The 120,188-nt window shown below is 37.8% G+C and overlaps 1 protein-coding gene across 5 annotated transcripts; it reads left to right on the top strand.

The window, feature by feature from the left end:
• On the top strand, positions 37,390-119,540 carry UGT8 (UDP glycosyltransferase 8). Of its 5 annotated transcripts, none has more exons than XM_021100330.1 (6): positions 37,390-37,981; positions 69,049-69,872; positions 108,865-109,007; positions 110,454-110,530; positions 112,020-112,239; positions 116,911-119,540. In XM_021100330.1, exons 2-6 carry the CDS (start codon positions 69,051-69,053, stop codon positions 117,272-117,274), a joined length of 1,626 nt encoding a protein of 541 aa, XP_020955989.1. In that variant the 5' UTR covers positions 37,390-37,981; positions 69,049-69,050; the 3' UTR covers positions 117,275-119,540.

Genomic DNA, 120,188 nt, shown 5'->3' with positions numbered 1-120,188 from the left:
CCAACTGGACAGCCTCAGACTAGATAGTCCTTTAATTGCCTTCTCCACGTCTAAGAAGCTATATTTGTCACCTGTGATTATAGATTAGTGTGGTATCCATTCTGACCTTTGTTGCTCCTCCTATCTCATCTCCTACCTCCCTCTCACTCAACCTGCTCCTTTCATGCTGGTTTACTATTTTTCCCTCAAACACACCGAGAGTCATGTCTTTGTCTTAGACAATTTGCAATGATCACATGCTCTGCTTAGAACACTCTTGTGTCCATATGCTCACTCTCTTATCCTCCTCATGTCATCACTAATTTCAACCTTTCATTGGTGTACACAGGAAGAGTTGGCAAACTACAACCCATGGGCTGATTTGGCCCCCTGCCTGTGTTTACATAGCCCCAAAAGTAAGAATGGCATTTACATTTTTAGATGAACAATACATAAATCAGAAGAATTCTGTTCTGTAACAGATGAAAATTACATGAAATTCAAATTCAAGTGTTCGAAAATAAAGTTTTGTTGAAGCACAGGCTGCTTTTATGCTAAAATGGTCCCGTTGAATGATTATGGCAGAGACCACATGGTCTTAAAGTCTAAAATATTTACTATCTGGTCACTTAATAGAACAGGTTTGCCCACTCTTGGTTAGACTTAACATTTTTCTAACTCTGGAAGCACTTAGCTGGCAATCTTGATTCCCTCTTTTTCTCTCAATTTTTAAAAATACTATTTATCACATTGTACCATATACTGTCTTTGCATGTTATGTATTTTTATTGTTTCTCCATAAGAGCAAAAATTCCATAAAGTCAGAGAATTTTGTCCATTTCATTTCCTGATAAATTCCCAGCGCTCTTAACAGTGTCTGGGTAAATAGTAAATATATAATAAATACATTTTTGGAATGAATGAATTATATGGATGATAACTGTTAAGTAGAAATAAATGGCGTAGTCACAGAAGACTTAGGGGAAGATGACAGTTTGGTGTTAATAGATATTAAAGACTTAGAGAAGGTTTTTCCTAGAGAGGGTACTCAATGAAAGAAAATGTGTCTAGAGTAGTCTGAGTATAATGCAGAACCCATGAGGTAGAGAGGAGGTGGAAAGTAGCTGGAGCTCAGGCAGTGGAAGACTTGGACCATCTGATTGAGATGCATGAGTGTAATCTTACCAAAAAAAGTGGATATTTCAGAAAGATCTGTCTGATAATGATAGGATACATACAGTATGGGTTGAAGTGGGTTAAATATATATGGGAATTATGATAGCCCAGGTTTTCTAAGATTGGACTATGGTGGATAAAATCAAAGAGAAAGGATGCAGTTTTTTTGTTTTTTGGGATTTTTTTTTTTGGACCAGAAAAATGTTTAATTGAAAAAATTACTATATACTGAAAATATACATTAGAAATTATTACATGCTTCCATAACATTCCCTACCCCCATCTGCAGTATTTCGACCTTAGTGAAAAAAATCTCTTTGTCAAAAGGTAGCAGAAAACAGAAAGCCTTAAAAAAAAAAAACAAAAAAACCCAAACTCTGCTTCAGTTTTTTGTAGTTTCTTAAAAAAATATATACATATAGTTCCCAGTGTAAGAGTTCTGTGGATTTCATGCCATGAGAACCAGGCAAAATAAACTAAACCAATTAGATTTTAGTGGTTAGATTAGTTGAATTACTTCAGAATGAAGTCAGAATAGGTTTTACTCTGCTCTATTTTAAAAATCATCTGTGCCATATGTGTTGAACAGAGATAATAAATACAAATGTACATGATAGTGCCTAATATTTTTATAACAGTAGTAGCATGACATAATTATAAAAGAAAAGAAATATATATACCAATTGATTCAATTTATGTAAAATTGTATATATATTTAAGATGGGATTTTAGTCTATAGTTTCTCCTCCGTATTTTCTGTATTATTTGGCTTGTTTTGCAATGGCTATATTGTTTTACAATTACAAAAGAGCTATTTTTATATTAAACTTTTAAAAAGTGACAAGTTAGATATATAGCAAAAATCTCCATAGATCTATCTGTTTAGATATTAAGAACAGGTTCACACTACAAACTAGTTATCTGCTGTGAAAAGAATTATGAAGTATTTAGCAAAATTTAAGATAATTAGTGTTTAAATAAGCTGTCAAGTACATTTGATTTTTTTTAGCCTAGTAAGAAATGGTAATCGATTAAGATTATGAATTTTGGAATTTAGAACTGGGTCCAGTGCCAAAGAATCACTTGCTGCTTGATTCACCTTTAAAATGGATAATGGCAACCTTTTATCAAAGGGATGTTTAAAAGAATTAATATGATAAAGAATATAAAACATGTATCTAGTGAGTAGCTGTTCCAAAAATGATAGCTATTATTAAGAATTGGATAAGTACGAAGGTAAAATAAAAAACCAGAGTTTGAGGATCAAGCTACATTTATTTAATACTTTACTCAATTTGTTCCACTTAATGCCATAAGCTATACTAAATACTAGGGAATACATGTATTATCAAGGTCCTGCCCTGTCTGCAAAGCATTATTAATGTGCTTAATAAGGTATTACAGAGGCTATAACTCAAGTTTCTATAGGGCAGAGAATTCAAACCAGGCCACCTCCCCAGGGAAAGTTCAGTATATAAAACCATGTGTTTTTATGTTCCCTGATGCTTTTCACTAAAACATACACACACACACACATGCACAAAAGTACTTCTACTTGTAAGATGTTCTCTTCATCCATTCATTCAACAATTATATATTGAGCAGCTTCCCTTTTTAAATATTCTTCTTGGAGCTGGCCCTATAGCAATAAAGACAAACAAGTTTTCTTCTTCCATAGAGGTTTCAATATAATAAAGGCAGAAAAATAAATCAGGAAAAAAGGAAGTAAACAATATAAAATCAGATAATAAACACTACAGAGAAAACCAAGCACAGTGGTATGATTGATTAGGCTAATGGATGTAGATTTTGAGTAATGCTTCTTTGAGCAAGGAGACCTAAATAACCAAGCTCACAAAGTAGAAAGAGAAAATTTAGGCAAAGGAAATTCCAGGCTCAGAGAAAAACTGGTACAAATCACCTAAGGCAAGAACAAACTTAACCAGTTAAATTAAGCAAAATGCTAAAGTTTCATAATGCAAGGATTTCACTGAATATTCTAGAATACTTGAAGTCATATACTCTACCTGATTATGTAATTCATTTATTTAGTTAACAAATCTTTGTAAACATCTACCTAGTACAAAGCTTTCTAGATCATATGGTAGTTCTATATTTAGTTTTCTGAGGAACCACCATACTGTTTTCCATAGTGGTTGTACCAATTTACATTCCCACCAACAGTGGAGGAGGGTCCCTTTTCTCCATACCCTCTCCAGTATTTGTTATTTGTTAAACTTGTTAATGATGGCCTTTCTAATGTGTGTGAAGTGATACCTCATTGTAGTTTTGATTTGCATTTCTCTAATAATTAGTGACTGAGCATTTCTTCATGTGCCTGCTGGTAATCCATATGTCCTCTTTGGAGAAATGTCTTTTTAGGTCTTCTGCCCATTTTTCAATTGGGTTGTCTGGGGTTTTTTGTTGTTGTTGAGTTGTATGATTTGTTTGTATATATATATTTTTTTTTTGTCTTTTTTTTTTTTTTTGCTTTGTTTGTTTGTGTTTCTAGAGCTGCAGCCACTGGTCTATACCACAGCCACAGCAACACAGAATCTGAGCTGCATCTGCCACCTACACCACAACTCACAGCATTGTCAGATCCCCAACCCACTGAGCAAGGCCAGGGATTGAACCCACGTCCTCATGGATGCTAGCTGGGTTTGTTAACCCCTAAGCCACGATGGGAACTCTTGTTTATACATTTTGGAGAGAAAGCCCTTGTTGGTTGCTGCATTTGCAAATATTTCCTACCATTCTGTGGATTATCTTTCTGTTTTTTTTTTTTTTTTTTTTTGATGGTTTCCTTTGCTGTGCAGAAGCTTTTGAGTTTAATTAGGTCCCATTGGTTTATTTTTATTGTCATTATTTTAGCAGGTAGATCAAACAAAATGTTGCTGTGATTTATGTCAGAAAGCATTCTGCCTATGTTTTCCACTAGGAGTTTTACAGTATCTGGCCTTATGTTTAGGTCTTTAATCCATTTTGAGTTTATTTTTTGTGTTTGGTGTTAGAGAATGTTCTATTTTCATTCTTTTACATTTAACTATCCAGTTTTCCCAGCACCACTTATTGAAGAGACCTGTTTCCACTGTATATTCTTGTGTATACTGTGGTATACTCCTTTGTTGTAGATTAGTTGAAAATAGGTGCTTGGGTATATTTTTGGACTTTCTATCCTGATTCATTGATCTATAGTCCTGTTTTTGTTCTAATACCATACTGTTTTGATTACTGTAGCTTTGTAGTATAGTCTAAAGTCAGGTATCCTGATTCCTCCAGTTAGGTTTTTCCTTTTCAATAGTGCTTTGGCTATTCAGAGTCTTTTGTGATCCAGCAATCATACTCCTGGGAAGATATCTGGACAAACTAATTCAAAAGTATACCCGCACCCCTATGTTCACTGCAGCACTATTCACGATATCCAAGACATGGAAACAACCTAAATATCCTTCAACAGATGAATGAATGATGTGCTACATTAAGATGTAGTACATATGTACAATGGAATACTACTCAGCTATAAAAAGAACAAAATAATGTCATTTGCAGCAACATGGATGCAACTAGCAATTCTCATACTAAGTGAAGTAAGTCAGAAAGAGAAATACAAAATACCATATTATAGCACTTATATGTGGAATCTAAAATATGGCACAAATGAATCTATCTGCAGAACAGAAACAGACTCACAGACATAGAAAACAAACTTGTGGTTGCCAAGGGGAAGGAGGGAAGGAGTGGATGGACTGGGATTGGTAGACACAAATTATTATATTTAGAATGGATAAGCAATGAGGTCCTGCTGTACAGTACAAGGAACTATATCCACTTTTGTGGGATAGAACATGTTGAAAGATAGTATAAGAAAAATAACTATATATATGTATGATTATGTCACTATGCTGTACAGCAGAAATTGACACAACACTGTAAATAACTATACTTTAATAAAAATAAAATTTTAAAAAATAAATTTAAATAAAAGCCTTCTAGAAATTTAACCTATGCGAAAGTTCAGGTTTATACACTTCGTGTCAGAAATTGAAGTCTCATGCAGACAGGGAGAGATCACTTCTACCTGGGCAAATCTGAGAGTTCATGGTCAATTTGAGCTAGGGTGGATGAGTAGGATTTAGACCTATAAAATATGAAAATGTCAAGCAGAACAAAAAGGCATTCTAGGAAACAAAAGGAACAAATACATGGAGATAAATTGTTTAGGTGATAATATCATGCTCTTTGAAATTCTTATCAAACACTTTTGAGTTTTAAAATTCAACATATTTGAATTCTTGTTGTGGTGCAGCAGAAACACATCTGACTAGTATCCATGAGGATGTGGGTTCGATACCTGGCCTCACTCAGTAGGTCGGGAATCCAGCATTGCCGTGAGCTGTGGTGTAGGTCACAGATATGGCTTGGCATAGGCCGGTAGCTCCAGCTCTGATTTGACCCCTAGCCTGGGAACCTCCATATGACACAGGTGAGCCCTAAAAAGCAAAAATAAATAAATGAATAAATAATAAAATTCAACATATTTTTGGCAAACCCAAGCTTGACCATGTCACATTTTTGTCACCCACCTTCCTTTGCAAGAAATTTTGTTTGTGCATCAATCAGAATTCTGTGAGCTGCATATTCTACATGAGTTGAACAGGAGGATGAGATGAGATGATGAGCCATTTACTATACATGGTAAAGTGCAAGAGGAAAGGCCAAAAGTGAGAGTCATCAACTACAGAGTTCCATGGGGTCCAGGAGATTACCAAGGCTATGTATGTGTCCCTGGGAAGCCTAGTGCCCACCAGACCTGGTAAACCAAACAGTGATGTCAAGAAAGTGAAAACTGGCTGATTTGTATGAATTTGTTTAATCTGTTCTCAGTAGGTAACATGATTTATATCAGATCTATTTATAAACACCTGGATCCAGAAAAGAATTCATTAGTGTATGTACTTCATTGTTTCCTTTTCAGAAAGATTGGGCTCATCCATGAGCCCATGTATGAAGTCTTCCTAAATTTTACCACCTGTCTCCTTAGTGCCTCCTCAGCTGTTCACAAATAATGATATGCTACCTATGCTTCTTCTCTAATATGTCAGTTTTGCAAGAGTTTTATTGCAACATTTCAGGTTGATTAATATGAGAACAAATAAATGAGTATGACTTAAACTGCAGATCCCTCATGAACAGGTGGGGATGAGGATGGTTGCCAGTAGATAAAAAGTTGAAACAAAACAACATTGTGTTTATAAAAGAGATCTATCCATTTATACAATTTCCAATCTTCTGTCCTCTTGCAATTGTCAGGTACTTGTCATCTATCAAATTAATACAAAAAGAGTTGATGTTTGGGCACATTGGACAAGAGAAGGATTTTAAGACATAATCCTAGAGGGCAGCAGCAAAGGGCAGAGTTTTCATGATCATTAGTTCCCTAGAATTTCCTTGATTCTGTCAGTGGCAACACTACTCTTCCATTCACTGATTCAGGGAATGTTTATTGAGGACTTACTCTGTAACAGCCACTGTGTTAGAAGTTAAAGACCCAGTGTGACAAAAACAGAGCCCCTACATCACTGAATTATAGGACAAGAAACAATAAGGACAATAAAAATGATAAGGAAAACAAAGGACAGAGAAGTGGCAAACCTAGGCTTTGGGTCTCAGGGCTGGCTTCTTGGAAGAAATACCATATAGACTGAGACATAGATGAGAAGATGTCAGTGGTTTAATAGGACCAAGAGGACCCCATAGGGGTGAAGATGTAGCTCTTTCAGGAAAGCTATGGCTGGAATGTCAGGATTGAGGTCCCCGGAGAACCAATATAATGCTCTCTAATACTCTTTACTATTAATGGTAAACTCTCTAATACTCTATAATACTCTTTTGACATTCCTTCTACTCTCTACCATGATACTTAACACCATGTGTAATTCTGTATTTATACGAGTTTAAAAAATATCTATCATTCTGCTGCCCTACTTTTTAGCACAGAGTTGGCACTCAGTATTTGCTGAATCAACAAATGGTTAAGAGGTGAGGGTGGGAATAGCAGAAAAGATGCTAGAGAGGTAGCTAGGAGACAAATTGAGCAGGGCTTTCTTGACCATATTAAGGAGTTCTTAACCTTCATTCTAAGAGTAGTAGGAGATAAAGAGCTTTAGGCTACTGTTTGCATTTTACAAAGATCATTTTGACTGCAGTATAAACAACAGATTGGAAAAGAGTAAGAGTCTGTTAGTTACCTGAGCCAACTGAAATTATATCACTGGGTGTGGACTTGAAAGAGAGTTAGGAAAAGACATCAATAAGACTTGGTGACTGGTTAGATAAGGAGGGGGAGAATAGTGGAGTTTTCCAAAATGATGCATAGGTTTCTGCTTTGGGAAGCTTATGAATCCTGAAGTAAAGCAATGTTTTGTCTTTTTTGGCGATGAAGGGAGAAATGAGATTCAATTTTGAGCATATTAAGTTTAAAATGCCTGTGATGTCTTCTGGGAGATGCTTAGGAGGAGGTTGGACATCTATTTCTAAAGCTCACAAGAGAAATTTTGGTTGGAGATAGAGATTTGTGAGCCATCAGAAGATAAATAACTAAAGTTGTCTTTTGCCAATGTAGATGAAAGGACTTTTGCAAAACCTGTCTCCATAGACACTATCTTAAAGGTCTCTCTTCTAGGCTAATTCCAACCAATCCATACTCTGAGAAATAAATCACAGAAGATTTATAACTTTGGTAGAAATCATATGGTCTTCTTTTAAGATATTGTAAAGGCTAGTATGATGGGAGAGCAAACTAAGTGACAGCTGGACTCTGGAGGTCTCTACACCCAAGTTCAAAGTTCACTCTTTCACCTCCTTACTGGTAGTGATTCTGTGGCACTAGTTTTCTTTAAGCCTCTTTGAGTAAGATACACACACATTAAGAAATCTTTCAGGGCGTTGTTGTCCTAAAATGCCATAGTGAATTAATCATGTCATTCTATTTACACATACAATTCCCTTTCACCTGAAATTTAAATTGCATTTCTTATTTGCTACTTCTCAATACAGACTTTTCATTTCATAACTGCTGTGACCTGGGTAGCAAAAGACTCTCCATGCCATGGATGTGTTATGTTCAGTCTGTTTTGTTATATCAACAATGTTTAAAAGAGAAGATTAACTTGTAGGTGTTGCACTTAGTTACAGTACAAGCACCTTAGCATGAAGTGTCATTCATCCTACATATTTCTGGCATTTATGTTAAATGCACACCTTCTTCATGTACTTGGTTTGTGTCCTTTACCCTAAAGTGTTAGGATCAACAACAAAAGCACATACATGGCACAAAAGTAGGCTAGCAAAGGAAAAGGTGAGCAAACATGTGTTGGGCATGGGAAGGAGGAATATTTTATCTAACCCTCCTTAAAGAGACTTTAGAAAACAAAAATGAATTTTCCATTTTTCCAGGTAGAACTGTCAGAGGAAACTACATAATTAAAGACATAACAAGAATGAATGAAGTGTTTTCAAGGACAAATAAGCAGGGAGCTCCTGTTATGGCTCAGTGGGTTATGAACCCAACTAGTATCCATGAGGATGTGGGTTTGATCCCTGCCCATGCTCCCGTTGGGTTAAGGATCCAGCATTGCCACAAGCTGCGGCAGTAGGTCACAGATGTGGCTTGGATCCTGCATTGCTGTGGTATAGGCTGGTAGCTACAGTTCTAATTCGACCTCTAGCCTGAGAATTTCCATATGCCACAGGTGTGGCCCTAAAAAAGACAACAACAACCAAAAAAGATACATAAGCAATAAGGTGTTAATGGTATAAATTGTTGTAGCCAGTAAAGAAGGACCCCGAATGCCATGGTAAAGGTTTTGGGATTACTTTAGACAGTAGGGAGTAGGAATGTATTTGATGCTGGGGGTGGGGGTGGGGAAGATCCTTCATTTCAAAGACAGCCTCTTAGCCGCATTATAGATCGTGGATTTGAAGGAAGTAAAGCCAGAAGAACTATTGTCATTTTCCATGGCATTCATGTCCACACACATTCAGAATCTACTCTACTACTAAAATCTTGATCTCTGAAATCTTTTACTATAACCACCTGCTCTTTAAGTCTCCCAGTAAACATAACCCTTATTGTTTTTTAGGACCAAGAGCCCTTTAATCTTTCTTCCTTGTCCAAGCCTGTTCTTCCTTCTTGGCTTTGTTCCTATCCTTCTTCAGCCTGTAATGCAGGGATTGACAAATCAACACCTCAGATTCCTTTCACCCTTCCACCTGAGCCTCACCCTTATCTTCCAGTCCTCTTACTCTCTTAGTTTACTCCCTCTCTCTGTAGTTTCTAGTTTCCCACACCTGGGTTATAAAAATCTCTCTGTAGCCTTGTTAAAAATTTTCATACCCCAACCAGACCCAAAGAAACAGAATCTCCAACAAAAACTGGCTTTTAAAATATTCTGGTTGATCCTTTTAATCTGGTAAATTTATAAAGCAATGCATAGGTAAGTCCATAATTCTCCAGTAGCAACTGTGCAGAATTTAATTTCACAGCCTTAACGTTCCAGCTCAGGAGTTCCCTTTGTGGTGCTGTAAAAACAAGTCTGACTAGCATCCATGAGGATGAGGGTTCTATCCCTGGCCTCGCTCAGTGGGTTGGGGATCCAGTATTGCCATGAGCTATGGTGTAGGTTGCAGATGCAGCTCGGATCCCAAGTTGCTGGCTGTGGCATAGGCTGGCAGCTGTAGCTCTGATTCGACCCCTGCCCTGGGAACTTCCATAGGTTCGGTTGAAGCCTTAACACCAATGAGACTTTGTTTGGAGATAGGGATTTATGGAAGTAGTTAAGGTTAAATGCAGTCATAAGGCTGAGGCCCTGATCTGGTAAAATTATTTAATGTTTTTATAAGAAAAGACAACAGAGAGGGATCTCTGAGAGAGCTCTTTCCATACCCCAGTCTCTCTGCCTCTGTCCCTTCCTACAGAAAGATCAAGGGGGCACACAGCAATATGGCAGCTGCCAAGTCTTGAAAAGAGCACTTACCAAAAACTGACCATGCTGGGACCCTAATCTCAGACTCCTAACCTCCAGAACTGTGAAAAAGTAAATATCTGTTGTTTAAGTCCCCCAGCTTGTGGTACTTTGTTATGGCAGCCTGAGCAAACTAATAGACCATTCTTCTCTTATTTTTGACCCAGGCCCCTCTTACAGGAATCTGACACAAGCATTTATTATATTCTTAACTGAATGCATAACAAGATGAATTTGGTTCCTGCCCCCAAGAAGCTGAGCCTGGGTGGAGAGGATCAGATATTAGATTGTTAACTCTTTCTTTTGCTTCTCTTTCTCTCTCTCTTTCCTATATTTAATTTATCTCTCTCCATCTCTGTCACCCATCTCCTCTTTCTCTCTCTCTCTTTCTCCCCCCTTCTCCCCCCACCACCCCATACACCTCCTTTTTTAAAATTAGTTAATACTCATTTCTCTTTGAGCTCTGTGTTTTCTCTCTCTATCCCTTTGAATTCATTCTCAAAAAATAAATATTTCTCTCTTTTTAACCTCTCAAGTTACATGCCATTTCCCTTCCGCCATGATATCTAAGACACTCAAAAGAATAGTCCTCAAAATACATTCACCTTCCTCATTGGCTCTGTTTTAAAGAAACATCTATACTGTTTTTGTTTTGTTTCACAACCTATTGAAATGTTGACCTCTCACCACTTTGGTTCATTTCCCTAAGTTCTGATCACTACTCCACATACCCTACTGGGTAAAGGCTAAAGCTGGACTCCAAATAGCACCTTCCACCATTTCTATCTCAAACCTGGGAATTCAGTGTCTATTTTTTCATGCTATCTGCTTTCCTTGGACCTGACATGCTTACCCTGCCTCTGTTTCCACCTGAAAAAGAAACTCTTTCTGACCTTCAAGATCAAGCTGACAAATCACTGTTTTTAAGAAGTCTCACTTGGTCCTGCCATGGCTTATGTCCTCTGGAGTTCTCAAAACACCGGGGATAATTGTAATGATGTTTATGGGTTTGGTAGACCAGGAGTACCCCTGGTTTTGTTTTTGTTGTTTTGTTGTTTGTTGCTTGTTTGTTTTGTCTTTTGTCCTTTTAGGGCCACACCCAGTGCATATGGAGGTTTCCAGGCTAGGGGTCTAATCAGAACTACACCTGCCAGCCTATGCCAGAGCCACAGCAATACCAGATCCAAGCCAAGTCTGCGAACTACGCCACAGCTCACGGCAACGCTGGATGCTTAGCAAGGCCAGGGATCAAACCTGCAACCTCATGGTTCCTAGTTGGATTTATTTCCACGGCACCACCTAATTCTAGGTACTTATTTAATAGTCACTAAATATCTAATGAACGAATAAATGGAAAAAAGCTACCTTTTCAATTCTGTTTTGTACCATATAATCCTGTGTCCCATTTACCAAATGAGCATTAACATTTGTTTCTTAATACTTTTCATAATGCTCATTACTCAACCTGGAAGATACTGACTGCCCCCACTGCCTGAAAACTGCTTGCCTAACTCCAAATGCAGCACCTTCTTTACCCATTAAATGAAATCTAAAATGAATGTTTTTGCTATAACAGATAATACTATTTCACTGAACCTAAATCACCAGAGCTGGGTTTAAAGGTAGAAATGGTAGAAAGATATAAAAGCAAAATATTTCTATATTTCAACTTCAATACTATTTTTATTACTACCACTTTTCTTGAATAATTGGTAAAGCACCAATACTGTTATAACTGTTTTTCATGTGCCACTAATTTAATCTTCCAAAAACCCCTATGAATAAGAAATTATTATCATTTTACAGTTCAGGAAATTAAGAGACAAATGGTTAATAACTTGTTTAGTAAAATGATCTAGGCTCTAGAAAACTAAGATTTGGATCCAGGCATAATTCTAGAACCTGAGCTTTTGACCGTGAAAATTGATTTCATCACTGTGTGCTAAGTCTGGATAATCAGACTTCATACATAAGCAAACTGCCCTCAAGCAATACAAAGTTTAATAAGATGTCATTTGATAACTGTTCAGGACTGTCTTATTCACTTAAAGGTAAGAACAATTGCAAATATGAAATATATTGGAATATAGTATCTTATCTGGTGATTGCTAGAATAGAGAATATAAAAAAATTTTTTGGCACATTTATTACTTCACTTACAGGTAAAGTATTTCTGTAAGATATTTAAAGAACATGATGGAGAAAAATTGTAGGTAAGTTTTCCTGGAATTGCTAGTGCAAGTCCGTGTGCCCAATTCACAGTGAGACCAAACAAAATGAAATGTCTGAGTTTGGAGCAGAGAAATGTTTATTGCATGTCCATGAAAGGAGACTGGTGCCTCGTGCCCCCAAAATATCCCAAACTCCCCAAACAAAAATTACAAAGCATATTTAAAGGCAAGGTGAGGGAGGGGCTTGGTTGATTGTTGCAGACTTCTTGGTGCAGAAATCCTTTGTTGTAGCTGTCTGCAGAGGTCAGGTCATGATGTTCCTGTAACCTTCCAACAAAATACATGTTATACTTCGGAGAGGAGCTAAGGCAGAGGATGTGGGAGAAGGGGCTGCCTCGAGAAGGCCCCAAAGGGTCCTTCTCCTTCTTGGTTACAGAATGAGTTACTATTTTAAGTTGTTTTGCACAAAGAAGTGGATTCAAACCAACAAATTATCCAATTACAAGGAAAAAACCCATCTGATTGGCATAGAACCTATCCTATCATGTGTTCTACAATGACTCATTTATCATCCCATTTATCTTTACTTACTGCAAATCTTTTCTTCCTTCAGCATCTTGGGCTGTTGTTTGTGTTTCTTTTGAACACGCTTATAAACAAAAATGCAAATGTGGGTACTAGGGTAAAAGGTTGTCTTTCAAAGGCTATAGAAGTCACTCAAATTAATTTTAATTTCTCATAGAGAATTCTAAAATGCCAAAGAATACACACTAGTTGGAAAAATCCTGGGCCTACATGGAAAATTTCCAAATAGGACAATATAGGACATTTCCAGGAGCACATGCCCTGTTCATGAGGTCTTAACATCACAGAGACTATAGAAGTAAGATGAACAGAAGTAAGGAAACAAGGGTCAAAAGAAAGTGAAATCTCTTTATAGTCTGGAACACAGCTTAATAAATTGCATGTGTATTTATTTTCCTGACTCAGACCCTGCTTTTACACCTAAAATACTCTGGGAATGGAAAGACAGAAAACTATTGAAAGGGCACAACACAAAGACTTTTAAATTCTTCTGGATCACAGCCAAACTTCATCTTCCTTTCAGAATATTATTATTTTTTTAACCTTCAGAGGCAAATGAAAAGGAGTGTTAGATCCCCCTAAATTACTAGAGTTTAGAGTGTTTAATAACAGCTAGACTAAAGGTAAGTGAGATGGATAGAAGAGAAGACAGAGTTGGGGTAGTTGAAGAATCCTGGGCCTTCAGTCAGGAGGCATGGAAACCAGGCATTAACTCATGTTGTTGACTTGTGGCAAATCAGTTCATTTTTTTGTTCATCATTTTTATTTTCTTTCAAAAATGGCAGTTGGGCTAGACTAGAGGTCTCTGTTGTCCAGTTCAGACTTGTGCTCTTATGATTCTGTGAGATGACTGCAGAACATGATGGGGGAAATATAGTCAAGATTTCCTGGACTCAAGCCACAGTGCTACCCTGGTGGTGTCTGTTGTAGATATCTTTCACATGTTTTAATAAGTAACCTTCTGCCTTCCTGGGTACAGTTTGAGACATAATCTTTGTTTTTCTGTACTCAGTGGAATATACATTGTTTCCAGTTTGTGTTTTTTGAGGGTGGAATGGAACCTTTTTTTTCTTGGGAACAAGTTGTTCTGCTCTTTTACAAGGCTTGATGGAAATGAATGCTAAGTTTAAATCAAGAAAACCAATTTTAAACCCACACCCTAAAAATCACCTTTCAGGAGAGTAATATTTCATTGCATTAGTCAAGAAGCAGTAATACTTAAAGATAACTTGACATCTGTGTATTTAGTTCTTATTTCACAATATAAGGGTAATGCTATAGTGTGTGTATGTGTGTATATTTAATGTGGTTGTCAGTGACAACTAAATGTAAGCAGTTTGAGCTAAGAAAATGTCAGAATCATCAATCCCAAATAAGAGAAACCTTATATTATGAACATTACAAACTGTATATTATGAAGTTAGTGAAATATGGATGGTTATTTCTTTAAATAACTTTAAATAGATTCTTGCATATCAAAGTTAATAACTTCCCAAATTTGTGTTTATAAGGATCACCTGTAGCTTTTGCTAAAAATACTGATTCTTGGTCACCACCCCTGACTTCTGGACTTCTGGAGTCATTCTCTAGTAACTCATACCTTGGCTGCATATTGAAATCACTGAGGAGCCTCTGAAATAAGTGACACAGAGAAAGACAAATATCATATGATCTCACATATGTAATCTAAAAAACAAAAAATAACTCATAAAGAACAAATTGGAGGACTCTCGATCAAGATGGCAGAGGAGTGAGACATGATGCTCACCTTCACCCACAAACATATAAAAAAACCCCATCTATATATTGAACAATTCACATAGAACATCTACTGAACCCTGGCAGAAGACATCAGACCTCCAAAAAGGGCCAAAAACCTTCCACATAACTGGGAAGAAAGAAGAGAGATAGAGAAATAGAAGAGATGAAAAAGGACTCAGGACAGGACCAGCACTCCTGAGAGAGAACTGTGAAAGAGGAAAGCATTCTGCACCCCGGGAAGCCAGCTATCTGACCAGGAGATCACCTGGAACAGAGGGGGAGCCTTAAAGCCTCAGAGAAGAGCACAGCAGCCAGACTGAAGAGGGCAAAGCAGAGAGAGAGCAGCTGCACAGACCATCAGACCACAGCCTGAGACATTCCGGGTCTGGGCATTAAGACTCAGGCTTCAGAGGTCAGTTGTCGGGAAAAGACTAAGATTGCCTGTATGGAGACAGCCTGAGGGCACTGGGGAGCAAAGGACCACAGCCAAGAGAGTGCAGGAAGAGGCCTGGGCCCACAGGAGAAGCAAGGTGCCATTGTTGGGGAGAACAAGACGAGGAGGGCAGGGCCACCATAAAAACATCTTTCTCTGCACACACATGGGTTCTCAGGTTGCAGGGCACCTCTTGTGTGGGCTCCAGGAGCAGGTGTAAACCACTGCAGCCATCTTGGGCTCCTAAGGTGGGCACAGCTCCTCACCACTAGAAGCCCCTTAAACAGGCACTGTCTGTGCCCCTGGTCACCTCAGGGGTTGCTTCCAAGGAGGGCCCTGCAACCAAAAGCCACCCATTGCCTTCACTCTCCCGGAACACACATGCCCCACCGTTGCTGCTGCCAAAAGCTCTGGGTGCCATCTTCACCTTCCTGAGGGTCACTGCTACTGCCCAGCGTCCTGTATCCAGGAGCAGCCTGCGCCCACATCTCCCCCATGGGTACTTGCCACTGTCAAGGGCCTGACAACCAGGCACAGGTCACAGGCCACAGGCCCTTCTCATTGCAATAACCTCCCTGGAAGCATGCACAGGCCATGCTCTGGCACACCCCCATTAAGGGGGTAGCAGCCTGCACACACTGAGGAAAAAGGCAGCAAGCAATCAAACAAAAAGCAGCCCTCACAACCCCCCAAAAAAGTAAGCCTTTATGTACTATCCAGAGAGCTCCCACATTTAAATAGCCCTCCAACACTATAGTAGATAGTTATTTTCCCTAAACTCACAGAGTAAGAAAAATATAAACAAAATAAAGAAGCACAGGAATCATTCCCAATTAAAAAAACAGGAGAATTCCCCTGAAGAAGGAAACAGTGATACAATCCTCTGCAGTCTAACAGACACTGAGTTCAAAAAGGAGGCAATGAAAATACTGAAGGAATTAAGAGTGGGTATCAGTAGTAATGCAGATTACATTAGAAAGGAACTAGAAAATATAAGGAGGAGCCAAGAAAAAGTAGAAAATTCATTTTCAGACATGAAAGCTGAGTGAAAGGCATTGGAGAGCAGAATGAATAATGCAGAGGAACAAATAAATGACTCAGAAGGTAGAATAATGGGAATCACCCATCAAAAACAGCAGACAGAAAACAAACTGAAGAAAACATGAAAGCAAAGTGAAAGATCTGTGGGATAATATAAAGAAGGCCAAACTACACATAATAGGGATTCTGGAAGGAGAAGAAGAAAAAAAGGGAATTGAAAATATATTTGAAGAAATTATGGCTGAAAACTTTCTGAATCTAAAGAAAACAGATATCAAGATACAGGAAGCACAGAAGGCCCCAAACAAATTGAACCCAAACAGGCCCACACTGGGACATATTACAATAAAGAGGGCAAAAGTTAAAGCTAAGGAGAGGATGCTAAACAAAGCAAGAGAAAAACAAAGAATTAATTATAATGGAACCCCATAAGGCTATCAGCTGATTTCTCTACAGAGACACTACAAGCCAGGAAAGAGTGGCAAGATATACTCAAAGTTCTAAAAGGGAAAAATTTTACAGACTAGAATACTCCAGCAAGATTATCATTTAAAATAGAAGGAGAAATAAAGAATTTCTCAAACAAAAAACTAAAAGAGCACAATACTAAACCTATTCTAAAAAAATACTGAAAGATCTATAAATAAAAAAAGTATGAATATATAGGATGGAGGAAATCACAAGTGGATAGTAATCACTTAAATAAGACATTATAGAGATTAAAAAGAAAAAAAAACCTATTTGTAAAAGCAGAAATAAACACAAGGATCAGCAAAAGAACAAATTTAAAGGTGTGAAAAGGACATCAAAATCATAAAATGTGGGGAAGGAGAATAATACAATCTAGACTCTTTTTGAAATGCATTTGAGCTTATATGACTATCAAGCTAAAGCAAGCAGATGTAGGAAAGTGCTAACACAACTACTGAAAAACAGGAAAACCACAAATCAAGACCAAATGATTCATTCACAAAAACTAAAAGGAGGACACACACATAAAATAAAAGGAAATCTTCTAACTAAAAAAAGAATAGAACAAATGAGAAACAGAATCAACTATAAAACAAAGTTTAAAATGTTGATGAATACATATTTATCAATAAGTTCCTTAATTGTCAATGGACTGAATGCTCCAATCAATAGACATAGAGTAGCAGACTGGATAAAAAAGCAAGAGCCTGCATACAATATGCTGCCTACAAGAGACTCACCTTAGGTCAAAGGACACATAAATTGAAAGTGAGGGGATTGAAAAAGATATTTCAAGCAAATGGAAATGACAGGAAAGTGGGAGTCACAATACTCATATCAGAAAAAATTGACTTTAAAACAGGGCCATATAGAAAGCTAAAGAATGATGCTATTTAATAATAAAAGTATCAATTCAAGAACAGAATATTACACTCATCAATATATATGCCCCTAACATAGGAGCACCCAAATACATACAAAAATACATAGACATAAAAGGGGAAATTAATTGTTGTGAATACAATAATAGTAGAAGACTTTAATACTCCACTCACTCAATGGACAGATCTTCTAGAAAAAAAAATAAGGCAACAGAGATCCTAATGACACAATAGAACATTTAGACTTAATTGATATTTTCAAAACATTACATCCAAAAAAACAAAAACTAAAAAACCTAGAATATGCATTCTTTTCAAGTGTACATGGAACATTGATCACATACTGGAGCACAAAACTAATCTCAAGAAATGTAAGAGTATAGAAATTATTTCAAGCATCTTCTCTGACAACAATGGCATGAAACTAAAATTCAAACATGGGGAAAAGAAATGTGCAAAAATTGACTATATGGAGACTAAATAACATGCCACTATAACACCAATGGGTCAACAGGAAATCCGAAAGGAAATTTAAAAAATATCTGGAGACAAATGGCAATAAAAACACAATTCAAAATCTATGGGATACTGCAAAAGCAGTTCTTAAAAGGAAGTTCACAGCAACACAGGCATTCCTCAAAAAAGAAAAAAAAATCTCAAATCAACAACCTAAAATACCACCTAAAAGAATTAAAGAAAACCAAACAAAACCTAAAGTCAGCAGAAGGAAAGAAATCATAATGATAAGAGAGGAAATCAGTAAAATAGAGATTAAAAAAACAACAGAAAAAAATCAATAAAACCAAGCGCTGGCTCTTTGAAAGGGTAAACAAAATTGACAAACCTCTCACCAGACTCACCAAAAAGAAGAGAGAGAGAACCTAAAAAACAAAATAAGAAATGAAAAGAGGAGAAATTTCAACAGATACTACATAAATGCAAAAAACCATAAGGGAATACTATGAACAGTTACATGCCAACAAATCTGACGACATAGAAAAAATGGACAACTTTCTAGAGACATACAGCCCACCAAAATTGGGTCAAGAAGAAATAGATCATTTGGAAAAAACTGATCACTAGAAATGAAATTGAGTATGTAATAAAAACACTTCTTACAAACAAAAGTGCAGGACCAGATGGCTTCACAGATAAATTCACAAGACATACAAAGAAGAACTTACATCCATCCTTCTTAAACTTGTCCAAAAGCTTGAAGAAGGAATGCTGCCATAGACATTCTGTGAAGCCACCATCACCCTAATACCAAAACCAGAGATACTACCAAAAAAAGAAACTTATAGACCAATATCTTTAATGAATATAGATGCAAAAATTCTCAACAAAATTTTATCCAACCAAATCCAACAACACATGAAAAAGATCATACGCTACAACCCAGTAGGAGTCATTCCCAAGTTCACAACGATGGTTCAACATACGCAAATAATCAACTACATACACATTAACAAAAGAAAAGTAAAAAAACTACATGATTATCTCAATAGATGCAGTAAAAGCATTTGACAAAATACAATATCCATTCATGATAAAAAAAAAAATCTCTTACCAAAGTGGTTATAAAGGACCATATCTTAACATAATACAAGCCATTTATGACAAATCCACAGCCAATTTAATACTCAACCAAGAAAATCTGAAAACTTTCCCACCGAATTTGGAATAAGATAAGGATGTCACTCTCACCACTTTTATTCAACATAGTATTGGAGTTCTTAGCCACAGCAGTCAGACAAACAAAAGAAATAAAAGGTATCTAACTTGGAAGAGAAGAGGTCAAATTGTCACTATATGCAGATGACATGATACTAGATATAGAAAACTAAGGACTCCACACACACACTACTCGAGCTAATCAATGAATTCAGCAAAGTAGCAGGATACAAGGTTAACATTCAGAAATCAGTTGCATTTCTGTATACTAAAAATGAAATATTAGAAAAGGAGTATAAAAACACAATACCTTTTGGGAGTTCCCATCGTGACTCAGCAGAAACAAATCCAACTAGTATCCATGGGATGCAGGTTCAATCCCTGGCCCCACTCAGTGGGTTAAGGATCTGCATTGCTGTGAGCTGTGGTGTAGGTCTCCGATCCCATGTTGCTATGGCTTTGGCCTAGGCCATCAACTGTAGCTTTGATTCTACCCCCAGCCTGGGAACTTCCATATGTCACGAGTGCAGCCTTAAAAAGCAAAAGAAAAAATATACAATACCTTTTAAAATTGCACCCACAAAATTTAAATACCTAGGAATAAACCTGACTAAGCAGGTGAAAGACTTATATGCTGAGAACTATAAAACATTGATCAAAGAAACTAAAGAGGAGTCAAAGAAATGGAAAGATATCTCATACTCCTGGATTGGAAGAATTAATATCATTAAAATGACCATACTATTCAAAGCAATCTATGGATTCAATGAGATCCCTATCAAGTTACCCATGACATTTTTCACAGAACAAGAACAAATAATACAAAAATTTATATGGAACCATTATATCCCCAGAATTGCCAGAGTAATCCTGAGAGAAAAAAAAAAAAAAAGCAAAAAGCAGAAGGTATAAATCTCCTAGACTTCAGACAGTATTACAAAGACACAGTCATCTAGACAAGTGTACCACTGGCACCAAAACAGACATAAAGATCAATGAAACAGAATAGAGAACCCAGAAATAAACCCAGACACCTACGGTCAATTAATCTTTGACAAAGGAGGCGGGAATATCAAATGGGAAAAAAGACAATCTCTTCAGCAAGTGATGCTGGGAAAACTGGACAGCTGCATGTAAATCAATGAAACTAGAACACACCCTCACATCATGCACAGATATAAACTTAAAGTGGCTTAAAGCTTAACATAAAACCAAACACCATAAAACTCCTAGAAGAGAACCATAGGCAAAACATTCTAGGACATCAATTGTTCAAACGTTTTCTTAGGTCAGTCAGAAACGTTTCCAAGTCAGTAAAAATAAACAAATGGAACCTAATCAAACTTCAAAGCTTTTGCACAGCAAAGGAAACCAAAAAAAAAAAAAAAAAAAAAAAAAAAGACAACCTAGGAAATGGGAGAAAAGAGCTGCTAAGGATGCACCTGACAAGGACTTAATCTTGAAAATATACAAGATATTCATACAACTCAACAAAGTTAAATAGCCCAATCAAAAAATGGGCAGAAGACCTAAATAGACATTTCTCCAAAGAGGACATACTGGCCAGCAGGCACATGAAAATATCTCAACATCACTAATTATTAGAGAAATGCAAATCAAAACTACAATGAGGTACCACTTCACACCACTCAGAATGGCCATCATTAAAAGTCTACAAATAACAAATGCCGAAGAGGGTGTGGAGAAAAAGCCACCCTCCTTCTCTGTTGGTGGGAATGTGAATTGGTACAATCACTATGGAAAACAATATGAAACTACCATATGATCCAACAATCCCACTCCTGGGCATATATCTGGATAAAGCTACAGTTCAAAAGATACATGCACCCTTACGTTTATAGCAGCACTATTCACAACAGCCAAGATATGGAAACAACCTAAATGTCCATCAACAGATGAATGGATCAAGAAAATGTGGTACATATACATAATGAAATAATACTCACCATAAGAAAGAACAAAATAATGCCATTTGTAGCAACATGCATGCAACTAGAGATTCTCAGTAAGTCAGAGAGAAAAATACCATATGATATCACTTACATGTGAAATCTAAAATGTGGCACCAATGAACCTATGGACAGAACAGAAACAGACTCACGGACATGGAGAATAGACTTGTGGTTGCCAAGGGGGATGGGGAGGGACTGGGAGTTTAGGGTCAGTAGCTGCAAATTATTATATTTAGAATGGATAAATGATGAGGTCCTACTGTATAGCACAGGAAACTATATCTAATCTCTTGTGATAGAACATTGATGGAAGATAATGTGAGAAAAAAGAATGAATAAATATGTATGTATGACTGGGTCGCTTTACTGTATAGCAGAAATCAACATAAAATTGTAAATCAACTATGATTTAAAAAAAATCAGATTGGTGGCTGCCAGAGGCAAGGGTTAGGAGTGGGGCAAAACAAGTAAAGCTAGTCAAAATGTACAAACTTCCAGTTATGAAATCAAAAAGCATGAGGATGTAACGTGCAACATGGTGACTATAGTTAGTAGTACTGTATTGTATATTTAAGTTACTGAGAAAGTACCTCTTAAAGTTCTCTTCACAATAAAAACATTATTTGTTAACTATGTGTGGATGGCAGTCAACTAGAGTTACTGTGGTGATCATTTCACAGTTTATACAAATATGAAAGCATTATGTTGCATACCTGCAACTATTATGTTATATATCCATTATATTTCAAAAATAAATATTAACAAAACTCATTTCCCAGGCTGAGCTCTAGAGATTTTTGTGGTGTGGCCTAGATACCTAAATTTTTTAATGTTCCCCAGGTGACTAAACAGAGCAGGAAAAGTTGGGAACCACTACCCTAGGAGACAAAGCCAGTAATGATGTGCTTTATAAAGTTCCCTAAATTTCAGGCAAGTGTATGGAACATCAGATGATCATCTTGAATGACAATGATCATCTTCCCCTTTCAGAACCCTTCGGTGTAATTTCATTATGTTCTGGATCCTAACACCATGTCACACCTCTCTTCTGGTTCACTCTCACTCTGGTGCACCTGGCTAATATTCTAAGCAATGATTTTGTTGCATTGGAGCTTCTCAACCAGCAATTGCTCTGGAAAATGCAGTGAGCCCCACCCAAGACCTTTTGAGTAGGAATCTCTGAAAGGGGGTGGGAGTTCAGAAATTTGCATTTCTAACAAGCCTCGGTGATACCTGTGTACAGCAAAAGCTGCACTCAAGAGCATTAAAACTTGCCTGGCATGGAGAGCAAGAGAAGACAATGAATGGTGAATGGTAGGAGCCAATGAGACAGATATTAATATCCTGCTCATTTCCTCCAGTCATAGCACTTTTCAGAGAGTCAAATTCAGCCACTCTGTTTTAATACTAAAGAAAGCTTTTGAAAGTGTTTAGTGTGTGGATTGTGAGAACTGTACATATCAAAGGTAAATATGACTCATGAGTCAATAAAATTGCATAAATATACCTATGTACAGATACTTAAATTTTGGGACATGGCCTAAAATTAGGGAAGGTAGGGTTATCAACACATATTCACTTTGTAGTCCTTTGATCTTGCTGAGGTTTCCATGTAATGGGAACTTGATGGAGATAATAAATTCGTTTTCTAGAAAAATAAACTTTAAAATTTTGATTATTATTATCCAGTTCTACATTGAGGTATTTTCTTATTTTCACCAAAGAAAATATATCTGTATGTCTGTATATATGTATAATGTATATATTTTATATATAGTATACTATTATATACTTTCAGTATTCAGTAATTATATGAATAGCTGTGTAATACTATACACAACAGTAATAGGGTAATAGGGTAATACTTCCAAGGCTGTTGCGTCACATTTTTTTTCCCTCTTGGTCAATGGTTTTGATTGCATATCCATTGTGTTAACAGAGATCAAGGAACTATTGCTATGAACATCTTGATGGAGTTAATGTTTCACTGTGAAATGACAATTCTGACTTCTTTTTATAGTTGAAATGAAAAATTGTGACAAATAAATTTGTGTAGTTAGTTTTCACATATAATAATTTGTTGCACAATATCATTGGCCAGAACACCGAGATCTCAGTTCAATTGCAGACTCACTGTTAATCATCTCTTACTCTTTGAGCTGTCAGACCTTGTGCTAAACTATTTTTCTTTGTAAAATACATGTGATATTTATCATCAGACTATCTTCAAGGATTATAAAAATGATTAGAGACTGTTTTCAAAGCTATCTGGTATTCTCTGGGAGAAAAGTACACTCCATAAAAATTAGCATTAAATAGAAGACCACATTCGTATACAAATTATGATAGTCTTCGACATTTTGTGTACTCGAACTTTATTAAGAAATCAACAGAATATTTTTAAAATATCCCCAATCAGGAGGGAGAGGATGATGAAATGTAAATGTGTCTACATATTTGTGTCTGTATGTTTTGAGCATAAACTAGCTTGGGGGAGAAAAATTGGAAAACACTGAGATTCATGATGCCTTAATTCCAGTAAAGATAGTATACACATGCAAAAGGGGACTAATTATAGAATAACTATAATCATGGAATAACTATAAACTTTTCAGTAATCAAATGAGGAAAAGGACTTAGAAAGTTATTTTTCCAAAGTCAAATAAATAGAGAGACAGCCAAGAGAGTATGTTATCTCCTCTTCCAGATAAAATCAGCAAATAATAAGCATCGTTTTCAGGAAATGTAGGAGTAAGGCATAGTTTCTCAGGAATATAAAATCTAGTATGGTTTCCAGCTCTTCATTCAGTAAGATTATATTAAGGGAAGCAATTTGAAAAAAACATGAACTGGGGGTCCTTGTGGTAAAAAGACATTTTGAGACATCCAGAGTGATTTGTTTATAAATCTATATATATATATCTAAAGTTCTAAATGACTTAGTGGTCTTCTAATTGCTTAACTTAGTAATTAAAACATCTACAGAGGAGGGCAAAGCACTTAAGTTTTTAGGGCTGTGCCAAATACCCTGATTACTTATTTGTAATCTTTCAGTGGTTGCAGCCTCTAGTGAAGGTCAGATTCATGGTTGGATTTGCCATCTTGGATCTATGTAATCTGTATTGCTTTTAAAAACATAGTCAATCATTCTGTATTATGAACCTTCTCTAACAGGAGTGTATCTTTAAATATGCAAGTAGTAGACAGAATGGACAATATAGATTCTATTCTAATACATTTAAGTGGACTACTTCTCTATAAGCTCAGTTTCCAAATACTCTATCAGTGGTAATACTGCATTTACTACCAGATAAGAATCATAAAATCATAATTTAAAAAATTACTATTTCCAAGTAAGTGTTCTTCAACCTATTACTTCTTTGAGATTGAGAGATTCATTCAAGTATCCAGTAGCATTTATCAACCACCTATTATGCCCTAAACACTTAGGACAAATGTCGTTAATAATTGAGAATCCCACTTCAATCATACATTTTCCAAAAAATTACATTGGGAATTCCCATGGTGGGGCACTGGAAATGAATCCGACTAGGAACTATGAGGATGTGGGTTTGATCCCAGGCCTCGCTCAGTGGGTTAAGGATCTGGTATTGCTGTGAGCTGTGGTGTAGGTCACAGATGCAGCTTGGATCCTGAGTTGCTATGGTCTAGGCCAGCAGTTGTAGCTCCAATTTGACCCATAGTCTTGGAACCTCCATATGCCACAGGTGTGGTCCTAAAAAGCAAAAAAAAAAAAAAAAAAAAAAAAAAAATTTGAATTATATGTTCGAGGCTAATATTATTAAAAATTTATTTAATTTGAAAGTGACTATACATGTACAAATTGCTTTAAAAAATACCTTCAAATGTAACTACCTAAAAATTATCCTTCAACTATGTTTTGGGATGCCCTTCAATTCTGTTTCCATTTTTCAAAGTAGGTTTGGAATTTCCCATTTGGAATTGATTTTAGAGGAGGTTAACCAGCCACATTAAACATATAAGTGTCATGTGGTAATCAATATTGAGCCTGCAAAGAACAAAAGGACTTTACTTGAGGCCTTGAGAACTGTAATTTGAGAGACACAGATTTGGGTAAAATTGAAACGTGCTCAGGAGAAGAGAAAAAAATCAAAGTCTTATAAAGGCACAAACCACAAGGTTGTTGAAGTTGTCTTGCAAGAACTGTGATCGACTCTCTTGACACGAGCCAGGAAATATTTGTCCTTAAGGAACCATGAGTGATTTTAGGGAAAGAGTGTGACAAGTATCTCATATTTCTGGCAGATGTTCTGGATACCTTCATTAGGAAAACAGGTGGTCAGAAAGTCAGATTCTGAGATAGTTATAATTTTTTTCCTGAGTAGCCTCCTGGCTCCATTTTAAGAGAGCAAAACCACCTTCATTTAGATTTTCATTTCACATAAGATTTTTCTTAGTAGTCATGTTATTTTTTGACCAAATATAATTGTACCATCTTGACTTGATCCAATTCACCAGGCTTGCCTCAGAATGGCATTTATTTCTAACAAGTTAATCCATTCAAAAAAAAAGAAACATTTATCATTATTGAAAATATTACTAAGAATTGTGCCACAGGCCCTGGTGGCAACTTCTCAAGATTAGTTCTAGCTTTCTTTGACCAGTAGTTACTGTAGACATGTACACATTGTCTCAGGGTAAGTATTTTATAGGAAATGATTCATTTAGATGTCTAAATTCTGGTATTTTTGTTAAAACGCTCTGTTTCATTAATTTATGTTACTTGATTAGGCATTGTGGTTAAAATGTAATTATTCTTCCGCTTTTTATAGTTATTTCAGATCCTTTAAATTAATAACACCTTACTGCTGCTTCAACAAACCTTCTGAAGGGATCATTTGTAACTCAATAATAAAACAATGAAGGATTTTCAGGTATTTTTATTAATTAATGAAAACCAAGGCCAACAAATATCTCCTGTCTGTGTCATAATGATGATAAGAGACTATTTTGTGTGATGTCACAGACACTAGTGGTTTGCTTTTTTTGGAAGAGTTAATTGTCTTCTGCCTTTGAATCCTGCTTTCATTAAGTCAGTGATGTGCTAAGTCTTCTGGGTGAATTTTAGCTGGTCCAAACACATCATAATTATACCTTTTCTCTTTGTTAGTGATTTGTCTTATAACCCAGCTTGGCCAATAAGAAGTGAGTATAAATGTGCTGAGAAATGTCTTTGAAGAAACATATTCCTTATAAATGAAGTATTCAGGGAGAAAGCCTTTATTTCTGTCTAATCTTTGTCTTCTTGCCTGGGATACTAGAAATGAAGCTCTCTCATCTATGTTGCAACCATGAAAGCAGAAAGACTGAAAGAGCCCAAATCTCGATGACACTGCTGAGTCACTGCACCAAATTTGGTGCCACCAAACTCCAGTCGACTTATATGAGATAAGGACCCTATTGATTAGGCCACTGTAGGTAGGTGATGAAATAATTCTAGATAAAAGCATCCTAACTGATATAAAGGATAAGCAGCCACTCCTGGGTGATCACTGAAAAGTCATTTTGATGATGTGTAAACACTATTCTAGAGGTATAGTCTTCCCTATGAAAATATCTAACATAAATTCCCTATTTTTGATAAAATATGTCCACCAGCATCAGTAAGTATTCTTTTTTTTCTTTTTCTTTTTTTTGTCTTTTTAGGGCTGCCCCCATGGCATATGGAAGTTCCTAGGATAGGGGTTAAATCTGAGCTGTGGCTGCCATCCTATACCACATCCACAGCAACGCCAGATCCCAGCAGTGTCTGAGACCTGCACCACAGCTCACAGCAACACTGTATCCTTAACCCATTGGCAAGGCCAGGGATCCAACCCACGTCCTCATGGATACTAGTTGGGTTTGTTACCGCTGAACCACAACGGGAAGTCCTCAGTGAGTATTCTTAACATTATATCATGCTTTTTATGTCACAAAATTTAGATTACCCTTCTGTTTATTATCTTTTTCTTTTTTTTTTTTCCTTTCTGGTTGCACTTGTGGCATGCAGAAGTTACTGGGCCAGGGATGGAACCCACAGCTACAGCTGCAACCAGGGTCTTTAAAGCATTGATAACCCTGGGTCCTTAACCTGCTGAGCCATGATGGAACTCTGGTTTATTTTCCAGAGTTATTTTTTATATCTTGTATTGTCATCCCTGAATTCTATATCAGTACTGCTTTATGGACCTCTTTATTTTAGAAAATCTCAAGTATGTCTTTCCCCTGAAAATATCAGGTTATAATTTTCTGAGTTCACTCAACAAATGTTTATGTATACGTTTCTTTAAGTATATAGGGGAAGTTAGAAGATACGGGGTCAGATACAAGATTGGAAAGACACAGTTTATGTGCACAAGGAACTCACATTCTACTAGGAATCTAAGATGTACAAAAATAAGTACAGACTATATTGTTAAGTGAAAAACCTGACCAAAGAAACACAGATGCAGGAGGGAAGAAATGCTTTCCAGTGGGGTGAACACTTCAATGATGGTTGGGAAAAAAAAAGAAAGAAAATGGGGAATAGTATATTCCATAATCATCTGTATTTTTAATATAATATCTCCCATACAGCACATGTCCGTAGTTTGAAGAATGGTTTTGCTGGAGTGAAGATTTTATGTGGAATGTGGTCCAATGGAATGTAGTCAGTTCAGACTGTATCTCAAAAAGGCCATTGAGCATATGCAGCCTGTTTCTGTTTTTATTTCATTCCATTTCTGTTCATCTGATCCAAGAAGTATGAGTTTTTATCATATAGATTCTGCTGACTTTTGGCCCAGCCCAACAGGTCCTGTAGATGTATGTGTTTGAGGGCAATTTTAGTTGTCTACTCTCCTTTTCCTCAACTTCAGACTATTTTGTAGAAGTTTTCTTTCTTATTATCAGATTTCTTCTGTTTCCTAAAATTCTTCAATACCCCATGGCAATTTGTTATATGTAACTGGAGTCACCTACCTAATCAGCCTGGTTCTAGCTATATTTGAAATGTGAAAAACAGTAGAGTCAGGAGCTGTCACATATATTTAGATATGATTCAGCTTTGTAGGGAGTAAGTATTTTCATTCAAGGGCTTCTGGTGCTAAGCAGACACTCATTTATTCATCCATTTAACACAAGATTTTTAGCATACTATGAACCAGCTAGTTTTCTAGGCACTGAAGATATGCAGTAAATATAAAAACCAAAGTCCCTTTTCTCATGGAGATTAAGTTCTAATGGTAGCTTTGGTTAGCTTGAAAATAAATTAGCTATAAAATTCTGCTCAAATGTCATTTTCTCAAGAAAGCCTTCTCAGATATTTTTTAGGTTCTAGTCCTATATTGCTCTGTGATTAACTACTGGCTTTTCCTCCCTCTATAACAATAATTTGCTCTTTCCTCTGTCTGCTTTTTTTCTTTCTCCCCTTATTCTCTTCTTTCCATTCCTCTTTCTTTCCCTTCCTCCCACTCAATAAACTATGGGCTATTTGAAGGCAAAGACCAATATCTTATCATCTTTATATACATTCAGCAGATGTTTATAAGTGAATGAATGTATGTAGTTGGTATTTGGTATCCGCTATGTTTCTGAAAACTTCAGGTGCCTTCTCTAAGGAGACCCACAGGATCTCTCTCTCTCTCTATGTGTCATGGAAATCCAGCATGTATGGTAGTATGATAGTAGATGTTTAATTAGCAGTCAGCAGTTAAAAAAAAAAAAAGGCTCTAACCCCTGGGCTATAAAACTCATGCAAAAGCATTGGTGGGAAAGGTAGGGAATGGCACCAAATTTTTCAGGCCAGCTCACTAAACTGGGAATTTCCAAAACTTAGTGTCAACACAGTTGAATAACGATGCTTTGTATTAGCTGATTGTGGTTGTGCAGTATCATATTATTCTTTTATTTTACTCTGGCATTAGAGTCTATGGAAAGTACATACAAGGAAGTTGTTTTTCAAGAATTAAATTAAAACAGGTGCAAGGAAAGTGGTAGCTGAACAGACTATACTTCATTTTCACCATGTCTATATTGGGGAAGAATAACATTTAGAACTTTAGTAGCAAGAACCTACAAGACGAATGCTGGCTTCACTTAATCTAGAGTTGGCTTTATCCAGGCGTGGCTTAGTCCCTAGGAGAAACTGATTTGACTACTGAGGATAAATGAGAACTGAATACATTTTTTTTTTCTCATGTATAGGATTCCTTAGAAAGTGGAAAGTATTTCCAGAAAGGCCACTGGGTGATTTATATCCGCAGAATACCAGAGACTTAGAAAATTCTCTTACATATCACCTCATTTAATCTCTACAACAACTCTGTAAAGTATGTATCCTATTGCCAACTGCAAGTTGGAAAGTGAAGCATTGATAAGTTGTGTGAGATAGATACTTAAGTTCTCACACACCGATTAAGTGGAAGTACCAGAATGAAATTCCAAGGCTCATTTCATTGGAGATAGCTGCCCAGTTAGGTGGTTAAATATAGTGGGAGACATTTTAGAAGATACAGCAAAAAGCAAACAAAAAACCATGTGATAACACACTATGCTGCTAAGTGTGCTGGGTGGGACTTTACTTCTTTTGCATGGAAGTGATTCTCTTCTATGAAATGACCAGAATATGAGTGTGAAGAAAGGTTGAATGCTTTAAAGAAATACTTAAGGGAGGGGACTGAAAGAGAAAAGAGGAAGTGAGAAATAATTTTTTATTTTTAAGAATGCATATTTCTTATTAACTTTGTACATACTGCATGAGTGCTGTCATGACACAGAAAAATATTCCAGCAACAAACTTTAATACTATGAATGGGAGCAGACTTTGTAAATCACTCCATTTTTCATTACCATTTTAAGGGTTTTAAAAATAAGCACTTGTAATTAGCTACAATTATTATATTGCTATTCTTCAGCTATAACTACAGAATCTAAATCAGGGTTAATTCTGAGATATTTCAAAGAAAATTGTTATCACATTTTATAATAATTATAGTTTGAAAACTTCAATTTCTCAAAATTATTGGAACTATACAAATGCTTACAATCAAATTGCTTCAGTTTTCTCATCTGAAATATAGAGTAAAATAATTGATTAATTCTGAAATCTGGCCAATGATCAAAATAAACTTGTGAGGTTTTATTTTTAATGATTTTTAAATGTTTTGAGTAATTTTGGATTGATTTACAAAAACTTGCTAAAATATTGCACAGAGGTTCCCTACACCCCATATCCATTTTCTCATGTTACTAACATCTCACATTAATATAGTACATTTGTTACAGTTAATGAACCAATAGTAATACATGGTTATTAACTAAAGTCCCTACTTTATTCAGATTTTATTTTTTATCTAATATGTCCCTTTTTGTTCGTTTCAGGACCCTATCCAGCATACATTACATTTAGTCATTCTGTCTCCTTAAGTTTTCTCTGCTGTGATAGTTTCTTAGACTTTATTTTTCTAAGACCTTTACAATTTTGAGAAATACTAGCCAAGTATTTTGTAGGAGGTCCCTCTACTGGAGGCTATCTGATGCTTTTTTCATAATTATACTGGGGTTATAAGCTTTGAAGAAGATTGGAGATTTTCTAAAATATCCATTTCTGTATTTGTTTATAATTTTGTGGATCTAGGATGTGGGGTGAGAATTGAAGATTTTTCAAAATATCCTCGGGGTTTAATCATTGCTTACATTGTCTCTTCTGGTAGGTGCTATCTGCTCTAATAACACTCATATGTCAGTTAAGGATTAAGCTCTAAGAATCTAATCTTTCTTCAATTCTGAAAAATTCTTAGCTATATTATGTATTTCTTTTAAAATTCCCTCCTTTCTTGTGAAACTCCAGTTATATGGATAGGAGTTAATATATTCTGCATGTCTCTTAATGATGGTGTGCATTTGTGTGTGTGTATGTTTTTCCTCTCCTCCATCCTTAGTGAATTTCTCAGAACGATTTTCAGATTTACTAATTTCTCTTCACAAATGTGTACAATGAATTCTTAAGAGTTCTAGTTCCTTTCTCATATTCAAACTTTTCTTGAGATATTTTTGCCTTAAAAATTCAAAATGAATTTTTATTCTGATTTTTAATAGATTTCTTTATTAAGTATATTTTAAACTCTTTGTCAAGTGGTTGCATAAAATTAATGTCATTTACAAAGAATTCATGCTTGTAGCACTGTGTATTTGTTTGCCTTTTTAACAGAGTTCTTTGTGTGACTTTGGATTTTAGTACGTTTTATCTTGACTGCAGAGGGATAGCTTTTTTTTCCGGGTCTTGCCTTGCTTGTCTAAAATTTCAGGTGCCTCCTGTGATTGCCTTCACCTGGCACTCCTGAGACACCAATCCAGAAGAACCAAGTTTTATAACAGCATTTTAAGGTTCCTGCTCTGGGGAGATGTTGGGGATCATAGAGGTCCATGCCACTAGAGTAGGCTAGCATCTTGATTTGATTCCCAGCTTTGAGTCCTCACACCCCTCGGGCCACTGTTTTTTATGTAGCCAAGTTTCTAGCCTTTTTATTGAGACTCCATTCACATGTGTGGAAGTCCTGGCCCAGCCTCTATCTCCTCTTCCTGTATAGAGTACTCAATTAGTTATCTATTGCTATATAACACATTACCACGCACCCAACAGATTAAAACAACACACATTTATCACCTCACAGTTCTGAGCCAGGAATGTGAGCAGGAGTTACCTGGGTCTTATGACCAAGTATTCTCAAGACTACACACTAGGTGTTGGTCAGGCCACCTTTCCATCAGGGAAGAACGTACTTTAAAGTTCACTCAGTTGTTTATGGAGTTCATTTCCAGGCAGCTGTATGACTGAGAACCCCAACTTCTTGCTGCTGTTGGTGGGAAGCCACTCTTTGGTCCTAGAAGCTGCCCTCAGCTCTTTGCCATTTGGACTTCCCCAGCATGGCTGCTTGTTTCAGCAAGCCTTCAACAAGAGTCTCTCCTCTCAGGGAGGGTTCAGCGCCACTATTTAGGGCTTTCACTTGATATACTTTAAGACATACCCACACAGAATAATCTCTCTTTTGATTAATTTAACATCACCAGATTTGAGGCCTTAACTACCTGTGAAAAATCTCTTCACTTTTGCCATATTGTAGTGGCTAGAAGCAAGTCAGGGTCTCTCCACACACAAAGGGAGGGAATTATAGAGAGCATGATGTCAGGAGATGAGAATCAATTTTAAAAAAGCAATTAAAAGTAATCTGTATCTGCTTTACAGTAAGAACCTCAACTTCTAATATACCTTGGAAAGGCCCACACAATCTTGACATCCTCACATTATAGAAATAATGCTGTCACTGAGTAGGTTTTTTTCTATCTGGCTTGCCCTTTTTAATGAGATACTTCTTCAGACTGTTGATTTATTACACCACAGTTCTTTATTACACAAAAGTTACAGGCAGTGAATGAAAAGGCAAGAAAAGAGATACTCAAAACAGGATTCCAACCATAAAATAAAATGCACATAGGTAATGATAGGTCTGAACACTATGGGCAGAGTCCTTAGTGTTTACTGTTTTTCATTGATACAGAAAACTACTTTCTTTGCAGACCTTAGGAGGGTCATACTTAGGGCTGACACTTGTGAACAAAAATATATTTAATAGTTTTATCTAGGAGTTAAGACGGACCTGAAAAAGTGACTATTTAAGCACCATGACTTTAAGATAACTATATGAAATAAGAGTCATAAAATATTGATTACATAAATGTGCCAGGGCTAGTCCCTTATTTCTTTTCTGAAAATAATACAACTAGTTCTTTATGTTAGAAGGCTGAGGTATAATCCTAAAAAAGAATTGTAGATTCTTAGGCTCTTTAATTTTCCCAATAAAAGCAAGTTGACTAGGCAGATAAATTAATGTTTACTTTGGGAATCACACAGGCCATGGTACCAGGGGGATGTAACCTAGGTCAGAAAGTTTTGATATTTTGGAATTATGTTCAGTGGATCTGAGAGCAACTGTACAAGAGTGATTAGTAAAATGATATGGATGAAGACTGGTATCTATAAAAGTATAAAGAAGATTGCTGTCTATAAAAGTAAACATGATCTTACTCACCTAAGCTAGAATATCAGAGCTAGTTGGTATTGCCTAGAAGTTGTGGGTATTTAGGTTAAATAAGTTAGGGTGCTGCAACTGTAATATATTATGAAGCTCTTTATTCCCAGGAGGCACTACAGGCTAAACCTAGAAAGGCTGTAATGATGAACACTGGCAAAATGGGTAGGAAAAGAAGCTGTCTGGAGCTGGCCTTGGCTTTGATGTCATGTAGCACCACCTTATTCTCTTTTAAAATCTTGGCTGGTATCACTGACAGAGACTCAGCATGGAGCTATGTAAAAATCCAGTATAGCAAACTTTCCAGTTCTGAAAGGCCAAAGGCTTTAAGACAGATTTGTTATCTCCATAAGTTTTCCACAACTAACACTGAAAAGAGTTCTTCAGGAAATTTTGGAAATTATTTTAAAAGATATAACTTATTGGATACTAGGTTAGAGAGCAAAGTTTTATTGATGACATTTTCTAACCAAAAGAAATATTGCTTTAGAAGGACATAGAGAATAAGCTAATTATGTCTACTAGCATGTAACCAACATTATTAAAAGTAGGTTTTTTTTTTTTTGACTCACCCTTTATATAAGACATTCCTTTAGATAATTTAAAAAATATATCTTTTGATGACAATCTAGAAATTCTCCATCACTTTCACAATTCTAAATCCCCTCTTTGTTCCTCCAATCCTCTGCTACAATTTGATCCGTAGACCAACATTTTTTTTTATTATTTTTTTTTGCTTTTTTTAGGGCTGCACCTGTAGCATATGGAAGTTCCCAGGCTAGGGGTCAAATTGGAGCCACAGTTGCTGGCCTACACCACAGCCACAGCAACGTGGGATCCGAGCCACATCTGCAACCTACATCACACCTCACAGCGATGTCAGATGCCTGACCCACTGAGCGAGGCCAGGGATCGAACCCGCATCCTCACGGATACTAGTCGGATTCGTTTCTGCTATGCACAGTGGGAACTCCTTAGATTAACATTTTCTAAGGAAGCCTATAATGCATAATAAAATAGAATTAAGAATAAAAATGAAATCGATTTTGCACATCTTAAAAGTTATGAAAATGAAACAATTTGTACATATTAAAAAACTGAGATATGGCATATTCATATCATTGAAACTGAGAAAGAAGCTGGTGTTGGGAAGAAAAGAGATGATGGAAAAGGAAAAAGTAAAGAGCAAAAAGGAGAAAGTGAAGATGTAATGGTGTGTCTATTTTTGTCTTGTGGACTTTGTGTACAATCTTCATCCTGTTTTCTCTGGGTTTAGTGTTCTTAAAGGAAGTCAGAGTCCACAGGAAACAGGAATTAAACAAAATAATAGCAAAGAAATTAAGCTGAATATACGAAAATTAAGCCCCTTTTGTCACGAGGTATCTTTGTCCTGTGAATTGCTTAATTAGCAATTGTTCTGAGGTAAACGAGGTGATACAGCAAGGCAGGCCAACTGGTTCATGTGCTTCTTGAATTTCAAGGATTCCCCAAACGGTCAGGCTGGATTGATGTACTTCAACATTTTCTCTGACCAAGACTTCAACTGCACTGTGATATTTAGTCTGAATACGCCTAGTAGTTCAGGGCATGATCTTTGACTCAGAATTCAATTCCCTTCCCAGTTTTGCCACTTTCTAGCTGTGACCTTGAATGTTTGACTTTTCAGCCTTCTGCTATTCTACCTTCAACAGGAAATACAGCTCCTTCCTCCAAGATCTTTATGAGAATTAAATGAGATCACACTTGTTAACACTGTGCCTGGAATACACTTTGAAAACTCAAATAGAAGCCATAATAATCATTATTGTTATAGAGAGCAGCATCAAATTAGACCTAAAGAGTTTTTGTGTACATTCAGACTTTCTGCGTTCCTCAGAGCTCCAAAGTAGATAATCATATTTTTGGAAACTTAGCAGAACTCAAAGGCCAAGTTTGTGAAGCCAGTGATGTTTTCAGTCATATGGTGCCCCACGCCAATATATTCAGATATTTGGGGCTGTTAGCAAAGGGGTGTTGGAATGTATAGCCATTCATATTTCTCTTCATGATTAAACTTAAACCCATTTGGCTGTATTCTTCATTATATAGTCTACAGTACAAGGTCAAATGACATGAAACTGTACCATTTATAATTGATTGAGGTTCCAGAGTTCATGGAACACCAGGCTGTTAGTATCTCTCGTAGGTTATTGTTTCTTTTCCAATAATGTCATGTGGACCCAACTGGCTGAAGAACCATAAACATTTAAAAAAAATTAACTATTGAGTATACTGATCTACTTGGTCTAATGAAATAGTGAGGGGATTTTTATATCATACTTCGCATTGGCTAGAACTTCCTTCTACAGATGTGCTGTCCAATTCAACATTCTATAAACTAAAGCTGATAGGGAGAATTTTATGTGAATCTGGATGAGAGCTTGAAAGCTAGATTAAATATGAAAATATGCATTCGCTAATGAATTAATGAATGCTTTCATTATTTATCCAGCCATTCAGTCAATAATATTAAGGGCTAAGTCCTGGTGGATTTTTAAAAAGAAATTCAATTTCTTTTATAATGTGAAGCTCCAAAAATGCAATTCAGTTATAAAATTTTGAGTTAACTTGTTTTAAGTTATAGAATGTCCTTTGTAATGCAGACCTGTAAGAAATTCAATAATTATAAAGACTGTAGGAGGCAACAGAGAAACCAGAAAAACAATAAACATGGACATATCCACACATAATAGAGCAATGCATTTTCTTTCCAAAAGGCTGACAAAAATCTTATATGATGGTCAGTTTACATGACTTTATTAAGCAAAAGAATGTGACACAAATTTTAAAAAGATTTTCAGAAAATAAAATTTAAAGTTTTTGCTTAATTCCTAATAATCATTTTTGTAACCAGTTTACAAATGCATTATCTAAAAAATAGCTTGCAGTTGCTCGAACAATTGCTTGAAGCTTGACACTTGAGAGAACAGTTTTTGAAGTAAATGCTTACATTCTCTTATGTCCAGTTATTATGTGTTTATGTTTTAAGTTTTTCTAATGAAATTAAATAAAAAATATAGAGGACAGTAATCTCCTTAGGTCAGGTACAAAAGCTGAAAAAAGTATTCCCTCTATTTCTCACAATATTTCAAATTTCTAATTTGCAAAGCAGTTAAGCACGTTCATTCTTGAAATCCACATTTGTAAGTCTATCAGTGAACATTTCTTAGTGTAGGACTTTGGAAACTGCATTTATTAAACACAGAAACAAATGAAAAACACTGTGTATTAGCTTTCTTCCATTTATCATTAAGTAATACTATTTACAACCAAAACATAATTTCCATTTTCTAAGGGCACAGAGTCCCACTCTATTTCTGAAATTCGGTTTGGAGCAAGGAAAGGACTGAATTATCATTTTTTGATTTCCAGTGTTTCAACATATAACGTTTATGTGCAGTGGCGGCATCTAGCTTCTGGCGCTTACACCGGACATAATTTTTGCTTTTCTGAAAGCTGGAACATGATTCTGCTCATATCGCGCGCGCGCGTGTGTGTGTATTCATTTAATACATTGCCAGTGATGCCCAAAGGAAAAGCGAACAACACTGTTAGGTTTTCCTGGTTCCCAGGAAGCTAGCACTAAGGTGGTCAGACTCTTGGCCTCTCAGGTCTCAGGCGCCACAGGAAGGCTGCTCCTGCAGGCCTGGGTACGCAAAGTTGCTTCCTGACCCAGACGCCAACTTGGCAAGGATCTGCTACTGGCAAACACAGATTAGTCAGGATAAAGTCGCCACAGACTCAACCAAGTAAAGCATAAATGGCCCTTTCAGCACGAGCCTACGAAGAGCGATGTACTGAGCCCAGGAGCCCAATTTCCTTTTTTTCCAGGATCCCTAAACTCGTGTTTTCTATCGCTTTCCAATTCACAAGGCAGGTGGCATATCCCCTAAGCGCCACCCCCACCTCTCCTTCTTGTATCTCCTCCATCTCCTTGCCCAAGTGCAACTTTTTAATGGGTTAGGGAGGTAGAGAAGGCGAACAACCACCACACCACGCATATTTGCACACACACAAAAAAAGGCGGGCACCGGGACCAGACGGAAGGTGGCGGAGAGGGCACAGGGCAAGCCTCGCAGGGGGAACAGGGGGCGGGGCCACGTGCCGGTCCCAGGGTTCCCAGCTGCAGCACCAGAGGGCTCAGCGTCCCAGCCTCCCCGCTACCACCGCTCGACCCGCGAGCATCCCAGTCCCAGGACTCTACGCCTGGCTCAGCCGGCGAGCGCGTGGCACGAAGGCGCGTCCGCATCCATGCCCCAGCCGAAGGAGCAGGAGGCGCTCGCAGCCCCAGGCGTGTGATGCGAGGCTGAGCGCTGGGCGGCCCGCGTAGTGCCCCGCTGAAGCAAGAGCGGGAGGAGAGGGGCGAGCTCTTGCTCAGCAAGCCGCGCGCGGGGCGGGGCGGGGCGCAGCTGGGGAGGCCCGGCCGCCCGCTGGGAGCAGCGGAGGAGCGGGCGCGCTGCGGACCCGAAAGAGGTCACGGTTAAAGCTTTGCCATCAATTGTGAGCCCAGAGAGTTCGTCCTAAGGTAACACACTAACTCTGCAGCCTCCCTTAAGACCCCCAAGCCCCCGAAGGCGGCGACACCTGATCCAGCGCACAAACACGGGTCCCTTCTGTCCCCGGATACAATTACGCGGCGGAGACACACTTAAACTCACGCGCAGCAGCCAAGAGCCGAGGTAAACAGAGAAACCACGCCGTTCCAGAGGGCGGAAGGGGGGCGGGCTGGCAAAAGGAGAGGGGCGTTGTTTGCTCTCTGAGGTGAGTGCTGGGCGAATGACTGCGATCCGGGGGCGGAGGGTAGGGATCAGAAAGTGCAAATGGGGTTGGGTTGAGGCAGTTATGGAATGGGGTGGGTGGGGAGAAAGACTTAGGTGTGGGGTCGGGGTTGTAAAGATCTTTTCCAGGCTGCCGGGGTCGCGCCCGCACTCATTTCCCTCCCATATGGCACCCGGTTGAGGGTCCTCTTGCCTTGGTGCGTGCAGGTGAAGAGAGGAGATAGCCCTTGAGGGATCCGAGGACCTTGCACTTGACCCTGGAGGGGTTGGCACCGCGGAACTCCAAGGCGGGAGTCCGTCGCTCGCCAGGGATGGAGAACCCGGAGGTGGTTCGGGAACTCTCCAACTCTCTACTGGCTCCTCTCCCTGAGGGGGAACTGGACCTGGTGGGGGGGGCGTCTTGGGGCTGCACATTCACAGGGATCTTTCAAGGCCAGCATGCCCGTGAGACCCTTGGGAATGGACAGTAGTGGCAGAGCCCCCGCGCTGATGGGGGAACCATATGGCGTGCCCTTGTTTTAGAGAAGCATGTTGGGAGTTAAAGGGGAGATGAGAGAAGGACGCTCTGTAGGAAGTACGGCGCCTTCCACGGGCTGGAGGAGCGGCACAGGGCCTTGGGATTCATGGTTTGGAGTTGGATGAGAAAAACTGCATCGAAGGGCGCAGGTATATGCAGTGCGACTGGACAAAAGGACAGTGACGTGTGGCGAGGGGGTTACCCAGTTTGTATGTATAAAATCGTTGGTTTAATTGAAGGTAAATGAAGTTGAGTAGGGGAACGTGCTGCTCTGCAGCAATTCCTTGGGGAAAGGACCACCTCTGTACCTCCACCCCTGTTTCCCATCATCTTAAAGCATGGGGCATAGGTCGGGGACGGGGAGATTGAGAGAACTTCTGAGTGTTCCACAAACAAACTAACTCCTAAGACTAGATTGTGTTAACTCGCTCTCCAGAGAGAGAGAGGGCGGATCATAGGGGGAAGGAGTGGCATTCTTAACCAGGAATGACCCTGAGTCATCTCCATTATGTAGCAGTGTTAGGAATAGACAGCCTTTTTATTTCAGGTGGGTTCCACTCAGAAAAGGTAGTAAATAAACCACCACTGTACAAACCTTCAGGTCCCACAGGCTGTCACCTTGTATAATGAGTTTCAAGATTAATGACACGAAGGTGTGTCAGTTTGGCTAGATGGCAAGTCGGCTGTTTCTATTTCTGATAATTTCATGTTAAAAAAAAAGAACACCTAGAATTGGTGTAGTTAGTTGGTGTGCTTTATTTCCACTTGTCCCGGGGTGGTGGGGGGGATGCTACTTGAAAGAGAATAGAAAGTGCTCTTTAACTGGTATTTTAGTAGTTTTAGGAGTATTAAATAGTAAGGGAGGCCAGAACTTTGTGTTGATTGAATTAAATCACAAATCAGCCTGTGTTTTTTCTGTCTCAATGAGGAACAGTGAATTTAGTTTTCTCCTATAGAAACTATCTCCTGGCAGTTTGAGGTTTTGCTTTTGCAGTGTCTCTGTTCAACCACTATTTTAGATAATTCCAGAGGGAAATACTCGGGTATATTTGATTTGCCTGCCACCCACAAGTTAAACTTGACATCTTGTGTTGTATGATTTAGTACTATAGAAATGTTTTAAAACTACAGGGAGTTCCTGTTGTGGCTCAGCAGAAATGAACCCCACTAGTATCCATGATGTTAGTTCTATCCCTGGCCCAGATCAGTGGGTTGAGGATCCAGCTTTGGCTGTGGTGAAGGTCTACAGGCTGACAGCTGCAGCTTTGATTTGATTCTTAGCCCAGGAACTTCCACATGCCCCCTTTGCAGCCCTCAAAAGCAAAAACAAACAAACAAACAAAAAGTGAAAACTACACTGAAGCATAGTGCCCTGGCATTTAATAATAGTGTATTAGTAGCTTGGATATAAAACTGAGTAAAAACTGTATTTGTGACTTTCCCTAGGTAATACTACTGTAAAGATCCAAACTCTTTTTAAATCTAAAATTTCCAGAGCTTTATGTTTGTTGAATTAATGCCTGGTACACACATTAGAATAACTAAACCAACAGAGTAAACAATATTTGTAACAGACTTTGTTTTTTGTAAAATCTTTTTCTATGTGTAAAGAGTTTGAAAGTTCGAATTTGATTTAAATTACTTAAAACATTTCATAGTTTGTTATGAATAATTAATAGTAAATTAATTACTGTGTAAATATTGACGGCAGAGGAAGAAAATAACCACACACTCAATTCTCAAACTCCTTTTGAAAGTTATGTGCTTATTTATCAGATAATATTGACTTAATGCTGTTTCATTGACAGTAGATTTGTAAAGCATACCAGGAGAGTAAGAGCTTATGATTCTTTTTGCAGTATATAATAATATCTCACTTATTTGACACCATCTGGGTTGTTATGTATTTACATAAGCACTTTTTCTAAATAGCTGACCCATCCCAGCATTAATTACTGAAATTTAAAAAATTTAGCTATTAAAACAAGCAATTTCTAACTGTTGCATGCTAACTTTCTCCCCAGGGTGTAAGTTAATTTTTTTGTTAGGTTGTCTTTATGAACATGAATTCATAAAGAATTAAATAGTGCTATTCCTTGAGGTACATAGAGCTGTTTTTGTTTATAGTAAAATGGTCTCAGTCTGCCCAGTTGCAATACTAGAATGGAGACAGAAGTACTATTCTTCTTTTTATGGTTTTTCTGGGTCCTCTTTCTGTTATCGGCTATCACTTTCTGCTGCTGTCAGACTGTGAGCGGCCCTGCTGCTGTATTATCTGTTGTCTTTTTTTTTTTTTTCCTAAAATGATGTGGGCTATTGCTTGAGTATAAAGCCTGTGTACTTTGTGACAGATACTCACTGTTCTCCTCCTTTGTTTCTGGGCTAGAGAGTGAGCTAAATGGCTGAAGTTCCTAGAAGGGTAACTTCTATGTAAACGGTTTTAATGTGTTTTTAAATAGAAAAGTTTGATTATAAGATTTTTGGAATTTATTCTTTTAATTTCAGGCATTCAGTCTTCTGGAAAATCTTTGCTTTTCTGAGAATTGAAGCAGATTTTTAAGAAGTTTACTTTTCTTATGGTAGCCCCAGATTGTCTTTGTTTAGAACTATGTATATGATAATATTTTACCTCCTGCTTTCTGCCATTGAAATTGACTGGTTGTATGTAATGTTGGCAGTATTTCTCTACTCTGGAATCCAGGAATAAGAAGTGTGATTTGAAATCCTGATGCCCATGCTTGAAGCTAGCTGAATCATTTCAATATTATTTTGCATACCTACCTATGGAGGAGCTGCATAATCAAATGAGTTTGAATAAAGTTGTTTAATTTTGTCTTGAAAACAGTGCTAATCATGTCTTCCTAATCTAAGGCATTTCACAAACATCTTTTATTCAATAAATATTTATCAAAGGCATACTACGCATTGGGCACTATGTTGAGGATGTTCAGATACTCAAGACTGCGGGAGGGCTCAAGGTTTAAGAGGATTTAGAAAACAAGTTTGCTTCAGTGTTTCTGTTGTGATTCAGTGGTAAGGAACCTGACTAGTATCCATGCGGGTGTGCTTTCAATCCAGTCTTGCTCAGTGGGTTGAGGATCCAGTGTTGCCGTGAGCTGTGTTGTAGGTCACAGATGCCTCTCGGATCTGATATTGCTATGGGTATGGTGTAGGCCAGCAGCTATAGCTCAGTTTTGACCTCCAGCCTGGGCGCTTCCATATGGCACAGGTGTGGCCCTGAAAGGAAGGAAGGAAGGAAGGAAGGAAGGAAAGAAAGAAAGAAAACAAGTTTCCTTCCGTAAGTGAAATATAGTGTTGTACCTTATGTAAGGGTGTGATTGAGATATCCAGAGTGCCCTGAACAGACATTTGGAAGTGGCCAGTTCTACCTGGGGAAGGAAAACTAGAGAGGTTCCATAGAGAAAGTGACAACAGAGGAATCAGTGTAGAAACAGGCAAAATCATAGTGGCCTGTTTGCCATCCCAAGACCATTTTCTCTTCAAGTTTGTTTTAAACAAGAGTGATAGGATGAGGAATTCCCATCATGGCTCAGTGGAAATGAATCTGACTAGGAACCATGGGGTTGCAGGTTCGAACCTTGGCCTCGCTCAGTGGGTTAAGGATCTGGCATTGCTGTGGCTATGGCGTAGGCCAGCACTGTAGCTCATATTCGAACCTTAGCCTGGGAACTTCCATATGCTGGCAGTGCTGCCCTAAAAATTAAAAAAATAATAATACTAAATATAAAAAAATACTAAAAATAAAAAAAAGGTAAAGAGTGGTATGATGAGAAAACAGATTTCCCTATAGACTAGAAGGGTGGATCTGAGGTGTGAGACAGGAATAACAGGTTAGAAGCTATTGAAGTGACTTATTAAGAGCAATTCAGGATCTTACACCAAAGTGGTGGCAGTGAGATGAAGAAAAGGGTTTCGTCACACAGATGTGGAGGTGGTGGAATGTCAAGGATAGGTGACTGGTTAGATGGTGGGTGTTACGGGAGGGTGGAGTAGGGACTTTAACGAAGAAGCAGATTCGAGGACCAGGGATGAAAGAGTTCAGTTTTGGACGTGTGGAATATTAAATGCTTGTAGAATATTCAACTAGAGGTGAGTGTCCAGGGGATCATTGTGCAGAAGTTATGAGGAGAAGGTCTGGGCTACTAGGTAGGTAGGTAGATAAATGGATAGATGAATGGATGGGTGGATGAATGGACGGCTTTAGTTATTTTCAGTATATAGGTGGTTGCAAAAATAAAATAAAAGCAAGTCCCGTGGATTTTCTAGGGTAGGTTAGACAATGAAGAGGGAAATAGTGGCCTGGGGAGATCTAAAATCAAAGAGTTGGGTGGAGAAATAAGGAGCAGTAAAAAATGAGAATGTTGCGAGTGTAAGTTGGAGGAAAATTAGAGCAGAATAGCTTTTAGTAGCTGAAGGAGGAAAAAATTTCAAGAAGTGAGAGGCTAAGTACTAAAATGAGGAGTGTCGAACAGTTCTGGTTCTGCTCCTGATAGCTCCGTGAGCTTGAACTCAGAATTTATTTCCCATTCCTCATGTAACGTAATGAGGATCAAAGTGCGACTTCCTAGGGCCACTGTAAAGATCACATGAGATAGTCTGTCAGGTTCAGTGGCTGAAAGTTTACTGGTTTGTGTTCAATAAGTGCTCACTGTTTTATGGAAAGCAGAACTTGGATTTGGAGATTAGGAGGTATGTAGACACTAATGTTTTCAGTGTACTTGCTCTCAGGGTTTAGGGAAGGTGGTTAAAATTTATGCTTAAGATGGAAACTTGATCACAGTTATAACTTTTGAGCAGGAACCCAGTACAATAGAGGCAACACAGAATTTTGAAGGGACCAGAGAGCCACAGGAACATATACCTTTTTTTTTTTTTTGTCTTTTTAGGGCTGCACCCTCAGCAAATGGAGGTTCCCAGTCTAGGGGTCTAATTGGAGGTGCAGTTGCAGGTCTACGCCAGAGCCACAGCAACGCGGGATCCAAGCCACATCTGCGACCTACATCACAGCTCACAGCAGTGCCGGATCCTTAACCCACTGAGCAAGGCCAGGGGTCGAACCCGCAACCTCATGGTTCCTAGTTGGATTTGTATCCACTGTGCCATGATGAGAACTCCTAGAACATATTCCTTGAAGCAAGAGGGGATTGCACCTGGGGAGATGTTAGCTTCCTCAGAACAAGCCATGCTTCCACCAGCCTTGGAGGGTCCATAGCATCCTTGTTGCTTTTTAAAAGCATCTGTTAAAATCATAGACATTCTTAATGTCTTATTTAAAGTTTCTTCATGTTTAAGTGAGTTCTAGTTTTTTTGATAATAAAGGGCAAGGATTATTCATTTTAGAAGAACTATAAACAGTCTACTATTATTGTAGAACAAACTTATGGTTGCCAAGAGGAAGGGGAAGGAGTGGGAAGGACTGGGAATTTGGGGTTAATAGATGCAAACTATTGTCTTTGGAATGGATAAGCAATGGGATCCTGCTGTATAAACTGAGAACAATGTCTGGTCACTTGTGATGGAGCATGATAATGTGAGAAAAAAGAACGTATACATGTATGTGTGACTGGGTCACCGGGCTGTGCAGTAGAAAATTGACAGAACGTTGTAAACCGGCTATAATGGAAAAAATAAAATATAAAATAAAATAAAATAACTATAAACAAAAACAACCAAAACAAGCTAGATATTAAAGCTGAATAAAATATAATTTCATGTTTGGGATTCAGAAGTACTTCCGTATCTTAAGGGGTCTTAAAAATCAACTGTGGAAACCAAGTATTAACCTGTGTAATAAGGAGTTCTTAAAAAATTGAGCCGACAATAGTAGTATTTTAAAATCCCTACTTTTTTCCTTAGTATTTTCTCTGTTTGGATAAAGTAGTGCTTTATGTTAGAGATAAACATTTAAAATTAGATTCTTTTTTTTTTTTTTTGTCCATACTCATAGCACGCAGAAGTGTGCTGCCAAGGATCGAGTCCAAGCCACAGAAGTGACAAGCAGGATCCTTAACCCACTGAGCCCCAGGGAACTCAGAGATTTCTATTTTAATATATGTATATGGATTTTTTACCCTGTAATTAGTAGGTGTTTGAAAAAATATTTGCATATATGAACTGGTTTGCAGAACAATCAGCAGTCAAACACAGTGCATAATGCTTACTAATTAGTTGTTAGGCATCTTAATGATTAGTTGGTTGTAAGTATTTATTATTCCCTTTAAATTAGTAACTCTGTTTCAGTATTCACCACCTACTTGCTTATATAGCATGTAAAGTAGTACTTAGTTTTAAGGGCATCCAATAACTGTCTTGAGGAAAATGAAATTAGATGTTTAATATTTTTAAGGTGTACTGAAGTCCATTGTGTATGTAGTTTTAAACCTTTGATGATGTTCTTTCCCTGAAGTTCTCTACCTGTACTTTTTGTTACTAGGACCATTCAGTTTTGGAGTTGAGTTTCAGTCTGTTGAGCTAACTCCCTGAGTGTGTGGTCCCACTCTTGGAAAGCACAGTGTTTTGTGCAGGTGACTTTCAGTTTAGAACTTCTGACAGTTCCACGTTGGATATGCACCAACTCAGTTTTAGACTATGCTGTCCTGCTCAGGACTCTCTTACAGAGAAGACAGATACCACAGTGAAATTGACTTAGCTGTAAGGTCAGCATTAGGAGTGCAGAGCTCAAACAAAACAGAACCTTTGGATTTGTGAATGGTAGGGTATATACCAGAGTCAATTCCTACTCTCTGGCTGGAAATTTTTGTAAGTATTAAGCCGTTTGAATTTGATAGAAAGAATGCATATTTAGGAACATTTCAGAGATACAGTGTATTTTGCTAATAGCTTTGTGCTATTTGTCTGAATTATAAATAATGGAAACAATCACTATATTGGAGGTATAATTTCCCTTGACTTGATTTAGATAATAGAAATGCATCCACAGGTATTCCAGTTTACTAAGTAAGTTAACATTATTCCTGATTTAATAAATATTTGCCTAATTTGGGAATACTATGAATATAAACATTTGTGTAAATTTTTTTGCGCTTTTCAATTCTGTTTTGAAGACATTTAATACTTGAAATTTTTTAAGACACCGAGTTATCTTTTCGCTATTATATTGGCTGTAACTTGCTTTAATAATAACCATGGGACTGATTTTCCTCCAAGTGAGATGTTTTAGTTTAAACAGTATTTTCCTACGGATTTAAAAAAATTTGTGAAAAGTAGAATCGAGAATACAAATATTTTTTATAATATGGCCTTGAAAAGGTGTATAAAATTTAGTTTTTATAAATTGAATCATATTTATAGAATTTTAAAGTTTCAAAACACTTGAAAATAAAGCAAAATTTCAACTCTTTTAAAATGTAGGTGAAGGGTATATAGATGTTTTCTGTATTAATCTTTATACTTTTCCACGTGTTTACAGTAATTGACAGTCCAAAAAAATATGAACAGTGATTTTAAAGCATATCATATTGTAAAGGTACCCAGAGACTTTGCTATTTTAAAACCATCTCAGAATACATCTTTCTATAAAAGGAATCCCATTTTCGTTTCTCTCTTCTGCAAATTCAAATTTTACTAATGGAGTTAGGCAAACACAACAACAAGAAATATTGGGCACACCTCTGTACCACATGGTAAATATAGTGGTATCTACCATCTTAAACATCTTAAACTTGGGACATAAAGGCTTACTCTGATGTTAGACTTCATCTTCATTGTAACATCCCTTATTCACAAGAGAAGGCATTGACAGGAAGAATTTGATTTTCTTTTAATTAACTAGTAATGGAGTGAGCCATCCAGCGGTGTGGCCTTCCCACTTTGAGAGCCGCTCTGAGACTGGGGGGACAGACCTTTCTCTTTGGCTTCTTCTGAAGAAGGCCACGTGCTTTACATAGCCTTTGCATTTGTGCTGCTGTACCTTTGGTTCATTTGTACTCACCAGCCAATCGGGAGAGCACCGTTTAGAGGAAAACTAGTCAAACAGGTTTGCCTATCTCTTTAGAAGGGGAGGGGGTGCAGTGAAATTTGTGGGAAAGGTCAAGGGTGAAACTATTTTAAGGAATATTAATGCTGATCACTGACTTATTTTGTTTGTTTGTTTTGGTTTTGGTTTTTAAAATATTTCAGGGGCAATTGTGACAACACCTCTTAATAGAGCTAACGTGAGAGTAAGGGAAACCGGAAGGAGAAGTAAATAAGAAACGGAATTAGAATAAGATGGAGAGTGGGAAAGGAAAAACAGTGGTAGAAGAGGGAAAAGAACCAGAGGAAAAGGACAAGTATTTCAGTGGCCTAGGTGGGCTTTGTGTGAACCTGGTGCATCATAGTATTGATCTGAGGATGAGTTTAATTAAAACAAATACCTGTGATCCTCAGTATCCAAAAGAAAGAATACTGGCTCAGGGCTGAGGTTTACTAAGAATGGTGGTGGGGAAATGTTGTAGTCACCAGTCTCTGCACTACCTTTAGGTTGGAAATATCCAGTTTCTTTGAACAATAGCAAAATGTTACCTTCATACAGCTTTTCTGTAGTTTGCAAATCGCTTACTCATACATTCTATCATTTTATCCTCTGAACATTGTCCAGTAAGTAGTCACATCTTAAAAATCATGACCTAGGGAGGCAGAGATCAGGAAGTCACCACAACAGTCTGCAGGGGATTTGTTATTTGAACTTGGGCTCCTGGCCATTCATTTTCACATGGAAATCCTGGCCCACAGGGCTCTCTGTTAACCTGGCTGCCTTATGATCACTCTTATTTTCTTCTTCCTACTCCCAAGCAGAATTCCATTTAAGGGGTTCCATTTATCTCTCTAGGCATTTGCTGCAGGATACCCCCTGACCTGAACTCTCCTGCTTTTTTCCCTCTGTGCTTTCAAATTCTCATCCTTCACTGTTTCCACACTCAAATCCCACCTCAGAGTGTTGCTTCCCAGTCTCTTTTACTTTTCTCTGACTTTCATTTCTGCAAGCATTCATGATATTTGAACATTTAGTTATGTGACTTCTCCCTTTAAGAAGAGTATGTGCTATTGGAGAGTGGACTTTTGCTCTTAGTTTCCGCATAAGGCCATGAACAAACATGCTAATCAGAGATAAGATAATTAAACGTTATTGAATGATAACCTTCAGTGACTCATAAAGCAGTAAAGTCCCTAAAATCCTGTATGTATATTGATGCTTTTTTCCTTTTTCTTCCCCAAACTGTATCATTCAAACTTGAAATGTTCCCTTACTTTGTTTTTAAATGAAATGCTCTATATAGACTGCTGTATCATTTAGTTACAACAGCAACAAAAAATGTTGGTCTGTAGAAGGGTTTTTGAATTCTTCATTACAAAATTTATAATGGTTTAGTAGATTTTTCTTTTAAAATTTCCCCAGAGCTTCTGGTGGGTAGAAGTACATTCACAGCTAATTCTAGGAAAAGCATTAAGAGAAAGTAATGACAAATGATTAAGTGTATTTAGTCTTTATTTTGTATTTATATTTGTTATGTCTAATGTCAAGAAACAGTAGTTGGAGAAAAGGATGATTACACATATTAGGAAGCATTCAGATTGCTCCGTTCTCCTGCCTCACCCCCCAGATAAGACCTTTTATGTTAATTAACTGAAAGCACAGGCCCAGGCTGAGTTCCTTTCCCTCTTCTGTGCTTATTTCCTACTTTCGTAATTGCCAAAGGTCTCTGGTTCAGAATGTCTCCTCTTCCATATCCTTCTGGGCAAGACTAGGAATAAGAATAGATTTTACAAAATATCTTCAGCAGAAAAAAAAAAAAAGGAAATTAGGTTGGGTAAGACCATTAATGAGAAGTGATACCTGACTGTTATTTGCCAGTTTGTTTCTTTCTTTCATTTATTTAAATTTAAAGTGTAGGTGATTTACAGTGTTGTGCCAATTTCTGCTCTATTGCAAAATGACCCAGTCATGCAAATATATGCATTTTTTTTCTCATATTATCTTCCATCATGTTCTATCCCAGGATATAGGGTATAGTTCCCTGTACTATAGAGTAGGAACTCATTGTTTATCCATTCTAAATGTGATAGTTGGCATCTACTAACCCCAACTCCCAGTTTTTTCTGCTCTCTCCCCTTCCCCCTCGGCAACCACAAGTCTATTCTCTATGTGAGTCTGTTTCTGTCTTGTAGATATGTTCATTTGTGTCACATTTTAGATGTCACATATAAGTGATATATGGTATTTGTCTTTCTCTTTCTGACTTACTTAGTGTGAGGACCTCTAGTTGCATCCATGTTGGTGCAAGTGGTATTGTTTTGTTCTTTTTCATGGCTGTGTAATAGTCTGTCATGTATATGTACTACATCTTCTTAGTCCATTCATCCATTGATGGATATTTAGGTTGTTTCTATGTCTTGGCTGTTGTGAATAGTGCTGCAATGAACATGCAGGTACATGTATCATTTTGAATTGTAGTTTTGTCCAGATGTGGGACAGGAGTGGGATTGCTAAGGTCCGGTCATTTAGTGTGTGGCACTTGTATATTATTTGCCAATTTTAAATAATTCTTAAGAGCATTGAGAGGTAACCTATTTTGTTCAGTTAGACGTTATTTGAGCATATGCTTTAGAATATACTTTTTGATCAAATTTCTGAACAATGAAAAATACACAGAAACAAGGTCCTCTGTCTATCCTGCTTCACCTCTTTGCTGTCCCATTCTTTTTCTCCTCTTATATTTGTCTGCCTTCCCGGAGATAATGTCCCTACCTTTGGTGGGAAGTTCAGAGGAGAGATCCCAGGGATTGGCTTACACATTGTCGAGGTAAGAATATGGGTGGAGGTGAGTGTGTGGGAGTGTAGAGTCTGCCCATCACTAGAGTAGAATCTGGTCATTTTATTCAAATCATCCTGTATATGGGCCCTAAATGCTTTATGCTTTCTCATCATTATTTTTACCACTAAAAATAAATCACCTTCTCATTTTGATACCATGTCAATGCATTCCTACTCCTATTCCTACTTTGCTCACAAGGGCCTTGAAGAGGAATTTGGAACTAGGCATGTTGAATTCCTGCAGATTTGTATAGTGAGCATCTGTAACATGTAAGAATTAATTCAGCCATTCATTCACAAGCAGCCTATTATATGATACAACTTTTCTGCCTTAGACCCAAAATACATGGTGATGTTTTTAAATCAAGTATAAAATTTAAAGATGTTATGTATAAAAGCATAGGAACGTTATTACTAAGGCTTTTCAAAGACTACTGATTCGATGTGTATATCCCAGAATGCGAGAAAGAGTCTATTATCTGACATGTGGCTGTGGCAATTTTGAAGTCTTTATGTGGTGCAGGTAAGAGATACTGGATTAGGACCCAGGAAACCTGAGTGGTAGTTCCAACTCTGCCAGTGAGTAACTATGAACTAGCCCAGGGATGCTTGGGAATGACCCCTGGAGACCTTGTCCTTTTCAACACGAATGAGAGGGTTTAGACTCAGTTCTCTTAAATTTTAAGTTGAGGTTTAGACTCATTCTCTGATTTACTTCACAAAATATGAAAATACATATTTTAAAAAATATTTGGTACCATTTCATAACAAATATGTTCAGTATTTTAAGTATATTTATATGTTTAAGTATATTTATATATTAAGTATATTTATATTTATATGTTTAAGTATATTTATATTTATATATTCAATGTTTAAGTATATTTATATTATGTTTGCAAGACTCTTAACAATGGCAGTGATAACACAAAAGACTTCTCTGGACTTGCTTCATTGTGCTGAGTATCAGGTATAATCCTAGATGATTAGAAGCCACAAAACTACGCTTTTACCTGTTAATAAGGGAGTGTGCATAGGGAAATGCATTCTGTCTTTCTGCAGAACCTACCAAAATCTTCCTCTAAGGAATATAACTTTGCTGTTTTGTCTCACATTCCATAACAACTTTCTGTTTGTGATTTTACTAGCATTTTATGAGACAGCAGTGACATTTGTTATTTATTTATTCTCTGAGACGTGCAAAGAATTGAGTAGAGAAATATCCACAATTTTTTAAAATTTGATTTTGCTTATATTTAGGCAGACATTTTGGATCCCCAAACAGGTTTAAGATATCACATGAGGATTTATTTTGTGACTTTCGCTAATGTTAATATAGATGATGTTAAAAATCCGCTTAAACTAATGATACTAAAGAAAGGTTATCACCTAATAAGTATGAGAATCAATCCTATGATCTTTTGTGATCCTAGTAAGTTTTTGAAGCCTGAAGATTCTCTAGAAATGATGTGTTGAAAAGCTTTTTCCCCTACATGGGATTTTGTCCCATTGTGGGAGAAGATGAACATTCATTTGATCTGGATTTTTTCCGCATTCACTGCGGTATTCTGCTAATTAAAATCCCAATGAAAGAGAGTTTTAAGAGGCCTAATGAAAGATTTGAAAACATTAACATCAGTTTTTTAGGAGAGCTTTTTTTTTTTTTTTTTTTTTTTTTAAGAAAGAAACCTGTCACACTTCAAGCCTCATACAAACTAAGCTGTATGATTTCTGAAACTTTTCTCATTTGTTTAAGGATGAGATCAGAATCAAAACAGTTTCCTATTGTTTGCTGAATGTTGTTCACATGATGCAGTAGCATGGAGATAACTGGTACCAAGCTGGTCTTGAGGAGGTGCAGAAAAAGAAGCCCACACATCTCTGTATATCTATATCTGTAAAATTGCATCTTTAGAAATTGTGCTTGTTTTTTCTCTATCAGTGATTCTCAAAATGGCCCCTGGACCAGCAGCAGCATCACCTAGAAATTTGTCAGGTGTGCAGATTCTTGGGCCAGTCCCAGATCTATAGAGTCAGAAACTGAGAACAGGCCTAACAGTTTTTTGTTATAACAAGCTCTTCAGGTGACTCTGATGCATGCTCCAGTTTGAGAACCACTGACCTATGATACTAAATATAATTGGTTCCAGTTTTCTCAGGTGATGAAATAACTTCTAATCATTTTAGGATTGAAAGGAAAATTCAGTATAAATTTCCAAATATTTCCCTGGTTAATACTTTCCTGGTGAGTTTTTATAGCCTAAATTCATGATATTGTATTTTATTTACTAATTGGTTGTTTGTTTAGGGGTATTCAAGTAGTCTTAGTTCTGCCAACACACACACACACACTCCTCAGTTTATTAGAAATCAACAATAAAAAGTGAGTGGGATTAGTTTACTTTTGTGTGTTTTGTGTAAGTGTAGCCTAATGGTTCTCAATATCATAATCACCTGGGGAACATTAATAAGAAAAAAATACTAAGACGTAGGCTTCATCTTCAGGAATTTTGAGTTAATTGATCCAGATTGGGGCCAGCAGGTGCATCTCCACTTGTCACAGGCTACCCAGGTGATTATAAAGAACAGGTAGGGTTGAGAGCCACTGGAGTGTAGCCATCTGTTTGAGACTGACTCACCAACCACATATCAGTTCCTTAAAAACAATTGTATATTAGGTCTGTTAGGTCCTTCCATTAAGCAGATTGTTTTTTGTGTATGTGTGGTTAAAAAATCATTTATTTTCCAATAGGTTATTGGTATTGTTGACTGTTTGACCACATTATTGTCTATGTTTCATTACTCTTCATTCTGCCTCCAGGCTTTACCCTAAATCTTTGATCTCCAAAGTGCAGTGTCCTGCAGCAAGGAGAGCTTGTTAGAAATAATTTGAGGCCCATACCAGACATACTGAATCAGAATTGCATTTTAACAGTATCCCTATGAAATTGGTCTTACAGTAAAGACTCTCTAGAACAGAATGTTTAAAATCTGGGTGAATTTTTCTTCATTTTTTTTTTTCTTAGCATCCATTGATCTGGTCTTAATTGCTTTTATGAACCCAGTCATATCAGTCTCATTAAAGCTATTCTTAATCCCATTTTTGAATAAGCTTTAGAATTGTAAGTGATCTTCGGGACCATCTAATTTAATATCCTTACCTGGTAGATGAAGGAAATTAGGTGCAGAGAAATTGAGTGACTTGGCTTAAATTACAAAAGCTCTGGATTTGGGCATCTAGAGATGCACCCCATAAATATATATATGTATTTTTTTCTTTAGTTATAGGGACTTCATGATAGGATCACTGAAAATATTATCATAATATAAACAACTTGAAATGTGAGCCACCTGAAAAGACAGTTTTAGGTTACCCAAAAATGACTCATATCCAAAACACCAACATTTTAAATATATATTGACATTTATTTAAATTATCTGCCCAAAGCGACATTGATAATACTTTACTAATACACTAATTCAGAGTATCTTACAATTTACGTAATCTAGACATAATTGGAAAGTAGAATATATGATATTAAACTAAATGAGAATTAAAAGGCATTGCCATGTCCTTATAAATTACTGCATCCATGTGCTCCCGAGAGATTGCAGGTACCTTGTCACAGGACATTTACAAATACTTGGGGATTACTTATTTGTTCATTTGGAATTCCTCAGGACCTAGGGCTGGGCACTGTCCTTTTCTGAATCCCCAGGACAACTGAGCCTTATCAGGTCTTTACATTTCAGGTCCACACATGCAGGCATCACTTGTGTTTCTTCTATTGCACAGAAGTCTTAAGTATGAGATCCTTATCTCTCAATCTGGTGGCTGAAGTGCACCAAATTCTCCACCTGCTTCTTATCATTGCCGATTTGCAGATTTATAATAGCTGGTGTGTTGAAAAGACTCTGGAATCTGCGTGTTAGCACCACGGGTGTTTCTTTTGGACACAAACTTTTGAAAATGATTTCATTAGATGATTAAATTAGTGTTTAATATGCTTAAATTTAATCACCATCATCGATCATTAACTGGATATGTATTACATACTAGGTACTGAGTGCAGTGTCTGTTGGTACCCATATTATCGTAGCTTGCTCTCCTCTCTTCTTTTTATCTTACCTTCCTACATGATGATTTCAGAGAAGTATCCCAGGTGGACCTGGGCACACTATCACTGATAAGCAAACAGCATCAAGTTTCTCATTACAGCTTTACCACCTGTAGTGTAGATGGCTGGGAGGAGATAACCACAGATACTGGCGGCGTAGAAAAGTGGTGAGTGCAGCTAGCTTGGAATGCTACAACAGCAACAACAACAGATGACAGCAGAAATATTTCTTTGTGTTCCCCTTGGCCCTCATCCGAGTCCCAAGTGCAGAATTGGATTTTCTGAATGATATTGCAAATGGTTTATTGCCTTCAGTATTTTGTATTTCTCTAGTTAAGCTGTGCAGTTCCAAACACATTTTTATAAATAAATAAAGGAAAATTTCTATAAATAAATACATTTTTAATAAATAGAGAAAAAAATCTTTATTTTTTCTGAACAAATCAAAACCATTAATTTGACAAAATGGCAGACTTTGAAAATCTGAGTCACCTCTTTTTATTAACTGAGAACAGCCAACTGAAAGGGTTTTCACCCAGATTGCACTCTTAATTAATTAAAGACACCAGACTATTGCCAGATCACCACTTTTTGGGGGGTGGGAGGGAATCATTAACCAACAGCAGGTGGCCTTAATTTTCTGAATTTCTCTCCCCAAGTCAAAGTGTTCCCATTTCTTCTTCTCTTTTAAAAATTTTTGTTATATAATGTCAATTCTAATAGCTATGAAATGATATCCCATTTATTGACATAGTTGATTTACAGTGTGTGTTAATTTCTGCTGTAGAACAAAGTGATTCAGTTATACATATAAATACATTCTTTTTAATATTCATTTTCATTATGATTCATCTCAGGATACTGAATGTAGGTCCCTGTGCTGTACAGTAGACCCTGTTGTTAAGGTGTTTGCATTCCATGTGAATTTAGGTATCTCCTTGCAAATATATAGTCATAATGAACTTCAGAACACAAGATGCTGCTTATGTATATAAAAAATAAATGTTCAAACCTGGGCGGTTTAACAACTGCTAGCCACAAAGCTGAGTTTTCCAGTTTGTCCACAGTCACAGTATGGTTTTTTTTTCAGCTTTTTCTTCCTTTCATCCCATGTTGTGATGAAAGTGGATTCAAAATGGATATGAAGCTCTGTAATATACTAGATAACTTATCACAATCTTATTCTCAATCTTATTCTCCTTATCTGTAAATGGGAACAACTATTTTTACCTTCGTATGGTGTCTCAGTATAAATGAAATGGTGCTCATAAAGCCTGGAATGCAAGGAAGGTACATAGTACAGCTATTTTCAAGAGTTTTATGTTAGGATATCAGTTTCAAGCTGCGGGGTGACCAGCCCCTTCTGGTTTGTCCAGGACTTTCCCAGTTTTAGCACTGAAACATTCCCATTTTCCCACATCCTGGAAATACCCTCAGTTCTGGGATGGTTCGTCACTCTAGTGATGGGAACAGAGTCTCCAAATAACAATGAGCAAGGAAAGGTAGTTGAGTTGCTGCCTCATAGATCATGGTTATAATAGGCAGAAGCAGGCAGGACTGATACTCTGGTGCCATGGGTCAGGTGTAATTGTTGTTAGACCTTTCCTGGTTTATACTTCTGTCCCGTGGCTCGGGGTGTTAATCATTACCAAATCTTCATTCCAACCAGCAGGAAGATGAAAAATGAAATCTCTAAAGGCATAAATTAGAAATTGCACATGTCACTCTATCTCCATCCCATGTCCATGTACTTGAACCTAACTTATGTGGTTAAAACTGGCCCCTAGAGAGGCTGGGAATTGTCTTTAGACTTTTTGGCTACGAGCCAAGCTAAAATAGATGATTGCGTTACTGGAAAAGAGAAGAAAAATGTATCCTATAGTTACTCTTATATGTCTATGTAGAGCATCCAACAAAAAATTCCAGTCCTTTCATTTTCTAGTTGTTGTTGATAAGTTTTTTTTTTTTTTTTTTTGGCCATTTACAGCAGAGCTGTGGATGTGTAGGAAGTTAATAAATAAGATGAGAAAAGACCCTTAGACTTGAGGAAAATCTGTAATGAAATCTATACTTTGACTTGATACTTTTGCTTCCCAACTCCAGTACTCATTACCCCAGAAATCTCCATATCCAGATGTGTAAATAGCCCAGTGCCTCAGGCCAAAACTTTGGATTTAGGATTTTGTTCAGAAGTAAGGCAATAGATATAATTACAAGTTCCTTCACTTAAAATTAAAAGACAGAAATGAGGCCATAGTGGAGGTTCCTGTGGTCCAGCTACATACATATTCGGGTTCAAAATCACAATCATAGTCATTCATTCAGTAAATCTTTATTGAGCACTCACTGCATGGTTAGACAACAGGAATAAAAGTTATCAACTTTTACTATAGTTTCTACCCTTTTGGAGATTATAAATAAATAAATTTTACATTTATTTCAAAGTAGTAGTAATGATGCCCAGTTAGTTTTTACTTTGCTGGATTTATTTTTACTTATTTTTCTTTTACCAGATGGCATATTCTAAGGCTTTACTTATAGAAGATGCCTTGAAGAGAGATGAATTTACTCAACAGAATTTCATAGAGTGCCAATGTCACCCTGTGGAGGCAGTTATGACTAATATATTTCTCTCTTCTTATTGCACTCCATATAATGCTGAATGACAAAGAAACTTAAAACCACAAAGAAGTTTGCCCATTCCACTTGCCAAACTAGATAATCTGCTTTGAGAATTAAATGATTCACTCCATTTTTCTAAAGAGCCTGACTCACCACATACAGACACGATCTTAAATTTCCCATTAGTCCTTGTTTCGTTTTTCCTTTAATGTGAAAACGCTTTTGATTAATTCTTATTTAAAATGATAGACTATGGGAGTTCCTGTCATGGTGCAGAGGAAACGAATCAGACTAGGAACCATGAGGTTGCGGGTTCGATCCCTGGCCTCACTCAGTGGGTTAAGGATCTGGTGTTGCTGTGAGCTGTGGTGTAGGTCGCAGACGTGGCTCAGATCTGGCATTGCTGTGACTACGGCGTAGGCCAGCAGCTGTAGCTCTGATTCATCCCATATGCTGTGGGTGTGGCCCTAAAAAGACAAAAAAATTAAATTAAATGAGAGACTATGAATTGCTGAGATGCTGGGATGGTTGGTTTTCCAAAACCTAAGCTCCTTCCTGTGGTTTATGTATTTGTCCTTTTTTCCCCTATATAATTCATTCTCCTGTATGCTTTCCAATTCAGAGTCCTTAACAATTTCACTTCTAATAGAAAAGAAACAGGGAGTTCCCGTCATGGCTCAGTGGAAACGAATCCGACTAGTATCCCTGAGGACAAGGGTTTGATCCCTAGCCTTGCTTAGTGGGTTGGGGATCCGGCATTGCCACGAGCTGTGGTGTAGGTTGAGGATGTGGCTTAGATCCTGCACTGCTGTGGCAGTGGTGTAGGCTGGCAGCTGTAGCTCCAAGTTTGACCCCTAGCCTGGGAACTTCCATATGCTGCCAGTGTGGCCCTAAAAAGCAAAAAAAAAAAAAGAAACGATTTTTTCAAATGGTGGCCAAAGGTGCTGCCCCCACTTTTTTTATGATTTTTATTTTTTACATTATAGCTGGTTTACTGTGTTTTGTCGGTTTTCTCCTGTACAGCAAGGTGACCCATACAGCAAGGTCACACATATACATTCTATTTTCTCACATTATCACGCTCCATCATAAGTGACTAGACATAGTTCCTGTGCTATACAGCAGGATCTCATTGCTTATCCATTGCAAAGGCAATAGTTTGCATCTATTGACCCCAAATTCCCAGTCCATCCCACTCCCTCCCCCTCCTCTGTGGCAACCAGATTCTGTTCCCCAAGTCCATGATTTTCTTTTCTGTGGAAAGGTTCCTTTGTGCCTTATATTAGATTTCAGATATAAGTGATATCATATGTTATTTGTCTTTCTGACTTACTTCACTTAGTATGAGAGTCTCTAGTTTCCTACATATTGCTGCAAATGGCATTATTTTGTTTGTTTTTATGGCTGAGTAGTATTCCAATATGTATATATACCACATCTTCTTAATCCATTCATCTATCGATGGACATTTAGGTTGTTTCCATGTCTTGGCTATTGTGAATAGTGCTGCAATGAACATGTGGGTGCATGTGTCTTTTTCAAGGAAAGTTTTGTCTGAAAATACACCCAAGAGTGGGATTGTTGGGTCATATGGTAGTTATTTAGTGTTCAAAGATACTTCCATACTGTTTTGCATAGTGGTTGTACGAATTTACATTCCCACCAACAGTGCAGGAGGGTTCCTTTTTCTCCACACCCTCTCCAGTATTTGTTATTTGTGGACTTATTAATGATGGCCATTCTGACTGGCGTAAAGTGGTACCTCATAGTAGTTTTGATTTGTATTTCTCTAATAATCAGTGATATTTAACATTTTTTTATGTGCTTGTTGGCCATCTGTATATCTTCCTTGCAAAAATGTCTATTCAGGTGTTTTGCCTATTTTTCAATTGGGTCATTGGCTTTTTTGCTGTTGAGTTGTAGAAGTTTTTTGTGCATTTTAGAGATTAAGCCCTTGTCAGTTGCATCATTTGAAACTATTTTCTCCCATCCTGTAAGTTGTCTTTTTGGCTTTTTTTTATGGTTTCCTTTTCTGTACAAAAGCTTGTCAGTTTGATTAGGTCCCATTGATTTATTTTTGCTTTTATTTCTGTTGCCTTTGGAGACTGACCTGAGAAAACATTTGTAAGGTTGATATCAGAGAATGTTTTGCCTATGTTCTCTTCTAGGAGTTTGATGGTGTCTTGTCTTTTATGTTTAAGTCTTGAAGCCATTTTGAGTTTATTTTTTGTGCATGGTGTGAGGGTGTGTTCTAGTTTCATTCATTTACATGCAGTTGTCCAGGTTTCCCAGCAATGCTTGCTGAAAAGACTGTCTTTTTCCCATTTTATATTCTTGCCTCCTTTGTCGAAGATTAATTGACCATAGGTGTCTAGGTTTATTTCTGTGTTCTCTGTTCTGTTCCGTTGGACTGTATCTCTATTTTGGTACCAATGCCACACTGTCTTAATGACTGTGGCGTTGTAATATTGCCTGAAGTCTGGGAGAGTTTTACCTCCTCCTTGGTTTTTGTTCCTCAGAATTGCTTTGGCAATCCTGGCTCTTTTGTGGTTCCATATAAAATTTTGGGTGTTTGTTCTAGTTCTGTGGAAAATGTCATAGATAATTTGATAGGGATTGCTTTGAATCTGTAGATTGCTTTGGGTAGTAGGCCATTTTTACAATATTAATTTTTCTAGCCCAGGAGCATGGAATGTCTTTCCATTTCTTTGAATCCTCTTTAATTTCCTTGATGAATGTTTTATAATTCTCAGCATATAAGTCTTTCACCTCCTTTGTCAGCTTTATTCCCAAGTATTTAATTTTTGGGGTACAATTTTAAAAGGTATTGTATTTTTGTATTCCTTTTCTAATATTTCATTGTTAGTATACAGAAATGTGACTGATTTCTGAATGTTAATCTTATATCCTGCTACTTTGTTGAATTCATTGATCAGTCAGTTTGAGTAATTTCTGAGTTGAGTCCTTAGGGTTTTCTGCATACAGTGACAATTTTACCTCTTCTCTTCCAGTTTGGATGCCTTTTATTTCTTTTGTTTGTCTGATTGCTGTGGCTGGACTTCCAATGCTCTATTGAATAACAGTGGTGAGAGTGGGCATCCTTGTCTTGTTCCAGATTTTAGTGGGAAGGCTTTCAGCTTTTCTCCATCGAGTATTATATTTGCTGTGGGTTTGTTGTAGATGGTTTTTATTATGTTAAGGTATGTTCCCTCTATACCCACTTGGTAAGAGTTTTTATCATGAATGGATGTTGGACTTTGTCAGATGCTTTTTCTGCATCTATTGAGATGATCATGTGGGGTTTTTTAATTTTCTTTTGTTAATGTGATATATGACATTGATTGGTTTGTGTATGTTGAACCATCCTTGTGAACCTGGGATGAATCCCACCTGGTAATGGCGTATGATCTTTTTTTACTGTTGTTGGATTCAGTTTGGCTAAAATTTTGTTGAGAATTTTTGCGTCTATATTCATCAAAGATACTGACCTATTGTTTTCTTTTTTGGAGGTATCTTTGTCTGGTTTTGGAATTAAGGTAATGGTGGTGTCATAGAATGTTTTGGGAGTATTCCTTCTTCAACCTTTTGGAAAAGTTTAAGGAGGAGGATGGGTATAAGTTCTTATTTGTATGTTTGTTAGAATTCGCCTATGAAGTCATCCGGTCCTGGACTTTTATTTGTAGGGAGTGTTTTTAGCATGTAGTCAATTTCATTTCTAGTGATCGGTCTGTTCAGTTGATCTGTTTCTTCTTGGTTCAGTTTTGGTGGGCTGTAAGTCTCTAGAAAGTTGTCCATTTCTTCTAAGTTGTCAAGTTTGTTGACATATAATTGTTCAAAGTATTCTCTTATGGTTTTTTGTGATTTCTCCTTTTTCATTTCTTATTGTGTTTATTTGGGTTTTTTCTCTCCTCTTCTTGGTGAGTCTGGCCAGAGGTTTGTCAATTTTGTTAACCTTTTCAAAGAACCAGCTCTTGGTTTGATTGATTTTTTTTTCTATTGTTTTTTGAATCTCTATTTTATTGATTTCCTTTCTGATCTTTATGATTTCCTTCCCACTGCTGACTTCAGGTTTTACTTGTTCTTTTTCTTATTCATTTAGGTGGTGAGTTAAGTTGTCAGTTTTGAGATTTTTCTTCTTTTTTGAGGAAGGCATGGATTGCTATGAATTTCCTTCCAAGCACTGCTTTTGTGGCATCCCATATATTTTAAATGGTTGTGTCTTCATTATCATTTGTCCTGAGGTATTTTTTAATTTCCTTCTCGATTTCCTCATTGACCCATTGGTTTTTTAGTGGCATGTTGTTTAGTCTCCATGTAATCAGTTTTTTTCTCATTTCTTTTCCTATGATTGATTTCTAGTTTCATTCTATTGTGGTCAGAGAAGATACTTGAAATAATTTCTATACCCTTGAATTTGTTGAGGTTAGTTTTGTGCCCCATATGTGATCAATCCTTGAGAATATTCCATGTGCACTTGAGAAGAATGTATATGCCAATTTTTTTTTTTTTTTTTTGGATGTAATGTCCTGAAAATGTCAATTTAAGTCTAAGTGTTCTATTGGGTCATTTAGGATCTCTGTCACCTTATTGATGTTCTGTTTTGAGGATTTGTCCATTGATGTGAGTGGAGGGTTAAAGTCTCCTCCTATTGTTGTATTCCCAGTAATTTCTCCTTTTATAGGTCTGTTAGTATTCGTTGTATGTATCTGGGTCCTCCTATGTTAGGGGCATATATGTTGATGATTGTAATATCCTTTTCTTGAATAGATCCTCTTACCATTAAAAAGCGTCTTTCTTTGTCATTCTTTATGGCCTTCATTTTAAAGTCTATTTTGTCCGATGTGAGTATTGCAACTCCTGCTTTCCTGTCTTGTCCATTAGCATGAAATATCTTTTTGCATCCCCTCACTTTCAATCTGTATGTGTCCTTTGCCCTAAGGTGAGTCTCTTGTAGACAGGAGATTGTAAGTTTGCTTTTTTATCCAGTCTGCCACTCTGTGTCTTTTGATTGGAGCATTCAGTCCATTGACATTTAAGGTAATTATTTATAAATACGTATTTATTGATATTTTAAACCTTATTTTTAGTTGATTCCATGTTTCTCCTTTGTTCCTTTCTTTTTTTGGTTGGATGATTTCCACTTATTTTATGCTTGTGTACTTTTCTTTTTGGTTTTTGTGAATGTAATGTTTGGGTTTGACTTGTGGTTGCCCTGTTCTTAAGTATGTTAACCCCTTCCTGTATCTGCTTGCTTTAGCCTGATAGTCATATAGGCTCAAACACATTATTTAAAAAAAAAAAAAAAAGAGTCTAGATTTTCTTACTCTTCCCCCCACATTCTATGATTTTGTAGTCCTTTTTTGACATCTTCATGTTTGTCCTTTTGCTCTTTCTTGTATTTATCACCTTTACAGTAGTTGTTGTTGTTTTTTTTTTCCCTTTTAGTTCTATATGCTGGTTTATTTAAGTGATTGCTTTCCAATTGTGATTTCCTCCATCCTCTTTCTTCTTACTTTTTTTAATTTAGAGAAGCCCTTTCAGTATTTCTTTTAGAATGGGTTTAGTATTGCTGTACTCTTTTATCTTTTATCTTTTGTTTGTTGGGGAAATTCTTTATTTCCCCTTCTATTTTAAATGATATTCTTGCTGGGTAGAGAATTCTAGGCTGCAATTTTTTTCTTTTACAACTTGGAATATATCTTGTCACTCTCTTCTGACCTGTAGTGTTTCTGTAGAGAAATCAGCTGATAGCCTTATGGGGTTCCCTTATAATTAACGCTTTGTGTTTCTCTTGCTGCCTTTAGAATCCTCTCTTTAATTTTTGCCGTTTTTGTTATAATATGTCTTGGTGTGGGCCTACTTGGGTTCAACTTGTTTGGGGCCCTCTGTGCTTCCTGTGTCTTGATTCTGTTTCCTTTAGATTTAGCAAATTTTGTACATAATTTCTTCAGATATATTTTCAATACCCTTTTCTTTTTCTTCTCCTTCTGGAATTCCTAATATGCATAGATTGGCCTGCTTTATATTATCCCATAGATCTCTTATATTGCTTTCATGTTTTTTTCATTTGGTTTTCTGTCTGCTGTCCTGATTGGATGATATCCATTATTCTATCTTCCAAGTCACTAATCTGTTCCTCTGCATTATTCATTCTGCCCTTTAGTGCCTTTAGCTCTGTTTGCATCTCTACAAATGAATTTTCTAATTTTTCTAAGTTCCTTCTTATATTTTCTAGTTCCTTTCTAAAGTATTCTCCATTAATATTTATATATGCTATTAATTCCTTGATATTCAGCCTTAATTCCTTCAGTATTTTCACTATCTCCCTTTTGAACTCAGTGTCTATCAGACTGCAGAGGTCTGTTTCATTGTTTGCTGCTTCAGGTGAATTCTCCTGTTCTTTTAACTGGGAATGGTTCCTGAACTTCTTCATCTTGCTTATGTTTTTCTTTTTCTGTGAGTTTAGGGAAGCCAGACTGTAGTCTTAGAGGGCTACTCCTATGCAAAAGCACCCCTTTGTATTTTGTGGGGGGTTACTATTTATTTTCGGTATGGGAGTTTGGATATTTGCCGTCTCTTTCTTTTGTGTGAGTAGTCTGTTATCTCCAGGGTGCTGCATGTTTGTGGAGAGAAGGAGGCAATGGGTAGAGCTAGTAGTCAGTGCCTGGTTGCTGGCTCTTAACAACAGCAAGGAGCTGCAGAAAGGTGGTGCAGACTACTCCTAGTTTTAGGGCCCTGGGAAGTGGTATGAGCCTTAGGAAGCTTTATGAAGTGCCCAGGGCATTTGGCAGTGTCAGCAGCAGGGTGTGTGAGTTCCCAGGGGAGTGAGAGCAACAGGTGGTGTTCTGTCACAATGCCCTCCTCTGTGGTTGCCTCTGAGGTGGTGGTGCCTGTTCAGGGACCCCTAGTAGCAGTGGGCCATGCCCACCTCTTCAGTCAGAGATAACTGTGGTGGTTTGCCCTCACTACCTGTAGACCATGCAAGGAGCACCCTGTCCTGCTTAGCCCACACAGGAGGCTCCAGTTGCAGGGTCCTGGGAAGGGACAGTGATCAAGTGTGTGGGTACTGCCCAGAGCATTTGGCTGGCAGCAGCAGGGCAGGTGTGTTCCCAGGGGTGTGAGAGCAACAACAGGTGGTGCTCAGTTGCAGTGCCTTATATTTTGGAGATCTCTGAGGTGACTGGGGTTGCAGGTGGAGCCTGTTCACAGACCCCTGGTTTCTGAGATGACTGCTTTGGTTTGTTCCTGCTGCCTGTAGATCATGCAAGAGGCACCACATTGCCCTTACCCCACCACCACCACCCTTAGCCCACACAAGAGGTGCCTGGCCACCTGTAACCTGCACAAGAAGCGCTTGGTCTCCCATAGCACGAGCAAGTGGCTTCTCACCACCTGTAGCCGGTACCAGAGGCACCCTACCCTCTGAGATCCTGTGCGTGCACAGGGAGATTCCTATGGTGGTCCGTCCCCTCTTCCTCTCGCCCTCCCCAACAATGGCACCTTGCTTTCCCGTGGGCCCAGACCTCCTCCCGGGTTCCCTTGGGTGTGGGAACAAGCCTGACTAAGATGCTGCTCAGATCCCAAGTTGCTGTGGCTGTGGCACAGGCTGGCAGCTGCAGCTCTGATTTGACCCCTAGCCTGGGAACTTCCATAGCCCGCAGGAGCAGCCCTAAAAAAGACCAAAAAGAAAAAAAAAAAAACAAAACAAAACTCGCTATTATGCCAGGGCATTCCTATGTCAGATTTCAGTTTCTGAACCAGTGTTGTTTAGAAGCAAGAACAATATAGAGCAGTTTAATTCTTTTCTGGTGCTCTTAAACGGTTTAGAACCATTCTTTGGGCCTTGGAGGGATTGCTTTTGCAAACGAGTTTTCGCACATGCAACATCTAAGTATAGTGCCTCCTCGACAACCTCGTTTTGCCCAAATTAATTCCCACTTAAATGTTGAATGGCTTCCATGTGGTTAGGAGTGGGCACTCTTATTAAAATTGGCATTATTTCTTGAATATAGGCCTAGATATAATTTTTATGTGAAGAAAGAGTGGACTGATAAGCAAAATGAAATTTTTCTAAAGTCTCTGAATTTTGGGTTTTCCACAATGTCTGGCAGTGAGGTACAGTTAGATAGCTGAAACATCCAGAAGCCAACAGAGAATTTAGAGCAGGAGTAGATCCGTAGTATTCAGTGTGAGAGAGAAATCCAGTCTGATAAGTGCTGGAAAAAAAGGCATTTGTGTGAACATTAGGAGGTATTTAGTGCCCTTGACAATGAGTGTTCAGGTATAGTGATGGATCAATGGCAGATTGTGATCATCTGGGGAATGACTGGGGCCCAGCAAGTAGAGACTGATGTTTTAAGATACTTTACTCCAGGAGTTCCCTGGTGGCCTAGGGGTTAAAGAGTCCCATGTTGTCACTGCTGTGGTGTGGGTTTGATCTCTGTCCTGGGAACTTCCACATGCCATGGGTGCAGCCAAAAACAAACAAAAAAAAGATACTTGACTCCAAAGGGAGAGTGAAAGTAAGGCAAACTCAAGGGGCATGTAAATTGAGTATGTTACAAATATTATATATTTTTGGTAGAGAACTTCTAAAATCCAAAAATTCATAAACAGGAAAATAAAATCATTCCCTCTGACAATCCAAACTTACTGTTGATAACAGTTTGATGTTAATTTTGTTGTCATTATTATCATTTTATGTATACATATATATGATGTATATAATTTTGTTTATTTTTTATTTTTTAAGCATTTTCTCAGATTAAAATGTTTTTAAAAGTATGATTTTGGATGGTTCTATTTATGTTTCATTGTAAAATATACCATACTTTTTTTTTTTTTTTTTTTGCTTTTTAGGGCCACACCTGTGGCTTGTGGAAGTTCCGCAGGTGTTGAATTGGCGCTACAGATGCCACAGGGACATGGGATCCGAGCCACATCTGTGACCTACACTGCAGCTTGCAGCAATGCTGGATCCTTTAACCCACTGAGCGAGGCCAAGGATCAGACCCACCTCCTCATGGATATCAGTCAGATTCTTAACCCTCTGAGCCACAGTGGGAACTCCCAACTTCCTTCATTCTTTTCTTCCCTGCACTAAGCTTTTTGTCGCAATCTATTTTTCAAAAATCCACTCCATTGACCATACCTCACTTCCTCATGTCAGTTTTCAGAGATATTAGGTATTTATTCCCTTTTATATTCTTCACTGTAAGTTCCAAAGGAGCTTTGGGAGGAAAGGAGAAGATACACTTATGTTCAGCGAGGCATCCTATCCTAGAAACCTCTGCTCCAGATGTTTAAACAGTCAAGAAATATTGAATGATTATGTAGTAAAATCTGATGATATTTGTAATAGTGATTTTTCCCCCCTTTGCTTCATGCTCAGAAATTTTTTTTTTTCCTCTTTGAAGAGATCATTGAAAGCTCAACACTTTTAGTGGCTTTATTAGAAAAAATTCTTTTGACACTATTCTGTCTGATTTACTTTGGGGAAAGTGTCTAAGGTAAAAAGTTTAGTGATTTTTGTTTCTCAAGTATAAAGCCAATGTTTAAGACTTTATTTTGAGTAAGTTGTTCTTTTCCTTATTTACTTGTGATACTTCCTTCATCTCGTATATGTTCATACTTACTTAAGAAATTCTTACAGGTTACCTACTCTGATCCATTGATTTGAATTAAGATTCTTGGGCTAGTTCTATAAGTTTTTTTTTTTTAACGATTTTTATTTTTTCCATTATAGTTGGTTTACAGTGTTCTGTCAATTTTCTACTGTACAGCAAAGTGACCTAGTCACATATCTATATATATATTCTTTTTCTCACATTATCCTCCGTTATGCTCCATCACAAGTGACTAGATAGAGTACCCAGTGCTATACAACAGGATCTCATTGCTTTAATTACAAAATATGTTTTAATATTTACCTTTCTGTCCCAAGTCATTACTTTTCTGTTTCAAAAGTATATTCCCTCTTCTTGCCTATTCTAACAAACCAACATGAGTATAATTTGGTTAAATTCCAAGCAGAACAAATCCATTTAGTGGGATTTTGAGAGAAATTATTCATTCTATTTATAATATGGGAAAATTAACTTTTTGAAAAATATAGTATCCCATTAAAATAATATAGTATTTCTCTACACTTAGTATTAATTCCATGTATATCATCAGGGAAAGGCTTACCATGCTTAGTATAGCCAACAAATATCCTTTAAATTTAATTGTTAAAATATTTTATGTACTTCATTATTACTGTGCATGAGATCCTTTTTCATCATGCATTTTTAAAAATAATACTTATTATTGTTATAAAAAGCAGAGTAACATGTGGTCAATGTAGAAAAAGTTAAATTAAAATCCCTTATGGAGTTCTCTTATGGCACAGCAGGTTAAGGATCTGTTGTCACTGCAGTGGCTTGGGTTGCTACTGTGGCATGGGTTTAATTCCTAGCCTGGGAACTTTCATATGCTGCAGCTGTGGCAAAAAAAAAAAAAAAAAAAAAAAAAAAAAAATCCCTTATGATTCATACCATCCAGAAAAAATGAACTGCCCGTGATATTTATCATTCCTACGTATATACATCCCTGGACATCTTTTCCAAAGTGGCACATGCTATGATTACATTTAGTAACCTAATTTTTAGTCAGTAGTAAATCCTGACTATATTTTCATGCCATTAAATATTCTTTTACAAGATTATATTAGGGGCTATATTGTATGAATCAATGATATTTAAACAGTCATTCTGTATGATTTCTTTTTACTTTGCAATAACTACCAAATGAAATGTTAATATAAAAAAAGGAAAAATAAAAATTAGACACAAAGTGAAAGGATTTGGTTCCTTACTATTATTTTTTGTTTTGTTTCTTAGTGACTTATGATAAAGGAATAGTTTTAACTGCAGCTGAACAAACTGAGTGTGCTCACTGCCTGCTCAGCTAAATGCAAAACACAGTCTGCAGAGCAATTGCCTGCTATCGGGCTATCATCCTGTTTGTATGTCTTCTTGCAAATAGTAACAGGCTCTATTAATCACAGCGGTGGACAGTTCTGCTGAAATAACTGTTTCTGTGTAAATCTCGTTCTTACAATTAATAACATGTCTACTTAAAATTCTTAATTTTTTCCTCCTTGACCTTGGAAGGTGTACCAGAGACACATGGAAGAGACAAAATGGGAGAATAAAGGCCTAGAAAGTTTTCTCCAAGATTGGCTACTTAATTTTTTTCCTTCATTGACCTTGCAATTATAGAATAAACTTACTTTGTTGCTATAGAAACAGTTTTCTCCAAATTACTTTTTTAAAGCCCTCACATTAATTTAATAAACATTTAACATAGGCTTTTTTAACACATATAACTTCTGTTTACTCTTAATGATATAGTATCAACTCATCTAGAAATGGCTTGAAAATATCGTTGCACTGAGAGAGGGAAAGAAGCACTTAGAAATATACTGTATTTTATAGTTTAATCTTGGTATTGGAAGAATCCATCATTTGCCTGCTATTGATTTCTTTTCTTTTTTTAGGTTGCTTGCAGTGTTTGAATGTTGAGAAGGTATAGTTGTTTAAATTGCGTTTAGGTAGTGGGAATTTGTACAAGTAGGGTAGTTAATATGATAATGAGTAAAAATAGTGATCTGGTGATTGCAAAATCTATTTTGAGTTGTTCTTTGAAGTCAACAGTGTCTAATTCTCACAGGTAATTATTGTTTAGATCTTCCCCTGTTTGGAGGTAATTTAGAGTCTAAGGAAAAATTAAATTGCGTAAGTGGGGAGAATTTGCACACTCTATGACTCCCATAAGTATTATGTCTAAAAAGTGATAGAGGATGACTCTAACCACTGAATGTACTTTATTAACACAAAAGAGCTAGAAGAAGCGTTGGCCATCAAGGATACAGCCATCACCTGACTTGCCGTTTGCACCTGAGTTACAGGGACTGGACAGGAAGTATAGTCAGGGACATAGTCACTCATCAGTCACTTCTCTTGTAAGCATTTACTAAGATCCCGTTAATGCTCTTGAGCTTTTCTATTAAAAGTTTCTCTTTTAGATAACGCCCTGAAATGAATCAGCAAATTGCTATACATTACATAAACAGAGATGCCAGGATGCTTAAGGGTATTTACATAAAGGAGAAAGTCACATCAAAGGTCATTTCTCCCCCTGTGGAAAGTGTATTTTCTGTAGAACTACTACCTGAAATAATTATTTTCTAAAACATAACCTTTCTTTGGTGTGCTTTGGGCATAATTGGGGGTTTAACTGCTATAATAAAATGATTTAAAAAGTGACACATGCTGATATACCTAGAAATAAAGTCTTGGCTTTTCTTCCTGGGGTTGACATTGATGTTCAATTAAAAAATAAATGTTTCATAGATACCTCGTAGCTGTCAGTCAAAGAACAGAGGGCTTTTGTCATTCAATCTGATAGAAGTTTCATTTCAGATTAAAGAAAAATTTGGGAGTTCCCTGTGACTCAGCGGGTTAAGGATCTAGCATTGTCATTGCTGTGACTTGGGTCACTCCTGTGGCACGGGTTCGATTCCTAGCCCAGGAATTTCCACATGCCATGGGCGTGGCCAAAAAGAGAAAAGAGTATTCCATTATTGATGCAATTTTGTGTTTCAAAACTGATGCATTGAAAATATATTTGTTTATGTCAGTTTTGCTGTCAATTCTATACCTTAAAAATCTCTCTCAAAAATAAAGAGGTAATTAGAACAAATATCAGGGTGATTTTTAAAAGTGATCCTTAGACAAGGTGCTGGATCATCGGAAACTTTGAAAATAGGCCTTCTGATTGTTTTGCACAGTAAGGCTTGCCTCCGTTGTAAGTAGTTTTCTGGTTGTCATTTCAGCTATGAAGTCTTACACTCCGTATTTCATGCTCCTGTGGAGTGCTGTTGGGATAGCAAAGGCTGCCAAAATCATCATCGTGCCGCCAATTATGTTTGAAAGCCATATGTACATTTTCAAGACACTAGCCTCAGCCTTGCACGAGAGGGGCCACCACACAGTGTTCCTGCTCTCTGAAGGCAGAGACATCGCGCCATCTCATCATTACAGCCTCCAGCGCTACCCAGGGATCTTTAACAGTACCACCTCGGATGCTTTCCTGCAGTCCAAAATGCGGAATATTTTCTCTGGGAGATTGACAGCAGTCGAGCTGTTTGACATACTGGATCACTATACTAAGAACTGCGATATGATGGTTGGCAACCGCGCCCTGATTCAGGGCCTGAAAAAGGAGAAGTTTGACCTGCTGCTGGTGGACCCGAACGACATGTGTGGATTTGTGATAGCTCATCTTTTAGGGGTTAAATATGCTGTATTTTCAACTGGCCTTTGGTATCCTGCTGAAGTGGGTGCTCCTGCCCCGTTAGCTTACGTCCCAGAGTTTAACTCACTGCTCACAGACCGCATGAACCTGCTGCAGAGGATGAAAAATACCGGCGTTTACCTCATTTCCAGATTAGCGGTCAGCTTTCTGGTTCTTCCCAGATATGAAAGAATAATGCAGAAGTACAACCTGCTGCCAGAGAAGTCCATGTATGACTTGGTCCACGGGTCCAGCCTGTGGATGCTGTGTACAGATGTAGCACTGGAGTTTCCCAGACCCACGCTGCCTAATGTTGTTTATGTAGGAGGAATCCTAACCAAACCGGCCAGCCCACTACCCGAAGTAAGGTTTGCTGAACTCCTTGGTACTCTTTTCTAAATATAAATGTCGATTTGTCAGTTTTGATTTTTGGAAGAGATAGGATTTGGAGATTGTTGGATAACCACTCTTCTAAAAAAAGCTGTTAAGACACAGAGCCTGCCAAAGTCCCTTTATTTATGGGTACCCTACCCCCTGGAAGGCATTCCTGCTTTGAATGAGTGTTTTCGTAATGCTAAGTGGCCACTCTGCCATGGGGTCAGTAGACTGGCTGGGAGGAAGATTTTTGATTCAGTTATAACTGTAGCATGAAGAGAATGTAGTTAGGTAGTTCGTGTTAATGAGTGTGATTTTGCTTTCCGTTAAATGCAGAGTTCCCTCTGATCTCTCCCAGAAAGTACAAACGCAGGTCTCTGTGTCTAGGTCAGGTCCTGTGAATGCAAATAAGGAGAATGGCATGAATAATGGTTCTTCTTTCAGCAGTCCTAACCACTAGAAAGTTTATGTCCAATGATGAAAAGGAGGTAGTGCCCCCCATCAAGCTAGGAAGCCAATGTGACTGTTTAAAGAAATCTTGCCCCATTGAGATTGCATTTCAAAGATGGAATTAATTACATTTCCACAAAACCTGTCTACTGGGGGGGTCTTGGATTGTTAGTTATAAAGGCGGGGCTACTGTACTTTGTTTTACTTCAAAAGCATCTTTTGGTTGGTTTTTGGAGCCTCATATAAGGTTATGACTCAAAATATTTTCCGATTTGCCATGACTTCTATTTCGATTCTGTCTTGACCTGCTTTGTGGGTCTCCCTGTTCTTTTTTCCACTTTGGGCTTTTTGTAATGATTCTTTTGAAAATGTACCTTTTATTTACAATCATTGCGTTTCCTGTGACAGGTAGATACATACCCATGTGACATGTCCCTGTGTTATATAGCTGGACCTAGGTAAGTGCATTACCACTGAAAGTCTTTTAGTTTGAGTCAAGGGCCATTTTCATTTCAGTGTGTTATTTACAAAGCTCTTCATTAGGGAGTATTTTGAAGAAGGATGTATCTTAATTTTTTGTGTATTCCTTACACTGGTGAGGTTTTATATGCTTAGGAACACAAGCATTCCTATTGGGATTTCTCTAGTAGATTTGCCTGATACAATAAGCTGTAACTCAGGTTCTAAAAGTTAATGAGTTTCTCAAATGCCTGTTTTATTTACAGGTCATGGTTGTGACACTAAAATAATAGAGCCCAGCAAGTGTCCACTTAGAACTCATGATTCACTAATAACAGCTTAATTGTTAACTGCCTTGGTATCTTACACTGGGAATGGATTAAGTTATCCAGATGTCTGGAAATGATTTGGTATTGGGATTTCATTTCACAGTCTGGAACAGAAGGGTAGAGTAAGTGTCTTTAGACATGTTTTAGAAGCTTCCATAGTGTTTGAGCCTAAGAAATCTCTAGAGAGCATCTAGTTCAGCTCCACTTTCCCCTTCAAAATATAGAGTCACCCACTCATTTAACACATAGGACATTAAAAGAATTTGAGTATCTCATCCAAGACCACACAGAGTTTGAGGCACAGGCAAGAGTAATGTGGGTTGTTTTGTTATTGATTAGATATTTTGTCAAGATTCCTACAGCTCTTATCACTCATTTTACTCACTTACACATTTATAGTGTGTATAAAACTATGCAGAGACAACTTCTCTAATCTTTGATCTTGCAAAGATTGTGGGGACTTACTATGAGAGTCAGATTACACCTTTCCAACCCTTTCTTACGCTCTTGAGATTTAATGATAGAAATCAGCCAGGATCCAAATGCTTTTGCTTACAAAGTATTGTATTGGTGTAGAGTGAAGAAATTGTCTGTCTTGATAACAGATTCATTTTAAAATGCATGAGCCTAACTTATCATACTCTTTGCTACCTGGCTGCCTACAGTAGGCCCTTAAGATGTGAGGCTTGGAGCTTCTGCTCTGGCACAATGGATTGTTGGTGTCTCTGGAGCCCAGGGATGCAAGTTTGATCCAAGTCCCACACAGTGGGTTCAGGATCTGATCTAGCCTTGCTGCAGCTGCAGTGTAGGTCGCAACAGCAGCTCTGACCTGATCCCTGGACAAAAAAGGAAAGAAAAAAAAAAAAAGAGAGAGAAAGAGAGAGAAACAAAGATGTGAGGCTTAAGGAGAAGAAGTTTATGTTGGATCAGCATCTTATAGTGGCTTATCCCTGTCATTACAGGGTGGTGGAGAACATGGCTACAAATTAAAAAAGAAAGAAAATAGGGTTTATTTCAACCAGGAAAGTCTGTAACAGATCCCTCTTTGATCATGCCCTTCGAGTATCAAATGTGAATGAAATAATATCTAATGGGGGTGACTGCAGCTTTTAGTAGTTCGATTAGTAGTTTTATTAGGGGGTAATAACAATAATACTACCTAAAAGTAGTCCTTTACTTAGGGAATCTTTTGATTAATAAAATTCACATTTCAGGTGATACTTTTTAGATGATTTCCCATTGGCTGGAAGTGGTCTGACCGTGCTATGCAGTTGATCTCTGCCACTTTTCAGCTTCTACATCCCTGAACTGCAATTGCCCCCAACAGACAGTACCTTGGTTATTGGTTTTTCACACAGCTCTCTCCCGAACTGTGGAGTAGATGCCTTAAAGCAGATAACCTACTGACTCATCTTTGTACCCTGAGTACCTGGAAAATGGTAGCTACTCAGTAGATGTTTAAAATTAAATGATTGCAGCAAATAGAGATAGTTGCCAAAAAAAAAAAAAACAAGATGATTCAGCTAGTACAACAATGAAGTTAATATTATAACCATTATTTATTGATTCCTAATTTATGTCCAGATCCCATCCCAGCCAAACATTCCAGGCTAAGTTATTTTCGTGAATTAGAAGAGCTACTTAATGACACTGAGATTGAAAAAAGGAGATCATCATACATTTACCCAATTGGTGAGCTAAGTGGTCTCTCCTGTGTTCCAAATACACGTGTGAACAAGAATCGTAGTGCACGTCAGGCCAGCCCTTGCTGTGTTAAAGATGATTTGGGGAGGCACGGCACTCACTTGGTGAACCCCAGAGATACTTCTTTGCCAGGCCAAGCGTGTGAAGGGCATCTTCATTCCACCAATTGTAAAGACATTTTTAATTTAGGGTAACACTGTCCTGGGGAAAGATAGAGATAAGAGATAAGCAGAGATAAGAAAGAGCACGAGACCAAGGACAGGGTCATGTGATACTCACTGTTTGTCATTTGGTTATTTGCCCCAACTCCCACACAGAGAAAGTTGTGGGGGAGAAAAGAGACATTGTGCAACAGATTCATTCATTAGATTAGCCCACTTGTGAGCAGATCAGATTATGAGAAGAATAAAACCAGGAAGCAGAACAGCGGCTTTTGATATTTGTTTTCACTGAGTCACCTAGAAGCCATTATTTATTATTACACATGGTAATGGAGAACTGGCTTCCCCAGTAGTGAATGCATGTCTGGGCTGAATTATGAGACCAAAGTCCTTAGGACTAATAGACTCATCTAGGATGGCAGCAGATGTGGAGATTAAGGCCATTTTAATAGTATGTTGCATATAAGTTCTGTCCCGCAATATAAAGCTAGAGATAGGATTATAACCATTGTATCATTTTGATTAAAATGTCCCTTTTAAGAATTTCTGTGGTGGCTCACTGGTTTAAGGACCCGACATAGTGACCATTTATCTATAGAGCAGATTCAATCTCTGGCCTTGCTTAGTGGGTGAAGGATCCGGTGTTGATGCGGCTATGGCGTTAGGCTGGCAGCTGCAGCCTGGATTTGACCCCTAGCCTTGGGAACTTCCATATGGCACAGGTGTGGCTGTAAAAAGAAATAAAACAATAAATAAAATGTCCCTTTTAAAATAAGTATCATTTACTCAAAATATATCTTTTTTTATAATTGGTTCCTTATTTTGGATATCAGCACTCACAAATGATTTTTTAGGCCGTCTTCATCCATATGAGGCTTCTCTGCTGTGTTGGTAGCTATGAGGACATCAGAAAATTAAGAACTAGGATGTTTGGAAGAGATGAGTGATTTCATTCTAATTACTGATTCTTAGCTTAAATGTTCACCACAACATGGTAGACATGTGGCATCAATGACAGATTCCATATGGGAACCCATTAGTGTAAAATGTTGTGGCAGGTATTTCTTGCGGACGTTTTCTAGGTTGACCATGAAATTTGTCTTTATTTTGTAGGAAGAAACCAGATTACCTGGTTAAGTGAATCTATCCAGGAAGTAAGTCAGGCACTGTTGCAACCATCAATAACTTACTGTTTAGTTCACTGATAGGGTAATTTTCTAAGCAGCACCATAGTTTTAAATAGCTTATCAGTTGCTCATAAGCATTATAGACTTACACAAGTTTCCTGAATATAATTGAAATCACAGAATCTGATCTGAATTTTAAACACTTCCTCCCTACTTCCTCCCTCGGCTATTAAGTATTTAAGGTTTAAGAGGCCCTGCAGAATTGCTTATATCGATAATAAATTAAACATTGGCCTCATCAAGGGAAGTATTTTTTAACTGATCATTTTTACATATAATAGTTTTCCTAATTAAGTTGCTTTTGGCATCCATTTTTAGAATATTCTTCACAAATACTCTCCTTCCAAGCCAGACAGTTCAGTTTTGAAACCAAAATCACTACTGTCAATGAGTTTGTCAGATCCTTTCCTAAGTGCGTATTTTGACAGAGTGGATGAAGTGAGCATGAGTTTCAGAAGAACCAGTGGCACCGGAGACAAACTACCTATTTCATAGTTCTGTTTACGGAATTTTTTGTACAGCTTTCCAGAGACTGTGGCAAAGTAGCAGAGTGGAAAAACAAGGTCTTTTTCAGCCAAAAGGTCCTGGCTTTTAGTCTCAGCCTTAATAGCACTCTTTGGGACAAGGGAGGGGGTCAGCCTCATTAAAATGAGGGTGGCAGTGCTTGCTCAGGGTTTCAGCAGATGGCAGATGAGAGCCATGGCAATACCTGGAAGTTATTGCTCTTATTGTTGTGATAATTCTCTTTATTTAAGATGAGCTGTAGTTACTGCATTGCTCTCACTAGCTGTCTTCCACATGGCAAGTCGAAGAAAGGTTGCAGGGGCAAAGGGAGGATGCAGAGAATGTGGCTTCACCTCTACTCCTTTTAGAGGCTGGCACTCAATACTTCTCCTTCCATCTCGGGGATGTTTGTTTCCCAGAAGCTGATGGGTACGTCTTATAAGGCAGGAGAATGAAGGGAGGCCTCTGGGTACTGCGGAGTGCTGCCTTCTTTAGGCCCAGTGATGTTATCTGGTTTTTCATTCCCTTAAATGGAGGAGCAGGGACTCCTTCACCCGTTTCTCTGGCTCCAGCCTTGTTCCTTCTCCTCTTGTGCTTCCCATTCCTGAGGGACCTTACAGGAAGCTCCAAACAAATAAGCTGGGAATCTCTACCCCGTTTCTCCCTCCACACTCAGGCCTGCTGAACCAGATTATTAGAGTAAGTAACCCTCAAAAAACCAAACAAAAAAAGAAGGATAAGATTTTCCTCTCAGATCTAGACTGCAGATTTTGCAGTCAGCCTCAGCGTTTATCCTGACCTCTTCCTACACCTCTGTGGTCTGCCCAAGTTGTAGCTTTGGTGTAATCCCTTCACTCTCTGCAATGTTGTTTAGATCAGAGCCTCCCACGTTCTTTTTAAAACCCAGAGTCTAGGGTCAGTTAGGAGGTATGAGATGGGCCCACTAATTTGTAACAGGTTCCCAGGTGATGCTGCTCCAAGGACTAACCCCTCTATGAGAAGCACTTGATTTTGATTCAGACGGTCTGTGTGCATTGTACACTTGAAGTACGTTATGCATTATAGATTGTATGAGAATCATTTTTTTCCTCATTTATTATAGATTTTGGTTCTCCTCTAGAAAATTATTTTCAATGTAAGTTGTACCACCATAAATGTAAACATGTATTTAGATTTCAAGAACTAGAAGAGTACTAGTTTCCATTGTGTTTCTGGAGAGCTCATTACCTTACAATTCTGCTTTGTGAAAATATGATAATGCTGCTGAATTAGCAACCCTTGCTTTAGGAAGCAGATCTAAATAGAACATCCATGTAGAGCCATGTTAATAATAGGTAAGGTATTTAGAACTAATATCCTTTAACTCGTCTCCCCATTTCCTTCATCTCTACCACCTTTTTTTTTTTATAACATTCTAAAAACATTCTTATCTCAGGTTAATATCCAGCATTGTATCAAAGCGGCCTATGATCTTAAAGTCATATTATAGAAATGCCTGCTTCTAAAATTCCAACAAGTTATATGCTAAAACTATTTTTGTTCTTATATATAATCTGATATCCAAAATCTAATAGCAAGCAGAATGTTATTTACTCTGTATAGCATTCTGTAAATGCTCACTAGCCATTAAACATTTTTTTGTATTTATCAATATTATGAGAAAGGGTTTGTTTTTTTGGGTCCAGTCTTTATATTACGTTGCTTATTCAGAAAATACAGTTGGCCCTTGAACAATATGGGAGTTATTCATGTCAACCCTTTGCACCCTCAAAAATCTGCTTGTGATTTATCATTGGTTCCATATATACCGTTCCTCTTTCTCTGCAGTTCCTCATTCGTGAATTCAACCAACCATGGATCCTGTAGTACTGTAGTATTTACTGTTGAAAGAAATCCATGCATAAGTGGATCCATGTAGGTCAAATCCATATTGTTCAAGAGTCAACTGTATTTTTATGCTGTGACAACTACTTTATCTTTTTACTTTGCAGGCATATCTCTTGGAATTTAGCAAATCCTGAACATGCACATAAGCCAGATACTAGTCCCCCACTTGATAAACCCTGGGGCCAAGAGTTGCTTTGTAATGGATAGTTTTGTAACAGGAAGACAGGACAGAGAGCCAAAGAGAAAAATACATTTAAGTAGCAGGATAGAATTTTTCAGGTTCTTCTAAATCCAGAATGTATTCTTATTCCATCTGAAATCGCAGAGTACAGAAAATTCCTCCTAGCACAGTTTAGATGAAAGATCATTTTACAGAGGCCAGGGGAGGTGGTGACAGGGGTGCTCACGATGCCTGTACTCAGTGATAAGAACTGGACACCAAAATAAACTTGATAGGAGTTCCCGTCATGGCTCAGTGATTAACGAATCCTACTAGGAACCATGAGGTTGTGGGTTCGATCCCTGGCCTTGCTCAGTGGATTAAGGATCCAGCGTTGCCGTGAGTTGTGGTATAGGTCGCAGACACAGCTTGGATCCCGAGTTGCTGTGGCTGTGGCACAGGCCAGAGGCTACAACTCCGATTAGACCCCTATCCTGGGAACCTCCATATGCTGTGGGCGTGGACCTATAAAGACAAAAGACATAATAATAATAATAATAATTAATAAATAAATAAAAATAAACTTGATAAACCTATGCAGACCAGAGCCCTGAGTATTTGTGATGGAAGACCAGTTCTTTAAACCTTGAACAGGAAGCAGTTGCAGCCCAAGAGACCTTCTGTACAATTAAAAACAATTGTGCTACTAGATGGGCGATGAATAGACCAGAGCTGGTACACGTACCTTCACCATTTTCTTCTGAGTTTTTGTCAGGAAATACTTTGGTAAAGCAGTATTTATTGCTCTGATAGGAATCACTTTTAGTAGAAGATGCAAGAATTTTGATTTTCTGGAGTTCCTATTGTGGATCAGTGGTTTCAGAACCCAACATAGTATCCATGAAGATGTGGGTTTGATCCCTGGCCTCACTCAGTAGGTTAATGATCTGGCGTTGTTCCAAGCTGTGGTGTAGCTTGCAGATGCAGCTTGGATCTGGCCTGGCTGTGGCTGTGGCGTAGGCTGGCAGCTGTAACTCCAATTCAACCCTTAGACTGGGAACTTCCCTATGCTGCAGCCCTAAAAAGAAAAAAAAAAAAAAGAATTTTGATTTTCAGTATAAATATAGTCAGTTAGTCTGTAACAGTGTTTGCTCTGCAAAGTGCTATGAACGGCATGACACACAGAGAGAGTCATGTCTTTTTTTTCCTAAAAAAGTGTATTTCAAAGAAGAGTGCCTCTTAACTTGTCATTTACTTAGATTATTTCACAGGGGTGGCTTTTGTCAGGGTGGCTTGGGGGGATAATTAAATAGTTTTCAAATGCAAGAGGGGATGCCGTGTTCAGGATATTATTTTTTTTCCTTCGATTTGCTTCTCTTTTTTTCCCCTAGATATATGATGCAGTAAAAAGAAACCAGTCAAAGTAAGCTGACCTGATTTTTTACTTCTTTGACTCTAGCCACTAGTTATAAATGTCTGTTGCATTGAATTTTTTTATACTCAATCAGATCTAGGTACAAGTCCTTTTAACAGCAACTGAAAAGGTTTAATTTGCGTGAATCTTTAAGAAAATCTCTAGGTTCTTTAAAATTGAAGACTTTTCAGAAAGAGTAATGGAAGAAAGTCTTTGAGAGCAGGGTACCCAGCTCAGTCATCTTTTATATCCCATCCACTTTCATTCCTAGTACTGCAGCCCTTTGCAAAGTATAGGCCTTCATACATATATTTTGAATTAATGTAATTTCAGGTTGTAAAAGCTGATACATTTGCCCAGTTGATTTTGCAAAAATGGGATAAAATTGTTTTTACACTGTAAATTCCCAGAAGCAGCTCAAATGGCTTGATAAATATTATTAAAACCTCGAGGTTAACTAAATTCCCTGCCTACCATTGGCAGCCCAGTGTGAGGAACAGCTGAACCAGCTTGACGTTTTCTTTTTCACTGCTAAGTCCTTTGAGAACATTTCCCTGTGTGTGGCAGGGAAAAGGTTTTGCAAAACACCAGGAGATGTGACTCTTAGAAAAGGATAGATAGCTATGAAGTTACATGTTCCGTGCAAGCTTATTGAGTGCCCACTATGTCCCTGGGCTAACAATGTTAAATGCCAGTCATAGATTCCATGTTTATGCTGCTCATAGTCTAATGGGAGGAATGACTAATGAAGATGTAGGCAGTTAATAAGATGCATAATTTTGGTGCTGAAGTGCCAGGAAGGAAACCAACAGGGCGCGGTGATAGAAAACAAGGGGTCTTCTCTGGTGACAGGGTTGGGTCTCAGGAGAAGGTAGAGCCAAGGGAAGGGAAGCTTTCCAGGCAAGGGACATACCCATCCCAGGAGGAAAGGCACTTGCACTTTGCACTTGCACCTTAGAAAGATCAGTGAGGCTGCAGACTAAAGGTCTGAGGGTGGGGCAGATGGCTTAGGTGGATTTAGAGAGGTGGCCAAAGATCCTGTCACTATAAGGGGTTTGGGTTTCACTAAATGAGTTTAAACTTGATTGGATTTGCTTTTGGAAAGAATCTCCCTTCTTGCTTTATAGAGAAAGTGTTGCAGGAGGGGAAGAAAAGACAGGAGGACCAAATGAGTGCAGTTGCTGTAGCTTGGGAAAGGTGGGTTAGTGAATGTGGAGGTGGTGAGCAGAGAGATGACTCCAAGTATACTTGGGAGGTAGAATTAACTGGGGCAGAGTTCAGGGGGGAGGGGGTGAGGATCCTTAGAAAACAACCAGGTTTCCTGCTTGAACAACCAATAGGTCATTTCTTGGATAGGAAGGTGTGGGGGATGAACTGATTTTTGAGGGAAAATGGATTCTTCAGTTTGGGACATAATGAATTTTAAGAAACCCATGGAATCTGAGGGCAAATGTTAAATTGACCTTTGTACACGTGAGGATGGAGTTGGTAGGAAGGTCAGGGCTGGGTTATTGACTGTAATCTGACCATTATTCAATCTGGAGTGCTCTTCCAGAAGACTGTACTAAGGTGGTGGGAATAAATGAAATTACCTACAGAGAGCTGGAAGCCCCGGACCCTCTACCACATAGAGACTGGGTCAAGGAAGAGGAGCCTCCAAGAACTCTGAGAAGTCCTGACCTGAGAGGTGAAACGCTGTCAGAAAATGAGTGTTTCAGGAAGATAGGGCTCACCCGTTATCACTGCTGCCGAATCAGGTGTTTCCGTGTACTAGTTGGGGACATATACACGCGGTCATAGGTTATTGGACAACTTTAGTTATTGCTGAGTAGATAACGGCAACAAAAAACTGTAAATCCATGCTCACCCTCAGCAGTCAGCCTTTCATCTGCTGCATCCGTCCATCTGGAAGAGCTGAAAGAGCACCCACTGGGAACCAGGAAAATATACACAGTTGACCCTTGAACAGCAGGGGCTTGAAACATGTGGGTCCACTTATACACAGATGTGGAGGAACCATAGATGAGAAGGGCCGACTATAAATGATACTGGGGTTACTGACTGTGGGGAGGGTTGGTGCTCCCAAACCCTGGTTTGTTCAGGGGTCAACAGCATATTTAAAGTCTCCAGCTAGGTCCTGAGGAGATCACTTTTTCTTTGTGGGCTCTGGTTTCTTTATCACTAAGCTGTGAGTGGGTGAGTAGAGATGGGGGTTAAACTGGTTATTAAAGTTGCTTCTACTTCAGTGATGGTGTGAAATAGAACATTTTGAGCACCATACATAAGTTGAAATACAGACTTCTTAACTTAAAACGTTTTTACTTTTGGTGAAATTAACGTTGACAGATTCAAAATAAGCAGACCTGTGTGTAGCTGTATTTTAAGTCCTAGTTCATAAAAGTTGAGGTTCACAGAGGATGGACAGGGGATGGTTGTGGAATAGGATTGATTTTACAATTTACATATGGTGAAGATTTGATTTTCTGATAAATCATAAGGAATAAGTAGAAATAGAGAAATAATTTTTGCTTTTTAAAAAGCTAATTAAAATTCAAATCATTGGTTTTATTTTGCACAATACACAAAATGCATTCCCCCCCCCGGGGGGGGGTAGATATAATTGAATTACCACTTTTATCAAAGGATATTTCTTGAGCTGTAATCTTAAAGAGAACTTTAAAACACATTAAGCCATACACGTAATTTGGTTTCTTTTCACTTTAAATATTTTATCTTTTAGCTTTTTATGATAATGTGTGAATAGATTTTGTAATGTATTTTTCTTCTAAAAGCAAAAATTGGAATGATAGGAAAGTGCTTAAAGCCTTTGCAGTTCGATTTCATTTTGGTAAAGCTTGCACTTAGTTGAGTATTACCTGGAACAGTAAGGAAAGGAGGGAATTTGCCCACTGTGCTACCAAAATTAGATGCATGAAAACTTGACTTAGTTATGAATAGAAATACATATAAGATTGATAACAGTTAGTCTTCCAAGGTACTAAACACAAACCTGTTTTCTTTCAACACTGCCTTACCATACAAGGTATTTTCTTTCTTTTTATAACTTATAGTTATTTCAATTAAGTTTTAAGTAACTTGGTTCATAAATAAAACCTTAAGTGAGGCTTATTGACTGAATCTTTATCGATTTAAAGAGTAGAAATTTATGCTGAAGTATAATTTGGTTCACCTTTTTGTTACAGAGTTTAAAAAGTCTCCATTGTTTTAAACTGTTTAGCAGTGGTAGATATTATAAGGACTAAAGTGAAGTTACAAAGTGAAGTTATTTATCTACTGGTTTATTATGTACAACTTATTTTCAGTTGAATGCAAAAAAGTTCACTTTTTCCTAAAGCATATGGGCTTCCTATTATAATGTTTGAATATAGATTATCTCTCTAGACTTGCTTAATAGTAAAGTCTTTTAAAAACTATTATGATTTAATGGAAATTATATGTGATATGTTATTTGTGTGAGCTAAACTAAACCAGCTACTTAGGCTAGGCTTATTTTCCTTCTAGTCCAAATAGCTTTTCAACAGAGATGAAAATTTCTGCATAATATTAGCTTTATTCACATATTATACATAATCATTGCTTATGCTGATAACTTTACTTCTTTCAGCTGAATAGGGCCTCAGAAGTTATATATCCAGTATTTGAGTACTTTTGTTTTTCTCTCTAAAAAAGTCAGTATTAGGCACTACTGGTTACTACCAGCTGAAGCCTCACACAGCTGTGTATTTAGCATTTAGTCATGCTAAGAATTGCTAATTAGAACATCAAACTGGACAAAGCGTACCCAGTGGAGTTGAGACAATACCATTTTTGTTTGAGAAACATAAATAAATAATCTTTACGCAGTAGTGGTTTCATTAATAAGCATTTGTGCCGAGTATGAAAAGTAGGCAGTCTTTAACAAAATGATGTTTCAACTCACTGGGAATAATCAATAGCATCTCCTTGCAGAAATCTATAATCTCTCTAAAACATGGCCAGCTTTAGTCAGAATTGTCAAGTTTACATGTGGCCTTTCTCTTTCTATTCTTCATTCACTTTCCTTATTCTGCTTCCTTTCAGCAACGCCCCCATCTGACATACACCTCCCACCAAAGGCTCGCAAATGTCCTACTACCCTCCTCCCCTTTGCTTTGTTTTAACTCTAATCTGAACTCCAGGGTTGCACCCTCAGTTCACCTTACTCTGGCTCAGGCTGCCCCATGCCCCCAAATCCCTTATCCCCTTCTTTTGTTAAAAACCACCTTGTTTCCAAACCTCAGACGCAGCTAGTCAGCTGTAGTGAAGATAAGGACGAAGAAATTTGTCCTGTGCTGTGTTAACGGCTGATAGCAATGTGACATATTGCCTTTCTAGTAGTGAATATTTTATACTGAAATCAGAGGTCTGGTGACAATAAGACATTAGTCAGAAGGATCCATACCGGCAGCATAATTAGACTGGTTAGGGGAAGGAGCTGTGATGGTTCCAGAGAATGAGGGGCACACTCTGAGAGCCCCTTGTGTCGGTTCTTATCACCTACTCACATGGGGAATTTTACTCTTAAAGACTTAGTTTAAAATTATCGACGAAGGAGGTAATGCAGCAGTTTTAGCTTTTTATAGCCCAGATCCCACAGTCATTGTTAGTTAAGAGGTAATAGGAATGTTACGGCCTGACATGGTGCTGATATAATATAGGTGCTTAACAGTCTTGTAGATTCACTTTTCGGTTTGAGGATTCAATAAGCCAGACAGATGCTATGTTGAGAAGCTAAGATGTGCAGAAAATATTTAAATGCATTGAAGACATTAAAATGGCACAGATTTTGTTGAAAACACCTCCTAGTTTAGAAATAGGCATTTGAGGAAGTACTGAAGTAATGATTGTCTGAAATTCAAGTACATACTTCTTAGTTTTTTGTTGTTTTTGCTGTTGCTGTTTGTTGTTGTTGCTGCTAGCCTCTGTAGACTAGTTCTGCTCCGCTAATTCATTTATCCAAGCTATGTCCTGGTAGTAGCAGAGGAGTTCTGGGATTTGAGTCCCATGTCCATCACTTACTAGCTTTGTCATCATGGGGCTTGTCACCTGAACATTACACGGGCAGTTATCTTATTTGTAAATGGAGAGAGGTAATAATATTTTTGTCTGTATCAAAAATGTTCACTGAAGATCTCTTGAAATAATATTTGTATCTATAAATTATATAGCATTATATAAAGGATTATTGAACCTTTATATGAGAACTGTATTATACATTATGAATTTTTAAAAAATATTTATGAAGATGAGCTGCATTTTTAAGGGAACATTTTGTGGAGAACTAATAATCTGAGTTTTGGTGCCATTTCTCCCACTAACTTCAGTAACAAACAGGCTTTTTCTGGCAGTCTCGCTTATCTGGATGGCAACCAAGAGTGAAAATCTAAGTCAAAAAGACATTTGGGAAGCCAAAATAAATGCCAAAACGTCCAGGAACTAAAATTCATATACTTGACTCGAGTACGTACCCTTAGAGCTTCTGCCCCCAGAGTTCATTCACTCTAATGATATACCTTTGAAACAGCTTGGTAATTGTATTTCTAAGACTATGGAAGATTAAAATAGCAAATAAATGTTTCATGTTGGCATGCTGAAAACAGCGAAAAGGAACAATTTAATAACCTGGCAGAAAAAGGAGACCCTTCCCGAATAGCTATGAGAGGAATATAAGTAACTCAAAGAACATAGCCCTCTTGGGTCATTTAGTGTTGCAGACCCTGAGGACATCATTCTGTTATAGTGACACAAAAACATAACTAAGTGCCTATGTTACATGTTCTCTGTATAATCACAGAATGAAGTGTGCACGGCACCTTTTATAAGTACATCCATCAACAAGAGGCCTTAGCTATCACGTAAAATGAAGTACCCAGGAAGATGCAGATTCACAGCAGCCTTCAGATAGCTTGTATTTGTACTTAGTGAAGGGGTCCAGAAGTCCTTTGTCAAAGTAGGCCCAGTTTATTTGTTTGCAAAATGAAATACTTGGGCTAAACTAACCTTGAGAATTATAGGCTAAAATGTGTAACCTCATGTATCTCTTCTACCAGAAAAATGTTGTTTTAAAACTCAGCCTGATTTCTTGAAATCAGCTGTTCCATAGAAAAAATATATATATATACACACACATATACATATATACACATATATGTATACATATGATAAAGACATAGAATGGTATATAGCACATGCTTTATTCACTTACAGACACCAAAAATGCCTTTTATCTTTAAGATCAGACCGTAAAATAACACTTAGAAAATTTTGTTTATTGCTTATTTAACAAACGTACATGGAGCACTTTCTTAAATCTAGAAACTGTATTAGCTCCTAGGAACAGAAGATTTGGCAAAGTGGGCTTGTGCCCTCAAGGAACTTGAGTGTGATGAGAGAGACTGATATTAAGCTTCTAATCACATTAACTGATATTTGCAGGAGCTATGAAGGAAAATATAGGACCTATAGAGTGGCATTAGAACCTCAGAATATCAAGTAGTGTCCATTAAGAGTGTTTTACTCCAGAGTCCATTGTAGTTTTTCTTTCCTTTTCTTTTTTCTTTTTTTTTTCATGGCCAACCCATGGCATATGGAAGTTGCCAGGGGCCAAGGATTGAATCTGAGTGCGGCTGTGACCTACACCACAGCTGCAGCAACACCAGATCCTTTAACCCACTGCACTGGGCCAGGGATTGAATCTGTGCCTCCACCCAAGCCACTTCAGTTGGATTAACACGATGCACCGCAGCAGGAGCCCCCACCATAGTTTTTCTGTCCCTGGGTTCTGGATCTGTACTGTGGAAATGGTTACTGGGTAAGACCACTGCCTTTTGATAAGACCCTCTGGGCAATCAGAACTAAAGCTCCTTCAGCATCATGGATGGACCTAGAGATGATCATATCAAGTGCACTAAATCAAACAGAGAAAGAGAAATGTCATGTGATACCACTTATATGTGAAAACTAATTAAAAATTATACAGAAGAACTTATTTATAAAACAGAAACAAATTCACGGATTTCGAAACCAAACTTATGGCTATCAAAGGGGAAACTATGGTAGGGGAAGGATAAATTAGGAGGATAGGACTAACATATACACACTATTATGTTTAAAATAGATAACTAGCAAGAACCTACTGGATAGCACAGAGAGGTCTACTCAATGTTCTATAAAATCCTAATGGGTGAAAAGAACGGATGTATGTATATGTGTAACTAATTCACTTTGCTATACACCTGAAACTAATACAACATTGTAAATCAACTCTACTCCAAAAAAATTTAAAAAAAATAAATAAAATTCCTTCAAAAGAGGAGTAAGGGAAACCTCAGACTAGGTAAATTTGGGAGCATTCATCTGTCTGTCCCTCCTTCCTTTCTTCTGTTCCTTTTTTCCTTCCTCTGCCATCCTTTCCCTAGTAATTATCAAAGGTCACCCACCATATGTGAGGCACATTTTAAAACTCATTACCTTTGACGGGGAGCAAGGATCTCCTTCTGTCACCACTGTGGCTGACATTTAAAGTCTTTTTTTTTTTTAAGTTTTCTTGGTACTTATATATATATATATATTTTAATAATGATTTTATTTTTTCCAGTATAGCTGGTCATTCTGATCTTTGTTGCATGCTAACTGTTCTCTACTCATTGGAAAGTATTCCCTCTTACCAGCTGCTTGTTTGAGTGATGAGTTCTCTTTGTCATTTTTTTGGTTTTCAGTAAGTTTTTGGTGACAGGTTGGCTGTCACCAGCACATCCATGCTTAGGTCCACCTGCCATTCTTAGAGATTTCTTACTGCAGAAGATTCTCCTAAGCTTCCCTCCCAAGCTCACTGAGGATTTCTGTCTCACAGACTTTCCTATTCTGATGGAGATCTTGGCTGAGAACGTTACTGCATCCTTATAAAAAAAATACCCAATCCTTTATACCTATATTTGGTTTATTCACTCATTGACTTAGTGACCACCCGCCTTGTGTGAGATACTCCATTAGATGCTGAGGATAGAGAGTAAAACATGGTAGTCCCTAAACTCCAAAGGATCATACATGTAATCTTTCATACATGTAATTTTTTGCATGTATAAAATCTTACAGTTTTATAGCCCACTGGCAGCGATTTCAATGCCAGTTCCACTTGTGAAAGAAAACCTCCAGTGGAAGTAAAGGACAGCAGCCTCTGGCTCTCTGCCACCCTCTTTATTGACTCCATTTACTCCTATCAATTCATTCATCAATGCTGTCAGCAAATATTTGTTGAGGGTTAGATGTTATTCTAAATGCCATGGCCAAGTGGTGTGTTAGCCATGCCTTCCATCAAAGGAACTGGAAGAGCTGTCATCCTCAGGCCTGACCTTATGGGCATTCTGATGTCCCGCGCTCTTGCTGAGCAAGGACTTTCACACCCCCATTGTGCCTAGGTGCAAAAGTGGGATTGTGATGGTGTGCTCAGGAAGTGGTGTCAGGAAAGGCAGCCTCTTTGGGCTGAGTTAATATGGAATGAAGAATCTGTGTCCTATAATCTCTGCCTCTTTGCTTTGTCTTTTCTTCTTTCCCTTGACTCTTCCCATAAGATCCAAGTACCAGTGCTTTTGGAAGCCATCGTTGTTGGAACTCACCTGAGGAGGCCACCTGGTCCTGGAATGGACACAGGCTTTAAGGCCAGACCTGTGTTTTATTCACGGTTTCACTATTCCTCATCCTAGGTTATTGGGCAAGTCTCCGAAGCTCAACTTTTCATCCATGAAATAGGAACGATAATTCTGTTGTAAAAATAAACATAATAAATTGTAAGTCCCTGGCACAGATTGGAAGTACTTTCCCTTGGTTGCCTAGCGTTGTCTCCCAGAAACCGAGCTGGTGGGAGGAAAAGGGGATCACAGGTAAGCACTGAACTGGAAGGAGAAGACAAATGCTTTATTGGCTACATGAAACACATCGTTGACTACTTTCCTGTGACATTTACTGCACTTTGAATTTTCACTGTTTTGATCTCATAGGTTGGTAATTTTCCTTGAAAGAGATATTAGAAAAGTTTCTAAGAATTTTCCTTGGATGAGAAACTCCTCAGGTTCCTTCATCTGTGATATTCTTCAGGATGAATACATTTATAGCTATTGACTCCAGTAACTGCTAGCTGCCATGCAAAATAAATGTTTTTTAAAAATAGGATTAAAGTTAAAAAAATATTATGTCCCAGGGGTATATATTGCTGAACTTTATTTAATTCAAAGATGTATCCTAGGTAGTTCCCTGGTGGTACAACAGGTCAGGGATCCAGCATTATCACTGCTGTGATATGGGTTTGATCCCTGGCCTGGGAGCTTCCCACAGGGCATGAACCCAACTGAAAAGAAAAAAAGAATAATGTATCTTGGAAAATACCACCAAAAGGACACAGGATATTCTCATCTTAAAACTGAAGTCCTGAGTTTTATGGTATTTTAATCACTGTTGTCAATTTTACAGTAATCTCTGTGGAGCAATTCTGCTAGACATTTTTTTTTTTTTTTTTTAAGAGCCACATCCACAGCATATGGAATTCCTAGGCCAGGGGGTCAAATTGGAGCCACAGCTCCTGGTCTATACCACAGCCACAGCTGCCGGTCTATGGCAGATCCAAGGGACATCTGACCTACACCACAGGTCAAGGCAATGCCAGATTCTTAACCCGCTGAGTAGGGCCAGGGATCGAACCCAAGTCCTCAAGGATACTAGTCGGGTTCATTAGGGTTTGTTACTGCTGAACCACAACAGGAACTCTCTGCTAGATTTTTGACTGTCACTCTGTTCAAAAACATCGTGGGCACAATCAAAATTTAAAAACTAAAATTAATAGTCTTTAAGAGAGCTAAGGATGAAGTTTGAATTAAAAATTTGCATTGAAACTTTGTCAACTGATAGTCCATTGCTGAAAAAGGAACCCTACAAAAGCCCTGCTGTTGGTGGCATTGCTGTCTTCGTAGATGATAAGGTTACTTTAAAATACAGCATCATTTTTAGTTCATTCCTTCCCTTTCTTCCAACTAAGTAAGAAATCTGTCCCACTTTGCTCAATCTCACTTTGTTTCTACTACCATAAACAAAGCAATATTTGAATTTGGATTATATTAAATTTTCATCTAGTGAGTGTTTTCAATGATCCAGTCATAGATTCCAATTCATATGAGTGATGAGAAAGCTATGTCTTTTTAAAAATGTTTGGTCTAGAAATTTTTCATAATACAATGCCAGTTAAAAAGAAAAAAAGGAAAAAAAAAAAGACTGTGGTGTCAGCAAACATCAGTGGATGCTGGAATGTTAGATACAGCTTTATTCATAGACATTTATATGACAGGTGTTACAATGAGGTTAAGACCCCAAGTGTTTTCACAGTATTTAGTGATTCATAAAATGACAGATTAACAATTGAGGTAATTTGATGGGAAAATAAGAGAGGAGGCTGGAGAAAAAAATTATTAAATTTTTTAAAGACAAATTTTAAGAGCAGTTTTAGGTTCACAGCAAAACCGAGATTTCCCATAAATTCCTTGCTCTCCTATTATCAGCACCCCCTATCAGAGTAGTACATTTGTAATAATTGATGAATCTACATTGACAAGTCAGAATCACACACAGCTCATAATTTACCTTAGGGCTTTCTTTTGGTGTTGCACATTCTGTGACTTTTGGCAAATGTTTATGACATATCTATCACTGTAGTATCATACAGAATAGTTTCACTGCCCTAAAATCCTATGCACCTCACCTATTCTTATTCCTCGTATCAATTCCTAGCAATAACCACTGATCTGTTTTTATTTTTCTCTGTAAATTTATCCTTTCCAAAATAGCATATAGTTGGATCGTGTGGTATATAGCTTTTTCTGGTTGGCTTCTTCCACCTGAGAATGTGCATTTAAGGTTCTTATATGTCTTTTCGTGGCTTGACAGCTCCCGTCTTTTTAGTGCTGAATAAGATTCCATTGTCTGGATGTGCTACACTTTGTTTATCCACTTACCTATTGAAGGACAGCTTGGTTGCTTCCTTTAGGGATTACGATTAAACTGCTGTAGATACCTGTATTCAGGTTTTCATGTGGTTATGTTTTCAGCTCCTTTGGATAGATACCAAGGAATGCAATTGCTAGATTATATAGTCAGAATATTTTCGGTTTTATAAGAAACTGCCAAATTGTCTTCTAGCTGTACCATTTTTCATTCTCCCCAGCAATGAATGAGTAAGTGTTCCTATTGTTCCACATCCTTGTCAGTACTGACAGTGTCTGAATTTTGGCCATTCTGATAGGTACGCCATGGTATCTCATTGTTTCAATTTCTGTTTCCCTGACGACATATAACATGGAACACCTTTTTGTATGCTTCTTTGCCATGTGTATAGCGTCTTTCATGAGTTGTCTGTTCAGGTATCTGTCCCATTTTTAAATTGAGTTTTAAGCAGTCTTTGTCTGTTTTGGATAATGGTCCTTTATGGGATGTGTCTTGTATTCTTCTCTTAAATTGCAGCAGCTTGTCTTCTCATTGTCTTGAAATTATTTTTCATAGAGCAGAAGATTTCAATTTTAATGAAGTCCGGCTTATCTATTCTTTCTTTCATGGATCAGACCTTTGTTGTTGTTTCTAAAAAGTCGTCAATACACCCAAAGTCATCTGGGTTTTCTCCTATGTTATCTTCTGGGAGTTGTACATTTTTGTGCTTTGCATTTAGGTTTGTGATCCATTCTGAATTAATTTTTGTGAGTGGTGTAAAGTCTGTGTCTTGATCCATGTTTTTGTTTGTGGACTTCCAATTGCTTCAGCACCATTTGTTGAAGAGACTACCTTTGCTCCTTTGGCAGAGCTGTTCGTGGGTTTATTTTTGGCTCTTTCTTTTGTCACATTGACTTTTGGTCTGTTCTTTTACTAATATGATAATGTGTCTGTCTGTCTTTCTCTCTTTCTCTCTTTCTTTCTTTCTTTCTTTCTTTCTTTCTTGCCATGGCCTTGGCATGCAGAAGCTGCCAGGCCAGGGATCAAACCTGAGCCACAGCAGTAACCCGAGCCACAGCAGTGACAAGGCCAAGTCCTTAACTGCTAGGCCACCAGGGAACTCCCACCTAATGTCTTGATTACTATCTTGAAGTTAGGAAGTAAGTAAGTCTTGAAGTTAGGAGGTAGTTCTCCAGTTTTGTTCCTCTTCTAATATTATGTTGGCTATTCTGGGTCTTTTACCTATTTATATAAACTTGAGAATCAGTTTGTTGATATTCATAAGATAACTTGCTGGGTTTCGATAGGATTGCATTGTATCTATAGATCAAGTTGGGAAGAACTAACATCCTAACAATATTGAGTCTTCCTTTCCATGAACATGCAGTATCTCTCTATTTAGTTCTTTGATTGCATTCATCACAGTGGTACCCATTTTCTCATATAGACCTTGTACCTATTTTTATAAAATTTATACCTAAACATTTCAATTTTGGAGATATTAATTTAAATAATATCTATTTTTAATTTCAAATTTCACTTGTTCATGGCTGGCATATGGGAAATTGATTGGCTTTTATATATTAACCTTGTATCCTGAAACCTTGATATAATCACTTCTCAGTTACAGGAGTTTTTTGGTTGATTCTTTGGGATTTTCTAATCATCATGTCATCTATGAATAAAGGCAGTTTTATTTCTTCTTTCCCAATACATATTTTTTAATTTCCTCCTTATTGCATTGCATTCCCATACAATTTTTTTTTTTTCTTTTTAAGGCCACACCCAAGGCATATGGAAGTTCTGAGGCTAGGAATTGAATCAGAGCTACAGCTGACAGCCTACACCACATCCACAAGGGATCCAAGCCACATCTGTGACCTACACCACAGCTCATGGCAATGCTGGATCCTTAACCCACTGTATCGAACCTACATACTCGTGGGTAATAGTCAGGTTTATTTCCTCTGTGCCACAGTGGGAACTCTGCATTCCCATACAATGTTGAAAAGAAGTGGTGAGAGGAAACACCCTTGCATTGTTTTCCTGATTTTAGTTGGAAAGCTTCTAGTTTCTTACAGTTAAGTATGATGTTAGCTGTATGTTTTTTGTAGAAATTCAAGTTGAGAAGATACTTCTCTATTTTTAATTTACTAAGATTTTTTATCATGTATAGGTATGAGATTTTGTCAAATGCTTTTACTGTACATATTGATATGAGCACGTGATTTTTCTCCTATTTTATGTGAAATCTATGATGTATGATAGATTATTTCATTTTTTTTTACATTTTTTTTTTCTTTTTATGGGCGCATCTGTGGCATATGGAAGTTCCCAGACTGGAGGGCTGGGGGTCAATTCTGAACTGCAGCTGCCAGCCTACACCACATCCACAGCATGCCAGATCCGAGTCACATCTGTGACCTGCACCTCAGCTCATGGCAACACTGGATCCTTAACCCACTGAGCAAGGCCAGGGATCAAACCTGCATCCTCATGGACAGACACTATGTTGGGTTCTTAACCCGCTGAGCCACAGCAGGAACTCCTATTTCATTTTTGAATGTTGAACCACCCTTACATGCCTGGGATTTTATTAGATTTTTAGAAAAATTGCCTTAATTTAATTTAATTTGCCTAAATTAGTCTTCTCATCTTCATCTGCAGTTTGACCAAAAAAGGGAAATTTTATAGTCATGATTTTTCATCTGTGTACTGAAAGATTTTACAACATGACTGATAATTTGAAATGTGAATTTGAAATGTTAAAATAAATATAATGGGTTTTGAGTGTATGGAAATTTTTGTTGAAAGAAAAGAAATACACATCAGTAAGATGAGGAAATGGGCTGATTATGTCTTATAAGGTGTTAGATATGGGAGTTAGTTTTACCTTTATGCTGAGTAATGGTCTTCTCTTGCTAAAAGCTGTTAACATGGAGTTCCTGTTGTGGCTCAGTGATTAACAAACCCGACTAGTATCCATGAGGATGAGGGTTCAATCCCTGACCTCGATCAGTGGGTTAATGATCCATTGTTACCATGGACTGTGGTGTGGGTCACAAATGTGGCTCGGATCCCGTGCTGCTGTGGCCGGCAGCTACAGCTCTGATTAGACCCCTAGTCTGGGAACCTCCATATGCTGCGAGTGTGTCCCTAAAAGGACAAAAGACAAAAAAAAAAAAAAAAAAAAAAAAAAAACCCACACAAAAAAACACTGTTAATATTAATATGACCCTCATGTATTTAGTAGAATTCTGAGGTCAGATTCACTAATGGCTGACAGAAAGGTCATGAGCTTTTTCAACTTCTATTAACCTTGGTGGGTTTTTCTTAAGCCATTTATATTTTTAAGATATTGGGGCTTTGAGCCTGTGGGTTTTTCATCTGTATAGTGATACCTTGCTGTTTAGGGTAGTAGAGTGAGGAAGATGCGCTATGTAATGCCAGGCCGAGCATATATTAGGCGTGCAGTAATCAATAGCTATTAGCTTATAGCAAGATGAACATACTGTTATAATCCTTTCAGGTAGAATTTTATTGGTGTGTTTTTTCAGGGAGATTCTTTAGATAAACCTGTTCTTTTAACTAATGTATTGGGCTATGAATATTTTGCTTCCTGAATCCACTTCTCTATTTTCACTTGAATGAGCAGCTGTATAATGAATCATCCGGTATGGGCAGCTGAATAAACTAGCACTTAACAATTCAGTAAATAAAGCATCATTTTATTTATTTCTTTTTCTCTCTCGTAGTTATTTTAGTTTGTAAACAACAGGATTTAAACTTGCTGTTTGACTTTCTGTTGGTGTAAGAGAAAAATGTACTTACTCCCCCCAAAAAATATGTTGTTTTAAGGCCCCATGAAAGGATAACTTATAGAAAAAAATAAATAGGGTGGAATTAATTGTCTAAAAACACCGTTTTCCTCTTGCATTTAGAGAAATTCTTTTTTGATGCAAAATGGTGCTTTTGTGTATTTTTATCTGTGTCACTCAGAGATAAGATGTGATCTCTGTTTAATCAGAACAGAATTAGAAACAGCTGCCCCTTAAAAGGACTCCTCCAACCCCATGAGAAATCATTTGGAGAGGGGGTGCTTGAAAGAAAAACAGAAAAAAATTTTTTGTTGTTTAGCTTGCTATTTTAATGGTGTTTTAATTTGCATAATTTTGGCTTAAAGTCCAAGATAAAAACTGTGCAAAAGCAGGGCCCAGGACTTAAGATGCACAGTCACATACTCTCTCACTTTTTTGTTTAAACATTAAGTTATAAAAACAATTCTGGATGCAAGGCGATGGCAGTAGTGGCATCAAAAGCAGCTTTTAAACCATTAGGCACTCATGTTCAGGAGGACAGAAAAGAAATACCGGAAACGAAACTTTAAAGTTTATTTTATTTTATTTTTTTATTTTAGATAGCTTATAGGTAGTAAGAGTAACAAAATTTAAGGTCAGTGTGGCCAAGAAGTTTTACTTTCTAAACAATCCTGGGTCAACCTGTTCCTCTCTTAATTTATTGACTTTTTTAAAACATTAAAGTATAATTGATTTATGATGTGCCAAATTCTGCTGTACAGCAAAGTGACTCAGTCATAAATAAATATGTGAGATATATATATATATATATATATCCTTTTTAAAATATTATTTTCCATCATGGTCTGTCTCAGGAGATTGGACATAGTTGCCTGTGCTATACAGTGGAACATCATGGCTTATCCATTCTAAATGTAAGGGTTTGCATCTACTAACCCCCAATTCCCTGTCCATCCCATTCCCTCTCCTCTCCTCCCTCCCCCTTGGTAACCTCAAGTCTGTTCTCTCTGCCTGTGAGTCTGTTTCTGTTTTATGCCATGTTTTAGATTCCATGTGTAAGTGATATCTTACGGTATTTATCTTTCTCTTTCTGACTGACTTCATTTAGTTGCAGCCATGCTGCTGCATGGCATTATTTCATTCTCTTTTATGGCTGAGTAGTATTCCATTGCTTATATGGATATGTCTTAATCTATTTATCTGTTGATGGACATTTACGTTGTTTCCATGTCTTGGCTATTTTGAATATTGCTGCAATGGTTTTTTTGCATTATAGTTTTGTCCTGATATATGCCCAGGAGTGGGATTGCTGGATCATATGGTGACTTTTCTAAATTTTGAATTCTCTTGTTTCAAATATATGAAATATATTGAGGGTTAATGTTTCTTAGTTTTAATAAAGCAAAATTCAGTCTTTTTGTGGGGAATGGAGTCCGTCAATCATTTCTGGGTTCAATATCTCAAGCAAAGTTTTGTAGAACTTTATGGAAGTTTTTGCATGAATCATGGGTATTTTGCAGGATTTATATTATTGATACTTTTATACTATTTAAATAACAGAGTAATACACTTTCATTTTGTGTAGAGTTACTGAACTCTTTTGGCTCTTTCCTTGGGCCTTAGCTTCTTTTTCCTTCCTCCATTGCTATTGCCTGCATTTACCATGCTTCTTAACTTCATCTGATTTCCATGTCTAGGTTCTCTAGGAGACAGCTTAAGAGGACAGAGAGGTGACAAGGCATGAATTCTCTCATACCTAAAAACTGTAAATTTTAATAGTTACACACTACTGGTGAATGATAAAGCACCTAAGTAAGGTCGGTGACATCTAACTTCAGGTGAGACAGTTGGACAGGAAAATCCTTGGTGGGGGTGGGGGTCAGGAGGAGGGTGTCCTGAGCCATATGGTACCAGGGAGAAGTAGTTATGTGTTTCGTGGTATTCTTTGGGTATTTTTAAAATGGTACTTGTGGGGCTTAGAAAAAATGTTCACATTTTCCCAGTGAGATTAATATTACTTGACCTTTAAACAGCTTCTTGGTGGCAGTATTGGAGAGTACGGTACTGTTTCACAAATGAATAAGTCATTCAAACTTAGTTTCCTTCTGGTAGTGCTGAGCAATTTGGCATATACACAGTAGATACTCATCAAATCTCCTCTCCCTTGGATGCATCAATTCACTTGTAACTTTTCTGTTAGTGCCTTAGATGGAAACAAAGACTTTAAGCATAATACAGAGTTATAGAAAGGGAATCACTCTGCTTAACTTAGGCATTCTTTTTCTTTTTTCTTCTATTTTTTTTTTTTAAATGGCCTCACCATGGAAGTTTCAGAGCTACCAGGGATTAAATCTGAGCTGCAGCTGCAACCTACACTGCTGCTGCAGCGATGCCAAATCCTTAACCCACTGCACCAGGCCCTCCGTCTCAGCAGCCACCCAAGCCATTGCAGTTGGATTCTTAACCCACTGTGCCACAGTGGGAACTCCTAGGCATTCTTTTTAATATTCTATTGAAAGCTCTCGAAAACCATGATATGTCAAAAATGAAATACCTATTTCTCCATTGACAGTGCTTCAGGTGGATTAATACATATGCACTAAAGCAAAAAAAAAAATTAAAGGAAAGGAAATAATTAAAAGAGAAAATAAGAAATGCCAAGTGTTTACTAGTAGCAGAATTAGTGGGGTTTTGTTTTGTTTTGTTTTTTATGAATGTCACTGTTTTTCACTACCTGCCTGGTACGGGGGTGGGGGGAAGGTAAAATGTAGTCTTGGAGGATAGACTACAACATAGTGTCTTTTTATTGAGTGAGTGAAAAACAAAAAATTCTTTATGGGTTACGTGGATTAGTACCTTCAATTTACATAACATTATACTTCTGAGAAATTTGAAATAGTGTTTGCATTGTCTCATAGAATATGTGGTCATACTACAGTTTTATAATCGAGGGCACTGGACTTAGGACTGGAACTCAGTTCTAGCCTGTTTCTGATTTCCTCCTGTTGGTTTATATCTTTCTTCAATCTCTTTGGTTGTAAAATAAATTAGGAGGACATGGGTTTTAGCCCTTCTTTGAACTCTGCGATGCTGGCATGATGTTGGATTTTCAGGTGCAAGTCCTGGTCACCAGTGTACTAGAGATTGATAGTATAGTGTCTGTCGAGTATTCTAGTTTTAAAGCAACCCCATGATCCAGAAATTAGCATTGTGTTAATAATTTGCATTGCGGTACCCCTCAAACCTACACCACAGAGCAGTGAATTTTTTCATGTGGGTAGTACTGGGAAAGCCATGCACAGTCAACCATAAGCAGGACATTGATTTGAAGTCTCCCGTTTTGCATTCTTCTTCATAACTGCATCACTTGGGAATTATGTTTTAACACAAATAACAGAAAACAAAGAAATAGTCATACACAATGGAAATTTGTTTTTGTGTCACAAAAAGGAGCTTCTAAGATTGGCAGTTCAGGGGGTGGCAACTTGGGGAAGTCAGCAGGGATCCAGCCCTCAGTTCTGCCATCCTGGAGTGCAGCTCTGGGCCTCGGGTTCAAGATGTGTGCTGTGTTCCAACCGTTGGAAGGCTTGCTTACTTCTGCCTACATTTCATTGTCCAGAGGATTGGCTGCTCCCCTGTTCATGCTCAGCTTCAGCTAAGGCTAGGAAATGTCTTAAGTGAAGGCTGCAATATAGCCCGCTAAAAGCTGGGAATTGTTACTAAGGAAGTAAAGAAAATAACTATTGCTAGGGAACTAGCAGTCTCTCCTACAATCTTATACCTTCATTTGCTTTATTATTAAAAAAGAATTTTAACATCATGGATTAAAGTTAACATTCCAGGAAGTTGTATTTATTTTATGGTTTTATGGAATGTGCCTTTCCTCCTACACCTGGGTGTTTGCTCACTTTGAGAAGTATAGATTTTCATGTGATTGTTTAAATTCAATAAACACTGACTTGAAATGGTATGTGAACTGTTAATTAAAAGAAGCAGTGTTTTGGACCAGTGGGTTTTGGGGTTTTGTTTTTTGTTACCACACTGCATTGGTATGCAGAGATTTTTCCCAAGGTGAGCTGGATATTCTGCATTTGCCCTGAGGACCTGATGTGATGTGTGTGTAGGGATCACTGATTCCTTCTTCCCAGGTGCTAAATTCTTTGTTGGGATTCCAGCTGTGTGGTCACATCTGTTGCCTTTACAGTTACATTGTTTCAAAATGACTGGCAGTTGGCCAGCCTCAAACCCTTTTCCGATCACTCATCTGTGTCACGTTCTCCTCCTGGAGCAGGTTACAGTAAAAAATAACATTGTTGAGTAATTTCCCCACATCCACATTTCTTTTATCTATGAGCTACTTTTTATAGGATTGTATGCTTTGAAGCTGTCTGCATAAGCAATCACATACAAATATATTAAAGCTAATTTGTCCGTTTTTACTTTAATATATGTGTATTCTTATATTTTTATGAAATACTTAGTCTAATATTGTGACTGCAATTTCTAATTCCATAAAAGTTATTTCTTTCTTGGTGTTTTTGACTTTTGGTTGTTGGTTTTTAATCTATTTTGAGGGTTATTCAGTTTGTCAGAATCAACTATCAGATAAAGGGAATCCAGAATAAACTCAAAATCAGGGAGGTTGGTTGGTTTGTTTGTTTTAACCTTTGAGCCCTCTGGCACCTCCTCTTTAACTTACCATGTCCATTTCTTGCTTGTCTATAGAAAGGATTTTTTCTCCTGTAGATGTGCAGATCAACTTCTCTTCAAAAGCTCCTTACTTGATTTACTTGATCCATTATGAAAAAATCTGATCTCTGCTTTACTCAGTATTTCTTCTAGATTTTTGATCTCGGTTTGTCCAGTCTTAGACTTACATTTTCAGAATGAGGCGAGATATTTGAAATCTTTGCCAGCAAACTTCCTTGTTTAATTAATTTAAGGGGAAATTTGTTTATCCATTTTTCCAATGTTTCATTCTAGTGGAGGATCATCATACAGATTTTCCTTTGGCACCTTATAGTGAAATAAATTGCATATATCAGGAAAATGTGTGAATGATTTGACTTAGAAAGTTTTGGCAAATTTTTATTCTTTCTATTTTTCCTCAATTGAGAATACTTAAAGAACCCTTGTCTAAGAAGTATTACTTAAGCTGATCTCTTTAGCCATGTTTCTCTTTTATAATTAAAAACAAGTCTCACATCTTTCATTTTATGTGAAATTTAAGACATCTTCAAGATTAAAAACAAGTGCTGGCTGGTTTTCTCTTGCTGGAATGCTCTGATATGGGTTTCTTTCCTGTCTCCTGTTACAAACATGTTTCCGATTCATAAACTCTTTAAGATGCTTATTTTTAAAGATATTAAAGATATGCAGAGGGGTGATTTTTTTTTTTTTAAAGCAGATACAACCAGTCCATCAGTCACTGATGCCCAGAATGGGAGCAGAGAATGTGAATTTGTTGTCCCAAAGTTCCCATTAGAACAATGTTATGCATCACAGCTAGGTTCTTAAGGCACCTGCCAGATGTCTTTTAAATTAATTATTTATCCATAATATCCCTGAAGTACTGAAGTCAACTTCAGTTATCCTAAATTACCACATATTAACAATAATATTTTGTGAAAATGCACATAGCAAAAGGTTTACAAATGAACCTTTAGAAAGAACTCATTTATAAGTTGATGGATGTTTGCATGGGTTTGATTTAGCAAAACAATAATGAAAATTTCATGTAACCCATCAGATAGATGTATATTCGGTGACTGTTTATTGAGTGTAAATGAATTGTGGGCAATATCCTATTTTGGGTGCTTTGGTATTCAAGGAATTTATAGCACACTAAAGGAGATGACATATATGTGTACATAATTTTATAACAAGTTCAAATGTGGACACTACTGCAAGAGTGATATAAAGTACTATTAAAGAGAAAAAAAAATAAATTTTTAAATTTGGCAAGATCAAAGATTGATGTAGAAAGTAGCGCTTGTTCTGACCTTGAGGATAGATGGAAGTACCATGGTACAGGAGGCACACAGTGAACCCAGTCACCAGTGTGGGCAGGGATGGGATAAGCTAAGAGAATATGGAATGACCTAGTGTGATTCAGTGTAAGAAGTGAGAAACAGATTGGCTTTGCCTTGCAATGAAAATTATAAGATTTTTCTCATGGATAGTTAAGAGAAATTGAGAACTCGGGCATTGAATAGAGAGTACTTGAATAAGACTTTTAAAATATACTGGTTCAAACTGGGCAGTAAACTTTTGCGAGGGCCCAGGTCTTAGGATTAAAAAAAAAAAAAGAATTAGTAAAAAAGGAAATTTGAGATTGCATGTTCAAAGATAGACTTCCACTGCAGGCTTCTCTAGGAGCACAGTGGTTCACTGTATTAATGGAAGGAAGTGGTGATATTGGTGAATTAGAAGAATAGATAAATTTTTTAGTTCCACAGAATCGAAGTGAAAATATGAACATGGTGAGGGAGGGCTCCTGTCAGAGCGGTGCCTGAAGGGAGAGTGAGAGGCAGAATAGCCCTATATGGCTCTCTGATGGTTAGCCTTCATTTGTGTAGCCTTTGCTGGCTCCAGCTAGGATTTTTATCTTACTCTGATCTTCCTGCTCTCTATCCAAGCAGAGAGTAGGATTTGTTTTGTAAATCGTCTGTATAGGGCAGTGCATGGGAGATTACACAGTCTAGCAGGCACATTACTTTGGCTCTGCATGTTTCCACCCCAGGTAAAAATGCTTTCCCTGAGATGACTCATCTACTTATCCTGGGATCAGTGTACCATTGCCACACTCTCCTGGGCCATTGGCTTTTTTGCATAGGAAGTGTCCAGACTTCCTAGATAGTTGCAGAAATAGATTATCTAAAGAGAGAATGAGATGAAGGGGACCAGGTGGATCAGTTCCTGGTTTTCTGGTTTGTGTAGTCACTTACCCTATGCTGACAGCAAAAGTAAACCAAAGCCTTCTTCTCCTGCCTTCTTCCTGTCCATGTCCACCATTCATGTTCAGCATGGAATGACACAAGAGTCAATGGAAATACCCATAAGGTCATAGGAGATATGGTCTTATTGCATATTTTGGTCTTTGTCTAGCTTCCAATATGTATTTCTTTAGGCATTTGGGAGAAATGACACAGGTTTGCTCTGATACTGTCTTTGAACGGGAAGGCTCTAATTGAATGATTTACCCTGGAAGTGATAAACTTCCAGATAGTCTATAATTAGACTAGTTTTAGCCAATTTTTGCATTTACTGTCCTTTTTATAGGTTTATAATCTAGAAACACCAAATGCCAGTATTATGATATCAAAAAAGGGAGATTTTCTTTGATTTGTGAAGGAATTCTTTAGTTGCCAAGGAATTTTTTGACATTTTATTTAATTGAACTATAAATATGTTCAGTCAATATACATCAAAAGGAAACATAGCTATCAGAATTATTTTGGAAAACTATCAGATAAATATTGTGTTTTTCTCTATTGCAGTATTGATGAAGATCATAGGTCCAAGGCTCAGAATTAGGTTCTTTTGTATTATTGGGCCTTGCCCTTATTCATTATCTTATTTTCTTAGAAGAGACAATTTAGAGGGGCTGAAAGTCGCAGAGTAGGTATTCAGTGACCATTAGCTATTTCCTATTCTCCCAGTCTTTTCTGAGAGAAAAAAAAAATAATGCTATGCTAGGGAGTTCATGTATCTCTTAGCCCTTTTTAAAAATCCATATGTAACTCTTGATAAACTAACCAAGTGAAGATCCATTGAGATACTCTAGTTACTAGAGCTATAATGACAACCTTAATGACATTTGAACAACCTTTGATTTGGCCCACAGACTCTGTAGGTCAGGATTTCAGGCAGGGCTCATCGGGAAAGACTTCCCATGCTTCACATTGTCTGTAGCCTCAGCTGGACAACTTGGGAACTAGAAACTGGACTCATCTGAAGATTAATTCATTCTCCTGTTTGGCCGTTGATGTTGGGTGGTGGCTGAGGCCATAGGTGCGGCTGTTAGTCAGAACACCTGCCAGTAGCCTCTCCATGTGGTGTGGTTTTGCTCATATGTGGTGATTGGGCAACAAGAGCGCATGTTCCATTTTTATGACCTAGCCTTGAATGTCACATAGCATTACTGCTACTGTACCTATCAATCAGGAAAGCCACAGTCCTGCCAGAGTTCAAGGGGTTTGAACACAGCCCCACTACGAGAGGGAATAGCAAGGTTCTGAAAGCATAAGCAAGACTGGAATTAATGCTTTAATTGTTGTTGGGAAAATACAGTCTGCCGCACAATATACTTCCTTGTCATTTGCTATCATTTTCACATAGGATTAATAATTTATATTTTCTTATGTTATTTTTACCAAATACACTCCCTGTATTTAGTTTTTTTAAAAAATAATTTGCTATTAAATATGTTGATCAGATACTGAAATTGATGGAGGGAAATTTAAATTTAAAAAATAAAAATTAGTAGATTATCTAGAATTTTTGATTTTGAGACAGTTAAGGTTTGTTAATACTTTGAAGAGTAAATAGGATTAATAATAAAATGAGACTGTAAAAGGAATAAAATGATTCCATCCTTCTCTTGCACAGGTAAATAATGAATACTCAGTCTCTAGGTGGTTTTTTCTAGTTACTTTTTGCTCTTGACTTTCATTTTAATCAAAGGCATCTTAATTCAGACATAAAGCAAAAACACGCTTGTCAGTGAACTACTGTGCCCATTTCTTTGTAGTATTAAGCTATGTTTTGTGCTACAACAGGGATTTGTGGAAATACCTGAAATAGGAATTTCTCAATGGAAAATTATTCTAAGAAAAAATACTGATATGGACTCCTTTTCTCGAACTTCCTTATTTTGTTTCGTTTTACTTCTTTTAGGCCAGGTGCTAGTTTGGCTTTTCAGGAAGTCGTCGTCTTTTCAGTGCTGAATTCAGCGAGTTAACGCCAGAGTTAAGCTCAGCCTCTTCCTCCTGCTCAGCTTGAAGGGGGTCTGGAGAGCCTAGCATGGGACACCACAGAATCAGAAACATCAGATTAAGTAGGACTCATTCTGGAATCAGACTAATGGTTATTTTGTGGCTTTGGTTTGCTTTGGATCCTCCCCGAAAGACCTTGATTGAGTACAGTACCCATTTGATTTTGTGGGGTTCTCTAGGCTAGAAGTGCAGGCAGGTACAGTGGGGTTCTCTGCACTCCAACTTCCTGGACTAGCTGACCCATTCTAAGTAGTGCTGTGAGCAGAAAGCTAACAACCTGTTAGATATTCGAGATCCAGAATCGCTTTTTTTCTCGCTGCTTCTTAAGAATTGCAGTAACTTCAAGACTGTATTCCCTTTGAGAGAAAGATTCAATAAAGTGCCCCTTAGGATCCGTGACACTCATGTGTTTCCCCTTGATTTAGTTGAGAGCTCAACAGAGCTATATCTGCAGCCCAGTTTTCCCTCCCAAGTGTCCTATTTCCCCACTGCTTTCTAGGTAGTTCCACTTGGATATGAAATAGAAGTCTCAAATTTATTATGTTCAATTATAAACTCTTTTTCATCCCCCTTCAGACCTGCTTTTCCTTCTGTGTGTCTTCTTTTGAGTAATTATAGAATTATTCCAAGCCAGAAACCAGAAAATCATGCTAGCCTCTCCTAACCCTTCATTAAGTCGTTGGTTCTTACAACACCCACACCTTCCTCTTGTTCTCAGCAGCACTGAGTCAGGATTTGATAAATAGTTGTGATGTGAGGAGGAAATGTCAGGCACCCAGGGGCAGGCTGTGTTTGAGGAATGAAGAGTAGATAAGGTGTGGAAACTCGATGGGAAGTAAGTGTGGAAAGTTAGGTTATAGCCACATTGTTAAGAATGTCAACTCTGAGGACAGGAATTTTTGTTCATAACTATAGCCTTTGATATGTCTCAAGTGCCTAAAACAATACCAGGTATGGTCCATGGCATGTGCTTAAGAGTGTGTGCTGAAAAAAATGAATGGACTCTGAAACCCACCTGACTAGCTGGGACACTATTTGATAAACTGGCATTTGATAGCCATGGCTTTTTTTTTTTTCTCCCCCCCCACCCCAGAAGAACTTGGAACATATAGTTGACGGCAGATTGTTTCAGAAAGAATGTTCCAGGATGCAGTTCTGTACACTACACTCACATGTGCAAAGAATACATAAGCCTCCTCTTTCTGCATCTTTTATCCTCCCCTCCACACCCCATTCTCTTTGTTACAAATTGGCATGCTCTCCTCTCTCTCATTCTCCCCAGACCTCTGGATTCTTAATTTCCTTTTGGAACATAAGAAAGATCTAGATGTCATTTTTTGGATTGATTTTTTTTTTTTTTTCCTGGTGAGAGTTTTCATCTTTTCACTCCCAGTGGTTACTTTCCATAGCGCCTCCATACCTTGCCATGGTTATATCCTGGGACATCCTGACTGTGTGCAGTTTCTTGAAGGTCTTAAGAACCTTGAACATTTAACTCCCTTCAAAGTCAAATCAGAGTTTCAAATTTTGCTTACTTCTTTTAATTGTAATTGTAACAGCCAAAATTAAAAGCCTTATGAGAAAGAAAAAAGATACTACAGAATCTCAGTGGAAATGAATACACCTTCTCTTGGTACTTATTTCAGTCTCCTGAATGTTCACTGTGTTGATGAGAAATGTTTTCTTTTGTCTTTTAATAGAACCATCTTGACATTGATCACTCTATTGCTTTTTCAGGTTCGTTGTAGTTAACCCCTTTGGATAATCTTAGAAATCACTTGAATATTCTAAAAAACTGACAACTAGATTTCCTCCTGCATGGTAAACATTTTTTATTACCTCTCATTTATGTGTTAGTTTTATCCAGCTTTATTCTGCAGATTCAAAAACATGGCAAACAAAGTATATGTAATTTAGAGAAAATATCTTGGTACAGAAATGACTCTTTTTTTTTTTTTTTCCTTTTCTCAACATGGCTGTCATTTCAGTTCATCATTTGTTCATAGCTTATTAGACTTCCTTCCCAGGGAAAATAACAGCCTAATTGTTATATGACACATTGCTTTTAAATATTTGATCTCATCGAATCTTCCCAACGTCCCTGTGAAGTTATTTTGAGCATTTTGAGAGGAGAGAAAGCTGCACCTCAGAGAGAGTAGGTGGCTTGATGGGGATCATGCAGAAAATTGTGGAAATGGGGTTTAAACAAAATCCTTTGCCAGTTAACTCAGTGAAAATAGTGGCTGGTATGTTTTCATTTTGAATAGTAACTTTTGTACTTTCAATGGTATTTTTTGTTATTATTTGTTTGCTAAGTCTTGATTACTTATCTTAGTGGCAGTCAAAGATCATGTTTGATGTCCCTCAGTGTTTTTAAAACATTTTATAACAGCATGTTCATTATTATCTTACTTAGTGGATTTGGCAGAATGAATATTTCAGTTCTGTGCAGCCCACCTGACCCAATCGGAACAGTCTTTGTATCAGGCTCTTTAAAATGGGAAAAGAGGCCTATTGATGTTGATGTTGGGAACAAGAAAAGAGTTCCCAACACCCACCCTCCCTTCTCCCATCATCATTTCTGTGTAGGATTCTCTCACAGTCCAGGCATTCTTTGCTTCAGAATGGATGGGACTGACAAAGGATGCAGTGTTATTGGTTTCTCCACTGGGCTGGCCCCCTCTCAAGGCCCCTTTTTTAGGGGGAGAAAGGAGTAGGTTTGGGTCATAGGCTGCTGTCAGGACAGATCTGGTGCAAACTTTGCAGCCCACTCCGTCCCCAGGCTCGAAGCTGTTAAAGAGTTCCCAAGCCGTCTATCCAGATTCTCACGTCTTTAGAATGAAGCCTAGACAGGACAGAGGTGGGCCTGTACCATCCAACTTTAGTTAGGTATCCTTTCATTGGTTCTGAAGCGGTTATCTTTTAAAAATCTACCTTTACATTTCTAAAATTGGGTTGTGTTTTACATTGGCTATAATTAAACATTTCTGTTTGTTTTTGAATAGGGCGGTAAGTGTAGAAGAAAGGAGTCACCCAATGATTATCTTCTCTAAAAGTCTCAAGATCCTGCTTACCACTCCTTCTTTGAATATTTTTGCACTGGCTTCATTTTTCAACTTTAACCATGTTAACATATTACCTAAAGTTATGGAAGGTTTTACACTTTGGGGCATTTCCTTCCCCGGTCTAACTCCTTCATTCCTCATTTCATTCCCCGTCTAACTCATTCATTGCATCTCTTCATTCCTGTTCCATTGGTACCTGCCATCTCGCAGAGCCAGGCTGCTTCACCCTGCAGTCCTGAACGGTGCTCCATGGGGTGTTCTTGGTGGTGGGGAAGACAGGACACTTGGCACTGCCTTATTCTTCCTACAACCAAGTCAAGGCATTTGATGTATGATTACTCTAGGGAAAGAAATCTGGCAGTACCAGAAAACGTATCATGTGTACCACGTCACAATTGTAAAAAAGAGGCAAATGTGATAATAGGAAGCATTTGATTATAACACAGGTATTATCCACATTTCCTTATTATGGTCCCTTTTTCCACAAAGGGCTTTAAAACGCTTTCCCTATTTAATGCTTCAAGAAGATAAAATGATTATTTTTATTGTGAGGTGGTCTTTTCAAAAGCTGTGTATATGAAATTAGAGCAAAGTATAGGTAAGTGTCTAAATTGGTTATTATTTTAATTGCATAGATAAGGAATTACTCAGCTAACGTAGTGAGAGAAGCACCTGTGACAGTCGCTGCTTTTCTGCTCAGTGTTTGATCCAATATGGTGATGATTTTGCATTTATTTTACATTGTAGAAATGACAGAGTTCTTCCCCTAGACAGTGAGCAGGAAAGAACCGTAGAGACAGGCTTTGGGTTTGGGCCCAGGTTGATGTCTGAGAGCCGGAGGGGGGCGGGGGGAGACACTGCCAGGCACAGATATCTGTGCTCTGTGCCTGCCATGCCACCTAGTGGAGCATCAGGCATGCAGTTAAGTGTGAAGGACTGAATGCAGTTTCTAAACTCATGTGGTGAAATGACGTATTATTCTGTACATATATGCACAAATAGCCATCATATACCTAAGAAGTGGTAGCACTAATAAATGGCAGTTGATGTATTAAAAGAGCAATCCTTAAATGAAAAGTAATGAGAAATCTCACACTGCAAATATTAAAATTGTATTTTAAAATACAATAAATAAAACTCTTTGACACAAGCATGGATGGATAGATCAGTGAAACAGAATGGGATTTAGAAATTGAGAGGGTGGCATTTCAGATAAATGACAGGATGAAATATTCAGTAGTGTTGAGAAGGCTGGCCGGCTGGTTAAATGTAAATATGGATCCCAGTCTTATTCTTTTCTTCCAAAAAAAAAAAAAATTCTGGATGAAGGAAGGTTAGAAATTAAAGAAATGAAACTATATAAAATTACTCCCAGCCCTTTGGAGAGCTAAGCACACTTTCCATGAAGTTCCAGTTCCAAAGTTTTCACCAAGAGTGGAGCAAATTCTAGACTCCCATGGCTTCTGGCTCCTGCATCTCCTTAGGTGACCTGAAGGTCCCTATATCATCCTCACTCCAAAACCAACCCTGTCCATGTTCCCAACAAACACTGGTCACATGAAACCTTTTCCGAATTTAGGCTGCAGATTGAAGATTATGGGGAGGGGGTTACATCCAGGAGCTAGGTGCCCCCCATCCCTCACTGTCTCTATTCGGACCTCTCACTCCCCTCTTCTGCCTCCAGCTCAGGACAGAGCAGTTGTGATATCACTTGGGGGCCAAATGGAGTATCACCTTCTAAAAATGCTAGGTACTTTCCCTGAGGGGAACCATGGAAAGTAAATTGCCTCTCCTCCCTTATAGCTCAATAACATCTCTATTGAATATATTCATATTGTGGTTACTGACTATGGTAGGAAAAAAGCTGGAGGTATAGGTTTATGGATTTCATTTTGTATCACGCAAAACAAAGAACAAACAACTAAAGAAGTATTTATATTTCTACATTTATACGTAGAGTCAGTTGAGTCAGTTGAAACTCAAAGACCTTTTAAGTCCTTGGGAAACAAAATTTAAATAATGTTATTCCCATAAGGCTTAGTATTTCTGAGTGTAAACATTCTATAAATGGCGTTGACCCTGAAAGCATTATCTCTATTTAGAGAATAGTAGATAGTAATTTACTTGAAGACAAACCATAGCGAGAAAACACCATATATGTTCAGATCATTCTACTGTTCAGCATTTATATTCGTTCTAGGTGTATCTGACTTGAGACTATATGTAAAATGAAAAAATTTATATCAGTGTGCTTTGTTTCTTACTTTTGAATCTGCAAATTACACCTTTAAATGTAAACATAGTAAATGTGGTGAATGCAGTAGAATATAAGTTCAAAGCTTTAATCCATAATTGATATATTCTTTATTTCTTCTCTGTATTCATAAACAGGGTTTCCTGAAAAAACGAGGTGTTTTGATAAGGTTTTCTTCCCTCCCAGATAATTATAGCTCTTTTACTCACGAAGCAGCTAGAGGGCGTACCTTATTTCCATCATCTCTCTTGGTCATATATTGACACTATCCACTAATTCATTTGAGGCATAAAATGTGGACCCCACTTCCCTGCTAAGAGTAAGTGTGATAGAGCCAGTTGTCACAGATCTCATTAAGCGATAAAAAGAAAAGAAAAGGGAAAGAAAGCAAAGCAAAGAAAGACACAGCAGCCCAGTGTTCCATATCAATACTTAGTAGGGAGCTACATGGTGATGCTATGGTGATGACACTTCTTACTGTGTGTTACCTCCCAGCTGCAAATCAGGTTATGCCAGAAAGTGGTATGAAATGCAAAGAGCATGGGTGACAGTCATCGTAGTAACTTCTTCCTCCTGAATGAGACCGGGTTGGTGAGATATTACTGTGACAGCTCACTCTGCACATGATAAATACAAAGTGGGTCTGTCCCAGTTTTTAGGACTGTATTATGGCATAGGTGTTGCTGGTGGACAGTGTGTTTGTTTTCCTTATAATGGATTATATGTTCTTCCGAGTACTGTGGCTTTATTAATTTTCATGTAGGAAATTGAAGCTAAGTGTCTTTGACAAAGACGTATTCACAGGGATAACTTACCATAACAAAGAGGTGGTGCCTACAGAATAAAATAGAGCAAGGGGGTGGTATCCTTAAAACAGGTTGCTTTCATCTTCAGAACAAATTGACAATACTAGCAAAATGTGTTAATGTGTCCCCCTATGAAATGAATAATTCCTGCAATTTGAGAGTTGTCCATCAGATCTGCTATGGTCCCGCTGGCCCTGCATCTGTTAGCTATAGATGACATGTCTGAGAATTTAGTGTTTTCCCAAACTGCTCAGAGATTTCCAGAACCCCTGGATGCCTTACTTACCATACAGTAGGTATGATTTCTGTTCTCTGTGAGTTGAAGCAATAATTAGAAAAATCATAAAACTTGTTAGGTCTGTGGCTCTTTGGAACTATCAGCTAATTCCTTCTCCTTCTCAGTCATATTATACAATATGCTCTTCAGAGATGAAAATTCTCAAGCTTAGACCAAGATAAAAATCACTCCTAAAATAAAAACCTCCCTGGTGGGTGTAGGGTGGTCGTTAATGTTTGTGTATTTTCGTACAGATTTATCTCTGACCATGTTTTAAACATGAGTTTCGGGTCTTGTTTTTTTTTTTTTTTTAACCCTCTGTGCTCCTTTTTTTAGTTAGCATCGTTAAGTAATATATTTAAAAGAAAAGCAGTTATTTAAAGAAAAATACTATATCCTCTTTACTTTGCAACTGTTTACGAAAATTATCTAAAGACTTTTTAAAAACTGGATTATGAACTCAGTGACTCTTTCATAGACTTAACTGCCGCATTCTGATTTACAGGATCTGCAAAGGTGGGTCAATGGTGCTAATGAACATGGCTTTGTCCTGGTATCTTTTGGAGCTGGTGTCAAGTATCTATCAGAAGACATTGCTAGCAAGTTGGCCGGAGCTCTGGGGAGACTGCCCCAAAAAGTGATTTGGAGGTAAGATAATAATATATGTTGCTCCTTCACTGCTGATTTTCCACGTCCTCCTGCTTAGCCTGCAAGTCTGAGTAAGGCACAGCACATTGATCCCCTGGCAAGGTTAGCAGGATGCCTCTGATCTTTCATTTTGTTTCTTAGTGTATTGAAATCTTGAGATTAATTTCTAGTACTCTGTGATGGGGAAGGAGACATCCAGCATACAGCAGAGAAAGAAGATAAAATGCACAATGATATATTCTTGTGTTGGGTGCATATTTATGTTACCCTCATTTACCTTTCTATTATTTATTATCATTTAAAAACTGTGTAGGAGTTCCCATTGTGGTGTAGTGGAAATGAAGCCAAATAGCATCCATGAGGATGCGGGTTTGATCCCTGGCCTTGCTGAGTGGATGTTGCTGTGAGCTGTGGTATAGGTTCCAGACACAGCTTGGATCCTGCATTGCTGTGGCTGTGGCGTAGACCAGCAGGTGCAGCTCCGATTCGACCCCTAGCCTGGGAACTTCCATATGCCACAGATGCAGCCCTAAAAAACAAAAATAAATAAATAATTGTGTAATTGCATGCATTCCTGTATACTCCTTCAAATCTGTGTTAGAATGAGTTAAAAAATGATAGATGAATGATTACATAGGTAAAATATTTCTTGGAACCTTTTGGACTCCCACTTTGTCTATAAATGCTTTCGGTTTCCTTTATCCAAGAGACCAGGCCTTTAAAAATACAGTAACTTGCCAGTTGATGCTGGTCAAGACTCCGCTTCCTTTGGGTGGCACTGCCAACATGTATCTGTCTCTGGAATTTCTAACCCAGTGTCTGAAACTGAGACCCAAACACTTACTTAATGTGTTTTTATTTAGTTCCTCCCCCCGCCATTGGGCTCCAGAGATACAGCCATGAACAAGATCGGCCTCAGAGCCTCAAAGCAGGGCAAGTAGGCTCTGAGTAATACGGTTTTCCTTTGTAACAACTGTGTGAAGATTAGCACCCATGTGCTCCTCCTGGCTGAGCTATGAAACAGACACCTGTTTTATTCCAGTGGCATATGGAAGTTCCCACGCTAGGGGTCAAATTGGAGCTGTACCTGCCGTCCTATGCCACATTCACAGCAATGCAGGATCTGAGCCCCGTCTGCAACCTGCACCACAGCTCACAGCAACACCGGATCTTTAACCAGGGATCAAACCCACATCCTCATGGATATGAGTCGCGTTCGTTTCCACTGTGCCACATCGGGAACATCAAAGGGTTTCTGATTTATCCCTCAAACAATGAACATGTGACAAAGAAACTGAAATTTTTGTTGGTACTAAAGCATGGCTTCCCTCTTGTCAACAAAAGATCACATAATGTGGATTTTAAATCTAAAAATTTAACCGGTGAGTTCATACCAGGAGTAATGTTTGATTTGGGGGATGATTCATTGTCTGGTGTATATTTCAGGTTTTCTGGAACCAAACCAAAGAATCTGGGGAACAATACCAAGCTCATAGAATGGTTACCGCAAAATGACTTGCTCGGTAAGTCAGTGACATGTGAGCACTTACTTGGCTTTTAGATTTTAATTGTGTAAATGTGGGTTTTACACTTGAGTGGCTTGTCCAATGCATGTATCATTTATGAGAGAGTCATTATGTTAACTAGTGTGTTGAGCTGGGCTCGGTGGTGGTGAGGCTTTGTTCAAAGAAAAAGGATCCTGCTGTTGCTGAGACGAAAGTTTGAAATCTACTGCGAGAGCTGATCCCTTCCTAGAGCTGAGTTGAGAAGCCACTTGTGGGTCAGGACGAGGGACAAGGACTGGCCAACCCACTTGATGTTGGGGTGGAAGCGTCCTGGAGCCCCATTGAGACCCCGGTTCACACACACAGTTTGTTTTTTACTTGATGTGTGTTTATTTTAAGCATTTGTGGTTTTGCCAGCTGTAATTCCTCTTGGCCGTATAGCATCCTTCCTGACTTCAGTGTTTCTTTGGCTTAAACTTTTTATGCAAGACTTTCTGCTCACAAGATCTGGATTTTTCAATACCTCATTAATTGTGATTAATTGTCTCTTTTATCCTCATGACAACTAGATGTTAACATGATATCCCATCTCTAATAACTAATTCTTATAACTGTCTATTCCTACTTGCTTGTATGCCTAGCATGTAAAATTGGACCACAAGGTTGTAAAGCACGGATGCTGACGTGACTTGAATGTGTAAATACTGAGCCCTAGACAGTGTTCCTCCTTGGATAAGCACAGAAATCATCCGTGGACATCTGGAGTCCAGCCCCACATTTTTTATATATGTTTTTTTACAAATTGTGTTTGACTTTAATATAGATAAATGCTTGTGGTAGCCAAAAAGTGGGTGTCTGTGTTTAGTAGAATGTGGTTGCACCCTGATATTTTTGGTCATGTCTTGCTTCATTGACGTCCTATTAATTATTTGAATGCAGTTGATATTTTGAATATCTATTGGTATTTATGTTTTGAGAGAAGGTGGGAAAATACTGCTAAAAGCTATAAATACTAGCTACTTAAAAATGTTTTTAGGAGTTCCTGTTGTTGCTCAGTGGAAATGAACCCAACTAGTATCCACGAGGATGCGGGTTCAATCCCTGGCCTCACTCAATGGGTCAGGGATCCAGTGTCGCCAAGAGCCGTGGTGTAGGTCACAGACACAGCTCGCATCTGGCATTGCTGTGGCTGTGGTGTAGGCCAGCAGCAGCAGCAGCTGCAATTCATCCTCTAGCCTGAGAACTTCCATGTGCCACGGGTGTGACCCTAAAAGCAAAAAAATTTAAAAAAATTTAAAAAATTAATTGATAGATACAAATCATAATTATGTATATAACAACATTGTCATTGGTATTAGAGCAGGACTCAGTTAAAAGATGCCTTGAAAATCCTCTGTCTGAAATTTGTGTTTATGGTAATGCCAACTTTTAAGACATGTCTGGAAAATCTCTTCCTAGAGTAATATACAATTATTGTAAATTGTTTTCTTTTTTCATCCTTCTTTAGGGCATTCAAATATTAAAGCCTTCCTGAGCCATGGTGGTTTGAATAGTATTTTCGAAACTATGTATCATGGTGTCCCTGTAGTGGGCATCCCACTCTTTGGAGACCATTACGATACTATGACCCGGGTACAGGCAAAAGGCATGGGGATCCTGCTAGAGTGGAAGACAGTTACTGAAGGAGAGGTATATGAAGCACTAGTGAAAGTTATCAATAATCCCAGGTAAGGTTTCAATGACTATTAACGCAGATGAAATACATATGCCACAGCATATTGTCAGTAGCTGGTTATTGCCAGTAGTTTGTTGAAAAACAGCCTTTAGGTTCCTGTGCATAATGCCTTCCCATGTTTCCATCATTGGCAAAATAAAAATAGCCATCATTTGGTGAGCCATATTATGTTGAATAATCATCTACCAAGATTTGCCAAGCTGAGGAGGAAACTACCATGGGAACCATTGTGGCCCTTCAGTGGCTCAGTTTTTGTGTTCTTTATTTCATTTCAATGCTCATAAAACTATCTATCACTGCTTCCTTATTCATATGATGGATATGAGGCACTTGAAACTCAGAGAGTATAAGTAATTTGCCCGTAGGGAGTAGGAATTTGAGCCAGGATTGTCTGACTCCGATGCTGGTGCTCCTGGAACTGCCTGGTGCTGGGTTTTCCTGGCGCAGAGAGTCACTGAAATGCCAAGATTTATTGACTCGGTCTACCACGAATCAGAACCTTTATTTTACTTTTTCTTAAATGCTTGCTGTGTCTTGAGTTAACCCAGTTCACACCTGGTCCTCAAACGGCAGAGAGTTGCCTGTGTAGTTTTAAAACAAAGCAGCAGTTTCTCCATTTCCATGTGATATTTAATTGATCTTGCATTTCAGTGACGTTAAGGTCTGGAAGAGTGTGAGCTGTTTCTGCTTATACCCAGAGTTTATAGCATGACCCTTGATTGCAAAATACTGCCATATTCTAAGAAACAGCCAACAATAAGAAAATTTCTTTCATATAAAAAGATAGAGCTTTTATGTAAAAAGCTGGATCCAAACACACAGATGCTCATCATGCTGCCTTGTGTGGGCTCAGAGACGGCCTTCACACACTGACTCCCTAAAGGACCCAGTGCCTTGGTCAAACTCTTGGCACTTGGAGCGGTATGTTCTATTATCTGAGGTGCCTGAGTTTGGAATCCCTTCGTCTGTGTTCTGTAGCTTTTCTTTTATAAGTCTGGAGTTTTTCAAAACATGATGTTCTTATAGAAAATGGTGTGTATTGTATAGGCTTTTTAAGGAAAATTTGTAAAATGCAGACCTCAAGTGGAGTTTGTGGAGGGATAGTGGCAGAGCTGCTGAGATTGGGTCTGTTACACAGAAAATCAAAAGGCTGGGTTATCCACACAAAATCAGACTGGCTGTGTTCTGTAAGGTATGAAAGAGGCAAGTCAGACCAGGCTGCAGTCTTGGGTCACATTGCAATTTAATCCCAGCCATGCAATCTTCAAGTAAAAATACATGCTTGACTTCAAAATAGTTTTTATTTTATGCAGTAAATAAATTTATATCCTTCCACAAAGTATGCATATATGAGGTAAATAGTTATTTGCATATAGCCCTTGAAAAGCTCAAATATTTAAGCAAAGGCTTTTGTACATTCAGAGTAGGAAGATGTCTTATTCATTGTCAAATGACAGTGATTTGGGTAGTGTGTTCTTTGCTGAAAGTAATTTTATGTAAACGAAAGTCATTTATCTTTGTTTCAAATATATGACAATGTTCTGTATTTAGCATACAATAATTATTAAAAAGGCTGATTGATTCACTAATATTATATCCAAGATATTCTGTTTAAACTAAGTAACCAATATTGCTAAAGAAGTATTACTTTTTTTTTTTTTTTTTAAGCTTAAACCAATCTTCTTCGCTTACTAGACTAGTTAGAGTTTATTTAATGAAAGCTATTGTTTTTGTTCTTTGGAAAGAATTATTTTGAATCTGGAAATTTTATTAAAGCAAGTTGTAGAGAAAGATGGATAGTTAATCTTTATGGACTTAGCACATATCCAGCCTGTGGTTATTAACTTATAAATAGAAGATACTCCTTTGTAAAATAAAATGTGCAAGTCACAGTAGCTCCTTACAAGATTTTTTTTTTAATTAAAAGGAGTCTTAATTAAGACATTCAAAAGAATATTTTAGAAACGGCCTTAGTGACCATTTTAATCACATTGTTCCCTCACCCCCCAACCTTTATGTTCCTACTGGAAGAAATTTTACATTGTGAAGAAAACAATGCTGGGAGGACAATGTCACTTAACATTAAATTTGAGACCACTTCTAGCATGGGGACTACCCCACCCCATTTAAACAAGTCTATCAGTGAAATCCCCAGTATTCCTTCCCAGGTGACCCATAGACTTGCTACCTGTGGAAGGAAGAGTCTTCAAAAACTGGGTTGATTGGTAAGCAGCCAGCATTATGAGTCTGCTCCCAGGTAGGAGTAAGGGTCTGACTGATGAGTCTTTACTCCATGCTCATGGAAGCTGAGGCAGGTGAGGACTGGCTCTGGACCAGTGAACCTGATGGAGTTTCATAGGAGGCAATGAGTTATCCCATGGCACCAGAAACCTGTGTCCCCACAGGAGAATCCTTGTCACATCCCGTCTGTTTAATCATCTCTAGAGAATGGAGCACAGTCGCATGACACATTAAGGTAACCGAGAACCAAAATTGTTTTTATCTTCCTTCTTCTATGTTGAAACGGAAGGTTGAATTTTACTTTCAAAGATACCAAGTTTCATCTCTGTATTTTAAAGATGCCCTTAAATACCCTGTAACAAGTTTCTCACAAAACAGAGTATGCAAAACTTTCTAACTTAGCTTTTGCCATCAATTAGAAGTAATGATAGATTACAAAGCAAGGTGAGGATGGCCTCTTAATATTTGGGTGAGGCTTTACGCTTTTAAAATATCTGGATTTATTATATAACAGTAATTTTTTTGTAAGGCTAGGATGACTGAGAAAATGTGCTTTTTCCTTTTAAAAGTGTACTTATAGAGTTCCCATTGTGGCTTAGTGGGTTAAGAACCTGACTAGTATCCGTGAGGATGCGGGTTTGATCCCTGGCCTTGCTCAGTGTGTTAAGGATCCAGTGTTACCACAAGCTGAGGTGTTAGGTCATAGATGTGGTTCGCATACAGTGTTGCAGTGGCTGTGGCAGAGGCTAGCAGCTGCAGCTCCAATTCGACCCCTAGACTGGGACTGCTATATGCCACAGGTGCAACCCTAAAAAGAAAAAAAAAATGTACTTAAAACAATTGGGAGTTCCATCGTGGCACAGTGGTTAACGAATCCGACTAGGAACCATAAGGTTGCCAGTTCGGTCCCTGGCCTTGCTCAGTGGGTTAAGGATCCAGCGTTGCTTGAGCTGTGGTGTAGGTCACAGACACAGCTTGGATACCATGCTGCTGTGGCTGTGGTATAGGCTGGCAGCTGCAGCTCTGATTGGATCCCTGGCCTAGGAACCTCCATATGCCTTGGGAGCGGCCCCAGAAAAAGGCAAAAAGACCAAAAAAAAAAAAAAAAAAAAAAACCAATTAAAGATAATAATAGTTAACAACATCTTTACAGTGATCTGTGGTTTTCTCACAAACTTTTCAATACATGGTAGACAGTATGGCTTAGTAGAAAGATCCTGGCCTCTGGGAGTGAGAAAATTATGGCCATTAGTGTGGTCTTTTGAATGATCTTTGCACCATCCGTCTCTTCCCTTTTTTAATCCTCTCCCCAAAGCTCTGGTTTAATCTCCAGTCTATCTGATCTAGTGGTCTTTGGATTTAAGAGCCGGGCTACACAGCTTGTCACTCTGAACACCCATGAGCGAGACATATCTTCAGTCTGAGTTAGAACCAAACACCCCTGTACTGTACTCTTTCCACATGAATTTGTTCTGGGCATACTCTTGCCCTCCCACTTTTATTCTTTAATTCACACCCTTCTCTTTGCCTGTCGGGTGTTCACATGTCCCATCTTTGGTTCCTGTCAAAGGCACAGTTCAAGGGCCACGTGATGTATTTTGTGATCCTTCCAGGTGGAAATGATTTCTTATATTTGAGCAATACAAACTCTAATCAAGAATTCATGCTCAAAGGGGCTTTGGCCATGTGTGAAACAAATGTGCCTGCAAATGTGCAGTTACATATGTTAAAATGTATATATATTACCACTTTTTGTGATGATCCTGTTTAGCTGATTTTTATCAATCACCTAGGAGAGCATTTTCTTTATACATACCTATATACATACACATATATGTATCTCTACTGCATATCATGTCACATATGGCTTCATAGAGTTTCTCAACTCCTTTTCATCTGTGTAATAAATCACAGTACTCTCACACTATCCCCCAGTGGTATTTTAAATCAGAAGAAAATGAAATGTCACTGCACAAAGAAAAACGTGTTGAGACAAAATTTTGCATTTTTTTTCTCCATCTCTCTCTCTCTTAGAAGCTAATAAATGTGCTCCTCTTCCTGGCTGAGACTCACTGATTAATAGTATTTATAAGCATGTAAAGAGAGGGATTACATGTATCTATGAGGCATGGGAGAGCATGGGATTTGGAGTCAGAAACACTTGAATCTGAATCTCAAATTTGGAGTCATAGCGAGGTCCCTTGGTCTCTCTGATTTTCATTTTCCTCATCTGTTTAAAATTCTGTTTACTGTGATGACATAAGGCAAGATGTTGAAGGCATTTACCACAGTGTCTGGCACATACTAGGTACTTAATAAAGGAGAGCTCTTTTTATTACTTCCTGCATTCTTAAATTTAGGGAGTCAGGATCCTGAACCTTGTAGCTACATGACCATTCTGTGTCTTGCCTCCACTCCATAGCTACCGTCAGAGGGCTCAGAAGCTTTCAGAAATCCACAAGGATCAACCTGGTCACCCTGTCAATCGGACTGTCTATTGGATCGATTATATTCTCCGTCACGATGGAGCCCATCACCTCCGTGCCGCTGTCCATCAAATCTCATTCTGTCAGTATTTTTTACTGGATATTGCCTTTGTGCTTCTGCTTGGTGCTGCCTTGTTTTACTTCCTCTTGTCCTGGGTGACAAAATTTATCTACAGAAAAATCAAAAGTTTGTGGTCTAGAAATAAGCATAGCACAGTTAATGGACATTACCCTAATGGAATCCTCAATGGCAAGTATAAAAGAAATGGCCATATTAAACATGAAAAGAAGGTGAAATGAGCCAACAGCCCACCTGATAGTCACCAATCTGTTCAGTCATTGAATTTTTATTGCTATAATTTAGGCTAACAACTACTAAAAGGAAAACATCAGTAAATAATTCTAATACTCCCTTATCTGATCTTACTAATGAAATTCTGTGGAATTAAGATGGCTGTAAAAAGCACAAACCTAAAATGCAAAAAAAGGTATTTTATTTGAATACTGATGCGGAGATTTTTGGCACTGAACCTTGTAGAAGCCTTAATTATTTAAATCAATTAAGTGACCATGTCAGACCTTAGTTTTAAATCTTGATATATGTGTGTTCCAGATAAAGAAGGGTTTCTTTTCTCTTAAAAAGATTTGTTTGTGTGTGTATGTGTGCGTGTATGCGTGTGTTTATGTGTGTGTGTGTTTCCTAATTAAAAGAATTTTAGCTGGATTCTTGTTATATTTGTCAAGATACAGCACGTTCAGGAATGAAATAGAAAGACAGTTAGGACCCAAATGTTTCTCTTCTAGAATTTAATATATGGAACTCAGAACATTACCATGAAAGAAAACTTTTCCCTCAAAACTGAATGCAGAGGAAGAAAATGAAAAGATAAATGGCACTAGTTTTTGTATTTTAGGGATTTTTTTGGTTTTGGCCTGTTTTGTTTTTATTTTCCTTTTCTTACAGACTGTGGACACTTCTGGGGGCGGGGGAAGACATACCATTAAGTAAATGTATAGATTGGTCGTCACATTTTACCCTACCAATAATTTGCCTCTGGGAGAATTTTGGAGTTTTTCCCCCTATTTCCTCTTAATGAATAACATTATGTTCAATGTATAATTAAGAGCAACAAAGCTCTGATATTTGTTCAGAATACCTAAGAGAACTGCTTAAGTGGTATCTTTAAACAGAGCCATTATTAGAACATCTTTGGAACTGTGTGTAATGGCTTTTCTAAAATGTAATTTTTGAATGTTCACGTGGGATATTTCCAAAGTTTTAACTTTACAAAATCACCTTCTTCATCCCATTTTGTTGTCTGGATCACACCATCTCTTCCATAGGTGCCAAAGTTTAGTTCTTTGGATTGGAACATTCGAAGGTCTCTGTATTGGTACCTGCTTTGTCTGAGAAGTTCGAGAGCTGGTTAACAAGTCAGACTTTACATGATATACAGAAGTGGCAGATAAATTGGACCTCTTGTTTGTGAAAATGAGTTCCCACTTCCCTCCTCAGCAGGCTCTTCGTTGTGGCTGCCATGGGACAGCAACAGTATTCATTTGAGAATCGGGGCGCCAGTCACAGGCATCATAAAATCAGGACCTCCCACCTGCACCATTCGCTCGTTGCAACTCTTAGTTTATTCCATGTCATTCTGTTTACCGAGCATTTGCACTACACACATTGAGTGTATGCTTTATTTATTCGTAGTTCGAAATCTTATGTCAGACAGCTGAGAGTAGAAAAATACATTTACCTAATGATACTCACTAATGTGGGAAGAGTTATGAAAATTCTAGAATGCTGTAAATCCTGTCATACACTATGACATACAACTTCATCAAACTCCCACCAGGAGCCACTCTCCTGTACTTAGAAATAACATCACAAGTAGTTTTCTAAGGTACAAGGCAGGCAAATATATTGCTCTCTCAATACTTGAAGAAATGGTATTACACATATAAGCCTATTAGTTATACCTTTTCACAATCTTATAATATTGCCGTTAAAAGGGAAAAAAGAACAGGCAATGAATGGTGGGATGGTCATAGGACTTAGAGTGTATGAATGAGTCGATTCTGCTCTTTTGGAATTGGATGACGTTGACAGTAGGCGCTCACTGGATGATTACGCGTTGTTAATCTCCATTGTGATAAAATCTTAAACAATAAACATGATTTAAAAAAATAGAGAAATGTTGTTGGAATAAAATTTTTATTCAGATTTTATTTCACAATATTATGTATATCCATTCTAAACATGTTTCTGAGACAGGTCTCCCAAATTTTATATGTGTATATGAGTGTGAAAATAGTGTGTGACATGTGAGAATTTTTTTTTATTATATTAAACAGAGGGGTTTACCTTATAAGCACATCAACATGGATCATAAAATTGTCCCACAATTAAGAATGTTAAGTGTAGGTATTTACTGAGCATTGTTGGTTTTTTTGTTTTGTTTCGTTTTCCAGTAAGCTTATTGTTAGCCAGTTTTGGTAAACAGAATGATTTTAAATTTTCCACACTTGGGCTAGATTCTCTAATAAAGTAAAGTTTTCAAGAAGGTATTTATTCCTTTATTTTTTAAAAAGAACCTCTGCAAATATACATATAGCTGCTCACCATCATGTCAAATGCAAATAAGAATTGAAACATCAATCATTTTTCCTCTAGAGCCATAACTTGTAATCTCCCTCCACACAGACATGGAGACAGAATTTGCATGTCTGGGACTGGAGGGAATTAATGTTTGGGTGAGAGCAGTGGTTTGTAATTGAAGTTGAAGCTAAGGCTTCTCTCTTAAGGATGTAGACACTTTGTATTACAACATTCTCAGACTCCCAAGTACAGCATTGATCATTTTCTGTTAAAGTCTCCCTTGGTGTTTGTTTATCAGCTGAGATTGGGAGTACTGTCCTTAGAGAATCACCTCTGAACCTTACCTACCCATATTTAACACCTCTCCCACTAGATCGTGCTATTACAACACCCCTCTCCAACTGTGCTGGAATCCACCACACTCAGAAGACTCCAATTCCAAAACACCTTCTCCGTGACCTGATACCTGCCTCCCCCTCGCCCCCCCACCCCTTCCTTCTCTGCTGGGAACCAGGAGCCATGAGACACCACTGAGACAAGATGTAGTATCCTGGGTTTTTCCCACCCGTTTCCACCAAAACTACAAGAATATTTATGCTCAGATGACCTGAGAGA

Source organism: Sus scrofa, chromosome 8 (assembly GCF_000003025.6).
Source record: "Sus scrofa isolate TJ Tabasco breed Duroc chromosome 8, Sscrofa11.1, whole genome shotgun sequence".
NCBI classification, from domain to species: domain Eukaryota; kingdom Metazoa; phylum Chordata; class Mammalia; order Artiodactyla; family Suidae; genus Sus; species Sus scrofa.
Note: the sequence above shows the minus strand (reverse complement) of the source record. Positions and strands in the feature narration are given on the sequence as shown.

What these genes read in the sequence shown, in the direction of transcription:
- UGT8 (XM_021100329.1), top strand. Translation starts at nt 38,704, where the DNA reads ATGGTTTGGAGTTGGATGAGAAAAACTGCATCGAAGGGCGCAG. An exon ending in CCCCAAAAAGTGATTTGGAG is followed by an intron (nt 109,008 to 110,453) that starts GTAAGATAATAA and finishes TGTATATTTCAG; the next exon opens with GTTTTCTGGAACCAAACCAA. An exon ending in ACCGCAAAATGACTTGCTCG is followed by an intron (nt 110,531 to 112,019) that starts GTAAGTCAGTGA and finishes ATCCTTCTTTAG; the next exon opens with GGCATTCAAATATTAAAGCC.